Source organism: Mustela putorius, unplaced genomic scaffold (assembly GCF_011764305.1).
Source record: "Mustela putorius furo isolate JIRA1106 unplaced genomic scaffold, ASM1176430v1.1 tig00000242_pilon_pilon_pilon, whole genome shotgun sequence".
In the NCBI taxonomy this organism is placed as follows: Eukaryota; Metazoa; Chordata; class Mammalia; order Carnivora; family Mustelidae; genus Mustela; species Mustela putorius.
This window is the reverse complement of record NW_025421325.1, coordinates 6,037,180-6,181,358: the sequence shown is the minus strand read 5'-3', so window position 1 is coordinate 6,181,358 and position 144,179 is coordinate 6,037,180. Positions and strand designations below refer to the sequence as shown.

General features: G+C 37.6%; 2 protein-coding genes across 11 annotated transcripts; one reads left to right on the top strand and one right to left on the bottom strand.

The window, feature by feature from the left end:
- Nucleotides 1-27,501: 27,501 nt before the first annotated feature.
- On the bottom strand, nt 27,502-37,000 carry TIGD4 (tigger transposable element derived 4). 4 transcript variants are annotated; one of them, XM_045078312.1, is made up of 2 exons: nt 36,616-37,000; nt 27,502-29,805 (listed from the first exon to the last, which is right to left on the bottom strand). In XM_045078312.1, exon 2 carries the CDS (start codon nt 29,344-29,346, stop codon nt 27,811-27,813), a length of 1,536 nt encoding a protein of 511 aa, XP_044934247.1. In that variant the 5' UTR covers nt 29,347-29,805; nt 36,616-37,000; the 3' UTR covers nt 27,502-27,810. The 4 variants fall into 4 exon arrangements, with proteins under 4 accessions (XP_044934247.1, XP_004758134.1, XP_004758136.1 ...); XM_004758077.3 differs by having other exon boundaries at nt 36,714-37,000; XM_004758079.3 differs by having other exon boundaries at nt 27,502-29,799; nt 36,714-37,000.
- Nucleotides 37,001-37,087: 87 nt separating this feature from the next.
- On the top strand, nt 37,088-138,276 carry ARFIP1 (ADP ribosylation factor interacting protein 1). 7 transcript variants are annotated; one of them, XM_004758075.3, is made up of 9 exons: nt 37,088-37,232; nt 67,052-67,153; nt 84,488-84,596; nt 89,495-89,590; nt 91,162-91,274; nt 97,610-97,831; nt 105,981-106,138; nt 113,094-113,268; nt 136,401-138,276. In XM_004758075.3, the coding sequence occupies exons 2-9, from the start codon at nt 67,061-67,063 to the stop codon at nt 136,554-136,556; spliced, it is 1,122 nt and encodes a 373-aa protein (XP_004758132.3). In that variant the 5' UTR covers nt 37,088-37,232; nt 67,052-67,060; the 3' UTR covers nt 136,557-138,276. The 7 variants fall into 7 exon arrangements, with proteins under 7 accessions (XP_004758132.3, XP_004758130.3, XP_044934250.1 ...); XM_004758073.3 differs by having other exon boundaries at nt 37,088-37,367; XM_045078317.1 differs by lacking the exon at nt 37,088-37,232 and adding an exon at nt 63,396-63,417.
- Nucleotides 138,277-144,179: the final 5,903 nt, after the last annotated feature.

Sequence of the window (144,179 nt, the reverse complement as noted above, 5' to 3'; positions counted from 1 at the left end):
AGGAGTTGAGGACAGGGTGAAATTTAGGAGAGTAAGATGGTTTATTATCACGATGAGCATGGCATCCTCTGGGATCAGATTCCCTAGGTTTAAATCCTACCTCTAGCACCTACAAGTGGTATGACCTGGGCTGAAGCATTTAGCCTGTTTGTGTTTGCTTTTTTCATGTGCAGGATCCAGGTACTATATTTTCCATTAGGTTGTTATGAGAATTAAATAAGTCATGCGTGGAGAGTCTTAGCCTACTGCTCACCCCATAATAAATGCTCAGTGAACGTTAGCTTAAAAAAAAAAAAAACAGTGTGTGTGTGGGTGGGGGGGGGTTCTTACACGGAAGCAACAGAAATCTAGTTAACTTAAGCAGGAAATAATTTTACTGGAAGGCCACAAGGTAACTTGAAGCACTGACAGGAGAAATGGGTTCAAGAAACTAAATACAGGTGGGTCACTGAAATGACAGTGAAAATCACGCAGTGACAGGCAGGGTCCTACCTTCCACCAAGACTCACACAATGAGGAGATTCTCCAAGTAGGAAAGGGATTAAGATGTTAGGTTATTCTAGTGGCACCTGGGTGGCTTCGTTGGTTAAGCCTCTGACTCTTGATTTAGTTCAGGTTGACACTGAACCTAGAGTCTGCTTGAGCTTTTCTCTGCCTCTCTCTCTGACCCTCCCCTGCTCACGCTCTCTAAAATAAAAACAGCTTTTAAAAAAAATTTTTATTCATTTATCTGACAGAGATCACAAGTAGGCAGAGAGGAAGGCGGCGGGGGTGGGGGTGGGGAAGCAGATTCCCCGCAGAGCAGAGAGCCTGATTTGGGCCTTGATCCCAGGACCCTGAGATCATGACCTGAACCAAAGGCAGAGGCTTAACCCTCTGAGCCACCCCTAAAAACAACTTAAAAAAAAAAAAAGATGTTAGGTTATCCTAGATTAGCAATTATCTACTAAAGTGGGTGTTATGTTTTGGGGGAGTAAGAATGGATTCTAGGGGTTTGAATTTGATGGTGAAGGATAACAGAAGAAAGCTTTAAATGCTGAATGGGCATAGGATCGGGGGGAGATGTTTGGGAGAGTAGACAGAGCCTCCTGATGGTGACTATTAGTAACAAGGAAAATGAATAGTGGCATTAATGGAAGGCAGAACTTCTAAATCTTCATTGAGGCAGCTGAACCACCAACCAGAGGTAAATGGCCTCTTGCTTCTGAAGAACCAGAAGCAGCATCCCAGGGGGACCTGCCACACACTCAAAATTTCTTTTAAGTGTCCTGCTTAGTCTTTCAAATTCTTGTGAACTTAATATTCTTGTCTATAATATGTTTGTCTTAACATATAACTTAGGTTACATATTAATTAAATTCTTTAATATTTTCCCCTCGAAGCTTCAAGAAAAATATGTGACTTCACACATCCCCACCTTCTCTCCTACTCTCCAGAGGGATATGCAAATTTTCAAGCATTCATTCAGCATGTTGATTACGCACCTCCTAGGAACCAGATGCCAGTATAGAGACATGAGTAATGACTAGCAATCTCCCTTCTCCCTCATGGAGTGGTGGTCTCTATCTAGTCTAAGTAACATAAATCCTAGCAGGCTGAGAACAAACGTGGGTGAAGAGATATGGATGGAATTGACTTAACAATCACTAGGACTTAAAGAAAAAACAGAGTTCATGCCAAATAGGAGAGGCAGACAGGAAATGGAGAAAATCAGACCCAAAAAGTGGGCAAAAAATACATAAGGACAGACCATATGTATGATGTAGCTCTTAATAGACATAGGTCTGAGAGAGAGCAACAGCAGTAATGAACTCCACAGGGGAGATGTTGCCCTGAAGAGGGTTTTATAGGATGATTAGGAGCTGACAAGGCAGACAAGAAGGGAAGGGCATTCTAGGCAAAGAAAGACTCAGTGTTGAGAACCTGCCTGGTGTGCTGTGTGTCTTGAGTAAGGAGGGAGTAGAGAGAAGCTGCCTGGAGAGATGAGTGCAAGCCACATGTGGTCCCTTTGTCTGTCTGTCACATTGGTGCTGGGACTTTATCTGAGTGCAGTGGGGGAGTCACCAAAATGTTTTTAAACAGGGAATGAAAGAAATTGAATTTGTTTTTAAGAAGCAAAATTATGGAAGCAGGGGGTAGGTCAGTCTCAGGGTGGCTGGAAAACAACTTCTGAGACTAGCCAGCTAGTCAAGCAAGAGATCGGCAGAGTCAGAGGAGTGCTCTGCATTGGCAAGAAAAATGCAGGGATGACCAGCATGTGGCTGATGTTTAAATCTAGGAAGCTAGGTGAGATCAGAGGGAATAGACAGAAAAAAGAAGGGGTCCAAGGGCAAAACCCTCGGCATGCTGGCATTCAGCGATTGTAGGGTTGAGGAAGAAGAAGCTATTACAGGAGATGAAGACAGAGCAGCCAGCAAAGGTGGGAGGAAAACAGCACAGGTGTGCTGTCCTTGAACCAAGTGAAGAAAGTGTTCTAAGGAGGAGAGTGACAAGCCACCAGACAATGCTGCTGGTGGATAGAGTTAGATGAAGATTGGGAAATAATTACTAGATTAAGCAATATGGGGTCATGGGTCCTGTGTTCAGAGCAGTGTCTGAGTGGAGATTCAAGCTATGATGGGAGAGAGAAGTGGACATCTGTGAGTGTAGACCATTCTTTCAAGGAGTTTTGCTCTAGAGAATGAGCGGAATACAGCAGTGCCAGGTGTGGAGCTGGGGTCAAGAGAGATTTTTCTTAAGATGGGAGAAATAACATGTTTGTAGGCTGATGGAAATGACCTTGTAGAGATGGAAAAACTGGAGGAGAATTTAGTAGTGAAAGTTCTAGGCTCTAAGGCACTAGAGGTGAGTTGGCCTTAGCTAGGAGCCAAGTTCAGCAGTAGAAGCAGGAGAGCACACAGAGAACACAAGTCCAGATAGGGGCTTCACATTTAATTAGTTAAACATTAAATAAAATTTAAAAATTGTTTCCTTCAGTTGCACTAATCACATTTCAAATATATAGTAACCATTTGTGACTGAGGCTACCCCATCGGACAGAGTAGATAAAACCTTTCCAACATGGCAGGAGGTTCTCTTGGACAGTCCTGGTCTAGGGTGAGGCCCTGGGAATGAACGGCAGAGGTCAGGTGGGTAGAGGTCAGGGCCTATGGAAGAGAAGTCAGGGTGTTGGAAAGCTGATCCGTGTGTACCTTGAGATGGCTAAGACTCAAGATGGAGTAATACTGGGGATCATGAAGGTGAGATAGATATAAAAAGGTGAGATAGATATTAGAATTCTGTTGGTAAGCAAATCAAAGCTGAGCAAGCATGGTCTAGAAGATGCAAGGAGGAGGAAGATGAGCCCATCCCACCTCCAGCCCCTTGGGAGAGATCCAGCCACCACTGCAGGAGGCCCCCGGAGAGAAGCATCGTCCCGAGGGTACAGAGCCAAGTTTCAGTTAGGGAGATGAGGGGAACATTTAGAAGAGAGGCAGAGGCAAAGGAATATTTTGTTAATGACTGACCCAGGTTCCAGAGGGCAGGAGCTGGGGAGGAATGCCGATGAGGTCAGGAAATAGGGTAAGGATTAGACTCCTGGGATGAAAGGTAACCCGAGAGTCCTGGGTCTTGTGAGACTAGGGGACATGGTGAGGTCAGTCCTGATATTCAGTTGGCATATTGGGAGTGACCCCAGGATCTTGACAGGAGTTGGACAGGCTCTAAGATGCCTCTGGATGGCTCCTGGAGAAGGCGTGATTCTGGCACAGACGTGGTGTAGCACCGGGACACTCTCCTGGCCACTGGCTAATGGGAGCCTTATTCAATCCTCACAACACCGCTAAGGGAATACAGTTGTTATTCCAATTGTACGGAAGAAGATAAATTCAAAAGGCAGGTAGGATGTAAAATCAGCAGGACTTGGTGAATGGAGAGCCTTAATTTGCAGGTTGAATCTTGTCTTAGTCACCGGTGAGGAAGTTGAGAAGGGATTCTATTGGGATGTGACATTGGAAGGAAGTGGATTCCCAGACTCCCGTTGGACAGGTTTTTCAGCGGCAGGTGCAGGCAGGGGGTTCGACCAATGGAAATGAGTTGAAGATGCTCAGAAATACACAAGGAGTCTTGGCTCACAGGGCCGGGCAGGAGAAGTTGATTTGGAAGTCAGCAGTCTGAGCCACAGCAGACTTCTCAGTCTCAGGGAGACTTCCCAGGTAGAGGTCTTACTACTGCAGGGAAAGCGGAATTGTTTTCTAGGGGTGAGAAACAAGAAGAGATTAGAAGTGGATTTCAATTTAGGAACTTGACAAAATCCCAGCTGCTGCCCTCAAACTACCCGTAGAATGTCTTTTCCCTTACCGTGCTCTGAAGGAGTCTTTCTCAATTTTATTGCTGATGGAAGGCTGATGCTTTAGAAATATTGCTTTAACAGTGACCTCTAGTGTTACAAAGAGATCTTGGCTAACCGACTGAGGCAGGCTGAGAGCAAAAATTCCTTAACCTTAGAATCATTGCATAGGTTCATTTTGCCAGAAGGTGTCTTACTAAATTATTCAATCCAGCTTTCTGCCTTTAGGGAGGATGTAGCTTGGACAATTCCAGGTCACTTGCCTTCAAGGCAGGTGTAATGGAGTTTGAGAAAGTTCAGAGAATGCTAAACAGAGTAAAGAAGGGGGGAGATGTACTTTCTTGCGAGAATACATTTTTTTTTTTAAGATGAAAAGGAATAGACCACAAACTAGAAAGTTGACGTGTCTAAAACACTGAGCTAATAGAATGAACAAATCTCCAAGTGCACGATCTAAGAGGCACCTCTTTGAAACTACAAAGAGGTCACTTTAGCACAATATTGGCTACTACTTTGGGAAATGTACTTTGTACCAGGGAGGCTGACAGCCACCCCTAAGGTAAGAACCATTGTTATCTCCATTTCACAGATAAGGAAACCAATGGAAAGCAATCAGAGCAATCAATTAATTAACCAAGGCAACACAGCTGGAAGGGGGCAAAATCAAGATGGAAGCCTAGGCTTTTCCACCCCAAGTCTGTGCTCTCAACCTGTAAATGCAACAACCCCTTAATAAATAATAATGCTGATTTAGATATAGGATGCATATGAATCAGTAAATTGGCAAAGGCTAACAATGTAAATTGATTCAAGAAAAGTGTGGATGTGGACATGGCATTTTGGGAACATAAGGGATCTTTTTAGACACGGGGGAAGAGGACATTCCCTTCCCTTTCCCACCCAGAGTTCCTCAGTCCCAACAAACCCCTGATTGGCCCCCATGTGCTGGTTCTCATGTCCTTCCTTACTAAGTACCACATCTATGGACCTTTGGGGAAGAAACTCTGTGCAGACTGAGCCATGCCTTCAATGTTTAAGAATCTTCACTAGCAGAAAAAGCCTTGGTGTCTACTCTAAATCCCTTGTGTTAATGCCCATTTTCTTTTATTCTGTCATCAGTGAAGATGGAAAGATTTGACCATAATCCTGTCTTACCCTTTCTATAGGTAAGCACCATTATTAAGTCACTCTCCAGCCTTCTCGTCTATCTGCCTTCAATATCCATAGTCCCCATCCTCTTGACTATCTCCACAAGTCTTGTCTATATCTTGAGGCTCTTATGCCTCCTATGGGAGCATTTCCAATCTTAAAGACATGCTTGTGTGTATGCATTTAATAAACCATAAAATGTCTTTCTCCATAATATTTATACAATGTTTCTCATTTTCAGAGGACTTCGATATACTTTCTCTCGCTTGATTCTCACTTGTCTGACCCTGTTTAACAGAAAAGAAGGTGAGCCTCCAGAAAGTGAAATGATTTGCCCAAAGTCCCCTAAGGGGATAATGGAAAAAAATAACAAGGTTGTCAAGAAAAGATGGTGCTTGTTATCTGATGACTCAGAAAATTTTTAGAAAGCATATAAGGGTTGAAAAAGAATCCTCTTTGCCTTTTCTGTTTACTTTGGTAGCTATTAGCATGTAGTAATATAAAAATCCACCAAACCAGATGGAACCTAAGCATGTCCCTATCTGGTCATCCTCAGGGCTTTCATCTCCAAACTGGAGCCCAGAGCCTCCTCTTCAATTTCTAGGACTTTGGTAGCTGCCAACCCAGTGTCCCCTAATGATTATCATGGTGCCAGTCACTGGTTCGATCACCCTACCTATACCAACTCATATATCTCCACAGGAATCTGTGAGGTGGGGGGTCATTTTACCTCTCATTTCACAGATGAGAAGACAAACACAGAAACATTAAATAATTTGCTCAAGGTCATTCAGGTGGCCCTGGTACATATAAAGGTAAAGTTAAGTAAAAGTCATCTATATTCTGCTATTAAGCCATAAATGGTCATTACAGACTATGACCCCTAATAATGCTGTAGGGAGGCAGGACAAATACGCTTCCTTTGACCATGAAGAAGTTGAATCTCAACAAGGTTCAATTATTCAGTGTCTGTTGCACGGTGGGGCAGGGCCCATATCCATTGGCAGCCATGATCAATTTTTCTCTATGTTAGCCATGGCTGCTGCCCCAGCTCACCAAGAATCCCTACCACCCCTGCTGCCGGGAACCCGCCCCTGCAGGCCTTCCATATATCCCAAACCAAGCAACTCGGTGGGCGGGGTGGGGGGGGGGGTCCCTGGCTGGCTTTGCTCAGCCCAGCCCTTGGGAACTGGTGTGGGATGGGAGTGGCCTGCGGAGGACAGGCTAGGGGCCAGAGAGGACAGCTCGGGTCAGGAGGCTTTAAGGTGTGTCTGCCGCATAACCGGTTTCGCTTTCCTTCTGAATTAGCATCCAAGAGACAAAAATAGGGTTCAGAGAACAGCAGAGAACATATTTTCTCCTCTGTTTATACATTAGCTGGAGAAACTCCAGGTGTCTGAGCAAGGGAACAGCCCTGTCCATGAGGTGTGATGGTTCCCCAAGGTATTTAGAGGGCTACCATGTGGGGAGAGCCAGAGGGCGGGAAAGGAGGACAAAGGGATTGCCCTCCTTTCTGTTGGTGGGTATGGGATGATTCACGTTCATGAACCCCTCCAGTGCGGGGACAGTGCTGGGGCCTTACCCTGCGCTCCGGTAGTGTCTGTGTACTTTCTTGACTGATTAAGGTAAAATGTGGGCTGTTTTAAAAAGAGTGGGTGAGAGTCTGCCTTCAGCCTTGAATTTAGCGGGGGCTTACTATAGCTCCAGATCGAACATGCAGGGGCCAGGGAGGGTCACCAAATAAGGAGACACTTTTTTGGTTAAAAATTTTAAAAAGAAGGGTGCCTTTGGCTCAGGTCATGATCCCAGGGTCCTGGGATCGAGTCCCACATCGTGCTCCCTGTTTGTGGGGAGCCTGCTTCGCCTTCTCCCTCTGCCTGCTGCTCTGCCTGCTTGCACTATCTCACTGTCAAATAAATAAATAAAATCTTTAAAAAGTAAAAAATAAATTTAAAAAGAGAGAGAATCTCTGAAATGGGCCAATAATTATAAATACCGGGGGCAAACGCCTGTAGACTGATGTAAGAAGATGAATGGTAAGAACATGACTGTCTTAGAAAAAGACCTGAACGAAACTGATTCTTCCAAACGGAAATCCACTGAGTTGGCTTGGAGCCTCCTCGCGGGCATTACACGTGGAAAAGAACAGCAGACGAGGCACCCATCTTCCTCATCAAACACACTCCTGCTAGTTCCCTGGGCACAAGAAAGCGAGCAGAAGCAAAAAGCAGGACGAAGGGCCCAGGGCAAGGAGTCAAGATGATGAAGCCCGACCAACAGGCAAGAGCCCGAGAACCAGCAAGGGGTTTACAAAGACGTGTCCCAAGGTTGACAAAGAGATGCCACCCAGAATCTCTTGCTTAATGTGATGACCTTGTTCCCCGCCAATGCTATCAAAGAAAGAGGGTTGAGTCATAAAAAAGTAAAAGATGTTTGTATTACTTTCCTAGGTGACGTGTCACTGGGTGACTTAAAGCAACAAAAATGTATTGTCTCCACGTTCGGGAGGCTGGAAGTCCAAAACTGAAGTGCCGGCAGGGCCGTGCTCCCTCTGAAGGCCATTGAGGGAGGGTGCTTCTTGGTTTCTTCTGGCCTCTGGTGGCTCCTGCCATTCTGTGGCTTGTGGCAGCATGACTCCAATCTCTCCCTCTGTCTTCACGTGGCCCGCTTCCCTCCATGTCTCTTTGCGTCCTTGCTTCTTTTTATAAGAACACTGACCAGTAGATTTAGGGCCGCCCTAAATCCAGATGATTTCATCTTAAGATCCTTAACTAATTACATCTAATTACATCTGCAAAGACCCTATTTCTAAATAAATCCACATTCTGCAGTTTTGGGTGAATGTGAATTTTGGGGGGGAAATGATTCAACCCTCTACAATGTATGACCCATAGCATAATATGGACAAAGGGGGAGCTTATCCATTTATAAGACAGAACATTTATTATTTTTTATTAACCTGTTATTCTTACTACAGCTAACTCTGTAATGATGGTTGACAATCAAAAGCAAACTTGACCTTTATCTGTATCCTGTAGGATGGTGGTTCTCAGGTGAAGTACCACAAAACAGCATTGCTCAAAGGAGTTTTCACAGGCCAAGGCATCTTTCCCCATAAAGTCTGCAGGCTCTGAGTTGAGACACCCCCTGATCCTAGGGCCTCTAGCTGCCCAGCCTCTGCTAAGAGGAGACACTGAGTAGAAACTTCTTTTAGGTATAGGATTCTACCCCCCAGAATCTTTAGGGCCCAGAAATAAAGGCAGCCTCAGAACCATCAGTGAGCAGGCTTTAGTTTACAGGAAATATTCCACCTTGTGGGAAATGTCATTAAGAGGGTTATTCCAGGGGAGCCTGGGTGGCTCAGTGGGTTAAGCCTCTGCCTTCGGCTCAGGTCATGATCTCAGAGTCCTGGGATCGAGCCCCTGCCTACCTCTCTGCCTGCTTGTGGTCTCTGTCTATCAAATAAATAAATAAAATCTTTTAAAAATAAATAAATAAATAAAGAGGATTATTCCAGTTTTGTTAACAAATTTATGAGAAACAGAGTTTACTAGAAAATGAAAAGGTGAAATATGAAAATGAACATTTATGATCCATTTTATGGTATCCCATTGAGTATGTAACCACAAGCATCCAACTAACAATTATATACAATGTCATATTGTAAAATAAAATTTCAGGTTGCGATTCTTCTGAATGCAAAAATGTTGTATATATCTGTAAGAATTTATTTCTTCTGTGCTTGTTGTCAGACTACCAACTGTCCTTGATGTTATGCCCTTTTTACTGTTTGGAAGTCAAATTCCTAAAGTGCATTTTTAGTATGATTTCATTTTATACTTAAATCCAAAATTTCAAGAGTGCAGACACTTTGCAAATCAAATTGTACCCCCTCTTTTTTTCCAGAGGCAGCTGTTGGTAGGCAAGATATTCCAAAGGCACTTTAAGATCAGGCAGATAGAATGAGTGCAGAGGTGGGAGCCATACCCGGACTAGGCAAAGTCATTCTGCCCAGGACACTGGGCTTTCTTTTTCCTAGGCCTTTACTCTGATTGACGGCCCTGTGACAAGAGCTGATAGCAAAGGCAGGGTCAATAGATCGTTATTACAAGAGCTTTCAAATGTCAAAAGACCTGTCTTCCTCCAGATGGAAACTCTCACCCCTGTCACTTCAAGGAAGTCTTGAGTACCGTCTCTTTCCAAGGTGCTCCAAGGGGAGTGGCACACGGTCTAATCATGTTTTATTTTCATTATGTCCTTGATGTTTCTCTTATGCAATTTGCTTCTGCGCTTCCTTCCCTGCACACTTAGGGAAAAAAGACAAGTCTCATGTGCCTTACTGGTTTTGTAGGCTGCTTATCATTAGAAAAGGCTTATGTCAAGTTGTCTTCTAATCATTGTTAATATTTCAAGCTTTTAAAAAGCAAGGTCTTATTCATTGCACTTATAATGTTTTCCAATTATAACCAGGGGCCTTGTTTACCAATAACCCAGTACAAAGTCATGTTCTAAGTAATATTTATGTGGCTGACTTGCTTTCCAGTCAACTCTCATGGAAAGTTAACAGCACACTTCCACATGTGGGCACAGGCACATGCGTATCTCTGGCTGATTCCCAATGACACTTTTTATCTGCCTCCACGGGGACACATAGTTTAACATCTTGCATCATACTGCCTGAGCCTTGCAGTCCAGAGAAGGAGTTGGCACAGACACAAGGATGGCAAGAGTCTAAAAAAAAAGACTGCCTGGTCTTTCTTGTGCTTTTGCATTTCACACACAAAATGTATTACGTCCTTGGAAATGTCCTTTTTCCCTCTCCCCTCCTACCATCGTGTCAGAGTGTAATATATCATACCGTAAGCCAGATATATAAGCATCCTTGTGGATTGAGCTAGCCAGTAAATTAACTTATGCTAAACGGCTGTCTGCCCATGACTGTCAGCCCTATCATCCTTGTCTGTCTTCTTTTCCCTTTCCCAGACATTGCATTTCACCGTGGATGACATTTCATTTCATTCTCAATACTGTTTCATCTCCTCGCAATGTATGAAATTCTTCAGTGAACTGAACACTTGCTGACCCTTCTGAAAAGGACAAGGATACAGGCACACTCCAAATAAGTTTGTAATACAACACTGTTCGGCTTCCTTTCCAGGTCCTCCCAAGCTAGTCTACTCTTCAGAGTTCTTAAAAAGCATCACCTGCCCCACCTGTGCTTGACTTTCAAAACTGGACTTAAGCCCTCATTACAGATGCCCACCTGCAAGGATCAGCGGTCACATGAAAGTCCTTAATGCGCTAGTGAGCAGAGGTCATCTAGGAATGAGAAATCAACAGAGATTTCGTAAGCACGCACAGTGTGACCTTAGATGCTGGGCATGTCTCAGAGCTCCCTTAGGAGCACGTGATTACTATGTGCTTTATGATAAGAAGAGATCCATATTCTAAGCATAACAACTTTCTGGAGGTCTTCTATAAATATACAAGGGTTCTAAGTTCTCCCTAGCTCCTCAGATAGCGAATCACTTTTTCACACAACTATTTATTGAAGCCCTACTAAGTGCCCAGGTATCTGTTAAATATCGAGAATACAATTGCTGAAAAGGTAGGTGTGGCTGGCGATCTGGTTAATGTTTCTTCGGTGCAATTGCTTTGGCACCTCTCAGAGCTTGTAGTCTGGTGGAGGAGCTGGAGAGAGAAAACTATTAAAAAGGGGGGATGGGAAGTACAGAACACTGTGGGAGCGCACAGAAGAAGGGAATTAGGAGAGCTTCTCGGAGGAAGCACTAACAGAGCTGAGACCTGAAGGGTGAGTAGGATTTAGATTAGGGGATCATGAGGGGACCATGTGAAACTCGCCTGGGGATTAAACATTGGCTAGGGTTACTGCAGTAATCACTCACTTACACACACGTACCCACATGGTTCTCTAAGTATAATTGACATCTTACTATTCCATGATCTCCTAAAACCTGAGATGGAGTTGCTGGTCCTATCACCCAGCCTCCACAGCTCAGGCACATCCACATCCTCTCCTGGCATCATAGACCAGGAGCTCCTCGGAGGAGAAACATTGAACTCTTTTGTAGAGCTACAGTTAGCAAAACGCCAAGAGCGAACACCTATAATAGTTTCTAAGCTGGTGTAGGACTCATTTCATTGGATCCTTGCAATTTATTAACTCACTTAACAGGTAAAGGGTAAAGAAACTAAGGCTCAGAGAAGTTAACTGAGCTGACCATAATCACACAGCTTGTAAGTGGAAAACTGGGACTCAAATCAGGACCTAAGAGGGGTTAGTATTTGTAAAATGCTCTGGATTTTAATGTAAAACATCTGGATCATAGTAGGTGATACACAGGCAGGGGTTAAGGAAATCATGAAAAATGTTAATAAAATAGGCTTTCCGACTCCAAAAATAGAGCTTTTTCTCTTGATCACAGTGGCTTCTCTTGTGTCCTGTGGAGTAGTAGAGTTCTTTGGGGGCTTATTAGGGGTTACTTTAGGGACTCCAGGAGAAGGCAGAGAAACTGGGGCTTGAGACCCATCCTACCCTACCCCATGCCCCCAACCGGAATAGTTCCCCAAATAGTTCATTGCTTGAAGACTTTCCTGTGGGGAGGAAGGGAACCACCTCACGAGGAATACAGTCTGCCTGTATTCTATAAGTACTCTCTGAGGCTGACGGGGATGCGATTGGGAATTTGTAACCCAAATATGAGCAAGAGAAACAACAGCTTCTAACTTCCAAATGCATTAAGTCCCATGGGAGAGAATAGGTGCCCATGGGTGGATCGCAGACAGAAGTAACCTCATTTCCTGGGAGAGAAAGACCTGGGACTTTTAAATTCGAGAGAATTCTGTTTCAGCCTTAAAACTGGCTAACTAGGTGAACCCCAGTTTTGTCATCGGTAATAATGGAGCTAAGGAATCATCTTTACAGGATTGTTATGAGAGAGCCCTTGTTTTCAGCTCGTATCCCTGATGCCCACAGCAGTACCTGGCATACAGCAGGTGCTCAGTAAATATTTGTGGAATGAATGAAATGAAATGAAATGACAATTGTAATACTTACTAGCCCAGCATCTGGCTCATGAAAGATGCTTTATTTTTTTGGGAAGTTGAATCAACTGGATAAAGACCAAGAATGTCTGGGGGGTGGGGGTGGGCAGTAGAAAGAAATAGAATTAATAACACTTACTCTGTGTACCAGGTACGACTCTACATGCTCATATATATTAACTCTGTGCCCTGAGGAAAGTTACTGAACTTCTCTCTGCCTCAGTTTGTACATCTGTTTAATGGAAATAATAATAGTTGCAACCTCACAGCTTTGCTGTGATCATGAAAACAGTGAAGCCGTACGTTAATTCCTAGTACAACTCCATGTATGTGGTAAGCACTCAGGGTGATTTAACCACAATCAGGTTGTGAAATCCCAAATACTCCATGTCTTACTAATGGGCTGTTCTCCTGAGTTCAATAAATAAACGCTTTACGAGTTCTGTGATGAGATCAATATGGGCAGTAGGAGCATTTATGAGAGGATGCAGGATTTAACTGGGTCTTCACTAAATTTGATTGGGCAGAGTAGAGGGGGCAGGGCCTTCCGGTAGGAAAGAGATAGATCGCCGGCTATGGGGTTAGACTCGTGCTCTGAAGTTATGCTTAAATTCCAGCTCGCATATTCACTAGTTTCCTCGCCCGTAAAATCAGGATACTATTTGCCCAGGGTAATTACTATTCAGACGTTATCTGAAATGATGGACATAGAAAGTGCCTACCACAGTGCCAGGCACTCGGTAAGCATCCAAGAGAGCTATCATTATTATTATCGAGGAAAGAGAAGGGCAGAGCTCGAAGTTTGTGAGACCGTGAGAAGACTAGCTGATTCCGTCCAAGAATTCAGCTAGCCCCTGGATCGCATTAACCTCATTAACTTAGTGACTTTTTTTCACCTGTATCAGACCCTATTTGCTTAGCACAAATCTGGTTTAAGTGGAACCTCAAGTTTTAGTGGCTTGGATTTGTGGAGTCCGTCCAGGGAGTGGGAAATGATTTTGAGTATACTACTTAGGATAAGGGTTGAACTCAAACTGGTTAATGTTAAAGTTACCATGAAACGGAATTGCTGGAAAGTAAGCCAAATAGTAAGTTTAGTGGAGAGGCCGTTCCTTCTTGGTTCACACCCTTTAATGCAGGCAGAGCTGTGTTTCTTTGAGGTCACCTTGTGGCTGAGGTGGGAGGGGGGCAGGACAGGCAGCAAGCAGTAACAGGAGCCAGATTACTTTCCAGCCACTCCTTAATGTGCTCGATATAAACTTCTAGCTCCCAAAATAATTTCCTTGACCTCAGTGTTCTCTTGGACTCTGGTGTTCCCTCCTGGATCCTTTTCATGCTAGCTACCCCAGATAGTCGACATTCCAAAGCACGAGTTCAGGCCCCTCTGACTTTTTCGTTGATGTTTACAGCAGGATTTGATATTTTAATGATCTGTAAAAGTTTCTTTCTGAGGATTATAGGCACATTTAGAATGGAAGGGTGATTTTCGATTTTTCTCTTTGGAGCTTGGTGCAATCAAGGGCGGAGGTTGTTGGCTTTATCTGCTGTCTGCACAAGCCCTAGGTGAATCAAAAGACTTGTCTCCCGCCATCCACATTTGGAAACACTGTAAATGGGAATTCTTTATATTGACGTGGAAAATATCCCAACTAAAAACCTTCAGTGAGGGATGCCTGGGTGGCTCAGTGGGTTAAGCCTCTGCCTTCGGCTCAGGTCATGATCTCAGGGTCCTGGGATCGAGGCCCGCATCGGGCTCTCTGCTCGGCAGGGAGCCTGCTTCCTCCTCTCTCTCTCTCTTTCTGCCTGCCTCTCTGTCTGCTTGGTCTCTGTCAGATAAATAAAATCTTTAAAATAAATAAATAAATAAATAAATAAAATAAAAACCTTCGGTGATTCTTGCAGCCTGTGTTTATTACCCTGCACTTCACCCGTCCAGGGCTGAAGCCTTCCTGGATGCCTGTAGTTCACGCCACACTCTTCTCCACATTCTGGCAATCCTGTTGTCACAGGGACTGGAAACTTAGCATGTCGTGGCTTGTCTCTTCCCGTGTGTTTATTCCTTCTTCCCAAATGGATGGCTAAATCCAAGGGCAGAGACCAGGTCTTTAACTCTTCTATGTCCCTCCCCACAACCTAACCCAAGACACTACAGAGAAGGCTCTCAAAATAATATTTTACCCCTATGTGACATTATTCCTCCCAGTTCTGAAATAGCTCTGCTAATAATATGTGTATGACTGAATCATTATTTTCTTTGCTCCAGAAATAGAACACATGTCATTCCTGGGATGTTGGCTTGGAGTCCTTAAGTCTCAGTGATTCAACCTTCTGTCTCTGAGCCTTGAGTAGATGATACTATCAGAGAGTGTTGTAATGAGTGAGTCCTGGTTACAGAGATTCAGCCTCTACTCATTCTGGACTCCATGTTCTGCTTCTAGAGAGCACAAGTCCTCAGACTGTTTTATTTATTAATTGGATTTGGCAAAAGGAGTTAATTCCTTATAAAAAAAAAACAGCAGAAAGCGATTAAAAATAACATTCAAAGAAGACAGCTAAAAATAATGTGCAAAAGAACAGTAAATTGCTTAACTCAGATGCAAGTTTAGAAAAAGAATTCTATTAACATTTCTTTAGGTATTTTTTGGAAACACTGAAGTGTTTAAAGAGTCAAATGTGGGATATGAGCTCAAGTCTCGATATATTTGTCATCTATTTCAAAGTAAAATTTTAAAACCTCTACCTTTAACAGTCTCAAAATGAAAGAGAAAAAAAAAAATCCGCAGGTGGTATCTATTCAAAGGCTAAAGTGTGTAACGATTCTATGCGCCTGTTGAGCTCCACAAGGATTTCTGGAGTTGTTCTTGAGAGCTTTGAACACCTGGAGCCCTGTAGGAGTGGGACTGCTAAGTCACCAAAAGGTGGTGGCATCTTAGCTTGCCTGATTAAAAATGCAGTGTCATCGCCCCTAGGCCCCACAAAAAAATCAAAGTGGTGACAGATTCCCACTCAGTGAAACCATTCTCTGTTAATTAGGAACTGTGCCTTTCCTAGGCTCAAAGGTCTCAAACTGCTCAGCATAGTGTGCCTATTACACACATTATTGACAGTTAATTTTTTTTTTTTTGCCTGAACTTGTGGGGAAAATTCTAACAGAAAATAAAAATCAAAAGAGCCATCCTCCATCCAGGGGCATTGTGTAGAATACAGTTAGTTTTTAAGATGTCTGGTTTCTTGTTAATTGCATATATGGGAAGTGGAGCCATGGAGAAGAGTATGTTCTCAGTGGAAGTGATTTTAAAGACTCGTACTCCTGTGATGTGTTCATGGTAAAGCAGTGAATGACACTCCAGCTAAGATTATGGTCACTCCAGTGACAACAACAGAATTTGGAGAAGACAGCAAATAGTTCTAAAAATATTTTTTTCTATTTTTAGGCTAAGGAGAGCTGAAGATTAAAATACCAAGAAAATACCCAAAACAAAAAATTAGAGGAAAGAAACTTGCCTTATCTGTGCTAAAACACACTTTTTTCTCTTCCTTCTTTTTTTTTTTCAAGATTTACTTATTTACTTATTTGACAGAGAGAGATAGAGAGAGAGAGAGCGAGCAAGCACAAGCAGGGGGAGGGGCAGTGGGAAAGGGAGAGAAGCAGGCTCCCATTGAGTAGGGACCCTGACCCAGTTCCTGATCCCAGGACCCTGGATCATGACCTGAGCTAAATGCAGATGCTTAACAGACTGAGCTGCACAGGCATTCTTTTACTATTCCTTCTTGACTCCCATACTCCAGTCTTTCATATAGTATAGCATATCTTATTACTACATTAGGTAAGAGGGAAAAAAGGAGAGGACATCATTTATTAGAGAATCTTTTCTTTTTTTAATTTTATTTGACAGAGAGAGAGATCACAAGTAGGCAGAGAGGCAGGCAGAGAGAGAGAGGGGGAAGCAGGCTCCCCGCTGAGCAGAGAGCCCAATTCGGGGCTCCATCCCAGGACCCTGAGATCATGACCTGAGCTGAAGGCAGAGGCTTAACCCACTGAGCCACCCAGGTGCCCCGAGAATCATTTTTTTAAATATACATTTATTTTGCCTCTTGTCGTTTTTTTTCTCCTTAGGTGTTTTCAAATCCTTCTTTTGAGGCTTCCACCTTAAAGTAGCTTTCAGATGGATTACTTGTTTCTTTTCTAATAGCACTTAAGACGTATTATTCTAAGTAAGAAGTTAATTTGCAGTGAAGCCATTTGAGAGCATTGGCCCAACATTACTCAAGCCTTCCCATGAAAAATCATACCTCAAAACAGAATTAGGAGGAACTGGCTACTATTCCACCTATACTTCCTTATTACACATTACAGTCATCCATACTTCTAGAAAAGGGGCACAAAGGGAATCAAGAACGTAATAGAAGATTGTTATAACCTGTTTTATTGTTTTTGTAAGGATGTATGTCTTGGGACGCCTGGGTGGCTCAGTTGGTTAGGCATCTGCCCTCAGCTCGGGTCATGATCCCAGGACCCTTGGGTCATGATCCCAGGACCCAGGACCCAGGGTCCTGGGATTGAGTCCCATGTCGGGCTCCCTACTCAGTGAGGAGTCTACTGCTTCCCCTGCTTGTGCTCTCTCTCTCTCTCTCTGACAAATAAAGAAAATCTTAAATCAAAAAAGAGATATATGTCTTATAGTATGACCTTACCTGTTTGTTCCATATGTTTGTTCTTTCCTCCTAGGTTGTAATGTGTATTATTAGCATAAAGGAAATGGAGTCACTATTTCACCATCTGTAGAGGGGCTGAGACTGGCATCATTTCTGCAAGGTGATCACCAAGCCAAATCCTGGCTGCTGCTGTCAGAGGAAGACTTCCCTGAGCAGGTGTGCGGAGGACAGTTGCCAAGAGCCTTAGGCCCAGGCAGTGGGTGCTGCTCGGTCTGGTGCTCATTCCAGTGGGTTCTGCCCCATCTGCACAGCCAGCTCAGCTCCCATAGTTCTTGACCTTCAAATGGCACCCCTCTCGGTTACCTTGGCTATCACGTTCCTCATTATCTTGTGGCCATGTTGATGTCTCTGCTCTCAGGCTTTCGTCTCTCTTCTCCCTACTGCAGTACGAACTGCTTTTTCTCTTGGGAGGAGACTCCATTTCCTTCAAATTCCATTTTCTTGTTGACATTTTGAATATTTTCCAAGTCCCATTATCTTGCTTTGGTCTAGGCTTTAGAAGACCAAGATGGGCAGACTTCTTTTCCTTGAACATTTTTTTCCTATAAATGGGGGAACATATGCTTACCCAGCCCTGACTACAGGCCAGTCCCTCCAAGGCCTGGTCTCTTACCTACCTCACCACAATTTTCTTCACTCTAGATTCTTTCAATTCTTTAACCCATTCATGCTCCTTCCCTTTCAGAGCCTTTGCCCAGAATGGTCTTCTCTTATCCCCTTTGCCTAGTGAACTTCTGCTTGTCATTCAAATCTCCAGTCTCAAGCTCCTGACGCTTCTTCAGTGACTCCTCTCTGACCTTAAGACTATGTCAAATTCCCATGTTATATTTTAGAGAAGCAGGTACTGCTCCGTCGGAGTATTTATTGAATTTGTAATTTTATATGTGTTTGTGTCATTATTTAGCAGTGTCTGCTTCCTCCACAAGACCACTGATTCCATAAGGGACCTTTTTTTCAGTCTCACCATTAAATCCTCAGTGCCTAGCCTCAGGAGTGTGATGGGTTTTTGTGAGATAAGCAGTCATTTTTTCCCCTCACTACAATCTTTAGAGTCGCTAGTATTGAATTGTTTCTATTTGGAAAACTCCTGGAGTAACTAAATTAATTAGGTAAAATTAACCGGATTTTCTTAGGATTTTATATGATTTCTCTAACAGAACAAATGAATGTGACAGACAATGGTCCGATTTGGAAGAAAAAGTCTCAAATTTTAAGTTCTGCCTTCTAAGTATAAGTAGATGATGTAAGAGGTTGTTAGCCTTGGAGTAGGAGTAGGCTTGTATTGTACACACTACAGTTCAGGGGGCAACTGTGTGGCTCAGTCAGTTGAGTATCCAACTCTTGATTTTGGCTTGCGTTATGATCTCAGAGTCATGGGATCAAGCCCCATGTTGGGCTGTACACTCAGTGCTGAGTCCACTTGTCCCTCTCCCTCTACTCCTCAACCCACTCATGCTCTCTTTCTCTCTAAAATAAAATCTTTATAAAAAATAAGCTTTGGGGTGCCTCGGTGTCTCAGTGGGCTGAGTGACTGACTCCTGATTTTGGCTCAGGTCATGATCTCAGGGTCATGAGATCAAACCCTGGGTAGGGCTCTGTGTTGGGCATGGAACCTGTGTGGTATTTTCTGTCTTCCTCTCTCATTGCCTCACCATCCCCCCATCCCCAGGCATCTTCACACCTGTGCTCTCTGTCCCTCAAAAAACAAAACAAAACAAAAAACCCAGACAAACAAAAACCTTTACTTGCCCACAAGCCTCATTTCCATTCAGTAGCAAACAACAACAACAACAACAACAAACTTAATCTTTCCACATAAATATAACTGTCTTTTGGTTTAAGACTTAATTTCTTCGTAGAATTTATGAAGATTTTATAAAATCTTCACTTTCATATGAAGAATTTATGAAGACATCTTAAGATTTAAACTCTTCCCCAGAATTAGTCTTGGAATGGGTGCAGGAAATTGTTATGAATAACAAAGGTATTACAAAAAGCTAAACTAGTCAATATGTAGGAGGGGGCTTTCCCTTTGGGAAAAAGAAGATACGATCCTTGCCTCCACCACACATAAAATAAATTTTAATATGCAAACAAAACTTGTAAGCTAATTGGCAAAAATACAAAGGAATATTTCATGGCCTTCACGAAGGAACAAGAAAAATAATCAGTAGAAAAAAAGAAATCTGTTGATAAATGATAATGAAGTGATCTGACTAGAAAACAGATTGAGTTAATAAGAAATTTGGTGATGTAACTAGGTATAAACCAGTCAAAAATCATTCACTTTTTTTAAATCAGAAAATTATAAAAAAAATACTCCATTTGCAGTAGCAGCTAAACTATAAAATACTTATGGATAAATTCAGAAAATAAAGCATAAATACAGTAATCTGAAGTACACATAATAGTAATTACATATATTGGTAGATAGATATGTGTATTATATATACTTTCCTATACTTTTTAATTAAAAATTTAGGATTAAAGTATGTCAAATGAGTGATTACTCTCTTGGATATCATACATGAGTTTTTTTCCCCAAGTTTATTGTTGGCTGACTTTACAATAATTTAAGAAATTAATGTAGGAGCACTGCATTAGTCGGAGTCTGGTCATCATTTCCTTTGTTTTGTTTCCTTTTTCGGTAACTAATTTGTTGGTTTAATTTAATTTGGCAATTAATTGTTGATCACATAAACAATATGAGATTCTCTTAAATACTCACTTCTGGGTATACAAGTGAGGGAATTATCTCTGCAAGTTAAGAGATACCATTCTGGATCTTTTTGGGGAAATGGTTTCCCAACTGGGCAGGTAGTGACAGGAAAGGGGCTCTTATCTCTATGCGTGTTACCTATTTTGCAACATAGAAAATAAGGTGTGGCGTCAGCCAATAACACAGGCAATGACTTTGCATTAATAAAGAGAGTTCAGTGGCATACAAAGAGGAAGTTAGGGGAAAACAAAACAAAACAAAAACCCTGTTTTTATTGCGAGTACAGGAAACAAGATTATCAGCAACTTTGCATGTAGTTCTCCAACTGAGCATATATTTAATTAATCGACAGCCTATTTGTATTTAAGAGGCACTGCTGGGGAGATATATATGAAGGCATAATACAACAGCCCCACCTTTAAAAAAAACAATTAAACATGATTTTCTTGGATTCGATGACTAAGAAAAAAATAACTAAAAGTGGATTGAAGTGGGGCCCTATCCTTTCAATTTTTCCCCCTGACATATTGGCTGACTTTTCTTAACAAGGAAGCTGACTTCTTTGAACTTAAATTGGGCTAATGCATGGAGATAAACATGCAATCTGTAGTAGATTAAACCAGCAAATCTAGTTTTTCACCAATTCCTTACTACGCGACAGATCCTGTTTCACTTGGCAAAGAAATTTCTAGCTTGGCAGTGAATGGTAAGATGTTCAACAAGGAGAATCCGAAGAACAGGAGATTTTAGTTCCAGAATTTGCAAGTCAAATTTAGAAAATATCCAGTTCAGGCAAGCAAATTTGCATATATGTGCAAGTAAAAGAAGTTTGGACCTTGACCTTACACTCTACATTACACGTATTTTCTACTAAAAAAACTGTCTTTTTTTCTTTTTTAACATTTGTTTATTCATTTGAGAGAGACAGGGGTGGGGAGGGGCAGAGGGTGAGGGAGAGCGAGAATCTCAAGCAGCCTCCTCGCTGAGTGCGGAGCCCTACACAGGGCTCTATCTCACAAGCCTGAGATCATGACCCGGGTTGAAATCAAGAGTCGGTTGCTTAATGGACTGAGCCACCCAGGCACCCCTCAAATAGTTCCCAGTCTTTTGTTTTAAGCTGCGATAGGACCAAATCTTTTATCTGCATTCTGAAACATGAAGAGCTGTTCTGAAAGCCGTTTTGTAATCTATCTGATAATAAAAGCTGACCTGATATGAATTTGTCAATAAAAACGACAGAGCTATTAAGCTATTTATAACTTTTATATATCTGACTTCATATGAGTATGCTTCACTGCAGAGTTATTAATGTTTGTGGGATGCTGCTTTAGTATCCCCTCGGAATGTTACATAATATGAAGTATACACATAGGGCACCTGGGTGGCTCAGATGGTTAAGGGGCTGCCTTCAGCTCAGGTCATGATCCCAGGGTTCTGGGATGGAGCCCCATGTTGGGCTCCCTGCTCAGCGGGGAGTCTGCTTCTCCCTCTCCCTGCTGCTTGTGCACTCACATTCTCTCTCTCTCAAATAAATAAATAAAATCTTTAAAAAAGAAAAGTATACACATATATTATTTTTTTCTAGTCTGATAAATTCTTAACTCTGAAACATATGTCCCCAGAGTTTGGGATAAGGGATGGTGGGGCTGTATACACTGCAACAAATATCCTGAATATTTTTATTTTGTTAGGATAAATTTATATCATGTACAAAACATTTTTAAGTCATATATTTTGGGTTTGAATCCTAGTTGTTATTTATTAGCTATAGCTATACTTAAATTTTCCTAGCAATAAAACGGGGAGGATAATAGTTGGAATTATTCTGAGTATTAACACAGACAAAACACTTCGAAGTTTGATAATTATTAGTATTTAGTATATACCAACTATAATAACTAAATGTACCAATTTATTTTTCTCACAGCAGTGCACCCATTTCTCTATGTTCTTGCCTACATTTGGTATTAACATTCTTTTTGTTTTTAAGATTTTTATTTATTTATTTGACAGGCAGAGATCATAAGTAGGCAGAGAGGCAGGCAGAGAGAGAGGGGGAAGAAGGCTCCCAGCTGAGCAGAGAGCCCGATTTGGGGCTCGATTCCATGACCCTGAGATCATGACCTGAGCCAAAGGCAGAGGCTTAACCCACTGAGCCACCAGGTTGCCCCGGTATTAACATTCTTTATAATCTTGTCTAATTGATGGCCCTTCCCCACAAAAGATGTCCCATTTTTTTTCTTGTGTTTGATTCCTAGTGATGTTGACAATATTTCTATACTTTATTAGTATTTTTATACTCAACTATTCTTTTTTTTTATAATTTTTTATGTTAGTCATCATACAGTACATCATTACTTTTTGATGTAGTGTTCCATGATTCCTTGTTTGCATATTATACTCAACTATTTTTGAGTGTCATACCTTTTAAAAAAGATTTTTCTTTTAGTATGTTTTCTAATACTAAAATACTATTTAAAATTTACATTTACTTTTTTTTTCCTAGTGTTTTCAAATTTCTGTTTTCCTTCTCTTTTTCTTTCTTTCTTCCTTTCCTTCCTCCTTCATTTTTTTTTTCTTTCTTGATTTCCTTAATTTCTTTTAGAGTTTAATTCTTTTAGGATTCATTTTGATGTCTTTTTTTAATCTTACATTGTTAGCCATTTAATATCAGTTACTGAATAATACATCTATTTCACCAGTGATTAAAATGCATTTTTATCATGTGCAAATTTTTTCTAGACATTACATATTATTCTTTTGATGATCTATTAATTCTCTTTGCCCACACCATATTGTTTAAAATTCGAGTGTATGTCAAATACTCTATTTTTATTTTTCAAAATTTTCTGAGATACTGATACATATTTATTCTTTTTTTTTTAAGATTTTTTTATTTATTTGTCAGAGAGAGAGAGAGGGAGAGAGAGCGAACACAGGCAGAGGCAGAGGGAGAAGCAGACTCCCTGCCAAGCAAAGAGCCCGATGTGGGACTCGATCCCAGGACGCTGGGATCATGACCTGAGCTGAAGGCAGCTGCTTAACCAACTGAGCCACCCAGGCATCCTGATACATATTTATTCTTACAGAAAAAAATCTGAATTATTTTGCAAAATGTTTAACTTGCATTAGGATTAACTCAGAAGAAATGAACATATATTTCAATATTGAGCCTTTCCATTTATTCAAGGTCATGAAAAATGTCCTCATGTCTTCTTAAAGTTTTGTAAAATTTGAGAGCCTTGCTAATAGCCATAGCTGATTAACAAGTTCTGAAATATACATACCCTTTTAGTTTATAGCAAGTTGGAAACTGATACAGCAAGTCACAAATCGGTTAATATCTGAATACTTTTTTTGAGAGAGAGAGAGCACACACGAGAGCTCAAGCAGGGAGAGGGACAGCAGGAGAGAGAGAATCTTTTTTTTTTTTTAAGATTTTATTTATTTATTTGACAGAGATCACAAGTAGACAGAGAGGCAGGCAGAGAGAGAGAGGGAAGCAGGTTCCCTGCTGAGCAGAGAGCCCGATGCGGGACTCGCTCCCAGGACCCTGAGATCATGACCCGAACCAAAAGCAGCGGCTTAACCCACTGAGCCACCCAGGGGGCCCAAGAGAGAGAATCTTAAGCAGACTGCATCCTGCTAGCAAAGCTGGACCTGGAGCTGGATCTCACGATGCTGAGACCATGACCTGAGCCAAAATCGAGTTAGATGCCTGAGTGAGCCACTCAGGCGCCCCACATGTGAATATCTTTATTGGTACTAGGTAGTTGTTATGCACTGAATGTTTGTCACCCTCCAAATTCATATGTGGAAGCCCTAAGTGTAATGTTGCTTGGATTCGGGGGAGATAATTAGGGTTAGATGAGATTATGAAGATGGACTCCTCACGATGGAATCAGCACTCCTATAAGAAGAAATGCCAGACATCTCCACCACCCCCTGTGGTGTGATGGCATAAAGAGGTCATGTGAGCATATGGTGAGCAGATGACTCTCTGCAATATTTTGCTGAAGCTTTGCAAAAGGAAAAATAAAGGTTTCTAAGTCACCTTACTCCTTCATTATGTTTTAGTTCTACAGATAAATTGCATAGTCCTGGAAATGTTGACTTCCCTATTTTATTGCATAGAAGAATGCCAATGAGAAAATTGTCATTGATATGTTGTGACCACAAAGCTAATGCCTGGGCATATCCAGAAGTAGTAGCATGGAGGCGCCTTTCTAGTCATTCTTTATAGTTGGGGGACACTTTAGAATTTGCTAAATGCATTTGCATGCACAATTTTCTTTCATCCACAAAATAAATTCAAATGACGTGTCAGTCTCATTTTATGGATAGTACAAACTGAGATTTAGAGAATTGAAATGTCTTTTGCAAGGTAGCATATAACTAGAGCTAGATTTAATTTATTCCACTGAATGAATTTTTTTTCTGAGAACTTACTGTCTGCAAACCATGGTCCCCAACCTAGTTCTCTCCTCTGGCAGTAGGAATTCTCAGCAATTAGTGTAGCTTTTTGACTGCCTTATGTCATGCTGGACTTAGCTAGGTAGCTCTAGGTATCCCCAAAGATCCAGACCACCATTGAACTGTGAATCCGTTGGCAGATATGGGTGCTACCTCCGCTAAGGAACAAATCTCTCTCTGTCAGTCTCTACTGGGTCCCTAATGAGTCAATGATTGAAAAGGGCTTCTCTCCACATCTGAGGTGTTTGCTCGGAAAGCTCTTCTTCAGTTCTCCTCCCCTATTCTTCTCCTCCTCCCAATCATTCTGCTTTGTATACTGTAAGTGGGAGGTTTTACATTCGACCTTAGGTCCAAATGAGAAGTCAGGCAGGCAACATGAAACCCTCAGGTCTTGGTTTATTCATTGTCCTACTCTATCCTGAATCAAACCTTTCAATAGTGAAGTGAATCAATGTCCCAAATTCAATATAAGATTTGTTGTTTGTTGAAGTAGACAGAAGGGAAAACATTGTTGCAACCGTAGAAATTTAGAATGGCAAGAACAATGAAAATAATACATTTAAGTGAAAAGCAGGTGAATTGTTAAGTGAAGTTCTTTTCTGAAAAGACAAGTGACATTTAGTCCCAGCTTTGTATTAACTGTGTGTGGAGAAGATAAATCAGGATTCAGGTATGCCGTGATTGTCTGTTCTAGGAAAAGTGACTTTAAAAATTTTTGTTTTTAAAAATTTAAAAATTTTGTGCCTGGGTGGCTCAGTGGGTTAAGCCTCTGCCTTCAGCTCAAGTCATGATCTCAGGGTCCTGGGACAGAGCCCTGCATCGGGCTCTCTGCTCAGCACAGAGTCTTCTTCCGCACCCCCGCCCCGTCCCCCACCAGTCTCTCTGCCTACTTGTGATCTCTCTCTCTGTCAAAGAAATAAATAAAATCTTGAAGAAAAAAAAAAAAAAGATTCACTTAAAAAGTTTTTTTTGTTCTGAAAATTGTTTAAATTTATATAGCTTGTAAACTACACAAAAAAGTATACAACATTGGGGTGTGTGGGTGGCTCAGTGGGTTAAGCCTCTGCCTTCGGCTCAGGTCATGATCCTAGGGTCCTGGGATCAAGCCACGCATCGGGCTCTCTGATGGGTGGGGACCCTGCTCCCTCCTTTCTCTCTGTCTGCCTCTCTGCCTACTTGTGATCTCTGTCTGTCAAATAAATATTAAAAAGTTTTAAAAAACTTTAAAGAAAAGTATACAATATTAACAACTTAAAGTTTAAATTTAAATCTGCAGGCATCTTTTTCTTATTCTTTATAAGAGCCTTGTCTAATTTTACCCCTTTTAGATTTATTATACCCCAGAAATGAAAAATGAATCAGGTCATATAGGAGAAAAACCAGTAGGTACTTTCAGCACTTTGGGCATATTCAAGTTGTTTCAAATATTTTCCTTAGAACTCCACTGGAACCTCTGTGTTACAGTGGTACAGAATTACCAAGCCAGAGAGTCCAAGTGTTGTATTAGTAACAGTGTTCTCAGGAGAGATCTTGGGAACAGAGCTATCAACATAGATTCAGCAAATTCTCTGAACTTTTTCACCCTCAGGCCTCTAAACTCAAGGGGAAAAAACAACAGCATTTTTTTTTTTTTAATGGAGTATAGAAAAGAAGCAGTGTGGTGATAGAAACACAAGGACTAGGTGACAGGGAACTACTGCATTTTGGTTTTGGTTCTGAGATTTTAACCAAATTATTTTTTCAGGTTTCAATTTCCTCATCTATAAAAGCAGAATCTGGAATGATTAAATAAAAATATTTGATATCAAAACGGTATGGAGTTGAGAAACAAAGAGAAAAGAATTACTAAAGGCTCAACACAGGCCAGATGCTGTAGCTACAGCTGGGGCTCTTCAGAGAGATTAAGATCCATGATTCAGGGCCACAGTTCAACTACGCTAAAACTTTAAATTAAATCATTAATTAAAATCCTTTTGATTAACTTAAGTAATCTATATTATGATCTACAGGAAATTTTCTTAATTTGAATATTTTTTAAGGCTTGCTATTACTAGATCTCAAAAGCTGAATAAATCAACAATGGAAAATAAAAATACTTTCTATAAGTATTTCCTTCCAAATGTGTTTTTTTTGCAGACTAATAATTCATAATAAAAATAATCCACATAACATTTTACACTTTTTCAAAATACTTCTCAAAGTGTACCCTAAATTATATGTAATACTTAAATAAGTATGCCATTTAAAATTTCACAACAGAAAAGTCTGACACGTTCTATTTTTCTACTTTTAAAGGCTATTTTATGGACGGAGAGTAAATAATTTCCACACAATATTTTAAAATACTCTGTAGACAAAACTTCCTCAGAAATTAAATTCAATATGTTAGCCATTGAATTTGAAAGAAAAAAATATTAAATATATCAAAATATGCTGAAAAGATACTGTTTTCCCTGAAAATAAAATTCAGTAAAATCAAGAAAAGAAAATGATAGATTAAAAGTTTCATCTGTTAAAATTAGAAAACTCAGAACCACATAAAACACTTTCTTTTCTAGTAACTTCATATGTCTTCATATATACTTTTTAAGACTAATGTTATTAAAATATTATAATTAAAATATTATGAGTTCATAAATGTTTCAGTAATAGATTATTCTACTAAACACACACATATACATACAAATATTTAGGAAGAATCCAAATCATTTGGTTATAGATGACAAAAAGCATCTGATAAGGTCATCATCTTTCATTTGACCTTCTACAGAAGTAACTAGAAAGTAGTGAGACATATATTTTTAATCACTTTGGTGTATAATTGGGCCAGATTTTAATTTCAGTACTTCTTCATAATTTCTTCTTAGCAAGATAAGCTAGTTACAAGAAAAATAATTTAAAATTAATACTTGATACAAGGCTAGAATATATGTCATTATAAAAATAAATATCTAAGTAATAGATTTTTTATTTCTAAGATGAGGTAGATAAATTAAAATATTCCAGAACATGATCTGCACTTAAAGAAAATTGCAATCACCAATTCAACCTGTATGAATCAAATAGCTGAAGAGGTCTTTATTTTTGACATTTATATCAGGTATTTCAAGTACAAGGCCTCTGAAATACATTTTATACTCCCCCAAACCTTGCTAAATTGAAATTCATATTTTTCATTGACTTACTCATTATTTAATCTACCTAAGGAACTTTGCTATTCAGGTCAAAGACATATGCAATTAAACCAAACTTTTCTTCTTCTTTTTTTTTAATGTTTAAGTGGTATTTTCCCTTTATATACCTCGTAGAGTAAAATACATCAGGAAAAACTATAACTCTTCAGATATTGTACCACAAATAATTATTTAGATGATGAGTTAATAAAAATTTCAAGGTCTGCTAAAGAATTATGAAGCTCATCATTTATATCTTGACTTCTAAGAAAATTTTTAAGAGTATCTAAAGCAGTTAATGCCTCATTTTTTGATGGCAAAGGGAGTTCAGTTCCTAGAGAACCACCATCATCCTCTTCATCAGAAGTATAAAATCCAGTTTCCTCTGAGTGACTTTCTTCGGTCCATACCGAGTCAGTTTCTGGTGCAGCTTCACATGTCTCCAAATCATCATCAAGGGCAGCATACTCTTCTATAGATAAACCTTCAGGAAATTCCACGCCTGCTGCCTGAGCATGGGCAACCAAATCAAGACCAGCGTCTGTCTCTGCATTGGTCTTGTCACTTTCTCCCTTTTGAGATTTGAATCCTGCCTCTTCATAGCTCTTAACAATAGTCTCTCGGGTTACAGCCCTCCAACAAAGGTGCAAAGTATCAACTGCATCTAGTAGGGAAAATGTAAATTCTTTGCTGCCTTCAACAGAGCTTAAAAATTTCTTGATAAGACAATGTCGATATTTTATTTTAAGGCTTTTAATAACACCTTGTTTCATTGCTATAAATTTGGAAGATAAACATGATGGAAAGAATGCTAACTCAATGGACTTTAGGTTCTTTACCTCTGGATGTGAAGGAAAAGAATCAACAAAAATCACCACTCTTCGTTGCTGGGCTTGAAATTTCTCATCAAGCTTCCGCATCCATTGTTCAAATACGTCTGAGGTCATCCATGCCATTTTGTTAGCTTCATAACACACAGGCAATGATTTTATACCTTTGAAACAATGTGGATTTCTGTTTTTTCCAATGATAAGCAAAGGAAGTTTTTCTGAGCCATCCATGTTTGTCCCAACCACCAGCGTTATTCTGTCTTTGCATAACTTTCCGATGGAGCATGTCTCTCCTTTAAATGCAAATGTATTTGTAGGCAACATTCGATAAAGCAGCCCAGTCTCTTTTATATTGAAAACGTTTTTAGGATGATAATCATTTAAATAATAAGGAAGTACATTTTGATGCCAGACAGTTGAAGGGTCTACTGGTACACCCGTAGCTTCTACGGGTTGAGCTCTGAATACTAAACCATACCTAGATTTAAAGCGATCCAGCCATCCATTACTGCACTTAAAATCATTATGTCCCAGTTTCTGGGCAAAATCATTAGCTTTTAGACGCAACATTGGACCATTAACTGGTACATTCAGACACTGAGCAATTCGATACCACCTCATTAATGCTTCTTCCAGATCTGTGTAAAAAGCAGTTCTCAGTCTTTTTCTCTTCGGATCAAATCTCAGAGATTCAAAGGCTTCTAGAACTTTGTCTTTATTCTTCATAATAGAAGACAATGAATTTTTCTTTATTCCATATTCAGCTGCAATTTCTGCCTTTTTCTTGCCACTTTCTACTGCATTGATGATGTCGATCTTTTCTTCAATGGATAAACTTTTCTTTTTCTTCACTGTCACGGGCAGGGCTGAGGCATCCTCTGAAGCTTCTGCCATCTCTGCCAGTGCTTATGCAGAGATCGTTCGTCTTGCTGGTGGCTGTTTCTTTAAATTTCTAAAAATCAGTAAGTAAATGTATTTTCAAAGGTCCTGAATAAGAAAAACGTTACACACAGCTAGAGCATTTTAAAAGAGAAACTTCCTTCCCAGGACATGTGCGGCTCAGTTTATAGTTTATTCAGTGCTCCAGAAGTCAAGCTAAAATAGAAATCTCATTATGTCAAACCTGTCCAGTCCTGCTGATATATTTTTGGAACTTCAATCCTTTAAGATGATCCATTTTATCCATGCGCGCATTCAACCTCCTATTAATTCTCCGCAGAAGGCCTCTGAGATAAGAAGCAAACGCATTCAGTAATTTTCACGCAAACTGTTACCCATTAATTTCCAAGCCTCTTCAGGGTGGAGAAGAAAGTGGTAGAATCCTTCTAGGACTGGAGGGTATATCTTCTGCCTCTTGAAAATAGAAAAAAAAAAAAGAAAGAATGAATGAAAAGAAAAGAAGAAAAGAGAAAGCTATTTTAGGAACGATGTGCCAATTGAATATAAAAAAATTTATACTAATTAGTTATGCTTTTGATAATAATGAAAAGAATCAGAACATGTTTCTGCGAATGTAATAACCAAAGCTTCCATGAGAAATGCTTACCTCCTAAAGGGCCTCTGTAAAAAGCCCTCTAGCTCTGCTCTGTGCTTTTGAATTCTCACTTGCTTTCAAGTGCTTTGTAATATATACTCCTGAAATAATTCAGGCAAATTTAATCTGTTTTAAAAATGGGCGCTTACCAAAATTAAAGAACTAAAAATGATGCTGGATAGATCTTTGGTGGCTATTTTTCACATGAAGTCACAACTGCCCCCTCTGACTTCTCTAAAAGAAAAACACAGACAGTAGTCACAAGGTTCAACTTTTATAGCACATGGGAGACAGCGTCCCCTTTATAGGAATCGGGTAGAAAAGCGTTCACTAAAAATCCAATCAAGTGATTCCATTACAAATTTTAAAAATCTAAATATTGTTTTATCTAAATGCTTACAAACCTTGTAACTTTGGACCAGCTTGACACATTGGCCAGATGCACAGAGGCCAGAAATAAGCAACAACATGTAGAGGAACAAGCAAATGGTTAAGAGGCTATAATCCAGAAAAAGACCCAGACCAGAGTAAGAAGGAAAGTGACCACGGATCTTAACATCTCAGGACCTCTCCTTCCCTATCTGTAAAGTAAAGGGCTTATTATACGGGAAGGGTATGGGCTTTGGTGTCAGACACACCTGAGTTGACAAGTGATTCTGCCAATTAAACTTACGTGATCCTGGGTGGTTTACTTAACCATATGAGGCTTCAGCTTCCTTATTTGTAAAACAGGTGTAACTACAGTCCCTACTTCACAGGGTTATCGTGCATTCAAGGAGATTCAACAAGTGAGTGGAAAGCACTCAGCACAGCGCTTGGCCCCTTACAAAGTGTTCCATTAATGTTTGGTGATGATACCGTCATTACTCTCTCTCTAATGCCCCCGTGGCTGTGTTGATCCTTTTAATTCAAAGATTTTTCAAAATCCTACTTGCAAACAGAAGAAAGAATCCCACTGAAATATATACCGAAAGCAGGGATTCTCATAAATCAAACAGTACTGTGAGAACAGTCAGTCACGGACCTAGACAGGCTTGCCCCTACTTTCCCAGGTAGCATCTACCCTACAAGAGTCTACAGGCTCAGGGCCTACCGCGGGCCAAAGTAACAAGCTAATTTGATGAGCAGGTGTTACTACTGTGTGAAATAGTATGAGCACAATGTCCCTCAGGTTTTTTCACTCTGTCCTGCCAGGTTTCAAGATGTCATGTGCATTTTTTGCACAAAATTTTTGGGCAAGACTTTTTGTCAAAATTCCTCTGCCTTTGTTGTCTAAAAAAAGTAATTTTTATCATAGGAATTACAACTGGTAAAGGAGTTTCCTGCTGTTACTGTACAAAAGTACTAATAATAATTACAATAGCCCAGGGCTTTAGTTTCTAAACACCTTTATTTTCTGTATTCCGAACAACTCAGGAAGAAGATAAAACTGAATTTCAAAGCTCATATAGTTATAATGTGGTTGAGTGCAGCCCAGAATCCAGGCTTTGTAATGTAAAGTCTACCATTCTTTTCACTGTATTAGTGGCCTCCTCTGATAATAGTTACACACTCTATGTCCCCAGCACCAAGTCAAACCGAGGCAGCATTTTCAACGCCTATCTGAACCTAATGAAACAAAACCAAACAACAACAACAGACAACAACAACAAAACCCAAAACAAAACAGAAACAATATCAAGCCTCTACAAAAGAATAGAATAGGCCTTTATGAATTCTGTGAACACAAATAGCAACCGTATCCCACTGCTAAGTGGGCTGACCTTTCTAAATAAATAAGCTTTGATCATTCAACTAAAAAATAAACAACAACAACAACAAAAAAAACCCCTTTCTCATGTATGGGACCTCTCCGCACATTTTTCTGTAATTTTCTATAAATCTACAATTACTTCAAATAAACATTTTAAAATATCTCACTCTTATTAGGAAGATACCAACCTTCAGAAATTGAGGTAGCAAGAACAATTTTTTTTTTAATTTTATTTACTTTTATTGGACAGAGAAAGACCACAAGTAGGCAGAGAGAGAGGGGGAAGCAGGTTCCCGCTGAGCAGAGAGCCTGATGCGGGGCTCCATCCCAGGACCCTGAGATCATGACCTAGGCCGAAGGCAGAGGCTTAACCCACTGAGCCACCCAGGCGCCCCAAGAACAAATTTTTTAAGAGAAAACCATGCAAAACTATGCTCTAAGGGAAAAAGGGACTCTCCCAACTTCTCTCTTCCTTTTGTCTTCTGTTCTTTCCCTTCTTCTTTTCTTCCTTCCTTCTTTTTTGCCTTCTGCTTTATTTCATCATTTCTCAGAAATAAACCCTATCACCTCAAATAATGAGGATTACAGAAAAAGTCACTTGAATATCCTCCCATATCCCCTCCCAAATAAAGCAAAATAATATACACAGAGATTAGTGATTATCTTGATCAAATTGAAAATGATGATATGTTTATTTAGGAAGATATTAGTTGTTTTCTGAGAGTTAACAGCATATATTTCCTTCCAAAACAGTAGTGAAACCTACAATTTTCCATGGTAACATAAAATACATCTTTATTCCCAAAACAACCACATGCCTAATGAAAAACCAGACAAGCCAGACTTTTTCCCTAAAAAAGAACAAGGCATCAATACTCTTTAATCAATGAAGCTAACATTTTCCATGCTCCCACAGTATAATATCAGAGGTATTTCTTGCAGGGAGTAATGGCAGGAGGTGATATTTCTCAGAAGTACCCATTCTCTCAATTAAGATCATTAATCATTCTACTCTTTGAAAATGTTACAACAGAGAAATATTGGAATACACGTTAGATGCTATTTCTTCTATGTCAATGGTAAAGCCAACTAAAGAATAAGAAAAGGCAAGTCACTAAAAAAGACCTATCAAGTGAACGCCAGGAAAACAATAGTCAGTTCTACTGGTAACAAGAGAAATGTAAATCTTCTTTCAAAACAGGAGATCCTTTTTCGTTTTTTGTTTTGTTTTGTTTTGTTTTTGCCTATCAGAATGGCGTACCTAGCATTTGCCAGAATGTTATAACATAGTTTGTGAGGAGGTATATAAATTGGTACAAAGCTTATGAAGGGCAAATTGGTAATATGATACAAAAACCTTAACAATATGGGTAACTTTCACTGAACAAGTTCACACCTAGAATTTTATCCCCAACAAATAATTACAAATATAAAAAGAATCTGGCTTACACATGTATTCATGCATTTAGTAGCTTAAAACAATACCCATCTATTATCTCACAGTTCTGCAGGCCAGAAGTCCAGGTGAGCTCAACCGGATGCTCTGCTTAGGATCCCGCCAGGCAGAAATCGAGATGTTAGTCAAATGGGACTCTTATCTGGAGGCTCTGGGGAAGAATCTGCTTGCAAGTTCATTCAGGTTATTTGCAGAATTCAGCTTCTTGTGGCTGGAGAACTGAGGTCCCTGAGTTTTTTGCTGGCCGTCAGCAGAGACTGATCTCAGCTCCTGGTTCGGGTCCTTGACTCTGGCCCTTTGCATTTCGGCAATAGAGAACTTTCCTCCTGTCAAATCTCTCTTATGTTTTGCATCTCTCTGCCTTCATTGCTGCAACCACAGCAGCAGAAAACTTCCTGCTCGTAAAAGGCTCCCGTATCAGTTTAGGCCCATCCCAATCATCTCCCTTTTGATTAATTTAAAATCAACTGATTATAGCTGCAAAAATCCCTTGTGCATGTAATATAACATGATGAGAATGATGTCCTATCATGTTCATATGGGAGGGAATTATACAAAGTGAGAATCATCGGAAGTCATCTTAGAATTTTACCATACAACAATATTCCTCACATTGTTGTTTTATAATTACAGACCAAACAGGAAAGAACTGAAATGTATAAAAAGGACTAAGTAAATAAATTACTATATAATACTGAGCCACTGAAGGAGAATATTTAATGATATGAAGGAAATTCCATAATATTTTAAGTGAAAAAAGCAAAATGTGAAACTGTATGCCAACGAAACTAGCGTATACTATAAGTTACATGAGTGTAGGGGCTGATGGCTATTCCTACAGTGCTTCATGTCCAGCAGTCAGTTCTAAGTAACAGTTTCTTAAATAAATGTAGAAAAAATATAAATGCATAGAAAAAAACTGATAAAATGTTGCATATTAATTCTAGATAATGGAATTATGAAATACTTCAGTATTTTTCTCTTTGCAGTTAAAGTAATTACTACTCTTATGCTCCACTCAGACTACTATTCACAGACTTCTTTAGATGTTCCATTTATCGCTGTCCTCTAATCCTCTGTTTCCAGAGAATTACACTGTGCAATCATTAATTAAATATATCTCCATGAAAAGGGACCTGATAATGGAGAGTGATAAAATTATTGTGACAATACCAGAATTCCCCTAGAAAAGATCTGAAGATAGCACCTTTTTTTTCTCTTGAGGAAATATATTTATATGCAGCATACAGTACTCAACATCTAAAGTGAAGAAAAAAGGTTGTGTGCACATTTAATTCATTCAGAAAGGAATAATATGCTCTAACCTGTTGTCCCCCTTCACTTGTGGTCAATAAATGAAATACAGGTTTCCTACAAGCCAAGTGAATAAATGGCATCTGATTTTTCAAAAGCTGAATAATAGCCAGTAACAGTACAAAGGTACATTAGTAGATAATACCCATGTCATAAACATACAGAGCAGACAACTATTACCTTTTTCCTTACCTCTCCAAACATAGATGCCAATTTAGAGAAAAGAAGTAATCTTCTATTCTCCTAAAGAGAATGAGCAGGTAGAATTCCCCAAACTCTAGGGCAAAGAAAAAAGAAAGAGGGGAAAGAAAGAAAGAAAGAAAGATCTCCATCTAAGTAGGGTTAGATTTAAAATAAGGTCTTTCTGTCAGCATCAAAAATTTCCTCCAAATAAAAAAAAAAAAAATACCAGCTACTGTTTCCTTTTTCCAAAATAAATTACGTAGAATTTCACAGTCTTCCATCATCAGCTGAAGTAGCTTTCAGTGTTTTCTTCCAGCCAACTTACATTCTAATTTCCCTTGGGGCAGCAGAAATCATGGGAAGACTAATCCTGTGTGGAGCCTTGCACTATGTAGGAAGAGCAGTCACGTGCAGTACCGGAATCACACTGGACTGGAGTACCTAACATGATTAACGGCCCCTTCGCCAAACAGAAATTAGCGTGAGTTCCAAACAGTTTGGAATCCATCTGAATCTCTATCAAAAACATTGGCACCTGCCAAAGAAACTATCCAGCTAAGGACAAATAATGAAAGCAAGTGTCCACCTTTCCAATTTAAGAAACACCTCTGAGTCTTAATAATTAACAGTTAGACTAATGAAGCTAAGCATTCCTGAACTCAAAAGACGCTTGGCAGGAATCCTTAAGGTGCCAGCCAACTCAAACAGTTAAGTACAGATCATTCAGGCACCACTGAGCACTGCCATGCTCCTCTTCCTAATTACCCTTCTGAAACTAAGATTACTTGAACTTAGCTATTAAATGCCATTCTGTTCCTATGCAATAAGAGCAGTAATTATTCTAGATTGGGATCCTTTTCTTGTAATTGAGAAGACTAACAGGATGGCTTTGAACAGAAAAAAAGTCCACAGTAGGCTATAGAACTGAAGTTATGGTTTGAGTGATATACATTTACAGTTTGAGTGATATACCTTTGCTCTTTTTGTTAAGGACAGAGACACTTAAGATGAGGGTCCTTTGTACACAGATTCATGTTTTGAGACTTCAATACTGTTTTTGACAGAGGAAGTCTCCTGGAGATCTCAGCTGATAAATAATGTTATTTACTTTTGAAACATTTGTGTCAGCACGGGTATTTCCTATTCACGGATATGGGGAAGATATTTGCACAGGGATATATGATTCACTATTCTGAAACTCCCTAGAATTTGTAAAGGCAAAGGTCTGCCTTTGGGCACTGAGCCTTTAAAAATGTCTCATCAGCTAATACAACAAAAGCAGGTGAGAAGTACAGTCTAAAGAAGAGTAAATCCCACGGAATGCACTGTTATCCTTCGCATTTCTACAAGTGAAAAAATGAGCATGCAAGGCTTTCAAACGAAAAACAGCTCAGAACCTTGATGAGAGATGTGGATAGACAACTGTAGGTACCCTATGCAAATAAGCTTAAGGTATGCCTATTACCACTGTGCAGCAATACATTCCCTCCATTCAGCGCCGGGAGTAAGGAGAGTATCCACAGCACAGGCTGGGTCTCAACTTAGTAAACTACAAAGGGCTCAGAGAGAAAGGATTTCTTGGCGGTTTCTGTAGATAGCGCAGTGATCTACCTAAGAAGGAATAGGGCGAGCAGATCAAGCGGAACTGTTATCTGGATAAAGAAACAGGAGCAGGAACGAAAAGTATAAGGGGTCCACCGTCGGCGAGCGAGCAGGGCAGAGTGATTACAAAGACAGCAAGTCAAGAAGTCAGGGAAGCCAGGCTTGGAGGTCTGGTCTTCCTGGAGGGGGTGGGCGTGAGTGACGTGGCCGGAGGGGCGCGCTCCAGACACGGGGGAAGAGAGGGTGAGGCGCCCGCATCCCCCTCTGTTCCCTTAACCCCGCATTCCCGCCACCCTCCACTCCCCGCGGGGCTGAAACAACCTTCTACGCGCTCTCCCGCAGCTGAGAAAGCTTCGGCTCTCCTGTGATATGCGTGGCGGCGAGTTACGTCCATCTCCACCCTCCCGCCACCGGCTCACCGTCTGCTGGGGGTACGCCTAACGCGTGAAGCTGGGGTGTATGAGTGAGAAAGAAGGGATGCTGAGGGCTCCAGGAGACCTCCGACCACTCAAGACCAGGCCAGCTCGCCCTTCTGCAAGCTCCCGGCTCTGGCAGGTGCACCGGGACCGGGTGCACACCCCTCTGTGATCGGCCGCAGCCAGAAAATTACCCGGGCAACAGCACCCGCTGAGCCCCGGATGTGGTTGCTAGGGCCGCAGCGGGAGGGGCGGGGCCAGCCTCCAGGAGAGGGGCGGAGGAGGCCTCTGGGGAGGCGCGCTGGCACCATCGAGATGCGGCTGGGCCGGGCCAGATTGAGAGAGAGAGGGGCCGTCCAGGGCCAAGGACACGCTACTTCCGGTCTCCTCACTTCCGGCTCCGCTGCTCGCAGTGTTGGTGCTGCAGGCCGGCAGGAGAGGCAGCCTGTCCGAGTGTCCTCGGCGGTTGGTCAGTGTGAGGCTGTGACAGCTGCAGTTGCTCCCCGCCCCCGAGGATCCGAGGTGCGTGGGGGGAGGGGAAGAAAGAAAAGGCCCAGGTTGCGTTTCCGCTCGCTTGGTGCCAGGTTTGAGGCGATTCCCGAGAGCAGCGGCAGGGATAATCCTCGACGTGAGAGCTGCCAAGTTCCCCACAGACAGGTGAGGGCGGAGCCGGTCCGCAGGGAAGGGACGCGGCGGGCTAGTTCGAGGTAGTTGGCGGGGGCGGACACGTTGCTTCTGGAGCTTGCCATTCCGGACTTTCACTAGACACTTCTGTCCCTAGGCTGTGCCGTATCTGCCCAAGTATTCGGCCTTTCGTTTCTGCCCCAACCCCCTGTGTCCCGAAGCAGCCGGTGAAGAGGGAGGACTGGCCCTTGCAAGGTTGCACTCTCTCTCCTTGCATGCATTGGATGGGAAAAGGGGTGGCGGGATCCAGGTCTTTCTCGACTAAGTCTCTCGGAGTGGGCCACCTTCAGGTTTGATGTCCAGTCTTTTTTTTTTTTTTTTTAAACCCTCCTGCGCCCTCTGCATCCCCTACTTCCTCTCTCCCGCAGTGGGAGGAATGGAGATGGTGATAGTCCCTCCAAGAGGTTCACGGGGCAGTGGTGCAGGGAGGAGCCTTCCTAAGAAACGTCCCAAGCCTGAGGACGGCCAAGGAATGCTGGAGTTTGGGAAGGAAGTCGTGCTGTCGTCTTCTAGTCGGCTCCTTTTTGCCAAGTTACTGTTTACGTGTCTAGGAAAAGGAAAGAGGTTTTTTTGTTTGTTTTTGTAAAGAACAGTTTCTAGACGCCTTTCCCTTTTACTTTATTGCTTCCTTTCTTTTGTTTTTATCTCCCTCCTGAACCCTTTGATCTAAAAAAGTTTATAGTTTACACTTCCTGCAGATCCTCAAGCCATCCCCTTTTAGGATTTCTGTCTCCTCCCTTTTGTTTTTTCCTAAAGTACGGAATTTCTCTAACTCGGTTCTTTTTTGTTTTCCTTGCTCAACATGACCAACACCCTCTCCTGACCACTCTAACACTCCTTATCTGAGAAAATAGAAAATATTTCTAATTTTATTTTTTGAGTGAAAATCTCTGCATTAGTTACTTTCATTCCTTTTCAAATTAATAAGTGCGTTTGCCTTAATCCTGGTTTATGCCTTTGGGGCCCAGAGTCTAGGAGTCCATAACGTTCAGGGGTCTCCTCATCCCCATCCCTGAAATAATACACAGAATTTTGAGTGCATGGGCAGGGGGAGTTGGGGGAGAATGTCCATTAACAAAAATCAGATCCTCAAAGGAGATACAAATCCTCCAGATAGATTAAAAATCATACCTAGGGTCTTGTTCAAGTTAATGACAACTTTTTTTTGTGGAGCTTTTATTTTTACAAACTAAATAGCTTGTATTGGGAGAGTAGAATGCAGAGATTCTAACTTTATGCTGAAATCTCTTAACTGCTTCAAAATGTCCGTGTTTCTAAATTTTTTCTAGACCTAGAGAAGGAAGCAAGACTGCCCACTTATTTAGTTCCTGATTTGTGGTTTTGAGGTTTCTTTTTAGGGATAACTATTTGTGGCTGTGGCCGATGCTGTGGAGATCCAATGGATTTATAAATTAATGTGTTTATATTATTATTTAATACATATTAGATACCACCAACCTGCTAGGTACAGTTCAGAATAAAAAATTTAAATTTCGGTTGTCCTTTGCTTTCATTTTCTTGTTTTCCCTTGAGACTTTGGCTTTGCTAGGAATTGCAAAAAAGATGTTTCAGTAGTGTAGTTCTTAAATTTTTGGTATGTTGCTGCTTGTCCTCTCCTTTCCTTCTCTGTATTAAGTGTTTTAATGGTTGTTCTTTCATGTGAGTAAGTTAGTATCCCTCCAAACTTAACTTACTAATTTGGTTGGGAAGTGTTTACCAGTTGAGGGTTGAAGTTCTAAATGTTTGATACTTGTTTCATAGAATGTTAGAACTTGAAGAGACCTATGCAGGTTATCATAGTTTGTGAAGAGTCATTCTTCTGCTCTTCTGAAGAGATTCTTCTGCTCACAGAATTATTTTCCTGTAATCTAGCGTCAGTTGGGGGAGCAGAAAACATAACTTTATAAGGAGTAGATTATGCTGAATTTGTTTCTTCCTAAGCTTATAACAAAGTTAGCAGGTAGGTTATATCTGACACTATACCAACAAATAACATTTGTTTGCTTACTGTGTACCAGGCATTATGCTAAATGTTTTACGGGACTCTCTCATCTAATCCTCACAGCAACTTTGTAAGATGGCTAAAATCTCCATTTTATAGATGAAGAAACTAAAACTAAGTGATTAACTGAAGCCAAAGTAATCTGCTCAAGAGCACACTGGTGGATCCAGGATTGAATGTAGGTTGTTTGCTTCAGACTGAGCTCTTAAAGTACTACTCTAGATTGCTTCTACTGTATTTTCTTTATGTCATTTTTGGCATGACTTGGGGGTATCTCACCTTACTTCCTATCAACTGTTAAGAAAAGAAGATCTTTTCCCTTATTAATCTTCAGGAGATGAACACCTTTTTGAATGTCATACCTAAAAGTTATGACAGAAAGAAATGAACTGGGCAAAAGTCTATGGAATGTTTATTTGATAGGATTTTCCCATGGGGATGGATATAAATCTGTGGGTATGTTGAGTGTGTGGTGTATTATGCCATGAGGAGTGGAAAGTGAGAAAAATATTTTAAGTAATAAACTTGGCTTTGTAAGAGTCTGGAGGTATAAATACATCCAAGAATGATAAATTTGGATTGGAGTAGGGAATAAACTCAGGATGAAGGAAGAAATAAATTCAGCAGGGAATTTTTTTTTTAAGATTCATTTGTTTATTTTTAGAGAGAGAGAGGACCAGAGGGAGAGAAAATCCCAAGCAGACTCCAGGATGAACGTGGAGTCCAACTTGAACCTCCATCTCACAATCCTGAGATTAGGACCCGAGCAGAAACTAAGAGTCAGATGCTTATCTGACTGAGCTACCTGGGCGCCCCTCAACAGGAAATTTAAGCTAAAATATGGCTATGGATGAAAGAACTAACTATGTATATACAGAGTAGAAAGCGCTATTCCACATAATATGAAAGGTGATGACTTAGGGACCATGACAGTCTGAAAGTCAGATATGCAACAGCATTAGTTCTAGGGTATATGAAAAAGACTATAAAACAAAAGAATCTGAAAATAATCTTGTTATCTTTGGTCTACTAGCTTTAGTCAGCCATGGAAACCACTGAATAGCTATTGCGGATTCTCAGCTATTGTCTACAGAAGTATATATATATATTTCTCTTTCCGTTATTCCTTTTCTCTTTCTTATGTTTTTTATTCTTCTCTTCTTCATGATTTTTAAACCTGTGTCTTAGGGTGTTGCTGGAAATAGCTCAAATCTTTTGTGTGAAAATATGGCAAAGATCTTTGCCATATTCCCATCTAAGTTTTTATTTTTTATTTTTTGTATATCTGTGATAGCTTGGACTAATATCTCCTTGATATTCAGACTTGATCTTTGATCTTTTAGGGAACTGTGATGCAGTTTTTGAAGCAGGATCATGAAAACAGTGGAGTTGGTGATGAGGCCTAAATATCCAGAGGAGTCAGTTGACCCACTCATTTCTGCTAGCATGAGATAGTATTTTTTTTTTTTAAGATTTTATTTATTTATTTGACAGACAGAGATGACAAGTAGGCAGAGAGAGGGCGCCTGGGTGGCTCAGTGGGTTAAGCAGCTGCCTTCGGCTCAGGTCATGATCTCAGGGTCCTGGGATCGAGTCCCGCATCGGGCTCTCTGCTCGGCAGGGAGCCTGTTTCCTCCTCCTCTCTCTCTCTGCCTGCCTCTCTACCTACTTGTGATCTCTCTCCGTCAAATAAATAAATAAAATCTTTAAAAAAAAAAAAAAAGTAGGCAGAGAGAGAGAGGAGGAAGCAGGCTCCCTGCTGAGCAGAGAGCCTGATGTGGGGCTCAATCCCAGGACCCTGAGTTCATGACCTGAGCCGAAGGCAGAGGCTTTAATCCACTGAGCCACCCAGGCGCCCCGAGATAGTATTTTAGAACAAGGTTTCCAGACTTTTCTACATCATGGTGGAAATGATTTACTTATAGGGCAGATTATAGCCTGGCTCTCCTGGCTCCCTGAAGGCTGAGGGAGGGGTCAGTATTTCAGCACATCTATAATTCATTCTTGGCACACCAGTTGGAAAGCTTTGCTTTGGAGAAGAGGAATATGTTACTCTTTGTTTAATACCTTTTGTTTATTTAGCATCTAATAATTTACAAAGCACTTTCATACTTTCATCTTACACCAGTTTTTTTTATACTCCATTTTATTCTTAGTTCTACTGCAGTCATATCAAGTAGGTAATATTACCATGTTAGAAATGAAGAAAACTGAGCTTTTCTTAAAAAGCACTTTAAAAGATAAAGTGCTTTTTATGAGGTCACACATATAATAAGGGGTGGGTCAGGAATTCAAATCCCAGGTGGAAAGAGTCCTTGAGAGTTAAATCAGTGGCCTGTAACCTCCAGGATGGCCAGGACCCTACCTGTTTTGTTTAAGTGCTACCTTCAGGGCCATTAGGGCAGTGCTAGGTACATAGAAGTCCATAATAGCTGTCATTTGCTAAGTGCTACTTTGGCTAGACATTATGGTTTATAGATGCTCTATGTTAGGTATTCTTATTTTTATTAACAAAAGAAGAAACAGGTATGGAAACCAGAGGTAATTAGTCCAAGGTCATCCAAGCTGTAAAGGAAAACCACAGACTCATAACCAAAGTTGCTAGCTCCAGAGTTTGTACTCTTTTCACTATAGTGATTGATTTCATGACATTTTAGGGTAGAGATTGGGTTCCATTTAAAGTGTGTGACATTGGTGGCAAAAGGTGATGGTGGTAAAGGGAGCTAGGCAAGTGGACTATTAAGTGTTTATTTTTGGCAGTTTTGAGGTTGAGTTCTAGAGATGGTGGCCGTCTTTTTAAAAAGATTTCCAAGGTATTTTGAGTTGGGGGTGGTATAGAAAAGTAATGTGCTACATACAACTCAGCGACTTGGGCCATTGGTGCTCTGGGTGCTTCTACTAAAAGGGTTAAAAATATGGATTCTCTTTGTATATGACTAAATATCAATTATAGGTTATTTCTTAAAGGTAGGTTTCCAGATTATTTTTATTTGTACTTTCTGTATTTACTAATTTTTCTGTGTGGCATATTAGTGACTTTTAAAAACATTTTAATTATACAAGTAACATATATTCTTCAAATTCAGATAATATCATAAGCAGATGGAATGAAAGTTTCTAGGGTTCTAATCCCTCTGTCATCCACACCCACTGTCATTAATTTGCAGGGTAATTGCTGGGGATTAGATGAAATAGATGAGGAATTTCTAAACTAGCTCAAATACTGTAGCACTAGCTACATGTGGCTATTTAAATTGGTTAAAATAAAATAGGAGTAGAAATTCAGTTCCTCGATGCCACCAGTCACATTTCAGGTCTCAGAGCCACATGTGGCTAAGTTGCTACTTTACTGTGTAGCGCAGGTATAAAACATTCCTGACCACGTAGGCCAGCTCTGCTAAAACTTTAAAATACTGTATGATTATTGACGTAATTGCTCTACTGTTGAACCAGGGTTTTAAAAATCTCTGTATTCCCCATGGTGCCTAGCAGTTTTTGTTTTAGTTGATGAAATGCTATGCCGTATTCTCTTTCAGCTTTTTGTTTTAATAAATCCAGATGGTCAAAGTCTAATGTTTTTCTTGGATATTTGGGGATTCTAGTTAGCTGCTTTTCTAGGATAAAGATGACAGCTTTTCTAAGGGTGTATTTTCTATCTCCTCTGAGCTCTAGACCTGTATATTTTGCTTTCTGGTTAGCGCCCTCTTTCAAGTATAATAAAGGTATCTCAAATACAACAGGTCTAAAACTAAATTGATTACCCTTCACTGCCACCCCCCCAAAACAAAACCAAAACAAAACCCCAGATATTCATCCTCTTTTTCTGTTCCTTATTTCAGTGAGCAACTCCATTATCTTTCCTGTTGTAAAATCCAGAAAACTAGGAGTGGTTCTTAATAACTCCCTTTCCTGTATACATCCAGTCTATCAACAAGTTTTATTAATCTTACTTTCTGAAATCTCTTGAATCTGTTTACTTCTTCCCATTTCCACTACCACCACTTTAGTTTGTTACCATTGTCTTGCCTGAAATTTCTACAGTACCCTCCATTCTTTTCTACCCACTTCTGTTTTGGCCCCTCTCAAATCCATTAACCATCCTGGAGGCATAGTGGTTTATTTTGAAACACACATCTGCTTGTCACTCTTATCTCCACCTCCCCAGTCTTTCTATGGCTTCCCATTGCTTCGAGGATTAAAGTAAAACCCTTTAACCATGGTTAACTCATCTTCACCCTCCAGCCTCATCTTTTACCATCTTCTGCTTAACTCTCCACTTCAACTATGCTGGCCTCTTTTTAGTCCTTTGTACTTGTCTTGCCCTTTGCCATTACAGAGCCTTTGGCAAATGCTTTTATCCCTGTCTGGATCACTTTTTTACATTTCACTTCTCTTGTTAGCTCCTAGCGGTCCTTCACACTTCAATAGAAGTTTTGTTTCCTTAGGGAATACTCTAACCTCCCAGAACACATATTTACCACAGTTAAAATTTACATATTATGTGTGATCGGATGATTGCCTTTCTCTTCCATTGCCTCCAAACTCCTTGAAGATAGGGACCAAATCGTACTTTCTTTTTTGGCTCATTCTTAAATCTAGCTCAGTACCTGATATGAATATTGAAAACTAATTATTATAAAATATAGCATAGTATTCTTAGATTATATTATAATAAACTCTTATTTTAAAAGTTTTAGATTTATAGATTTATTGCAGATAGTGTAGAGATTCCTTTTACCCCATGCCCAGTTTCTCCTATTATTAACATACTGCATTAGTATGGTACATTTGTCACAATTCATGAACCAGTATTCATATGCACTAACCTGTGTTCAGATTGCATCAGTTTTCTCCTAACGTCCTTCTTCTACACCAGGATACCACATTACATTTAGTTGTCATATGCCCTCTTGATTTTGGTTTTGGTTTTGTTTTGTTTTGTTAAATAAAGATTTTTATTTATTTATTTGACAGAGATCACAAGTAGGCAGAGAGGCAGGCAGAGAGAGGAGGAAGCAGGCTCCCTGCCGAGCAGAGAGACCAATGCGGAGCTCAATCCCAGGACCCTGGGATCATGACCTGAGCTGAAGGCAGAGGCTTTAACCCACTAAGCCACCCAGGCACCCCTGCCCTGGGTGGCTCGGGGTTTTGACTGGTTCTTAGACTCCTTGATTTTGATTACAAGTTGATAGTTTTGAGAATTACTGGTCAGGTAATTTGTAGACTAACCCTTAATTGAGATTTGTCTGATGCTATTCTTAGGATTAGACTGGCTACTGTGTTTTGGCAAGGAAGACCCATAGAGGTAAAGTGACATCGCCATCGTATCAAGAATAAATACTATCAATGTGCCCTACCACTGTTGTTAACCTTGGTCACCTGGCTTGAGATAGGGTTTATTAGGTTCATCCTCTGTAAGGTTACTGGTTCCCGCCACTTTGCATATTGTACTTTTTAGAAGAAAGTCACTGTTAGATGGAGTACAAGCTTAAGAAGTAGGAAGTTATGTTCCATCTGCTTAATAGTGGAGTATATATGTGAATTTTTTGGAATTCTTCTGCAAGGGAAATTCATCTCCTTGTCCTCATTTATTAATTTATTCAATCATTTATTTATTTTATGCTTTGACTTATAATCCAGTACAAGCTCCGATTGCTTCAGCTTTGGCTGTTGAGAGCTCTTTCAGTGGATTTTTATATTCCTTTGACATATCCCCATCATTGTGAGAATTTTGTTTGGTTTGTTGGTGATAGGTTTTTTTGTTTGTTTTTTTTTAGCAGATCTGTACTTTCTGGCACTACTAGATGTTCCAGGCTCATCTTGTATATTTCCTGCCCAAGTCCTAGAAATCAGCCATTTCTCCAAGGAGTGCTGGTTCCCTTTATTGAAGAATGGTATTAGAAATCCATACCTGGCAGCTGTGTGTGCTCATTCTTGCTCTGGTTGCTTCTAAAAAATATACACCACATAGAATCTAATAGATTCTTCCAAGATGAAAGAAAGAGAGTCACTTTTCTTTAATATTTAGCGTGGTAATCAGTTTCTGGAATAGCAGCAATACAGTAGTCTAAAGAAACCAAGCAAGTTTAGATTAATTAAGCGATTTTGCTGCTTCTTGCTTTTAGTTTTCCGTATTTACTTCCTTACCATTGTCTTTGACTCACCAGTCAGAACTCCTTGATCCCATATATTATAATTATTTATACTGTTTCTCCAACTTTTTTTTACTAAAGTACCCCTAGAAAGATGTGTCCCTTTTCAGATTTTTTTTTTTCTCTATGTTTCTTTGGAGACTCCTATTTTATTACAAAAATTCAAGAAATTTCTTAGAAGTCTTATATGTATTGTTTTATTCAAGTGAATTTTGCTTTACATCCCATAATATAGTATTTTTTTAAAAAAAAGAATGTAAATTCTCATTCTAGTATGATGTGCTCTGTTTATCCTGTTTATGTCTGCTCTATTTATATCTGTCTTTCTGTGCCTTGATCACACCATTTCAGACTCTGCGTGGCATGTCAGTACCTTAATTTGAAAAACTCCTGGTTTCTGTTCAACAACTCTTTTCCCATACATAGTTAGTGTTAGACTTCCAGTCTTTCACTCATTGGCATTATGAAGACTATAAATGCAGTTTTCTTTTCTGGTATCCATGGCATCTTTTGTTTCCTCTTCCAGTGTCCCGGCAGATCTGGTACCTCCTGTCTTCTCTTTCTTGGGTCCTAGGAAAAATCCAAATCCATTTAAGTATTGTAGGGCATAGAATTCCCCCTCATTAAATTCTGTTTAAAGTTCTTATATAATTTCCCTCTGCATACATCTAGTTCATTCAGTTTATGGAGATTAAAACGTGATTTTAATAGCAGAATTAAAAACAGTCCCAAACAGTTGGATGAATTATAAACTTCAGGGGATATTATTTATACACTTTTTATAAATGCTAATTAATAGTTCACTTTATAGGTCATTTGTTCTTATACTTTATTAATTAATGAATACCTCTGGCTGATTTATAGAAGTAGAGCCCCAAAGATGACCTGAGGCATTTTTGGCCTGCAGTACAAACTGGCCCATGAAGCCTGAGCATAAATGGTTGTTTGAAATTTATTTTTTTATAATTTTTTTAAAAATTAAAAAAATTCTTTTTAAGATGTTTATTTATTTATTTGACAGAGATCACAAGTAGGCAGAGAGGCAGGCAGAGAGAGAGAGGGGGAAGCAGGCTCCCTGTTGAGCAGAGAGCCCAATGTGGGCTCAATCCCAGGACCCTGAGATCATGACCTGAGCCGAAGGCAGAGGCTTAACCCACTGAGCCACCCAGGCGCCCCAATGGTAGTTTTGTAACAGCAGTTTATCATTCTATTTTGAAAACAGTTTTTTTCAATTGTATTTATTCATTTGATAGAGCATGCATGCACACAAGCCGGGGTAGGGGCAGAGGGGGAGGGAGAAGTAGGCTTCCCACCGAACAGGGAGCCTGACGTGGGTTCTGTACCAGAACTGTGGGATTGTGACCTGAGCTGAAGGCAGATGCTTAACTGATCCAGCCAACCAGGTGCCTCTATTCTGAAAACAGTTTTTAAAGATAACTGAATTTATGTAAAGATCAAAAAACACGTAAGTTAAACAGTACAGGTTACAAGTTTTTAACTTTTTAAATCTTTTTGTTCCCATGTGTATTAGTTATCAAAGTTGTGAAAGACTTCTAAAAAATAAATATGAAGGTTACAGCATTTAAAGAATATAAATAAAACATAGATTTAGTACTTACCTCTGTAATTCTCAGAAATTTGATTTGTTTCTCTATATGCCTAGGATTATTCAGCCTTTTCTTGAGCTGAATAACAATTATATATTTTCCTAACAGGTGCTGCTGAGGAATACAGGGGAGCACATGATAACTCCTATTTTGCTTTTTTCACTTCATATATGTGCTGGAAATCATTCCATATCATAGAGAACTTCTTCATTTTTTTTTTTTTTTACAGTTGCATAGTACTCCATTCTTTGGATCTGCCATAGTTTATTCAGTCATTTTCCTATGTACAGACATTTAGGCTGTTTCTAATATTTTATATTTATGAAGAATACTGCCATGTCTATATATTTTTGTATTGTTGGAGGTATATTCCCAAGATAGAGTCCTAGAATTGAGATTGTTGGGTCCAGCAGTAAATCCATATGTGATATTCTTAGGCATCACCAAAATTCCCTCCAGAATGGTTGTACCAATATGTATTCTCATCAGCAAAGTATGAAAGTGACTTTTTCCCTTATTTCCTCACTAACAGAATGTTTATTGTTATTTAAAAATTTTTTTTGCCAATCTAATAGGTGAGAAATGGTATCTTGGTGCTGTTTTAACTTGTACTTCTCTGATTGTGAGTGAATTTGAACACTTTAATATTTTGGAGGGCCATTTTAATACCATTTTTTTGTGTGTGAATTTTCTGTGATAAAGTTTAATTTATAAATTAGGCATATTAAGAGGTTAATAACAGGGTTTCCATAGGTGGCTCAGTTGGTTAAGTGTCGCCTTCGGCTCAGGTCATGATCCCAGAGTCCTGGGATCAAGTCCCACACTGGGCTCCCTGCTCAGTGGGGAGTCTGCTTCTCCCTCTGCCTGCAGCTCCCCCTGCTTGTGCACGTGTGCTCTCTCTCTCTCTCTCTCTGACAGATAAATAATTTTTTTTTAAGATTTTATTTATTTATTTGATGCAGAGAGAGATCACAAGTAGGTAGAGAGGCAGGCAGAGAGGCAGGCAGAGAGAGGGAGGGAAGCAAGCTCCCCGCTAAGCAGAGAGCCCAATGCGGGCCTCGATCCAAGGACCCTAGGATCATGACCTGAGCCGAAGGCAGAGGCTTTAACCTACTGAGCCACCCAGGCGCCCCCAGATAAATAATCTTTAAAAAAGATTAAACCAACAGTAATAAAGTAGAACAATTATAACAATATACTGTAATAAAAGTCATGTGAATGTGGTCTCTTTCTTTCTCCAAATATCTTATTATACTGTACTGTACTCAACCTTCTTCCTGTGGTGATGTGAGATAATAAAATGCCCATGTGATGAGATGAAGTTGATGTCAGTGACATAGATGTTGTGATGTAGTGTTAGGTTGCTATTGATCTGATGGTATGTCAGAAGGAGGATCATTTGCTTACAACCACAGCTGAAACAATAATATCCCTAAAATATACAGTAGTCCCCCTTTAGCTAAGGTTTCACTTTCTCTGGTTTGTTGCCCAAGGACTTGATGAGAAATGATGTTGAGAAAGTCTCTCTTGATTCCTTTCTCCTTGAATGTTGCATTTTGAATGGATGTTGAATTTTGTCAGAAGATCTCAAAATCCGTGAAGAAAACTATATTTTCCCTTAGATTTATGAATATAGTATATATTAATACACAAATCAGGAAATTGAACTAGTCTTATATTCCTGGGAAAATCCTACCTGTTCATACTGTATTTTTCTAATGTGGTATTGGGTTCAGTTTACAAATCAAAATTGTAAAATTTTTCCCTCCATAGTATCTCAGAAGTAAACATTTGTTTCTTTGTATTATAGTACCTGACATGGTGCATTGTAATTTTTTATCTGTCCCCTTAATTCAGAGTACTGGTAAAATGTGAATTCGATTTTACTCTTCTTTCCCCTTAGCGCCTAGCAGAGTTCTTCATTTATAGTTGGCTTTCTGTAAATGTTGTTGAATAAGTTAGAAGCTGAAGTAGTCTATTAAACTTTTTTTTATTAAACTTTATTTTAATGAAATCTGGGTATAGTGTTTCACTTAGAGAATGAACAGTCATAATCAATTCAAAGGAGCACTGGCGAGGCAAGTAGAAGAAGCCTGAGTTCTGGCCAAAAACTTTGGGTTTATGTAGGCCATTAATAACTAATGTTTTGGCTTCAGATATCTTTGGATGTGAGTTTTTTCATCTGTCAAATTAAGCTGATCCTCCGATCTTTTAAATTTTGTTTCATATCTAAAATAATTGTATGAATTTATTTCTTAATCATTGAGGTCTGTATTTCTATATTCTGCATACTTTTTTTGCATTGCTTACCTGTTATAATCAATAGATACTCAGCGTGATTATAGATCATCTTCTGGAGCACATTATGACGGCAGATAAATTAGTCATGTTACAGAATATTTGTTAAGAATATTGGTGAGATTATACAACTTTTTAAACTAAATTATTTAATGTGTGCTTAACACATTTTACTTTTAGGTATGTCTGACTGCAGCAATGATACTACAACTCTTGGGGCATCTAAACCAGGCACAGAAGTAGTCAAGTCTAATTCTGAGGTGATTGGATAGTATTCCTATGTTTTTTGAAATCAGCCCATCTCAGTCAAAGTTTTAGACTATCCAAATTGACTCAGTTGATCTAAACATATGACTTTGTGAATAAACTCTTTTACACACATAGACATAGGGAGTGGGAAGAGAGATTTCTGCAGTAACGGAAAGTAAGTTACCATTTACTTTGGGCATCTGAAATTCTAGAATACACTTGTCACATAAAGATGAATGTAGAAGTTGGGGTCAAAGTATAGCTTTTAGGGGCACCTGGGTGACTCAGTCATTAAGCGTCTGCTTTCAGCCCAGGTCATGATCCTAGAACCTGGGATCAAGCCCCGCATGGGGCTCCCTCCTCAGCAGGAAGCCTGCTTCTCCCTCTCCCACTCTCCCTACTTGTGTTCCCTCTCTTGCTGTGTCTCTCTCTGTCAAATAAGTAAAATCTTTAAAAAAAAAAAAAAATACAACTTTTAAGTATGAAATGAGGTTTCTGTTGAAATAATGTAGTAATAGGTTCATTTTTGAACTTGTCTACTCCCATATACTGTCTTTAGTTAGGTATATATCACAATCCTAGTATAGAATTCTTTAAAACAACAACAACATCCTGAGTTCTGGACTTTACTTCTGACTCACTGAATCTGAAGCTACAGTGATAGGCATCAGGCCATGTGGTTTTTGGCTTTTTTTTTTCTTTTCAGAAGTTCTACAATTGATTCTGACCACTTTGATGTTTCAATGAACCACTAGTTCATTAAAGAGGAAAAATATGAAAAAAGTAAATTTTGTATTAAATTCAAGTTATCAGATGTTTTTGATTACTTTAAAAGTGTGTAACACTTCTCATGTTATAATGCTTAACGATTTACAGAGTAGCACTTTCATGTTGTCCTGTTTTGAACCTTAGAACAACTTGGTATCATTCAGTTAGGCACTAGAACAACTGTTATTTTCCCCACTTACTTGTTGAACATACTTTCAGAGATAGTGACTGACTTAGGGGAATTGGCATGGCTGAAGCACCACGTGGGGTCTTCTGACTCCAGAGGCAGTGTTTCTGAACCAGGTTGCCATCAGTATACATGCACAGTGCCAGGTGCAGTATTTTCTCAAGTAAGCCAAGACACTGTGAGACTATGTGAAAGCTTTAATGTGGGATTTAGAGCTAGGTAATTCTAGTCCTAAAGACAAAGATGAGTTCTGGTTGGCAAAATAAGTATTACCTGTGGAGGATTCGGGATTCTTTGTGATTTAAAATACTTTGGTTATTTACTGTTTGTCAAAACAATGTTTTAATTATATTTAGTTCAGAGAAACTAGGGAAGTGTATATATTGTATTTATCTTAACTGATGGACTTGATTCTTTATGATCAGATCTCTGAATCTGTGCTGTTGAGAGATGATCAGAGGAAATTTGATGCTGTGAATTACAGGAAGGATTGGCAGCCCAGCCAATGATATGATTCATAATAAATGAAAGTATTGTGTTTTTGTGGTTTACCAGTTTGAGTTTCGGCTGTGAGAATGTCACTCACATAGATGCTAAACTAGTTACTTTAATAGAGAGTTAAACCTGAATGGTGATGATCTGAAGAAAACCACTGCCAAGTAATTGTGAAAATTTGTATGTATATTAACATTAAAATCCATGTTACATATTCCCTGCATTTTTCACCATGTCCAATGTGCAGTGTTCACAGGTGATTTAAAAAAAAAAATCAGGTGTGTGACTATAGTCTGAATTTATGTCCAAATTTTAAAAAGTATTATGTGAGTTTACAGTTAAACAAAGAAGGAGTTAAGGATATATTTTACTTTAAAATTCCTTGTTTATGCTGTACATGGATGGCACAGTTGGTTAGGTGTCCGACTCAGGTTCATCTCAGATTTTGATCTCAGGCTTCTGAGATCGAGCCCTGCATCAAGCTTCATGCTCAGCCTGGAGTCCACTTAGGACTCTCTTCTCTCTCTCCCTCTGCCCCTGCCCCCTGGACACTTGCTTTCTCTCAAATAAATAAATAAATCTTCAAAATTCCCTATTTATGGGGGCCCTGGGTGGCTCAGTCGTTAAGCGTGTGCCTTTGGCTCAGGTCATGGTCCCTGGGTCCTGGGATCAAGTCTCGCATCTGGCTCCCTGCCCTGCAGGAAGACTGCTTCTCCCTCTCACACTCCCCCTGCTTGGGTTCCTTCTCTTGCTTTCTCTCTGTCAAATCAATAAATGAAATCTTAAGGAAAAAAATAAAATCCCCCTTTTATACTGGGCATTATATAAGACTGATGAATTGTTGATCTTTACCTCTGAAATACATAATACATTATATGTTAATTAGTTGGATTTACATTAAAAAAATAAATAATATTCCCCGTTTATTAGTATTCTACTAACCTGAATCTGCTCTTTTTCAAAATCCAGATGAAAAGTTTTTCGGGGGGTCAGATTTCCTTAAAAGAATTTTTCTTTGAATATGTCTTTATATGTATTATGGCCATTAACATCTTAAATGTTTTATGCATCAGACTTTTCAATAATTCAGACTAATCTTCAAGCTTGGTGCATCATTGGGGTCAGTTTGATGAATGAATTCTCACTCTACTATTATAAAGGATATATGGATGTTGGTTTCTTAGGAATAGAATATTGAGGACATGGGTGATAGTTTTGATTACTTTAAAAGCAAAACAAAACAACAAGGGGTTTTGGGTGGCTCAGTGAGTTAAGTGGCTGACTCTTGGTTTTGGCTCAGGTCATGATCTCGCTATCCTGGGGTTGAGCCCTGCATCCAGCTGTGTGCTTGGTTTGGAGCCTGCTTCAGATTCTTTCTTCTTCCCCCTCTCCTTCTTCCCACTTGTGCGTGCTCTCCCTCACACAAATAAATAAATAAAATCCTTAAAAACCACAGCAAAAATTCTAGCTTTTTGAAGTGAGCCCAAAACATTGTCAACCCTGAACAAGAAGAGACTTAAAGTTCATTTAGGTTCTGTAAGGTGAATTCCCTTGCTCACAATCATTCAGCTTGTTAATTGTAGAACCTAGGATAATTTTCTAGCTCTCAAAGAAATGATCTATCTGTTAAAATATCCGTCTCATTAGTGACCATAAAAATGCTTTCTTCTTTTATGTGTGTGTTTTTAATGACATCAGTGTTTTTTCTTTTTAAATTAAAACAAAAGAAAGAAAAAAAGCACGAGCTTGGCTTGCTTTGTACTCTAGTCCAGTCTTGATTACAACAGATGAAGGTGGCTTGTGTTCTTTGTGTTTTTAATATTTAAACTTCCTACCTTGAAACATGTTTAAACTGCTGATTCTGTATCTGTAGAAGAAATAATGGTTTAATAGGCACCATTCACAGAGTCTGTTAGATGCCAGACACTGTACTGAGTTTTACATATGTATTATCTCATTTAATACTATAATACCCCTGTTTGCATTTGAGGTGTTCTCCCTCATTTTACAGATTAAGCAACAAAGACCTGAAAAGGCTAACATAGCTAATGAGGAACAGAGCTGTGATTTAAACCCAAATAAAAGTGGAAAATATGAGTAAATTTAAGAAACTAAATAGGGAAAATATCAGTTAAAGGTAAAAGCAAGGATATTGGGAAAAAAGCAAATAAGGTATACTTTTAAAAAGAAAAAAGGAAAGAAAGAAATGTGTGTTAGGTATTAGCATGTTCTAGGGTTTTTCCTGAATTCTTCTTTTCTTCAGTATAGTAACACTAATACATACACCAATTTCGATTATCCAAAAAATATATACAAATATTTGCATTTTTCTTTTGGGATGCTACAAAGGGAATACAGATCCTGCATTCAAGATACATGTTGATTAATAGAGGAAATTTTAAAATAAATAAAATGTAGAGTAATTGTCTTTAGAGTGATACAAATAAAGAATTGTGGCAGTTCAGAGGAATATCAGCCAGGGACGTCACTGCAGGGGTGGCATTTTAAACTGAGTCTTAGAGTATGAGTAGAATTTTAGCCTCTGAGTGATGAAGGTCACTGCTTGAACAAAGGCATAGAGAAAGGAAATTCAGAGGCATATAAGGGAAAGTGGGAATAATTAAGTTTGATTTAATAGGGTATCTGAAGAAGCATAGTTGATAGAAAGAAGATAGTCCAAGTCATGGAAGGATTTTGAATGTCAAGAGGAGTTTGCTTTTATGTTGTAAACATACTGAGAAGGGAAACAGATGTTAGACATATATACATAAATAGGGGTGCCTGGGTGGCTTAGTTTGTTAAGCGTCTGCCTTCAGCTCGGGTCATGATCCCAGGGTCCTGGGATCCAGCTCCAGAGGGGCTTCCTGCTCAATGGGAAGCCTCCTTCTCTCTCTCCTTTTGCCCCTCCCACCAGCTCGTGTGTGCGTGCATACACACACGCACACACACACACTTTCTCTCTGTCTCAAAAATAATCTTTAAAAACATTTATACACAAATAATTTTATAATTAATGTAGTCTTTACTGCTATAAAACAGGTAAAGGGGATAAAGAATGATGAAAATTGCTGATTTCTATTGGTTGGTCAGAGAAGGCCCTTCTTAGTTGATGTTTTAGCAAAAACCCGAGTGAGATGAGAGAGAGAGTCACATGAAAATCTGGGAGTATGAACTTCCCAGAAAGAGGACACAAGAGCAAAAATAAGATTGGTGTGTTTGAGGGGCAGTGGTGAGGGCTCTGTGGCTGGAACTGAGTGTCAGTGGGAAAGAGTGGAAGGAAATGTGGTTCCCGTGGTAGCTGGCAGCTGAGATTGGCTTCATACAGAAACAGGGTGAGAAAGTTGGGGGAAGATTTGAAATGCAGTGGTCAGGTAGCATCTAGTTGAAAATACAAGACAAATTAGGTGTTGATACTAATATAGTAAAACATTTTTAAGGGAAATTTGCAGTATGTGAAATAAAGGTTAAGTAGGAAATTAATTCCCATATACTTATCATCCAGATTCAATAATTACCTGAATTTTACCTCATTTGCTTTAGCCATTCCTTTATCATAGGTTTGAGAATGATCTTTTCTTTTTTTTTAAGAATTTATTTATGTATTTGGGGGCACTTGGGTGGCTCACTTGTTAAGCGTCTACCTTAAGCTCAGGTCATGACCCCAGTGGGATCGAGTCCCTCATCAGGTTCCCTGCTGGGCAGGAAGCCTACTTCTCCCTTTTCCCACTCTTCTCCCTATCTCTCTGTGTCAAATAGATAAATAAAATCTTTAAAGAAAAAAAAAAAGATTTTATTTATTTATTTGAGAGAAAGCACAAATGGGGAGCAGCAGAGGGAGAGGGAGAAACACCTCCGAGCAGGGAGCCTAACCCGGAGCTCCATCCCAGGACCCTGAGATCATGACCTGAGCTGAAGGCAGAGGCTTAACCCGCTGAGCCACCCAGGCGCCCCTAATTATGACATTTTTATGTAATAGGGCATTTTCAGTTTTCCAAGCAATTTCTATTTGATTCTAATAGAAATTCAGTTTCTATTTGATTCTAATATATAGGTAAGGTTAATAATCTCATTTTATAAGGAGGAAATTGAAACTTAGGAAAATAAAGTGACTTTTATAAACTTATGAAAAGGGATAAGGCTGTTCCTTAAATCCGTGTTTCCTGGTATGTTGATTAGTTCTCTATAGACTTCACACAGGAGGCTTATTTATTCACCTAATACTTTTGAACCATGCTGAATTAACACTTTATAATAAATACATTAACTACTTTTTAAAGAAGGTCATATTTTTACTAATGCAGAAGGAAATTTCAAAGGCTATTTGAATTATGAGTTTAATGTAATTGCTTTCTCTTTTTGTAGGCAAGCAAAAATGTAAATAATTTCATCTGACACAGAAGGCATTTGTGCTTTTTGGTATTGGAACAAAGTATGTTCTCTGTTGACATGCATAATTAGTCCACTAAACACTGCAACCTTCATTGTTTGAAGCCATAACTCGAACAGTTAGAGTTAAATATTTGTGGCTACTTTCTCTTCTCTTTTCACACTGTTTACTTTCTTCATTTCTCTTTTGTCTCAGATTGACTGGAATTAACAGTTTAGTCCTTTAAATTAGCAGAAAATATAGCTACGTGTTAGAACAGTGTACCTGCTGAATATATGCACCAGTGAACGGAGCACAGGAAATATTTCACAGTATTTTTTAATGATTTTTCAGTACCCATTTGTAAATAGTAGATTTAAGAAAGAATTGGAAAAACTTCAAGCTTAATATTATATCACTTTATTTTTGCTTGCTCAGTGGTAAATTGGAGTAGAGAACAATGTTAAATGTGTGTTTTGGGAGATATAGTACCTTGTGTAGTTGCAGAAGTCCAGAGCTTTGACAGGTTCTTTTACATCTTTTTAAGAAAGTTTCTACCTTGTTTCTAAGCATTGTAGAAAATAGGTTTTACCATTAATAATGTAATAAATTGATAACAGGAAGAAATACATTTCCAGTATGCCTTCTCTTTCATTTTTAAGATAGGTTTTTAATCTGGGTAAATTTTTGTTAATGTGGTATCTTATTTTCCATATGATGTTCACCTGTAAATGCTGACTGTCATATGTAAAGCCTTTATAAATGTTAATGTCAAGATATATTTTGAATAAGAATTTGAAAAACACCAGTTGTGCCAGAAAAAAATTACAGGAGCTTTTTTTCTTTTAGCCTAGGTCTTTGGTAACTGCAGAAAAGGCTATAGACCAGGAATTGTATAGATAGGGAGAAGTCTTGCTGTGCATCCTGAAGGTGAAGATGAAGTTGGTAGGTATTTGGTTCCCTACCTGGCCAAATTGGAGAGAGCTGGAGGAGAGAATGGTATGAGAAGCAGCAGGAGGAATAGGTAGGGGAATAGGGGAGTAGGGGAGTAATCCTCCCCCCTGCCAATGCAGTTGGTCCATGCTTTGGAATGGGTTATCATTATTTTTATTACATTAGAAGTAAGAATTAAGACTCATGGGACCCACTAGTGTAAGAAGCAATTTATAGCATCAGGCTCTTTACAGAGTCTTCCAGCCTTGACACTAGGACATTTAGCTAGATGATTTTTTATTGTGGGGGATTATCCTTTGCATTGCAGGATGTCTGTTAACATCCCTGTCCTGTCCCTTCAGGGTGCCAGTAACACACCATCTCCACCATTAGAATGTGGGGTATGTCTCCAGACATTGATAAATGTTTGGGGCAAGGGGTGTGCAAAATCAGCCTTGGTTGAAAACCATTGAGTTATTAGGATCATTGATAGCACATACATTTTTTCTGGCAGTTGATGCCATTTGCAATAACAGACTAAGTGTCCTGAAGCTCCTGATTCAACATGTCCGAGGTTAATTCTGCATTTGCCCACAGTGGGGAGTGGGAAGTTCAGGATACAGCTGTCTCTAGGACAGTGGTGTTAGCAAAAGACAGCACTAATGATGTAATTGGAGGCTGAGGCTTCATTCTCAGTTGTTGGAAATGAGGATCAGATAAAGACAGTGCTACTCTTTAACTGTGCATGATGATATGGAAATAGAAGAAACAACAGTACAAGTTGTCAACATTAAGAAAGTAGTAGGTTGACTCACATAAATATCTGAATGCATATATTTGGTTGGCATGGCCCAATGATGTATTTCAGTCACCTTTGGAAAGGTAGTATAATGTAGAAGTTAAAAATCAGGTCTCTGAAGCCAGACTGGCACATTGAAATCCCAGTTCATCATTTGCTGGCTGTATGTCATTAAGCAAATTTCTTACTCTTTCTGTTTTCTTACCTGTAAAACAGGAATAACAATGCTACGTACATTAGAAGGTTGTGGAGTTGAATGAGATAATGCACATAGAGCGATTAGAACTAGATCAGTTAATATATGAAAAAGAGAAATAGTGCCTGACACATGGAAGTACTCCGTAAGTGTTAGCTCTTAAAATTCTTATAGGGCTCCATTTGCAGAGGGTACATTACTTAAATTATTTAAGTTCCTTAACCTTCCTAGTCCTTGTTCTCTTCATCTGTAAAATTGGGAAAATCTCATCTACTTCACAGGGCATCTGTGAGGGTTAAATGAAATAATTAATGTGATGTGCTTAGCGCAGTGCCTGGCATGTAGAAAGCAGTCGATGAAGATCAGGTTTTCAGTTACTGTGTTAGATTAGGGAACCATGAAGTTATCAAACAAGTTTCATAACATTATAACATTCTGAAAATTTCTAAACCCTTTTGTAGTTTTCACCTGATACCCTGAAACATTCCTAAGACCGTTTTCTATCTATTCCGTTCTTGCAGCTCTGATGTCAGGTCTTACACTGCAGGCAATGAAACCAACTCCAGCTCATTTACATGGAACTGACATTTGCTAACAGGATAGGAGGTAGCTTACAGAATTGTCAGAAAGATTGGAAAGCCAGAATCAGGCTTCTTGCCTAGGACTCTGCACCAAATCATGACTCAGCATTGTTTCAGTGAGGGTTCCAGTGCTGCCATTGCCTAGCACCACATGCAGCTGCTCGTACTGCAAGCCCTCGGAGCTGTGGTGCGTAGATGCCGCCGCCAGCATGCCAGCCCAGAATTTGAGCTTGCTGAAACTTACCACTGCTCCGGAGGGCATTCCTGCCACCGCTCCTTCTTAGCACTAGTTTCTGACTCTAAGTCTGGGGCAAGTGCCTTTTATTTGACAGAACGTAGGTCATATGGTAGTGCCCCCAGAGCTTGGAAAACAAAGAATAATAACTTAGTACTTCTTATAAGTCAGGCACTTTTCTAAGTACCTCATATATATGTTTTATTCTCACAACAATTCTGCAAAGTAGGTACTATTATCATTTTACAGATGAGGAAAGAGGACTTCAGAAACTTGCTTAAGGTTACATAGCTAGTATGTGGAACCCAAATAATCTGGCTCCAGGCAGTTGCTTGATTATCTGGTGTTTTGAGCTTTTATATAGTGGGACACAGGTTCTGCCTTTCCCTGGCTTTACAATTTGGAGGATTTCCCCAACATTAGAAGGGGTCTGTGGCTGGGCAGCCAGAAGTAGTAGTACTCACACACACGCACGTGCATGCACACACACACACACACAATTCTTGGCTGAAGTCTGATTTGGCAAACTACTTATTGCCTTGCTGCTAATTTAAAAGATCTAGAAGTGTCACTGGATCTGATAAACAGGGATTTTTTTTTTCAGTGCTCTTCCATTTTTTATATACTCTCTTAGAGTGCAAGTGTTTATGATTTTCAGACTGGCTTAAGCAGAGAATATATCTGTAAATATATAATCTGCAAATGTAAATATAAATCTGTAAATATATATCTATAAATATATAATCTGTAAATGACACTTAGGACTGTGTAGTGATTTTTATAGTGAGAAGATATTGGTCTAATATATTTTTGTCATGGAAACATACTTTGGAAAACAACAAACTTCATTTGCTACTAGGTTGTAGAGCTGCAAGTCAGTCCTTCCTTAAACACAGGTACTATGATCAGGACATAAACCTACCCACCACGAGACTGGGCTCTCTGAGTAGATTTGGGGCTACCAGGAGAAATGGATCCTCTACCATTAGAGATGATATAATGGAATTTTACCCTTCCTTTAAAAAAGAAAAAAAACAGTTTGAGATAAAATTTTCGTATGATAAAATGTACCCACTTAAATACATAGTCCATTGAGTTTTAACGAATATATGAATTTGGGAAACCATAATCATAATCAAGATAGAGAATGTTTCCATCATCCTAAAGTTTCTGTGTCCCTTTGTAGTCAGTCCCTCCCTCCCCCTGTCTCAAGGCAACAGCTGAGATTTTGTATGTGCTAGAATTCTATATAAATGGGATCACTTAGTATTTCTTCTTTTGTGTCAGGCTTTTTTTGGCTTAGCATAATGTTTGGAGATTAATTAACAGTTACCTCGTTCATAAGGAATCCATTCCTTTCTGTTGCCGAGGAATATTATGTTATGTATATATGCCACAATTTGTTTATCCATTTACCTATTGATGGACACTTTTTTTCTAGTTTGGGACGTTTATGAATAAAGCTGCTATGAATATGCTTATAAAAGTCTCTTTTGGTGATTTTAATTTCTGTGGTGAATGATTAGGTGTAGAATGGCTGAGTGTATATTGGTATGGTCAAGTGTATATTTATTTCCATAAGGATTTGCTAAAGTTTCTCCAAGTGAAGTACTTTTTTACATTCCCTCCAACATGTAAATTATGCAAATTCCAGGTGTTCTTTACCAACACTTGTCAGTCTTTTTAAACTTCAGCCCATTATCGTGGGTATATAGTTGTATCTTAATTTGGGTTTAAATTTCATTTCCTTGATAATTAGTGATGTTGAACATCTTTTCATGTACTTACTCGCCTTTCATATATTTTCTTTTGTAAAGTACCTATTAAAATTTTAACCAGAGTTTGAATTTGAGTTAATTTGTCATCTTATTACTAAATTGTAAGACTCATCGTATTATTATGTACATATTTACATATTTTGAATACCAGTCATTTGTCAGATACATACATTACATTTATCCTCTTCCAGTCTGTGGCTTGCCTTTTCATTTTTTTTTTAATGGTACCCTTTGAAGACAAATTTTGATGAAGCCCAGGTTATCAGCATTTCTCTTGTATTGTTTTATGCTTTTTTGTCCTAAGAAATATTTGCCTACTTTGTTCTTCCTACAATCTCTGTGTCTCTGCTTACATTGTCCATCTGTTCATGTATGCTGTCTACTTTGTCCCTTATAGCCCTTAGCATATTCATCATAGTTGTTTTAAGTTCCCAGTCTGATAATTCCAACATCCCTGCCATATCTGGTTGTGATGCTTGTTCCATTTCTTCAAATTGTGTTTTTTGCCTTGTGTAGGCCTTAAAATTTTTTTCTTGATAGATAGGATATAAAAGGAGTTGCTATAAATAGATCTTTAGCTATGTTGTAGAGTATGGGAAAAGGGGAAGCATTATATAGTCCTACGATAGGACTCAATCTTTTACTGAGCCTGTGCCTCCAGAATGTGAACTTCACAAGTGTTTCTCAGTTTTTCTCTCCCTTGCTTAGGTGGGACAAGATAACTAGAGAGTGCTGGATTTGGTTACTTCCTTCTTGAGGTTGGTTAGGGGCTGATTGTATCCAAGCAGGTTAGGTTCTGGTTTTTCCCTGAGGCTAGGCCTTGTTAAGAAGAACAGGGTAGTGGGGTGCCTGGGTGGCTCAGTCGTTTAAGCATCTGCCTTCCGCTCAGATCATGATCCCAGGGTGTTGGGATTGAGACCACATCGAGCCCTGCCTCAGGCTCCCTGTTCTGCGGGGAACTTGCTACTCCCTCTCCTGCTTGCCCTGCTTGTATTCCCTCTCTCACTGCGTCTCTCTCTGTCAAATTAATAAATACAGTCTTTAAAAAAAAAAAAACACTAATCCCTTTCATGAGGGCTGTACCCTCATGACCTAAGTACCTCCTAAAGGACCCACCTCCTAATAGCTTCACATTGGGCGTTAGGATTTTAACATGTGAATTTGGGGAGTGGGGGCTACAAACATTCAGACCATAGTAAACCTTAAATAACATGAATCTTAGAAGAGATTCTCATTTTATTTCTAAAGGATGTAATTATTCCCCAAAGCCTTTCATATAATTATTTTGAATGTTTAATTTAAATTTAAATTCAAATTCAATTTCAGTTTAAAGCATGAGTGAAGTACTATGAATGGTTTTTATCCAGAGAAATGACATGGAGTTTTTGGTTTTGAGCCCTATTCTGTCAATTTTCATATTGGCTATTAATTTTCACTTCTGTAATTAATGTTTTGTAAGTGATGTTTCTAAAAGTAGGTCATTCTTTGTGGGTAAGAGAGTGAGCAGATAATAGCTGGAATATTTGTATATCTCTTGGCAAATGAATATTCCTATTACTGCTTTATGGCATAAAGTTGTATTTATTATACTTTTCATTTTCAGGACATTTGTTATAAACTAAAACAACACATAGTTTTACTGTTATAATTTTCTCTGCTGTGTCTGCACCATGAACTATTTGTCCCTTTCTGCATCTCTTTTGCAGTGTTTTCTGCCCTTTAATTTTCCATTGGATGCTTCTCTTCAGTTTCTCTTTCCCTCTTACCAGTTCATGCCATCAACATCCCTATACTGGTAACTCCCAGATTTATGTGTTCTGTCTGAGGCTCTAGACCTGCATTTTGAAATCCCTCATGTAATGGTAGACTTGGAATACCCCACATTCTCAAATTCAGAATGTCTACAACACAACTCATTTTCTGACCTTTGCAAAGCCAAATAAACCTCTGCTTTTCCCACTTCGGTGAGTGACATGTTTGTCTTTCTTTTTTTTTTTTTTTTTTTTTTTAAGATTTTTATTTATTTATTTGATAGAGAGAGATCACAAGTAGGCAGAGAGGCAGGTAGAGAGAGAGGGGGAAGCAGGCTCCCTGCTGAGCAAAGAGCCCGACGTGGGGCTCGACCCCAGGACCCTGAGATCATGACCCGAGCCGAAGGCAGAGGCCTAAACCACTGAGCCACCCAGGCGCCCCCATGTTTGTCTTTCTTATTGTCCAAACCACAAAGTAGGTATGGGGCAGGAGGAGGCATAGGTCATCCTAGATGTTTCTTCCTTTTTTGTCTTCCACAATCCAATCACTCTATAAGTCTTTTCTGCCTTTTTTTTTTTTTTTTTAAAGATTTATGTATTAGAGAGCAGCACAAGCAGGAGGGGCAGAGGGAGAAAGAATCTCAAGCAGGCTCCATGCTGAGCATGGATCCCAACTTGAAGCTCATGATCTAATGACCCTGAGATCATGACTTGAGCCAAAATCAAGAGTCGGACACTCAACTGACTAAGCCACCCAGGCGCCCCTCTTCTGCCTTATAAATAACTCTTGAATCCACCTTTTTCTATTCCCACAACCTTAAATTAGATCATTATTATTTCTTGAACAGTAAAATAGTGTCTTAAATAGTTTTTGTGTGTGGAGTTTTTTCTTCTTTCCCTTCAATCTAATCTCCCACAAGACTGCTCTCTAAAATAAATTGATCAGGCTCTCCTGCTACTTTCTTCTTACCCCTTTTAGAATGAAGTCCACGCTTTGTCTGGCATTTTGAAGCCCATCATGATAGGCTGCTGCATACTTTTCTAGCTGCCTTGTTATTTTATTTTTAAAAACTTAATTTTGATAAGATTTCATACTGAAAACTTAAACTCTTTACGCAGATTCACCAACTGTTGTTTTGTCCCATTTACTTGAACATTTTCTCTCTGTGTATACAACTTCCTTTTCAATCCATTTGAGAGTGATTCACAAACATCATGTCCCTTTATTTCTAAGAACAAGGACTTTCTTTTCTCTTATAGAATCTCAGTATGTTTATCAAAATTAGAATATATAATTAGAAAATTGATACAGTGCTGTTGTTTAACCCACAGTTGTTCTAATAATGTCCTCAGCAACTGTCTTTCTCCTTGTTTGTGAACCAGTCCGTATTGTACATTGTACTTAGCTGTCTTTGAAGTCTCTTTCATGCAACATTTCATTTCTTTGTTTCTCATGAGCTTAAGCTTGTTGAAGTATACAGGCCAGTTTTTTTACTGTTTCCTTAATTTTTAGTGTTTATTTTTATTTCCTTCCTACTGCTTACTGTGAGTTTAATTTGCTCTTTTTTAAATTTTCTTAGGGTGCATCCTTACTTAGATCATTGGCTTAAGATCTTCTATTCAAATGTAAGCATTTAAAAGCTATGAATTGCTCTCTTAGGTGCATCCCACAAACATTGTTTTTGTTATCATTCAGTTCAGCATATTTTTTTTCCCTCATGATTTCTTTTTTGTCCCATTAATTGTTTAGATGTACTATTTAATTTCCAGATTTTGGTGATGGGGTCATGGATATCTTATTGCAATTGATTATAATTGATTATAATTTTTTAAAAGATTTTATTTATTTATTACAGAGAGTGAGCATGAGATGGGGGAGGGCCAGAGGGAGAAGCAGACTCTGATTGAGTCCCGATATGGGACTTGATCCCAATACCCTGGGATCACAACCCAAGCCAAAGGCATACGCTTAACCAGTTGAGCCACCCAGGTGCTTGCAGTTGATAGTAATTTAATTCTACTGCGGTCAGAGTACATATTTTATATCATTTTAATATTTTAAAATTTATCGAAGCTTATTTTATGCCCCCAAATATGATGTTTTGCTAAACATGTCATGTTCATGTGAAAGTGATGTATATCCTGCCATTACTGAGTTTACTATTCTATCAGTAAACTCAGTGTTTAGATCTTCTGTGTCTATACAGATTTTCTTTATCTAGTTGTTCTTTCAATTGCTGAGTTTCATGGTAAGATCTCTGTGACTATGGACTTTTGTGTTTCTCCCTTTAATTCTGTCAATGTTTGTTTCATTTATTTTGAAACATATTATTGGGACCAACACACATATTTATGATTAGTACATACTCCTGATTAATTGATCCTCTTATCATTATGAAATGTCCCTCGTAGCTCTCCTAATGAAGCTCTAAAACAGATACTAATAAAGCTGCATTGACTCTCTAAGTCACCATCATCTCTTGCTTAGATTATTTTGTTAGCCTTCTAATTGTTCTCCTTACTGCTGCCATTGTTGACTTATAGTTTAATTCAACACAGCAGGAAAAGAATAATTTTTTAAAAACACAAGTCAGGCCATTTCATTCTTAAGTTCAGAACCTTCAAGTGACTTCTTACTTCACTGAAAATAAAATCCAGAGTTCTTATGGTGGTCTTTAAAGCCACACAGATTCTTGCCCCTGGCTGTCTTTTGACATTTCCTCTCTCTTCTTTCCTTGTTCTTCCCTCAAGGCACTTCACCTTCTTGTTTTTGCTTGAAAAGCTGAGCTTCTTCCCACCTTCTTGTCTTTGTACTTACTATTCCTCTGCCTAGAATGCTGTACTCCCCAATATTCTTATGACTTACTAACCTCTTCTGAGGTTTTCTCTGACCACTCTGTTTAGAACAGCACATGTGCACATATACATGCCCATTAGCACTTACGACTGTGACATGCATATTTATTTGTTTTTCCCCCCAACTAGAATGTAAGCTTGATGAGGATAGAATCTTGCCTGTTTTGTTCACCACTCTGTCTTGTGTGTCTGAAATTGTGCCTGTCACATTAAAGTGCTCAGTAGATCAGTTGAACCAGTGAGTATATGAATGAGGAATTACATTGTAACCAAGTTGCTTTACTTGCAATTTCTAGAATATACCAGACTCTTTTCCACTGTGCTCCTATTATTCTTATATTTAGAATCTTTCCTTTACTGTATCCCAATTTGTTATCCTGCAAGATTCAGCATAAATACCATTGCTGATTAAGTTTTCCCTCTTAATGCTCACCACTACATTGTTGAGTGCTTCCCTCTGGTGTTCACCCCACTGTATTATAGTTACTTATTCATTTTTTTGTCTGTATTACACTTTAGGTTTATGTCAGCCTAAGACCTGATTTCTATTTTTGCTTTATCCCATGTACATTACTAGAAGATAGTAAATACCTGTTGAATCACCAGCTGCTTTTAGGAAAAAGAAAGTAAGAACTTACCTTACAATTAGAAAGAGTGGTGATTATTTTAGATAGCTAAATCTTAGTCTTCCAGGCTGAATTGGAGACCAAATAACTAGTGTCACTTATTTGCAAGAGGCAGATACCTAACTCCAACAGCCACAGGCAATCTGGGTGTATTGTAAGGATGCAGTAGCAGTGAGGAAAATAGGAATCTCAAAAGAATCCATGATGCCAAGAACATTCAATGGAAAAAGGAAAATCTCTTCAACAGATGGTGCTGGGAAAGCTGGGTTATCCACATGCAAAAGAAGAAAGTTGGACCCTTATGTACAAAATCAGCTCAGATTGGATCAGAGATCTAAATATGAGACCTAAAACTATAAAGCTCGGGGCGCCTGGGTGGCTAAGTGGGTTAAGCCTCTGCCTTCAGCTCAGGTCATGGTTTCAGAGTCCTGGGACCGAGCCCCATATCAAGCTGTCTGTTCAGCAGGGAGCCTGCTTCCCCCTTTCTCTCTGCCTGCCTCTCTGCCTCTTGTGATCTCTCTCTCTCTTTCTCTGTGTGTCAAATAAATAAATAAAATCTTGAAAAGAAAAAACAACTATAAAACTCTTAGAAGAAAAAAACAGGGAAAAACCATCATGACATTCTTTTGGCAAAGAATTCTTGAATATTATACCAGAAGCACTGGAAACAAAAGTAAAAATAGACAAATTGAACGACATTAAAACTGAAAATTTCTGTGCATCAAAGGACAAAATCAACAGAGTACAGAGTCTCTGTCATCAAAGGACAAAATCAACAGAGTATCTCCCATTCCATAGGTTACGATATTGGCAAACCATACTTCTGATGTGGTTATATCCAGAATAAGGAAGAACTCCTATAATTCAGTAATAAAAACACAACCCAATTTAGAAAATGGGCAAAGGACTTCAATAGACATTTCTCCAAAGGTGATATACAAATGGCCAATAGGCAGATGAAAAGGTGTTCAGTATTACTAATCATCAGGGAAATATAAGTCCAAACCATAAGGAGGTATTACTTCTTACCTGGTACAATAGTTACTACCAAAAAATAGTAAATATTGTTGGGAAGTATATGAAGAAATTGGATCCTTTGTGCACTCTTGGTGGGACTATAAAATGGTGTGACCATTATGGAAAACAGCATGCTATTTCTTCCAAAATTTAAAAATACAGTTGCCATATGATCTAGCAATCCTTCTTCTGGGTTTATTTCCAGAAGAATTAAAAACAGAATCTTGAAGCGATATCTGCATACCTGTGTTTATAGAAGCATTATTTACAATAGGAGCAATCCAAGTGTCCATTACTGGATGAATGGATAGATAAAATGTGGTATATACATACAATGGAATATTATTTAGCCTTAAAAGGGAAAAATTCTGATACATTTTAACAACATAGTTGAATATTGAGGACATTATGCCAAGTGAAATTTCACAAAGTCAAATACTATACAATCCCATTGATGAGGTATCCAGATTGGAATTTTATAGTTGTGTGAGGCACTGTGAGGCAAGGATATTGCCCACTGGGATTTACAAGTGACACTTTTTTTTAAAACAAGAAATCTAAGTTGAGTGCAGTTTCAAATGCCAGATGCATATTTTATTAGGTTGCTATCATGTTTATACGTGTTAGGTAGGTTGTAATTATTTTTTAAGATGCTGTAATAATGGCTTTTAAGTGCTATAAACATGCATAGTCTTCTCAGTATTTGCCTTTTATGATTTGGTGTTATTTACAACTTTCTTTTTTTTTTTTTTTTTATTAAGGAGTCTAGCATGGCTCAAGAATCTCCCAAAAATTCAGCAGCAGAAATTCCAGTGACTAGTAATGGAGAAGTTGATGATTCTCATGAACATGGCTTTAATAGGGTAAGAATACTTTTCTTTCTCTTAATACAGAGAATCATGATAAGCCCTTAAATGTTGAGATGAAAGTAATAGAGTTTAATATAGGAATATTTTCTTAGACTGGCTGAAGTGTTAGGAATCTGTTACCATGTAGGGATGACTGTGTGAGTCATGTTAGTGAGTTGTTAAGATTAAGCTCCCAGCCAGTAAGCATTTAGGCTTTGATGTTATCATCAGTAATTCTGTTGTATGACCAGAATAAGAGTATATCTGATAACTTCGGCATATAACTTCATAAAACTATTTAATTTTATTTATGATAAGAAAAAATATTAACTCTAGGTTATCCTTTCAAAAATTGGCACTGATTTCTTTTCTCTGTGTCCTTAGTACATAATTCCTAAGGAGGCTTCTCCTGACTTTGCTATTCACTTTCTAAAGTGGCATATTGATTCTGTGGAAAATGAAACTTGAGGTGCTTTTAATTTTGATTAACTCTCATTAAATTGAAATTTAATGCATTTTAATGGAAACACCATAGATTTGGAGATAATGTGGGTGCAAATTTCCACTATGCCATTTCTAGCTGTATAATCTTAGGCCAGTATTTATTTAATCTCTTCTAATTCTTGTTTCTAATCACTATAAATGAGAATCTTACTTTCATGAGGATATTGATATTAAATAAGTAAAGTGAGTAATATGCCTAGGATAGTCCTAGAAATGATGGTGATGATTATTATCTCTGGAGAGATTTACCCTAAATATCTTTTTATGACATTTGATACATGTGTACAACTTTACTTTTTTTTTTTCCACCATGGGGCTTGAACTCAGGACCATCCAGGTGCACCTGTACAACTTTAACTTTAAAAATATAGTGTTTAGGGGCGCCTGGGTGGCTCAGTGGGTTAAAGCCTCTGCTTTTGGCTCAAGTCATGGTCCCAGGGTCCTGGGATCAAGCCCCACATCGGGCTCTCTGCTCAGCAGTGAGCCTGCTTCCCTCTTTCTCTGCCTGCCTCTCTGCCTACTTGTGATCTCTGTCTGTCAAATAAATAAATAAAATCTTAAAAAAAAAAATATATATATATACATATATATAGTGTTTGTATTTTTGAAAAAGTAATAGTTGAAAGAAACTTATTTTATAATTCAAATAAGACTCTTCAGTTCATAAGCTTGATAATAAAATCTTTTATTTTTTAAAATCCTTTATTTTAATAAAAGGTGATATTTTAGATCAGGATTTCTTAATCTCAGCACTATGGACGTTTTGGGCTGGATAAACTCCTTGTTGTAGAGGACTGACCTCTGCATATAGGATGGTTAAGAGCATCCCTGACCTGTTCTTCTAGATTCCAATAGCACCCCCCAGTTGTGACATACAAAAATGTCTCCAGACATTGCCAAATGACCCCTAGAGTTGAGGAGAAACCAGTTTCAGATAGATTGTTATAATTGATTTTAGTAAGTCCCACTGAATTTCATTTATTTTTGCCTTAGCAATTTTTTGGAAGCAATGATTATGTCTTCCGACTTCAGATTTATTTTCATTGCAAGTGTTTTATTTTGGTTTCTGAGCCCCTATGACCTAATATAGAATGACTCACAGAAGGAAGAGACCTTAAGTTCTGAACATAAAAAGGAAGTTTTCACTTCAGGTTTAGTTTTTCTTGTGTTTTAAAGTACTAAGAAATCTGCATAATAAGCTAATTTAAGTTACCGTCATTAGACTTTAGCAATTACTTTATAAACTTCTGTTAATTCAAATAACTCATTATACCAAGATTTTAGTTAATGATTGCTGCATTTTACTTTTGGTAACAGCTCCTTTTGCAAACCTATTCTGCAAATACATTTTTTTAAAGATTTTATTAGAGCAAGAATGGGTGTGGGAGGCGCAAAGGGAGAGGGAGAAGTAGACTCCCCACTGAACAGGGAGCAATCAAGACTCTGAGATCATGACCTGAGCTGGAGGCAGACACTGAACCAACTGAGCCACCCAGGCGCCCCTTATTTTGCAAATATTTATCAGGTATCTGCTGTGTACCAGGTACAGAGATAGAGTAGTGAATAAAAACCACAAAAATACCTGCCAGCAGGGAGTTGATATTCTAATAGGCAATCTAATGACTTCTGTCCAAGAAAAATGCCATACATGCAAAATGTTGCATTGTTCTGGAGATTCACCTGCCACCTTAAGCCTCTTCTTTTTCTTGTTTTTGTTTTGTTTTGTTTTGTTTTGAGCTATAGCTTATAAACAGTAAAAAGCACAGATTTTTGTTTGTTTTTTAAAAGCACAGGTATTAATGGAGCGCGTGGGTGGTTTAGTCTGTTAAGTGTCTGATTCTTGATTTTGGCTCAGCTCGTGATCACAGGTTGTGAGATTGTACCCCATCAGGCTCCATGCTTAGTGGGGAGTCTGCTTCTCCCTTTCTCTCTCTGCTCTTCCCCCTGTGCACGTGTCTTCATGCGTGCTTCTCTCTCTCTCTCAAATCAGTCTTTTAAAAACCCTCAAGATCATAGATTTAAAAAAAAAAAAAAAAGCACAAATGTTCCATGTACAGCTTACGTGGAACCACCACCTATATCAAGATACAGAACATTTCTAGGACTTTAACTGGCTCTCTTCCCCTCTTCTAGGTAGTATACTTCCCTTCCTCCCAGGGTAATCACTGCTACTCTAACTTTATATCATAGATACTTTTAACTGTTCCTGACTACAAATAAATGGAATCATACATTATGTACTCTTATGTACTCTTTTTTGACTGGCTTAATTCTTTTTCATTGTAATGTAGTTTTCCATTGTGTTAATATACGACGATTTGTGTATCCATTCTGCAATTGATGGATACCTAGGTTGTTTCCAGTCCATGGCTAATATGAATAAAGCTGTTATGACTATTCTGGTTCAGGTCTTTTGGTGTACATGATCACCTATTTCCATTGGGTATATACTCTAGAATGGAATTGCCAGATACATGATGTTTGGCGTTGGTAGATATTGTTAACTAATTTTCCAAAGTGGTTGGACCAGTTGACAATCCTACCAGCAATGGATAAGAGTTCTAGATGTTAAACATCCTTACCAAATCTTAGTATTTTCATACTTTTTAATTTTAGCCATTCTGATGGTATCTCACTGTCGTTTTCATATGCATTTCCCTAATGACTAATGATGTTGAGTATACTTTCATATTCTCATTGGCCATATTCTCAAAAACCATTTATCTTTTATGAAGCCCTTTCTCAAGTTTTTTTGCCCATTTTTCTGTTGGGTGTGTGCCTTTTTCTAATAATTGGTAGGAGTTCTTTATATATTCTAAGTCATTTGTTTGGATATATATATTTCAGATATTTTCTTTCAGTCTGTGGCTTACTTTTGCACTCTGTTAATGGTATCTTTTGATGAACAAAAGTTGATAATTTTTAATGAAGTCCAATTATCAGTGTTTCCTTTTAGTGACTTTTATGACCCTTTTGAGAAATCTTTGCCCATCCCAGTATCATGAAGATACTCTTTTCTTCGGAATGTTTGTTTTGCTTCTCACACTTTGCTCTGTGATTCATCTTGAATTAATTTTTGTGTAACGTAGGGGTCAAGGGTTTTTGTTTTTTTTTTTAACCCCTCATATGAATATCTAATTGCTATTCACTGTTTATTGAAAACATCCTTTTTGCACTGGAAGCTTTTGCTGTTAATCAGGTAATCATATATGTTTTATTCTATTTCTGGACTGTTTTATTTCTTGGTCTTTTATCCTTCTATTATCCTTGTAATAATACCATACTGTAAGTTAATGACTACAGTAATTAAGTCTAGAACAAATATTATCTTTAACCCTAGCAACTAGTGGTTAATTCTTCTAGCTCTTTCTTTTTCTGGTTTGCCTTATACTTAAACTTATTCATGACTCCTCACTTAAGAACCTTTATTTGCCTTTGGGGCGCCTGGGTGGCTCAGTCAGTTAAGCATCCAGTTCTTGGGTTTAGCTCAGGTGATGATCTCAGAGTCCTGAGATCAACCTTGCAAAGGGTTCTGCACTGAGTATAGAGTCCACTTGAGATTCTCTCTCCCTCTCTCCCTTTCAAATAAATAAAATTCTTTTAAAAGTGGGGGGATAACTGGGGAGGTACAGTTGGTTAGGTGTCCAACTCTTTATTTCAATTTAGGTCAAGATCTCAGATTCATGGAATAGAGACCTGCCTCAGGCTTTAGGCTGAGCAAGGAGTCTATTTGTCCCCCTCTTGCTCTCCTACACCCTCTCTCTCTCAAAAGCTTAAAAAAAAAAAAAAAAAGGAACCTTTATTTGCCTTTGAGTGGCACTGAAAAAAGTTTTTATCCTCTCAAATTTTTTTTTAAAGATTTTATTTATTTATTTGACAGACAGAGATCACAAGTAGGCAGAGAGGCAGGCAGAGAGAGAGGAGGAAGCAGGCTCCCTGCCAAGCAGAGAGCCTGATGTGGGGCTCGATCCCAGAACCCTGGGATCATGACCTGAGCCGAAGGCAGAGGTTTTAACCCACTGAGCCACCCAGGCGCCCCTATCCTCTCAAATTTTAACCTTAGAGTTGAGTCTTATTAGAGTGAAGTGAATTAAACCGTAACATATCTGTGTAAGCTCTTTGCTATCCAGTCAAAGCCAGCTAACTTACTGCTTTTTAAGTTTACTTACTGGCTAATGTCAAATTCTCTTTTTGGACATTCCTCTGCAGTGTTATTTCACTTTTGGGCGGTAAGAGAAGGAAAAAAGATGTTCTCCTGGAGGTCTCCTTTTATTGGATGTGAACTTTACCTGTGGGCAGGGTTCCTAAAGAATCAGTAATCCTTCAAGTAGTACACCCCACTTCGCTTCCTGAAGAAATTAAACGTCATAAAACTTGTTTCTGGTTGTACCTGCTCTCATTAAAAAGATATTCATCATGAGAGTCTCTTACGTATTTAATATCCTTGAATTAAAATAACATTGGCTGTGTGATCCCTTTTACCATGAGTGAAAACAATATCTTAAAAATATCTTTCAATCATTTTGAATAAATTATACTTAAGACCTCATAGATATATTATTTACCTCAATTTTGTAATACTTTCCGTCCTCTATTTTTCTGAGCAACAAAAGGAAAATTGCTTTTAACTTCAGGTCCATATTCATATTTTAATATTGATAAAGTTTCATACAGAAAATAAGCGTGAAAATGTATTACTTATCTTTAGACTATTTTATAGGACTAGTAAAATGTCTTGTGTAAAACTGGATCATATCCAGAGTTTTGAGGTATTTTACTTATATACATCTTCCTTTTATACCTGTTTGATGTTTAAAATCATATAATGACTTTTATTTAAAAGTTTGTTGATTTATTTATTTATACCATACTGCATAATACCCTTCAAAAAACAAAGTCCTATAAAATTAAGATGTTGGTTTATTAAGTTGTCCTATCTTGACTGGCCAGTTGGTGTCACTGTGGCATAGGCAGTGAATGTTTATCTCCTGGTTTTCTGTCTCCTTGCAGGTGTTTCATTCTTTATTTGGTTTCCCCTCTTAGTCTGTCCTACAAGAGGCCCTGTTTGGAAGCTAACTCAACATTTACATTCTAATAGAGATTGTAATGAAAGAGCTTTTCCTAGAAATCCCCTGGTAACAGCTTAACGTATGTTAATATTTTGAGGTGTGTTACTCTTTTTCAAGATAAGGGGCAGCAACTATATAGAGAGATGATAGAATAATAGTCTTAATATTTTAACAGTTTTTTACAGGAAAAATTTTTTTCTAAATAAAAATTCTTGTTTTTTAAAGATCAAGCAAATTTAATCTTAGAAGAATATAAATTATTCTTTGACTTGTAAACCATATATTTTAATTTATTCTGTTAAAGTCCTGGTCAAAATATTAGATTAAAAACAAGCAATTCATGACATGAATTAAAGAGAAGCAGCAAATATCAGCTCCACAAAGTTGAAACTTCTTGTTAAGTTGTACTTGCCAAATTCAGTGAAATTATCCTAGTAGATAGAGTTAAAACAAAAACTTTTTCTGTGGTAAGCCCAAAACTAAAACCCATAATTTAGTTTTTTCTCCCTGTGGACTTTTTCTCTGGAAAAATATGCATATACACAAAACTGCCAAATTTTGCATTCAGTTTTAGAGAGTTTAGGACTCCCTGAACCCTGCCTATGGATCCTTAGTTTCCTGGGTCTTAAAAACTTCTGGTCTACAAGTTTTGAATTAAATCACAGGATTTTAGTTTAGTAGGAGTACTTTGCAGATCCCTGAATCCCACTACTTTACTTCACAGTTGAGGAAAAGGACCCTGGAGGTTGTGATGAAATTACTATTAAACTGGCTGTACCAAAGGCTTATGTGACTTGATTATAAGTAAAGTGAGGGCAATAATGTTTCCATTTGTTCATTACCTTATCTGCAGTGCTGCCACGTAAGAGATAAGCAAGGCTTTCATTAAAGGTTCAGTGAATAAATGAGTGAATGAAAACACATATTAAAGCCAGATCTAGAAACATGTTTCTAGACTTCTGTGCAACAAGAAGATGTACTATACTCTTAGACTTGATACATCCATCTTGTGTCCTTAATTTCCCAGCATGCATCATCATCATTGCTCTTGAAATTTTGTTTACGTGGTCTTTGTTGTTATTGTTCTAAGGTTTTTATTGAACTAAGTAGTTTCTCCATTCCCCTGTACTTATCAGTCTGGATAATAAACTCTAGCAGTCTGGAGAAGATTTGGGAAGGAACATAAGAATAAAAATGGTCAGAATGCTTGTTTTGGACATATTTCCTCCCCTCACCTCAGTGCTATAACTGCCCATTTACTGATCTGCTTTTCCCAAGAGATGGAAATCAACTTTAGGGCAGAAACAGTGTGCACACAGCACAGTTGATGATTTCATAGTAGTTGCTCAATAAAGGAATGAATTCCAGTAGGAGGACTTAAAAAATGTATCATGTTTTCTACTTCAATCATCCTCTCCTAGAGTTTGAATAGCATATGATGACAGTTTGTCTCCATATTATATATTATTCAGTATCACACATCTGCATTACGCACATCTGAAAAATTTAGTAGCTCCATCAGTAGCAACACTGATTTGATGGGGACTATTTCCAAAGGCCAGTTTTTACCAAATGTGTGTCATGGACCCTTTCAGAGGTATGGCAGATGTTTTTTCAAGGATTGTTTAACCCATGCAAATACTTAGTTTTCAAATAGAGAATATATTCTTAGTACTATTACCACAAATTAAGTTTTTAAATATGTGTTTATTATATCTACATCTTTTATGTATTAACACCTAATTGGAATTTCTACCTAAAAGTGTGACTAAGGGGCGCCTGGGTGGCTCAGTAAGTTAAAGCCTCTGCCTTCCGCTCAGGTCATGATCCTAGGGTCCTGGGATCAAGCCCCACACTGGGTTCTCTGCTCAGCAGGGAGCCTGCTTCCTCCTCGCTCTCTGCCTGCCTCTCTGCCTGCTTGTGATCTCTGTCTGTCAAATAAATAAATAAAATTATTTAAAAAAGAAAAATGTGAATAAATACAATTTTTAATGAGGGGCCGAAGCCTTATCTATCCTAATTATAAGATATTGTGCCTATAAGATAGATAGTAGATTCTGTCTTTATTTATAAGCAAACTCTATCTTGAATAAGTTTTTTTGATTTCTAGTAGCAGTTGTTTTGAATGTAGATACATACGAATGTTCCCACAGTGATAAGTCTTCGAATTCAGCATTCCTTTGATGGAGGTTGGAAAGTGATATTCTTATCAAATTTCAGTACTATTTAAAATCTAGTTTAAGGGGGCATGAGGGGGAGTGGGTGAGACCAAGAGGGTAGGCAGAAAACTATCAAAATATAGTGATTCTGTAAGTTCTTGTTAAACGCTTGTTGACTGAATGAGAGGGGAAGTGGGAGAGATAGAGAGGAGACAGATTTTGTGTGTTTGTGTGTGTGTGTTGATAAAATGGAGAAAATAGATGAGTCGGGAGATTTGCTAACTTGTTCAAGTGGAATAACAGATACAGTAATTTGTGACCAAAAGTGAGTTATTAGACTTAAAAATTCCAGAATTATTGCTTCCTGAGTAATGACCAGGTCCCAAAGAGTGGCCGTGGGAATTCCAGTGGCTAAGAAGAATGGGGGATGAAAGATGAAAGGAATTTAAGATGAAGAGGTTAATGAAATCTGAGATGAAAGTATAGGTTGGATTGTACTTCATTAATCTAATCTATTTTTTATCTGCCCTCACACCTTTTTTGGCCCATTGTCCAACTACAAATTACCAAACCTATGTCAAACTACCAAATTTGGGCTTCCTACAAGTATACCAAGGAGAAAAAAAATCATACACATAGTAACAGACTGTTATTATACCACCCATCTTTCAGTATCAACATAGGTAGGCAAGCTCATGCAATAGATTTTATTTCATTTTAAATATTTCACAGTTTGTATTTAAAAAAAAAAAGGCAACAGACTACATACTGTGTCATTATAGGCTATGTTTTTGATGAGCTATGAAAACTCAGCTTGGACCTTATATATCAGTTTGGAAAGAATTGCAGACTGAACATAGAATCATTGCATTCTCTGAAAGTGCCCAAGTGCATGCAAAAGATCGGGTACATCCAGAATAACGGTAAGAGTTGGGGATAGAGCAGAAAACCTGGATGTGCCAAAGCCCTCAATAAATATTTGAGGTTGGCTAAAAAGAAAGTAGATGGCCATGTTAAGGTGGGAAAGAGGGCAGGGAGGTAATGCGGCCCACAATGTGGGATGGAAATGTGGGATGGGAGTCAGTAATGTACAAATATGCAAAAACAGTTCTCTACAGCAGAGTTCCTAAAATGTAGACAAAGGATTAGCTGTGTCAGCGTCACCTGGCTTACTTGAAATTCTGGCTCCTTGGCTTCATACTCCAATTTAATGAGATCATAGTGGACAGCTGAGAAGAAGCTGAGTTTTATTAATACATTCTCAGGTGGTTCTTACCCAAACTAAAGTTTGAGAACTGGTAGTTTAGACGTATCAGTGGAGAGCTGAGGGTCCTGGAATCGAGCCCCCATCGGGCTTTCTGCTCGATAGGGAGCCTGCTTCTTCCTCTCTCTCTGCCTGCCTCTCTGCCTACTTGTGATCTCTCTCGTCAAATAAATAAATAAAATCTTAAAAGAAAGAAAGAAAGAAAGAAAGAAAAAATCAGCACCCCTTCCCATTATATGGAATCTGTCACTACAAATACTATTTTGTATCCTCAAAAGAACTTAAAATGTACATGAAACTTTTTTACCAAATATAATGTTTTTACCAAAAGCATTATATTTATTGTTTTAGCTTAATTGTTTGAAAATTTGTTTTTAAAATATTAAATGCTGCATATTAACCTAATGCTTTAATAGAAAGTTAACTTTATATTTATTCCATTTTATTTTATAATTAAGCGTGATTTTGCTAAGTCCTAAACTTTGGCTTGAATGTCTGTGACATAAAAATGCAAATTAGGGATTTTATGTTGTTGGGTATAGTGGGCTCATTGTTGCTGAAATCCACTCTGGAAACCGTAAGGGTAAATGCAGTAGCAGATACTTTAAAAGTTACTAAGCAAGGCACAGCTTTATAACTGAGTCACTTTAAAAAAGAAATTAAGAATCATGTAAAAAGCACATTTTAGGTTTTTGTGAGTTATGAGGCTAAATTATATTACTTAGTATGTATTTTACAAAAAAAAAAACAAAAATAGTCAACAAGCTCATAAAGTACAGAGTGTTAACCTCACAAGTCCTACGTTCCTCTCACATAACCCCATATCACTTTGTGTTACATTCAACTGCTAGACAACTATCAAATTGATAATTCTGTTCAGAATCTGAATGGACCCATTTGTAACACTTGTGGTTAGGTTCCTTCTGTTAGTGATGGTTTAGGCATAGAAAGGCCTTAGTGCTTGTCAGATTTCACAGCTGTTTTACATAAAGGTTTTTTTTCTGGAAGAACTCTTGTTTATTGAGTAAAAGATGCCTAAGAGATAATTGGGAGGGGTCTGAGTGAGATGTAATATCCTCAGAAAACTAGTTGTGTCTTCCAGAGGCGGTGCATGAGAAGACAGAAGGCATCCCTCTAACTTCTTGAAAACTTAGATAATCAGAGATATCATGTTTACTGTGTAACTTCTTACCAACTACTACTGCTGTATCTCTTTCCTGGGAATTTACACCATGCTTTGTGACTGGACAGATGATTCAAATGAGTAATGTTCTTTCCAGAGAAGTTCCAAGAACACAGCAAACACAACTGCCCTGAACCTGTATGCCATTTTTATTTTGTTTTCATGTGCCTTTTTTTTTTTTTTAAGAATTTATTTATTTATTTGACAGAGCACAAGTAGGGAGAGCAGTAGGCAGAGGGAGTGGGAGAAGCAGCTATCCTGCTGAGATAGGAGCCCGATGTGGGACTCGATCCCAGGACCCAAAGGCAGATGCTTAACCAACTGAGCCACTGAGCCACCCCCACCCCCGCCGTGTGCTTTTTTATTCTTCAGATTTTGAAGAGTGTCTTTGATACTTATTTTCTTAGAGCCAAAAAGTTATCAAGACTGTGAGCAAGGCAGCATTCAAGGAAACCATTCCAAAAATAGGTTGACCTTAATGACCAGACTTGAAAAGTATAAAAAATGTCTTGGTAGTTTGACAGTATTTATTTTGTAAGTGGTATATTTGTCTTTCAGAGAAAAAAGATTGTCTGGTTTTAATGTAAATATGAATAAAAGGATTATTAATATTTAAAACTAGAAACTATTGATTTAGTATATTTAAAAAATAAACTGGAAAGGTAAAGATCATTTATTCCATGAAATGAACAGACTCAGAGATTTGGTTTAAAAATAGGAAATAAATCTGAGTGTAATGATTTTTCTTTTCAATTCTAAATTTAAATGAAAAGGATTTTGTCCTGTGACAAAGAAGTTTTAAGTGACATTAGGAAATAAAAAGGAATGAAACAATTAATTTCTTTTGTACTCTTAGGAAATTACAAGTTGAGAGTGTATTTGCTTTAGTGTTTAAACTTCAGCAGATTGTGAAATAATGATTTTTAAAAGGCATTTCTTTAAATCTTTTAGAAAACATAGGAGCTAAAATAAATTCTAAGTCTCCAGTAAACTGCTTGTAGTTATTTACATTTACTATACATTACAGTTAATATTGTTTCTTAAAGCCTAGCCTAACTATATTACTAGTTAGTGACTAAATGACACATTTTTGTGTCCCAGTTTTTTCATCTGTAGAACAGTAGTGATAGTACCACTTAGCAGTATTATCAAGATGAAACAGATTTTATATAGATTTTCTTTTACCACATTTTAATTAAATGATGGCAGTCTCCCAACAACACAGCTCAGATTTAAGTCTCCCTGGTATATTAACTATAATTAGATAAAGGACACTCTTCACTGCTAGCACTAGAGTCCATAAATCATTATGTGAATAACAGAGGTGAATCATGATTATCGACTAATCATGTCACTTCTTTCAAAGTCTTGGTAATCGGTCGCTGCATATCTGTTACTCGGTTTTTACAAACAGCAAACTATGTGGTAGTATTACCTTCTTGTCTCATCATAAATCCATGTGACATTTTCCAGATGTGGATGATCAGAAGGGAATGGGTGAATAAAGATGGAAGTGCATCAAACAAATGAAAAATGATAACACTGAAAAAAGTGAAAATCAGTCAAACCTAGATGGAGTTTTGGAAGAAATAGCTGACTATAGGGATATTGATTGACACTGCCATTGCTGGAGAGACTCTGGATTTGATCCGGAAGAATTTAGTGAAGGCTCACTGATTAACATAAACAAGGAAGGAGCTTTAACATTGTGACGAATTTTTGAAGGTTGTGGAATAATCAATATTTTCCATAAATCACTTTGCACAGGTTCAGCTTGCTGGATCATTTTTACAGTCCTACACTGGAATGCAGAGTGAGGACTGCCTATACATTAAAGTACTTAGAACAATTCCTAGCACATTGTAAGTGTTCAAGAAATGTTTTTCACTGTAATTAGCGATAACATTAATTGGTTGTAATGATGATTGTAGTGAGGGAGAGGGATGCCTAACATTAACTGTGGGGTGCTTTATCTATATTAATTATCTCACCTGATTTTCACAGGTGTCAGAGAACTCTGAGGTAACTTTTAGACTCTTTTTACAGCTGAGCAAACAGACTAAGAAAGTTTTTAAGTACTTGTCTAGGATTCACATAGCTACTAACTAGGAAAGCTGGTATTCCAATAAAGTCTGTCTGAATTATCTTTCCAGATTTTTCATGTTTCTAGCAATAGTTGGTTCTTGATGAGACTATGACAGTCTTTAAAAAGTGATTTAAGAGTCTTTGCTATTGATAAACATCTTTAAAATATGCCATAATAAATTCAAAAGATAATTGCATAGGGAATTCTAATTAGGAAGAAGAAAGCAAGAATAAATGTTTGCAGCTGACTTGTATTTATTATTGTGTTTTTGTGCTGTTATTTTATGGGGTTTTTTGTCCCCATAATGATTAGCAATAAGACTTTTAAAATTAAGAAAAAAATTGTTATAGCTTTGCTTGGATAATATATTGGAATAGATACCCTTTTTAAGGCCAATTCAAAGAGATGTCCTCGGTAAAGTTAATGTTAATTGGTTTTCTATTTTGGGGTATACCTGTCACCTGCATTGGTTTATATAGCAGTTTCTTTTGGTTTTGCTAATGAAAAACTCTGGATGCTGAGTGTGCATAATTTTTAACCACTATTTCTTAATGTTTTTATTAAATATTAGATATAAAAGAGTATTGACAGAAAATGTATAAGATACAGAGAATAACAATAGAAATGAAAGGCATCAAGATTGGGAAGGAAGAGATCAAACTATTTCTGTTTACAAACAATGTGGTTTTATATATAGAAACTCCTAAGGAATACACACACATATACTCACACACAAATTATTAGAACCAGTAAGTTCAGCAAAGTTGTGAGATACAAGAGCATTATTGCAAAACCCAATTTATTTTTAAAAAATAAATAATGCAAAAACAAAATTAAGGAAAAAATTTCAGTACTCAGGAATATGTGCAAGACTTATATACTGAAAGCTATAGAACACTATTGAAAAAAACTAAAAATCTAAGTTAAGTGGAAAGACATCTCATGTTTATGGATCAGAAGACTTAACTTATTAAAGTGCCAGTGCTCACCAAATTGATCATATTCAACATAATTTCTATCAAATCCTGTTTTTTTATAGAAATCGACAAACTGGTCATATGTAAAATCACGAGATCCAGAAAAAGTCTTGAAAAAGATAAACAGTCTTAGAGCCCACTGATTTTAGAACTTACTACAAAGCTACATTAATCAAACAGTATGGTACTCACATAAGGAAGATACAGGCCAGTGGAGCAGAATTGAGAGTTCAGAAATAGATCCTTATATTTGTGTTCAGTTGAATTTCACCAACGGTGGCAAAAGTTTTCAATGAGGAGAGGATAGTCTTTAAGAAATGGGACAACTGGATATCCTTATGCAAATAATGAAGTTGAATGCAGACCTCACACCATATTCAGAAATTAACTGAATGGGCATCTCGCTGGCTTGGTCAGTGGATCATGCAACTCTTAATCTTAGGATTGTGAGTTTGAACCCCATGTTGGGTGAAGAGCTAACTTAAAAATAAACTCTTAAAAAAATTTAAGATGAATCAAAGATTTAAATATAAGAACTATAGTTATAAAATTCTTAGAATAAAAACAGATATAAATCTTTATGACTTTGGATTAAGCACTTGAGTTCCTTAGATACAACACCAAAAACATAAGCAACAAAAGAAAAAATAGATAAATTGGACTTAATCAAAATTTAAAACTTTTGTGCTTCAAAGAACACCATGAAGAAAATTAAAAGGCAACTACCAGAATGGGAAAAAAATATTTGCAGATCATACATTTGGTAAGGGAATTGTGTCTTAAAGCTCACATGGTTCACTCCCAAACACTGCTTCCAGGAATCTGCTCACCCAAAGTAGCATTTGATGCCCTTCCTTCTGTATCTCTCTTACCCTGCCTTAAAAAAAAACAAACTTAACTTACTACTTGTTACTTACAGCACTTTTATTGACATACATTTATTTGTTTATCGGGCTCCTTCCCCTTCCTTCCCCCATGTGAGTCTAATTTGGGCAGAGACTGTTTCTACACTGCTCTGACTCTAGCTAGAACAGGGGCTGTTATTGGTGTTCATTAAATGTTGGGAAAATGAATGTTTTTTTAAAAATATTTATTTATTTATTGAATGTATTTTTTAAAAAATAAATAAATCCTTTATGTTCCAGAGCTCAAGCAGTACTTTCTCTTTTCCTATTTGGCCCTCATAGTTTAGTCCCTCTTCTGAATTCCTGAGATACCTCTTGTCTTTACTTTGGCAACAAGTTTAACTTTTATATTAATATTTGTGATTCTTGTCTCTCTGATGAGGCAAGGACTGTACCTTAACTTTTTCTTTGCCTCGAAGGTCTAGCATACAGCTAGAGTCAGCAAATACTCATTAAATTTAAAAATAAACCTATTGCTATAGCAGCTTCTTAATCTATATGGTTTTGAATCACAAGTCCTTTCAACAAATTCATTTATTCATTCAACAAATATTTAGTGAATGTCTGTATCTCAGGCACTATTTCAGGTGCTAAACATACAGCAGTAAACAAAATAAGCAACATCCCTGCTTTCATGAAGCTTACAGTATATAGAGAGAAGAGATAAAAATAATACAAATACTGAGTGATGCCTGCTATGGGAAGTATAAAACTTCCCATAGTGAGCAGAATAGGGAGTTCCAGTGTAAGGTTGTGAGAGTTGCTATTTTATTTACTACTTTTTTTTTTTTTTTAAGATTTATTTATTTTAGAGGGGGGAGCAGGTGGAGGGAATTTCAAGCAGACTCTCTGCTGAGCGTGGAACCCAACACAGGGCTCAAGCCCTTGACCCTGCGACCATGACCTGAGCCGAAATCAAGAGTTGGCCACTTAACCGACTGAGCCACCCAGGTTCCCTGAGAGCTATTTTATATGTTGTTGGGGGAAAGCTTCTCTCACTAGAGAAGCAAGCCCTGTAGATGTCTGGTAAGAAAGCATTCAGGGTTAGGGGGTGTGGAAGAGGAAGTACAAGGCTCTGAAACATATATAGGTTTATTGTTTTTGACATAACTGTGCGGCAGCTAAGGTTCATTCTGGTAGGAGATTAAGTCAAATCATGTAATGCCTAGAGAGAATTTAACAGTCTGGGTTTTCTTCAAATGAGATGGGAGGCTGTTGTAGAGTTTTCATGTGGGGTAATTTTGGTTGATGTGTGGATTTAATGGTCTTGGATAGAAGCAGGGAGACCAATTAAAAGACCGTTGAAGTAATCCAGTTGAAATATGATGCTTGCTTAGACGAGAGTGGTAGCAGTGGAAGTGGTAAGAATTGGTTTGATCCTCGATATATTTTGAGAGTAGATCTGATAGTATTTGCTAATGGTTTAGATGTGGACATAAGAGAGAATCAAAAGATTTGGGCTAAGATTTTGATAGTAGAGATGCTGTTAACTGAAAGGAGTGAAAATGTAGGTAATATTATTTTGTTTTGTCTGTTGGGAGTTGGGGATTTACTGTGGAATCAGTCAGTTTGGACACATTAAGTTTGAGATGCATATTTAATATCCAAGTTGAAATAGCAAGTATATAATCGGATATATTGGAGTTAAAGAGAGACCCAAGTAAGACACCTAAATTTGGAAGTTGTCGAGGTATAGATGGTTTTTAAAGCCAGAAGAATCAATTAGATCACCCAAGAAGTGGCTATAGGAGAAAAAGTCCTCTGACTGAACCCTGGGGCACTTCAGAATTTGGAGGTTGGGGAGATGAGGAGGAATCAGCAAAGGAGACAGTGGAACATAACAGATACTGTAAAAGGAAAGTCAGGAATGTCTGAAGTTAGCTGGGTGGTTGAAAGTACAACAGGGAGAGAACAGTTAATTACCTATGTCAAATACTGTTTGATAAGTGATAAATTTGGTAAGTCAAACGCTGTTTGATAAGATGAGAATTGACTTCATTAGTTACTAAATCAGGGCCTATCATACCAATCAAATAATTGCCTAGGCAAAATGAGTTTCTCAAGAAAAACCCTTCCCAGCACTTTCCAGTTATGTATCTGCTAAATTTAGACTTTGCTAGGGAGTCTGGGTCGTCAGTCAGTTAAGTGTCCAACTCTTGTTTTCAGCTCAGGTCATGATCTCACCGTGGTGAGATCGAGTCCTCTGTCCGGCTCCACACAGAGTCTGCTTAAGATTCTCCCTCTCTCTCTCCCTCTCTTCCCTTTCTCTTTTTCTCTCTCAAATAAATAAGTAATAAATAAAATCTTTTTTAAAAATTTAGACTCTGCCAATTAGAAAATTTAAAATGTTAGTCTGAGTTTTCATATTATAACTGTACATTATGTACAGTTCTTAATATTCTTTAATATTACCATATTAAGAAAGGATTTCAAAGACATATTTTTGTTTTAGTGCATCATTTATCAGTATTGTGGGAAACCAGTGGAATCCATTCATAGACTCTGATTATGAAAATTGGGTAATTCCTCATATCCAAGCCAGAGGAAAAAAGGACTTTTAGAAGGGTTTCTTAGCATTCTGTTTTTTTAACTGTTAAAACAGAGTGTGGATATTTATTTTATTATTTATTTTTTATATTTATATTTATTACTGTTAAGTTCCAGTTAGAAGCTAATTTGCATTTGGGTCGACTAATATGAGTGTTTAACATAAATTTAAATAGCAGAAAATTTCCTTTACCTCACCCTGATTGAAATCCAAGAGCCTTGCTTACCTAACTAACCTTGAAATCAAAGGAAAATTAATAGGCAAGTGAATGATTCATTTTTACTGACCATTAGCCAGGCTCATCATGATTTTATTAGACATTAGTTTTTACATAATAGACAGATTTTTTAGTCATCTTAATTCTGTTCTTTAAAATTATTTTTCTGAGGTATCAGTAGCTTAGGAATTTGAAAATTGAATTTTGGTATCTGCCTGCTGCTTAGTTCTAGAATAATGGAAGTATTTTGTATTTGACAGCAAATCTTGCTGAGTTTGCTGCTGGTTATATACATCATTATAGAATGCCACAACAGCGTTCTCTATATAGTAGAGAAAAAATAGTTTAAGATGTGAGTTAAGGACACCCTTATGCTGACTGCCCTGTGGTGTGAGATTTTTTATGAAGATTTTCTCTTTTATTCAAATGTTGCCAAGGATTTGAAGCGTTCATTACCAGCTGGACTTGGTCTCTCAGAAACCCAGATTACATCTCATGGCTTTGACAGTACCAAAGAGGGGGTTATTGAAGCAGGATCATTTCAAGGTAAGAGCCCACACATTTTTAAAGATGGCTGGGGTGGAGGATGGGAGAAGTACATCAAAAGCTACCTTTAATAATAAAGCATAATAAAGTCCTTTGACTCTGTGATAAAACACTGATTTTATAAGCATAATTTTTTTCTCTTCAATTTAAATAATTTTAAGAATTGTTTTAGGAGTCTTCTTTATATAAATAGATCAATGTGCATTATTTCACTGATTATTAAAGAATTGGTTTTAAAAAACTAAAGTAAAAACTGAAAAATTCTATCAAAAATGCAGATTTAAATTATTTAAGCTTTTAACTATAAAATTTGTAACTATTAAGTCAGTATTATTTTATATACATACATATTTCCTATTTCAAAGCAAAAGAAAAACAACTTTTATTTTTCCTATTAGACATTCCATGTAAGAAGCCTCCCAAAACCACCCTCAGATTCAGTAATTTGCTGAGAGTACTCACAGGACTCAGTATATAGTCATATTTATGACGATGATTATTATAGGGAAAGTATAGCAAACACAATTAGCAAGGGCCAAGGATGCCTGAGGCCGTCTGGCAAAACTAGGCATAACTTGCAAGGGTCTTCTCCCATAGGATATTAGAAAGCAGTCATTGATTATGCTTAATTCCCCCAACAGACTGTGACAACATGCCATGAACTATTGTGAACCAGGGAAGCTTGTTGGAGCCTCGGTGCCCAGGGTCTTTATTGGAGATTGCTTGTGTAGGCACCCTCTGCCTAGCATGTACCAACATTCCAGACTCCCCAAAGGAAAACGTGCATTTAGCATAAACCACATTGTTTGTATAAACAGTTTAGGAGGATTGAACCAGTCTTACCGCTCTAGGAATGGAGGGAATCTTCCCAAAATTTAAGTTTCCAACCAAGATGCCAACCAAGGGTCAATTGTATAAGACGGTCTCTTTAAAGATAAACAGACCTGCTAAGTTAACTCTTTTCTGCACACATTTCATATATAGTTCTATCTTTAATGTAAGGAAAAGTTGTGTCCTTTTTAATACTCTTGCATATAATCACCTTTTTCAAGTGTTTTTTCATTTTCATGTGAGTGGAAGTAAAACCATGTAAACATTTGGATATAAAAAAATGAATTGTTTTCTTTCTTTAGCTATAGTTAAAATAGTAGTTGTATTTGATGTTTGATGAAGTATATTAATTTTAACACTTCATTATAATTTCATAAAATAAAAAAAATCTCTGTGCCTTTCCAATCCTTAGTAGTCTTTATTTTTATTATACTAATAGTCAATACTTGATTCAGAACAACTTCTATTTTGAAATATATTTTTTCCTAAATTGGCCCTACAAATAAGTGTTTAAAATAATCCAGAATAACAACCTCTGCTTTAGGCTGTAAAATGAATGGGCTATCTAGTGACATCATTTTTCCCCCTTTTCATTCTTAGGTTCAGAAAAATAAAACGGCAGAAAGGTAGCTTACATGTCAATATCTCACTAATCATTTTGTAGCATTCTGGCTAGCATATCTTCTCTTGGGGATAACTTTGATTTTGAAAGTGCCTTAAATTATGAGTGCTTAAAGGATAAAAGGCGTGCATAATATGACACCATTTTTGGATCAGTCACCAATTTTCAAATTTAAATGTCAATAGAGAATGTAAAAAATGCTTTTACTATTAAGATGTGTTAAATATTCTCAATGATTATTTAACTGACATTTAGTTTAATCTTTTTCCCCTTAAGTAGAGTAGTAGTATACAATGATTGAAACCAACTGACCATTTAAACTGTTGTGTATAAGCATGGAAATGCTGATCAGTTTCACTTGCTTATTGATATAGCCTAGTCCTTCAACGTGGAATAAAAAGTTTCATGAATAGTTTATGTCTCTTTGAATTGGCTTTATATAATTTTTTAACATAAGCTATTGTTGATCAGTATATTAAAAAGAATCATTCTGCCTTATGCAGATTAATTATTTATTAGAAAGGTGTAGTTTTTGGTTGTTTTGTTTTGTTTTTTTCAAAAAAGTTGTACTTGTTTTAAGTGTCTTTGTTTTAAAACATTTACAGATAAATTGGAATGAACATGAGAAAAAGCATATGATTAAAATTTTGAAGTTGGTCTTATGAAAAAAAACTTAAATGAGTTGGGGCTATTTTAGGTCTCTGAAAAAATGACTGAATAATAACTTAATAATGATTTTATTACTTAAACAGTTGCTTCAAAAAACATTAACGATTTACTTTTCCATCTCTAGAACATATTTAGGAGAATTTATACTTAAGTTTGGCCTACCAACAAGAAGTATCAAAATCTACTAATTCCATATACTGGAATCTACTACTTCCATATAGTGGAAATCATGAATAAATCAAAGCTCGTTAGAATGAAGTATACTTGATATCTGAGTTTTATTTTAGTGGGGTATTGATCATTACCTACGTATATTCATATTCCTGAATTCCTAAATTATTAAGGTGAAATGGAGCTAATTCCTCAAATTTAGTCAATAAGCAAGATTTTCAATTTTTAAGAATTATTTTTTATTGAATATTAGTGAATGATTTTAGTAACTAATTTAGCCTACATTAGTGGTTTAAGGGGTTTAAGACACAGAGAAAGAGTAATTACCATGAAAGGAAAAGAAAAAGGCTGAAGTACCGAGTTACCAGGGCACCATGTCTTTTGCTGTTATAGTTTGGAAGATTCTGTATTATTTGTTACATATATTGTACACATCTCCTTCTGTGTCATGAGATTAGTCCTAATGCAGGATTAATAAACAATAATAACTAGAACAACAGAACTTTGTTCCTGGGATCATCAAAAAGTAGAATTATAGTATTTTTTTTTAACATTTTGTGCCTTGGATAGAAGTGATAATCTTTGTTTAAAATGGTGATTAGATTGGATAACCTATTAAAATGCCTTCTAACGCAATAAGTAACTGTTTTCTGTGTTGAATTTAATAATTAAGATTTTAGGGTGTGAATTCAGCATCTGAGTCTCTGATAAGCTGTTTTAACCCCTCTGGGTTTTATTTCTCCTATAGTTTAAGTCAGGCTTAGTTGATTTCTGTCATCCCTTCTAGTTTTAAATTCAACAGATTTAAAGAGATAAATATTTCTCACTTTGAAAGGTAGTGCCAGTCTATTTAGGTCTATTGTATGTTTGGATTTTAATGTTAGGTCTAGTTCAAATTAGTTTTCATATTACTAAAACTGATCACTATTTCTCCATCAGAACTGAGTATATCTGGGATGTAACCAATTATTACGAATTCTAAGTAAAGATATTTGATCTTGATTTCTATCCTATTAGAACATTTAAATTATGAATTTGATTCATTATATGATTTCTAGGGAACTGGGAGAGAGTGTAGTTGAAATAAAAGTATCTTACAGACTTGAAAATATTCTCAGCTAAATGTGGAAGGATATTAAGTTTTTCAACTTTTAATTATCATCCCTTAAAGATGTACAGACTTCAGAATTTAAAATAAAGAAAGCAATTGAAGTTATGTGGCTTTCTTTTGTTTAATGCCAGACATTAGAACAATGTTGGATAGTCGGTTTTCTCACTTTGTAGATAACTAAGCCTCAGGGATGTTAATTAATTTGCTAGGATATTCCTGATACTATGTGGCACATAGAGCCAGAATTTCAAATACAGAGTTAAGAATTTAAAATTCAATTGTGTTTCATTCAAAAATTGTTTTTTCCTATGATTCTCTTAGTTGAGTTTTAGAATAATCTTGAGTGGCCTTTTAAATACCACAAATGCCTAATGTACTGCATGGTATCTATAGTTAATAAATACTGTATGTATACTTGAAATTTGCTAATAGAATAGATCTCAAGTATCCACGGAAAAATAACCAAAAGAAGTGATGGATATATTAGTTTGTATACATACGTGAAAACATCCCACTGTACACCTGAAATGTATACATTTTTTTGTTTAATATATAGATGTATAGATTTTTTTGTTTAATAAATAAAAACAATTTTTTGTTTAATAAATAAAAACAACATCTATAGATGTATAGATTTTTTTGTTTAATAAATAAAAACAATTGAATAAAAAAGGTAAAACTGTAAAAAATATGAACAAAAACCTACAGATACCCCTGGATGATCAGTAGATCTTATGCAGCGTCCCAGCTATGTTTTAAAAGCTTCATTCATATGATTAAGTAGAATATGCTATTGCACTCTACATCATCAGTTCTCAAACTTCAGAATACATACAGATCACCTAAGCATCTTGTGAAAATGCAGATCCTAATTCAGTAGGTCTAGGACTGGACCTGAGTTTTTGCATTTTTAATGAGCTCTCGGGAAATTCCTGTTATAGGTCCTCTGCATCCACACTAGGAGTAGCAGTGATCTACACTTTGTGCTGTTGCCTTTATGATGAGAAGTTTTGGACTACAATTTCTGTGAACACTGTGACTAGTTCACAATTTGTGAATTCTAAGTTTGATGCATTATTACATACCTTGTTTATCTACTTAAAGAGCTTTCCTTTGAATGTAGGAGTAGCAGGTTATAAAATATTTACTTAAACTTTAAATCGTTCAGCTATGGAACTTTAATCACATTCTGTTAATCCATTTGGAAATAGCAGAGTCCAGGTAAAGTCGTGTTTAGATGTGACCTTGCCAAGTTTCTTCTTATAGTTACACGTGTTTTGTTTGGTTTCAACACTTCCATGAAAAGTTTATGCAAGAACTCCACCTGGTCGCATCCATTTATTTTTAGTCCCTTCCTGCAAGAAAGCAAATATATTAATTCCAGTTTTTAACCCAATTTTTAAAATATTTTAAGGGCAGTGTCAGTAAACCAAGATTCAAAATGTATGTAGAGAAGAAAGAGGATTTTCACAGTTAAATGTCTACCCTTTCCAGGTTCCCCGGCACCAACATTGCCATCTGTTATGTCTCCTAGCAGGGTTGCAGCTAGTCGACTGGCTCAACAAGGAAGTGATTTAATTGTTCCTGCAGGTATTCACTGCACTGATTGGATAAAACCCTCTTGCTACTTCTGAAACTAAACTAATTCCCTCAGTTTCGTAATCCCTTGCTTTATATTCATAGGTGTGTGTAATTCTGCCTTTTCTTGGTGGCTGCTTCTTTTTTTTAACAATAATGGAAATAATCTTTCTAGGCATACCTATTTTTCTGGCCTTTCAGTGTTATTAACTATGTATCTTAAACATGAAGTGTAATTCACTTTGAGATTAAAAAACATTGTAAAATTGGATTCATTTTACATCACGCTTTCTCAACTTTGGAAAAATGTAGAGTAACTTACTTGATCCTCTCAGCTTTGCAGCTCTGCTCTCTTGTTTTCAGTTAAACAAAAAAAGAGCCTTCAACAGTTGGCTTGTTCATTATTTGGAATGGGTCAAGTGGAAAATGTTGTGTCTTCCTATTTTCAATTACAGTTTACAGATAGCTTGCAGATTGCAGCAAAATGATATGTAATTTACCAATTATGCAGTGAAAAGTACTTGGGGAAAATGTATTTCTTTGCATTGAATTTGCTCTATACTTTAATATTACTGACCTATAAAAACAGGAAAAATTTGAACAACACATTTCTTTTTAACATATGAAATGTTAACATTCTGTATTTTGTTTCTATGACAATTTTATAAAGCTTAAATGTATTTGATTTTAATATACCATTCTTGATCTTAGGCTTGTGGTAAAGTTGTGGCAAAGGCTGGTCTGACTGTAGGAGTAAGTGAGAAGAGAAATTTTTGCTCTGACTTTAAAAGCCATTTTTTAGGACTTTTTCTCTTCTCCTTATTTCATTGTTGTTTTCAAATTATTATGAAGTTTTTACTCTAAGTCATTAGTATCATAAGCACTTAACTCTTTTCTTCTATGAAAAATATTTTACTATAGAAACAATATATAAAGTTGCTTTTATGTCATAATTTCCTAATTGTTGGAGCAATACATTGTCAGGGCTTTATACTGCCTTTATTAATTATGGCTTTTTGCAGGAGGGTGGGTGGTCTTGGAAAAAAAAAAAAAACAGGAGGTACAGTGTAGGTCTTGTTTTAGCCTAGCCTTTCATACTGGTGGTAAGGTATTTTTAATGACTATTTGAAATTTGAATTACATTTTTAAATCCTCCAAAATTATAGTAACCTCTTGTTGCTCTGTTCTACATCTTATGATGAAAGGAGATCACTGTGAAGAGTACATAACCTTTCCAGATTTTTACTGACACAGTTTTTTTTAGGGTCATTAGGTTGTAAGAGTAATTGTGGAAATTTTGATTTCTAGAAGTAAAGAGCTTATTTAGAAGAGAAGGCTGGTTGCAGCATTTTTTTTTTTTAAGATGATAGACAAACCACAAAGCATTTGTGTTTAATTGGCAGAAATGTTTTTTAAGTGTTTGAAAATTGTCCTCAATTATTCCAGAAAGTTCTAGTCCTTCACTTTGTGGAAACCTTTTTAAGTGTATAAGTAGTTTAATTTGAATAGCATCTGTGGTTTGGGTTTTTTTCCCTTCTTGTCTTTATCTAGTTTGTGTTTTGTCTTCTGTTATGATCATGCAGGTGGCCAGAGAACACAAACCAAAAGTGGACCAGTTATTCTAGCAGATGAAATAAAAAATCCTGCAATGGAAAAGTTAGAGCTTGTTAGAAAATGGAGTCTAAACACCTATAAGGTTTGTATTTTTTTAATGTTTCCACCCTGACTAGCTCTAAGAATTTTCATTCTTATGCAAATTGTATGTTATGCAAATTATTTGCAATTATATGAAATTATAGGAGAGAATAATGCCATCTAACTATAAAAATAAAATTAGAAAGTGAAGTATTTTGTCTTATTGATCTTTGAATAAATGTAGTTTCAAAAGTCAGTAGCAAAAGAGTAAAAAGGCTACAGAAATGCTTATTAATTCATAGAACATAATTGAAGAAGAAATATATTACCTTGGAATATGTTTACCTGTAGAACTGCTATAGACTTGTCTATCCCTACCTCCTCTTCTTGATACCTTACAGCAACTGAATGTCAGAGTTATAGTCATTTTTCAGAGTTGGAATTCTCTGATCTTATTGTAATAATTAAGCATTAACTGTACAGACAGCACCACATTGCAAAGAGTTAAACTTCAACAATGTATTGATGTTGTTAGTTGCATTGCTTCAGAATAATTGGTGACTATTCTTTTGTATGGCCTCTGTAAAACAAATAAGCAAATTATTTAAGCCATAGTATTTTTGATGTATTACAAATAGCTCAAGCCACAGAGCCACTTAGGACCTTTGAATCCTAACAGGGACAAAACAGTTTAAATAACAGTTAGGGGCACCTCGGTGGCTCAGTCAGTTAAGTGTTCATCTCTTGATTTCAGCTCAGGTCATGATCTTGGCGTGGTGAGATAGAGTCTCACGTCAGGCTCTGAGCTCTATGCACAGTCTGCTTGAGATTCTCTCTCTCCTTCTCCCTCTGCTCCTCCCCCGGTCACAATCATGCTCTCTCTCTCTCAGATAAATAAATAATCTTTTAAAAAAATAGTTTAAAGAACATTGATGTGGGCGAAAACCCTAGCTACTCAAGTTAGAGCATTGGCCATAACAGTCTACATTTGTGAATTGTTTGTGGATGTAGTAGTTTATAACGCAGCAATGGTCTGTATTTTTATACAGAGCACATGTCTGTGTCTTCTCAAGAGTAATACAGAAGTAAATTTATTTTTTCAGTTAATACTTTCAGAATATCTGAAATCATCTACAAAAGTACAGGTTTTCTTAACATGATAAAAGTGCCCTGAAACATGCTCATGAGGCTTTCTCAAAATTGTTTTCCTCATGCCACTGTAGCCCTAGAAATGCCAATGATAGTTGTTAAAAAATGGTGCCAGTGTAGACTGTTTTCATTCAGGACATTGTATTTAATTATTGCTCCTTTTGTTATCAAGGATCTGGATTCTTTTATTCCATGTATTGTCTCTCCCTTTGTATTCCCTCATATCACAACAGTTCACCCATATATCCAAATTTCTACTTCATCTTCTCATTGATGCCACATATCTATTATCATTAAGTAGACTCTGGCTCCTTAATATTTTACTTTATCCCTTTTTCTCCGTTGCTTTTTCACAGCCATTGTCCATGTCTTTGTTACTCTCACATTACTGAAATAGCTTCCTGATAAAATCTCTTAGACTGCATATTCTGCAGTCTGGCTTGCCTATGCTAGCTTGCATATTCTTGCTACATATTCTGCAGCAAGGTTCACCCTTGCTTTAAAGTGTTCATTTGATCTCTGTTGTCTTAGAATGACATGGATCTGACCCACCTACCTTCCCAACATTTTCCCCTATTGCTCCTCTTTCCCACCAGTGATCCATACCAAATCTTATCCAGAGATATCCTAAACAAACTATGGTATCTCATACATCTATAACTTTGTTCATGTGACTATATTTGCCTACTACTTGGAATTTCTTTTTGCTCCCTTTCATTTCACATATTTGTCTTTCATACCCAACTGAGCTTCATTCATTTATTTAATAAATGTATTTATTCAACCATTCCTTTGTTCATTTACTCATGAAATTTGCTTCTAACTAGTAACATTCTGTGATCACACATTGAAACCTAAAGAATGCAGTCCTTAGCTGTCTCAGTTGATAGAACATGCGACTCTTAATCTTGGGATTGTGAGTTCGAGCCCCACATTGGCTGTAGGTACTACTTTTGTAAAAAATTAATTAGTGGGGTTCCTGGGTGGCTCAGTCATTAAGTGTCTGCTTTAGGCTCAGGTTATGATCTCAGGGTCCTGGGATCGAGCCCTGTATCCGGCTCCCTGCTCTGCAGGAGGCCTGCTTCTCTCCCTCTCACTCCCCCTGTCTGATCTCCTCTCGGGATGTCTCTTTATCTCTGTCAAATAAATAAATAAAAATCTTAAAAATAGATAAATAAAAATAATTAATTAGGGACTCCTGGGTGGCTCCGTCAGTTACGTGTCTGCTTCAGCTCAGGTCAGGGTTGTAGGATTGAGCCCCATGTCAGGCTCCCTGCTCAGTGGGGAGTCTGCTTCTCCCTTTCTCTCTACCTCTCCCCCCTCTCATTTTTTCTGTCTCTCTCTCTCAAATAAATAAATAAAATCTTTTTAAAAAATAATTAATTAATTAATAAAAATAACTACCACCTTAAAAAAAGTACAGGCCTTATTTCTGAACCAAGTCTTACTATTACAAATTACAGAATGTAAGATTTTGTTCATTTGAGCCTTCCTCTTATGTCCCTTAGTTCATGTTTCCCTTGTTCCCTCCTTTTTTCCTATATACTTATTATCTGTTCCCTGTTTTTTGGCTACTTCTACAGTAATCTGAGTTGAATCATTTTTTTCTAAAGATTGTATTTATTTATTTGGCAGACAGAGATCACAGGTAGGCAGAGAGGCAGGCAGAGAGAGAGGAGGTAGCAGGCTCCCTGCTGAGCAGAGAGCCTGATGCAGGGCTTGATCCCAGGACCTTGGGATCATGACCTGAACTGAAGGCAGAGGCTTTAACGTACTGAGCCAACCAGGCACCCCAAGTTGAATCATTATTAAGATTCCATATTTATCTCTTATATGGTAACATACCACATCCAGCCTTTTTATAAGTTTGTGTTAATGAAATTGACCAGCCTTTAAAATGTAGCACAGGTGGCATAATACTATATGAAGGAGTTTTCATTCTCCTCAGAATGATTATTTTTAACTGAAAATTTTTTTCATCACAGCTTAACTGGGATGTTGCAACTAAAAGAAGAGGGACACCTGGCTGTCTCAGTCAGTAGAGCTTACGACTCTTGATTTTTTGGTTCTGAGTTCAAGCCCTGTATTGGATCTAGAGCTTACTTTAAAAAAAAAAAAAAAATCAGGCATACCTGGTGATTTAGTGGCCTGCTCTTGATTTTGGCTGAAGTCATGATCTTGGGGTCCTGGGATTGGGCCTCCCATTGGACTCTGCACTCAGTGGGGAGTCTGCTTAGGATTCTTTCTCTCTCCTCTCCCTTTGCCCCTCCTCCCTCTTGTATGCACTCTCGTTCCCTCTCTCTCTCAAAAAAATAAATCTTTTTTTTTTTAAAGATTTTATTTATTTATTTGACAGAGATCACAAGTAGGCAGAGAAAGAGGAAGGGAAGCAGGCTCCCTGCCGAGCAGAGAGCCCAATGTGGGGCTTGATCCCAGGACCCTGGGACCATGACCTGAGCCGAAGGCAGAGGCTTTAACGCACTGAGCCACCCAGGCGCCCCTCAAATAAATAAATCTTTAAAAAAAATTTTTAAGTGTATTTATATTTAAAAAAAAATAACAGAAAAGAAAGAGTGTTCTAACTTAGAGAATTTTAATGGAGTTTATAGCCAGTGTATCTGGGCTGGCATATGCTTCTGAACCTAAACAAGCTCAGAGTGTAATGACTTTATTGGGTCTTCTTGACTCTGTTCTTATGGCTTTTTTACCTTTTCATTCCAAATTATGAACTGTATAGGACATTCATTGTCATTTGGATAATCTTTCAAGTGTAGATTTTGATTTGGTTGATGTAGATCTCTACTTGTTACCATTTTACTGTTGAACAACTTGCTTCTTAGCTACAACTTTGATCTTCCTTTTCTTGGATTTCAGTTCCTGCATGGTTTTCGGCATTTAATCTCCCTTTGTTTCTGTTCTCTAACAAACACTAAATAATTTGGGGGATGATTGATGAACATGTTTCAGGCCACTTTTATCATCTTAAAAAACCTATGCTTTTTGTAGATGATTTTAAATCATATTTTAGAAGTATTAACTGAAAGAATAAATTCACTTCGTATTACTCTTGAGAAGAAGTACGTGCTCTGTATAAAAATATAAACAATTCCTGATTTACAAGTTACTACACCCACGAACAATTCACAAAATATAGAGAGTATAGTGGCCAATGCTCTGACTTGAGCAGCTATGGTTTTCATCCACTTAAATGTTTTTTAAATTCTACTGTCTTGTCCCTGTTAAGATTCAAAGGTACTAAGTGTATTTGTGGCTCGAGCTATTTGTAATGCATCAGTCACTTAAAGGCTTTTCCTTACAGAGACTGTTTAGCACTTGCTTATTGGTTGTTAATTTTGGCTCTAAAAACAGGCGGAGATTTAAACCAAATATATAATTGGAGCAATTTTAAGTTTAGGGTCTGACATATAAGTAAGTAGTATTTTTATATATTATTTTAATTGACCTGATTTTATTCATAAATTTTAAATCCAAAATTTATTTGTTTTCTTTTTTTTTCTTAAGATTTTATTTATTTATTTGACAGACAGAGATCATAAGTGGGCAGAGAGGCAGGCAGAGACAGAGAGGGGGAAGCAGGCTCCCTGCCAGGCAAAGAGCCTGATGCAGGGCTCCATCCCCCAGGACCCTGGGATCATGACCCAAGCTGGAGGCAGAGGTTTTAACCCACTGAGCCACCCAGGCACTTATTTATTTATTTTCTTATTGAGTCTCATCCACAGGAATTCTCACACCCAAAATTGTAAAAATTTATAAAACAAATTTTTTTTAAGATTTTATTTTTTATTTCTTTGACAGAAGAGAAGACACACACAAAGAGAACACAAGCAGGGAAGCAGCAGAGGGAGAGGGAGAAGCAGGCTTTTTCTCCCCTGAGCAGGGAGCCTGATGTGGGGGTCAATCCCAGGACCCTGGGATCATGACCTTTGCAAAAGGTAGACATTTAACCAAGTGAGCCACCCAGGTGCCACTTAAAAATTTTTTGAGAAGAATTGAGTAGGGCCACCTGGCTGGCTCCATCATTGGTTCATGCAACTCTTGATCTCTGGGTTGTAAGTTTGAGCCCCACGTTGAGTGTAGAGATTACTTAAAAAAAATAGATAGATTTATATGTATTGACAGGAAAAAAAATCTCAAGGTATTTGGTCATAGGAAAATGACCTATGGGATGTATGTATAGCATACCACAGTCTCATTTTTACTTGAAAAGTATATGAGTGTAGAGGTTTAAGGAAGAATGTAGACTATCCATCAAACTGTTAATAGTTTTATTTAGTGGGATTAAAGGAAGGAAGAGGAAATTCACCTTTTATTTCATTCTTATTTTAATTTTTGGAATAGATATCAGTTCTGTAACCAAAACTGTGAAAGACAAGATAAAATTTGCAGATTTGCAAATTTAAAAAATTGCAATATTTTTCACTTCTTTAGAATATTTTTGTTAACTTTAAATGGTGAAGAGTATATTAATGCCCTATATGGTTACTCTAAAAATATATTGTTGAGTAGTGAAGTTGCTTATAATTTTTTATTGCTAACAAAAATTTCCTGTATCATTTCTGGGGCAAGACAGAATAACATAATTTAATACTGTTCTTTCTCGATAGAAGTAAAAGAATTCAGGAATCTCTTACCTCTACCTCTTTCTCTTCTTTCCTCCTTGTCTCCCTCTGTCTCTTCGTTTCTTCCCTTTTCTCTCTCCCCACCTTCCCTACCACCTCCTCTTACCTCTTTCTCCTTCCTTTCTTCCTGTCATTCCTCCTGCTCACACACATACACACAGCTATTTAAGAGGAAGATAGAAGGGAAAAAAGCATTTGAAAACAACAGGAGAGTAGAGTTTTGATATGCTTATTATTCCTATATTAACAGCCCACTTCGTGTTCTTAAATCAATGCTAAGTATTTCAGTTGTTGTAAATAATCTACGCAAGTATAAACCTGAAATATGGTTATGTGAGGGAGCTCAACCAATAGATATAAATTAGCTAAGTCTTAAAACTTCCTCTGATTAATAATAGTTATTGGGTATGTCTGGTAAGTTTATTTTGAATCTTGGCGAACTTCTTAGTGGGGTGACAGTTTTCAGTTTTTTAAGGGTAACTTGTTTGAAGCAAAAAATGGTATATGCCAAATGCTGTAGCATTTGTACTTTGGATTGCTATATTATTCCTTTCTCTTTTGTTCTTTTTTTTTTCTTCCTAAACAAAGTGCATCTTTCCACTTTTAGTGCACTCGACAAATTATTTCTGAGAAGCTAGGCCGTGGATCAAGAACTGTGGACCTTGAACTTGAAGCCCAGATTGATATATTAAGAGATAACAAGAAAAAATATGAAAATATTTTAAGACTGGCTCAGACATTGTCAACCCAGCTTTTCCAGATGGTGCATACCCAAAGGCAACTTGGAGATGCATTTGCTGACCTGAGTTTGAAGTCACTAGAACTCCATGTAAGGTTATTTTAAATAACTTTTGGAAAGTGTGGAGGAGGAGAATGGCAATAGTATTCTAAGATGTAATTTGTTACATTTCTGATTTGCTTAACTCTTAATAAATTTGGAATTGGTATTCTTTTAAAATATTTCATGTAATTTTTAAGAAGGCCCAAATGTCTAGAGATGTCAGCTAGAGGTTTCAGGGGAAGGGAACTTAGTTAGAGGAACGAAAAGGAAAGTACTCAGCCTGCCTTAGTCTAGGTACCTATTGAAAATCTCTTCTCTATTTTCAAAGTGTCTTGAGCAAATAGTAACTTGCTTGACTGGATTCATGATCTTTTACTGAAATCATTAATATAAATAGTGAGTTTTTAAAAATTAAGAATTTTAGGGGCACCTGGGTGGCTAAGTGGGTTAAGCCTCTGCCTTCGGCTCAGGTCATGATATCAGGGTCCTGGGATCGAGCCCCACATCGGGCTCTCTGTTCGACAGGGAGCCTGCTTCCCCCCACCTCTCTCTGCCTGCCTCTCTGCCTACTTGCGATCTCTGTCAAATAAATAAATAAAATCTTTTAAAAATTAAAAAATAAAAATTAAGAATTTTAGAATAATTATAAAATTTTTTTGCATATATCTCTAAAGTATTCAGCAAAGCATTCCTAAGAATTTCTTATGTTACCTTAAGTGACTTCTTTTGATCACTTTTTTTCCCCCTACCCTGGAGCCAAAAAGGTTAAATCCCTTGCTTACAGACTTTCTAACTTGAAAAGTTAGATAATTTAGAGCATTAAATTATTTGATAATATCTATAATCTTGGAAAAGAAAGTTTGGCTAGAGATAGCAATCTATCTCATAATAGTGAGGAATACTTAGATTCAATTCTAACCGAGTCACTAAATAGACAAAAAGAATTAATCTAATATTTGGGAAGCTGATTAGTTTAACAGCTGTCCACAATTTCAGTGTAACGAGCTGGGTGCCTTATAGTCGTTGTATCGTGTACTTTACCTAATAGTACTGCAAGAAATATTAACGCTATTTTATAGATGAGGAAACTGAAACCAAGAAAGGTTAGGTAGTATTCGTAAGATCACAAAACAAATAAAAGGTAGAGCTGTGGAGCACCTAGGTAGCTCAGTAGGTTAAATGTCTACCTAGGCTCAGGTCATGATCCTGTTCAGAGTCCTGGTATTGAGCTGATGTCCTCTGCACTCTCAGCTGGGAGACTGCGTGTCCCTCATCCTCCCCCACTGGTCCTTTCCCTGCTCATGCATGCGCCTGTATGTGTTCTCTCTCTCTCTCAAATAAATAAATGCATAAAATATTTTTTTTTTTTTAAAGGTAGAGCAAGATGCCTGGGTGGCTCAGTCGGTTAAGCATATGCCTTCCGGCTCAGGTCATGTCCTGGGATTGAATCCTGCATCAGGTTCCTTGCTCGGCTGGGACCCTGCTTCTCCTTCTGCCTGCTACTCCTCCTGTTTGTGCATACTCTGGCTCTCTGTCTCTTTGACAAATAATAAAATCTTGAAAAAAAGGTGGAGCTGAAAGTCATATATATGTACAATTTATGTTTTATATATATAAATATACACATATTTGTTTTGTTTTCATAGCCGAGGACATATACAGACAGTGAGGCCAGGAGAGGGTGGCTCCGGGTGGAGCTTGCCTGTCTGTGTGCTTGGGGTGGAGCTACAGCCTGTCTATATTTCTCTTCCTATCTCTTTAAGTGGAATCTTTTTTTTTTTTTTAAGATTTTATTTATTCATTTGACAGAGAGAACACAAGTTGGCATAGAGGCAGGCAGAGAGAGAGGAAGGGAAGCAGGCTCCCTGCTGAGCAGAGAGCTGGAAGTGGGACTCAATCCCAGGACTCTGAGATCCTGACCTGAGCTGAAGGCAGAGGCTTAACCCACTGAGCCACCCAGGCACCCCTTTTGTGAAATCTTTAGAGAGAAAAATCCCCACAGTATGGAAAGAGGTAGCCAGAGCATAGGGTTTCTGGGGAAGTGTTAGAGCAGTGTTATCAGTGATGCTGTACTCAGTAGACCCTGTTAATTATAATAGTTAATACACATTGGGGATTTACTATATGCCAGATACTATTCTAAGTGTTTATATATGTAATTAGCTCATTTATTGCTCAGTATTAGCTAGTAGGTACTTTTGTTAGCTTTTTCTAGATGTCAAATTCTTTTTTTTTTTTTTAACAGAACTGGTGGTTAATCCTCAGTATTCAAGTCTGTTAGACCCAGTTTTAATTTTTGAGTTTCTTATTTGATCATCTCTAATCCTTTGTAAGGATTGATAATTCATGAGTTTTTTATAATGAAAAAATTATTGTTTTAACAGAATAAAACTTTTTTAAAAAGGTATTTTATTTATTTGAGAGAGAGAGCAGAGTGAGTCAGAGAGAACATGAGTGGGAAGGGGCAGAGGGAGAGGGAGAAGCAGGCTTCCCCTCTGAGCAAGGAGCCAGACACACGGTTTGATCCCAGGACCCCAGATCATGACCTGAGCCAATGGCAGACACTTAACTGACTGAGCCACCCAGGTGCCCCAGAATACAAGTTTCTATCTTGCAACTGTCGTATGGGTCCATTGGAAATCAAGGACATGGTATGGGATCTTAATGATCTCAAAACAATTTGCTATTTCATCATCTTGGAAATTATTTCATTACTTATCTTTTATTTCCAACCATGTTAAAAGTTACTAAGATGATAGCAAAACAAAAGAATGACGGCATTGCCTTAAAAAATAATGTAATAGATAAATATCTTTGTAGTCTTTTTTTTAATGTTTATGCAGCATAGATGAAAATTTAGAATTTTTCATTTTTTTGCCCATCTAATGGCAAAGAGAAGACAATACCAGAGGAAGATATTTCATAGTTATTAGACAAAATCAGAAGATGACTGCAGAGAGACAGCAGCATTAACTCAACAATGATGGCAAAATAGATAATACAAGTGAAATCCCAGTCTGAGTCTTCTGATAACAATATCCTAAATGAATTTTCTTAAATTCAAGAGTCAATGAATTTTTAAGGACAAAAAAGAAATATGGTGCTGTATTAGTTAAGTTCTATAGGCAAAGAACCAACAGGATATGTAGATATACAGAAAGATGTATTTTAAGAAATTGGTTCATAGGATTTTAGAGTCTTGGTACATGTAAAACCTGTGGAATAGGTTGGCAGACTGGAGAGACTCAAGGAAGAGTTGCGGCTTAAGTGCAAAGGTGGTCTTTTAGCAGAATGCCTTTTTGTTCCAGGGAATTCAGTCTTCGTTCTGTTAAGGTCTTCAGTTGATTGGATGAGGTCCATTGCTATTGTGGAGGGCAGTCTGCTTTACTCACACTCCGATTCAAATATTAATCTCCTTCAAAAAAAAAACATACCTGCACTGAAATATCCAGAATTATGTTTGACCAAAATCTGGACATCATGGCCTCGGCAAGTTGGCATGTAAAATTAATTAGCATGGGTATTTTTATCTAGTTAGTCATAGCTCATGTCTATCTAGTAGACATGAGCCCATCATTTAACATTTTTCTTTTTTTTTTTTTTTAAAGATTCTGCGTATTCATTTATTAGCACACATGAGAGCACACAAATGCACACACGAGTAGAGGGAGGGACAGAGGGAGAGGAACAAGCAGACTCCACATTCACTGCAGAGCCTGACTCAGGGTTTGATCCCTTGACCCTGAGATCATGACCTGAGCCAAAATCAAGAGTCAGATACTTAACCAACTGAGCCACCCAGGTGCCCCCCTGCAACATTTTTTAGACATTTATAGACATACTATATTCTTTTATGATGACTTATTTATCAAAATACACTTCATGTAATTTGTTAGTGAATAAATGCTAAAGGCAAATGTATATGCAGATGTGATTTGAAGGAAATAAATAATCTAAGAAATAGAAAATGTATTGGATTGGACATACTCATCAGTGTTTATAAATATAAAAGTCATGGTAAGCTAGAACCTGTTGGAGATTGTTTGAAATTTGGAATCAGTACTTATAGAATGGATATTTTTTAAATCAGGATATTCCAGAGAATCAAAACCAATATGAGATATGTACATAATACACACACACTTATTTTAAGGACTTGTCTCCCACGATTGTGGGACTTGGCAAGCTATGAACTATGAATGGTAGGTCAGTAGTCTAGAAACTGAGGCCAGATTTCTAATGTTCCAGTGTTAAGGAAGAATTCTTCTCTAAGAAATCTCAGCCTTTTTGCTCTGAAGGTCTGTCTTCAGCTGATTGAATGAAGTCCACCCACATTCTGGAGGATAATCTCTTTAAAATCAACTTCAAATCATACATTCTGGAGGTTAATCTCTTTAAAGTCAACTTTAAGTCATATCTGTAATGTTTGTTATTGCAAATTTTAATCATATCTACAAAATCTGTATCTTTATAGCAACATCTAGATTGGTATTTGACCAAACAACTGGCCACGTTAGTCCAATCAAGTTGACACATAAAATTAACCACACTCTACTCTTTTTAGTAGCGCTTATAAACATATCCTTAAACCATACTTAATCTCCATCCAAATAAAGGCAATAGCGAAGTCTTAGCTTCACCTAACATGACATGACTCTCCTGCATGCTACCAAAGACAGACTAGCCATTTCCCCAGAAACAGGTGCAGAGTCCTTGAGTGACGTTTACTTTTTCCCTTTGTATCCTATACTTTTCCCCTTGGTCTCCTATAAGTTAAGTACTATGATGTAAAGTTAATAGTATATCTTATGTTGTATGCTAAGGGGATAAGAGAGGGAAGAAAACAAAGTTATGCTTTATACATACACATATTGATAACAAAATAAATATTCATAACAATTGTAGTCTTCATTTCTACAGATGGTCACAGAGTCTTAGCTTCTTCTACTACCCATTCCATATTGTATTGGCTCTCAGCTAATACCTCAGCCTGTCAGTTCGTTGCCTCGTGGGGTGACACAAACCTTTATTCCTGAAGCATCCAGGCAATTAGTAGTCCTGGCTGAAATGGGTTGTCATTTTTCACTGACATTAATCACAGGGCATGGTGTAGGTAGGAGTACTAGGAGATGCCCTAAGAGGTTGACTACATTCTAGGTATATTCTTGTAGCAGTCCAGTTTCCTTTTTGTTGGTCATCAGGCTCAATCACACAAGCCAGCAAAGTAACTCTTCCTTGCCTATTGATTTCTTTTTGAGAAAAAGTTGATAGCACAGTGATGAAGAGCTGGTGTCCACTTTCTCCTGCCTTATGACATACTAACAGACTCATTGACAATACTTAGCACAGGTATGGCACATAGAGGCACTGAATAAAATATGATGGTTATGATAGCTGTTTTGGGATTGTGGCATGGGGAGTTGAAAAAAAATTTAAACATTAGTTCAATTCTTTCATTTTCTAGAGGAAAAAACCAGTATCCAGCAGAAGAAAAAACAAATCTCCTGAACCTTTTTTGAATGCCTATAATCTGTCAGAAACTTTAAGCAAGTTATCTCATTACACTTCCTGTCAAACTTGTAAGAGAATTATCTTCATATTACTACTAAGAAATTGACATACGAAGAATTTAACAAAACTGATACATCCAGTCAGAAGCAGAATCAAAATGTGAACTGCCAAACTCTTTGAATCCTCTCATTTTTACCATTTTATCACATGCCTCTGACTCCGAGTTCTGTTAAAGCATGGCATTTTACCTCATTAAATTGTTTTTTCTCAATTTAGAAAGTCACATCTACATCAAGATAAAAGCTCCACATAGCCCATAATATTGTCAATTATCAGTTATTGCTCTGTATTTAAATTAACCCACTTGTTATTAATTAAGTAATAATTTATAGTACTAAAACTGGATGTTTTAGATCTAGTCAGATGTTTCTGTTATTTGCTCCTACTGTGTACGTTTAAGGGGAAATAGTGGTCATTTACATCTGGTAAATGTTGTAAATGAGGTAGGAGAGCTAAAGAGAAAAAAATTCAAATGTTTTGAGACTTTTCTCCCTCTATATAAATCAAGCAAGTGTTAAAATAAGGAAATTGTATTAGCCTTCCCTGTTTAGTGGCAGATTAGAACCAAAATGTATAAACCCTTTAATTACTTTGTATTTAGTTTATTTGTAATTGCTAAGGCAGTTTATAATGTATGAAATGTCCCTGTCCAACCGAAAATACCGAAACAACTTATCAACTAAATGAAGTTTATGAATCATGTTTTATTTATTTTCAGTGCCAAAAAAGCATATTTATTTGTGTTTCTTATAATGCATTTACATACGTATATTCATTTCTTTCTAGTGTCCCAGTTGTTTTGTATCTTTTACTTAATATATCTCTTGTATTAGCAAGAGTGAAGTGTACCTTACTATAAAAAATAAAAGCTTTCTTATTCTAGCCAGTTAAGTTTAAATTAATACATTAAAATCTTAAGTTTGATATTTTTTTCATAGAAGTACAAGTGGGATTTACATCCATGAAACAGAACAGTGGCAGTTTAATCTTCCTGTTTGCTTTTTTCATTGTAAATATAGTATTCCAAATTCAGCTACACAGCTTTTCAGTCTGCTGCTGTTTCATCTTACTATGTTACAGGGGGGTTTTTGTTGTTGTTTTTTATCAAAAGATTAGCCTTCTAGGTTGCATTCTCCCTATGGCTAATTAGGACTTGTGGCATTTTCAGTGTTAATAATGTGAAATTGTGGATATTTAAAATTTTTAGAAGTGAACAGTTTTGGGGCACCTGGGTTACTCATTTGGTTGAGCGACCAGCTCTTGATATTAGCTCAATTCATGATCAGGGTCCTGGGATGAAAGCCTCAGGTCAGGCTCCATGCTCAGCATGCAGTCAGCTTGAGATTCTCTCTCCCCTTCTTCCTCTACCCCTCACCTGACTTGTGCACGCGTGCACACTCTCTCTCAAATACATAAATCTTCTTTGGTTTTTTTTTTTAAAGATTGTATATTTATTTGAGAGAGATCGAGCAAAAGAGAGTGTGAGTAGAGGGGGAGGGGCAGAGGGAGAAGGAGAAGCAGACTCCTGCTGAGCAGGGAGCCTGATCCCAGGATTTGGAATCATGACCCGAGCTGAAGGCAGACACTCAACTGACTGAGCCACCCAGGCACCCCTCAAATACATAAATCTTTAAAAAGAGAGAGAGAGAGTTACATGGACATCTCTTAAATGGAAAATGCTTTTAGCACAATAAAGATAATTTTACTTTCCTGCTATTTATTTATATTGGATATTATTGGAAATTATATCTATAGCACTAGCATTAAACTTGCATTTCCTAAGATTTCATTTCATATTACATTTTTACCATCTGAAATTAAGAAGTATTTCATAAAAAACTTCAGAATTGTCAAATTGAATAATACATTCTACAATAAGCTATGATCAAATCTTTTATTTGTTCCGATGCATCCTGATAATGTTAAAGCTTTCCAGTCTTTCACTACTGGAAGTTTAGAGTTAGTACTTACCATTTCTGAAAGAGCATGTAACATTTTCTAGGCCAAGACTCAGTTTATTCAGAGCAAATGAACTTGAACTGGTGTTGAATGATCCTTCCCCAGCTGTGCACTTACATAGACCTGAGCTTGGGAGTCAACTAGTCACTGAGTTCACAAAGAAATGTGCATTGTTAATATTTATACACCAAGGAGATTATGTCAAAACACAAAAATTGCAATCTGTCTTTGTCTGAAAGTTTTAGTCAATTGTTAACCTAATTTGGTTGTGAAAGTTACAGTTTCTCTGATTAATAATCTGCTATATTTTTCTTCTTAACATCTGTGCTTACAATATAGTAAAAACAAAACATGGAAATGAAAATATTCTTTCTAGTACAAAGTAGTTTAACTTTTTAAAATTATTTAATTCTAGCTATACATCTGAGCTGATGACAACTTTGGTTTACTGAACTTTTTTGGTAATTATATAGCTAGCTGTGATTTAGATTTGCTTATTTAAACATTAAAAGAAGAAAACTTCTATAGAAGTTAGAAGTTGAAGAAAACTTCTAATATTTTAAATATTTTCTAAATCAAATATTTTCCCATTAATGATATATTTGAGTTTTTATTTTTGTCACATTAACTAATAAGTGGATATGTTAAGGTGATTTTTTTGTTTTAGGAAGAATTTGGCTATAACGCAGATACCCAGAAGCTACTGGCTAAAAACGGAGAGACTCTTCTTGGAGCCATTAATTTTTTCATTGCCAGTGTGAACACTTTGGTGAATAAAACAATTGAAGATACATTAATGACTGTGAAACAATACGAAAGTGCCAGGTAGGTATAAATTTTCATTATATTGTCTCTTTGCAGATGGTACATAATTCGGTTAAGGTTTTAAGTTGCATATGCTAGGAATCAACTCTGGCTAATATGGGCAGAAAAAGAATACAGTAGAAGGTTGTAGGAAAGCCCATAGAACTAAAGAGAAAGGCAGGCGAACAGATTCTGGAAATAAGCAGGAATCGAAATCAAGATAATGCATCAGAAGAATCTAATTAGGACCCCGAAGCTGGGTACCTCTGGTACTTGATGTTGCCACAGCTACCATAAGTCATTTCCAAAAGACCCCTAAATATTTTGCTTTATTGCCTAGAGAGTGTCTCACTGAGCCCTGGTCATGGGCCCACCCCTGCTTGTTAGAGAATAGGGAGGTAGAGGATCTCCTAGTTCCAGCTTCATTAGAAAAGAATAAGGCCTTGTGTTCTACTAGTTACTAGATGCCCTCTATAATCTGGCCTTAAGCTTCTCTTCATTCTTATTCCTGCTGCTTCCCAGCAGAAGCACTACAATAGCCAGACTTACAGCTTCACTCTATTCAGTACACAAGCTCATTTCTGCTCCCATGGTTTTGTTTATGTTGTGGATACCAACATCCCAGCCTTCCACTTATCTAGGTTATAATCAACTTCAAACTCTTTCATAGTTTACCTTTTGTATATACTCATAGCTGTTTATAATGCAGTGTTTTCATACATTTTATACACACACACACTCATCATTAATTTCTCTATCTCATAACCATCCTGTTAGGTAAGCTAGTACATTTCAGCAGATCAGCAATAGCATTTCCAACTTTTGATTCCAGGTCCAATTTTTCTCCCATTCATTCTATTCTAATTTACTTTTTTTTTCCTCTCAGTACTTGAAATTCTAATTTCTGTTATATTTTCTATAGCATAGTTTAAAGATAAGTACAGACTATACCTTTTAGAAGTATTACTTTATGTTTTGGCCCCTTAACCTAGTTTAATGATGTGAGAAAATGGCTATGAAAACTCTAACCTCATCTAGTTTTTGAGTGCTTCACATATTACCTTAAGCTTCACATAAGTAGAAGCCCCAAAACCCTTGTAAAGTTAATCTTTTCACAAGAAGGGATGGTTCTCTGTTATTCTGTGTTTGTAATTTTAGCATTCACATGTAATTTTTAATGACTTGGAAATGAAGATCAAGATAAATATCTGTGGTTATTTGGTAGGAGAAGGGAGGAGATGGGGCTGTGTGCCCTGTTTAGGTTTTAAACTTGGTTTTTTACTTTTCTGTATTGTTTGAATTATTTACCAACACAGTACTAAAATCAGAAGGTGGAAAAAAATAAATAGAAGGAATCCATCAAAATAGGCTTTCCCCCAGTAACATTGAAGGAATTTCTCAGTAAGATACCCTTTAGTAGGAATCCCTTTACTAACACCCTTAGTAATAGTTTCTCATCTCTATTTAAAATCTTTTCAAGGACATTGTATTTTTCAAAAGAATAATCTGTGCATTTTTTATTTTTATAAATTTTATTTCATTCTTTTCCAAATCTGTTCCTTATTTGTGACATCCTAATTTGTACATAATAGGTACTCTTTTCCTTTTATCTCTTTCTTTTAAGCATTATTATTATCCAGTCTTTCAGATTGTTTTCATATTTATGGGTTTTGAAAATGAAAATTCTTTTGTTCCCAAATTACCCCCACCACCTCCTAGTCAAGAATTACTTGAATTTAGTTTCTGTTTCTATACTTTGTAATTGTCCACCTATTCTGAAAATACTTCTAGTACCTAAAATATATTTTTGATTAGTATGTTTTAAAGAATGTTTTATTTTAGCATATAATATCTTTCTTTTTGGCCATCATTTCTAAGGTGCTTTTAAAAATATTAACCCATGGAGCGCCTGGGTGGCTCAGTGGGTTAAGCCTCTGCCTTCAGCTCAGGTCATGATCTCAGGGTCCTGGTATCAAGCCCTGCATCAGGCTCTCTGCTCAGCGGGGTGTCTGCTTCCCCCTCTCTCTCTGCCTCCCTCTCTGCCTACTTGTGATCTCTCTCTCTCTGTCAAATAAATAAAATCTTTAAAAAATAAAAAATAAAAAAATAAAAATAAAAATATTAACCCATATTACTGGGCAACCGATTGGCTGGCTTAGTTGGTAGAGTATGTGACTCTTGATCTTGGGGTTGTGAGTTCAAGCCCTGTGTCGGGCATATAGTTTACCTTAAAAAAATTGCTTTCTGAATATTAACCCATAATAAAGAAAGACAAATTCATTAGATAAGTCAACAGTATGAGTCATTTTTTCATTTGTAGAGGAGAAAAATAAGCCTCTGGAGGTTAAAAGGTTTGCTCATTTGAAGCCAGTTTCAAAGCCAAAATGAGAGCCCATTGGCTTCCTACCTTTTATTTTTGATCATTCGGTCTCAAACTTGAACTGGATTTATCTCAAATTTTCGTATCTACTTAAAAAATTATGATACACCTGGCTGGCTCAGTCATGTGACTCAGGTTCTCAGGGTTGTGAGTTCAAGCCCTACACTGAGTATAGAGATTACTTAAAAATAAAATCTTTAATAATAATAATTTTCACATCTTACATTGAGATACCTGACTTAAAGTACAGTGTCATAAAAGATCTCAGTCTAGGGGCTCAGAGCCTGATCTTGATTTGGGCTCAAGTCATAATCTGGGGGTTGTGAGATTGAGCCCCACGTCAAGCTCTGTTCTCAGGGCGAGTCTGCTTGAGATTCCCTCTTTTACTCTCTTCCTCTCTCTCAAATAAATAAACATTTTTTAAAAATTTTAATCTGTCTAATATATAGGTTTATATGAGACTTTCGAACAGAACTATAAATCAGGTTATATGTCCTTGGTAGCTGGTTATCAGGAAATCTTCAACAGCCTCTTTGTGTAGTTTAAAAACTAACAACAATAATGACCTCACCCCATAATTCATTTTTTTTAATTGAAATTACAATGTGATTTTATTCATTAATCTTAGCTTGGGTTTGACTTTCCTGTACTGTTTATTGAAGTAACTGAGGAATTCACTAGTCGTAAATACTAAAACATTGCCTGCAGAGGGAAAACATTTAAAAAGAACCCCAGATTAAAAGTTTCTCAGTAGCTGAATTTTCTTCTCTGTCAGAACCAGAATTTACTGACTTTAGGGTATGGATCAGCTATTTGATCAGCACAGAAAGTGGCAATTTAGGCAGATGTCCAGGTGGCCTTTTAAGGCTCCTTATTATGCATTGTGTACAAGTAGTTCCTAGCCCTCTAGTCCTCCATGTTTAGAAAGTCTTCTAACAGCCCATTCAACGCTTCTCCACAGCTGCACCAACAAGTGAGTCAATTGTGGTCAAGACTTTTCAGATGTGGACACCTGTTTCTCTAGAAGTTTTACATAAGCCATAAAGTAACCAACTCTCATTAACTTTATTGATACGGATTCAATTCAGACTGGCAACCTTGGAAGAGTTGCATTTTGAAAATTTAGTGTGCTTCTCTTCCTGGTGGCAGTGAGCACTGTTAGAGAAGCTCTTATGGGAAGTTTTTCTTTGCTACCATCTACAAACTCTGGATGTAAAAATTAAGGGATATCAGTTCAGTATTATAAATTTGATTATGTTTATATTAATCTTATTATTTAGAAATGTGTTCCAGGGCTGATGAAGGATATTTGTCTTCACATTAAATCACCATATATCACTATTTATTTTTGTCCTACTTTTTTTCTTTTATTTTTTTATTGTTTTTAGTATATTTACGTCTGGCTAGCCCTCTTCTAATTTGGCCATTATAATAAGCACTCTGAAAAACCTAGTTATTACCAGGAATCCTAAGTACTCTATATTTTTTTGTGGAGATTGTTATTCTCATTTATAGATGAAAAACTGAAGCAGGAAGAATTATTTCTACCTCAAGACATTAGAACCAGCAAAGGTCAGAGTGGTCATTCAGTTTGGCTGGAGAACTCATGGAGTTTAACTTACTTGTTTATCATTACCAAGTCAATCTTGCCTCCTGAATCCTCAATATCTATCTCCCCTTCTTAGCCCCACTGTCACTATCTTGATTCTGTGACTCATTCTCTTTGCCCATGGTCTTCTAATTGGTTTCCTTGTTTCTGCTTCTTAATCTACTCCAGTCCATCCTCCATTTCTGACTATAGAGCCAGCTTTCTATTCTGAACAAGTAGAACATGTCACTTTCTAGATCAGAGTTCTTAAATGGCTTCCCATCACATCACTTGACTTACCAGATTAAATCCGATCCCGTCTTGCCTACTTGTCTGCTTTTAATGCCTTCCACTATCATGTTCCAACTTCAGGTTATGGCATACAGAATTACTTCCCAGATGTATCATGGTATCTTACAAATCTTCACTTTTTTCATGCTTTTCTCTTCCTGGATTGCTCTGTTTCCCTGCCACAGTCCATCTCAGAAGCTTTTACCATCCTTTAAAATTTGATTTTAGTGTTTTAATTCTGTTCTGAGATACCTAAGTAAGGAGTTCTTCCTCTTGATTTTCACTGTACCTTATTCTCCCTCCCTCATGGCAGTTACCATTATCTCATTTTGTTGTAGTTCTTTAAGAGCTTCTCTCCCTCTAGACTCCAAGTTTCTTGGAGATAAACTTAATCTGTTCATCTTTATAGCTCTGGTTTCTAACAGTGCCTGGAGCATAGAAGGGGCTCACTTAATACTTGTTGAATGAATCAATGTATTGGTGAATGAATGATTCTCTTTTGGCCCTAAAAGATCAAGTTTGTTAAATCCAGTACAGGTAAAAATAAATTCTTAAGTCACATTGAAATATAGTTTATGTTGTTTAAAATATTTTTAAAGGGGATACCTGGATGGCTCAGTCAGTTTAAGGGTCCGCCTTCCGCTCACGTCATGATCTCCTGGTCCTGGGTTCAAGCCCCGCAGCGGACTCCCTGCTCAGCAGGGAGTCTGCTTCTCTCCCTGCTTGTGCTCTCTTACTCTCCCTTTCTTTCAAATAAATAAATAAATACTCTTTAAAAAATAAAATAAAATATTCTTAAATGGCACCTGGATGGTTCAGTCAGTTGAGTATCCGACTCTTTTCTCAGCTTAGGCCATGTTCCTCGGGTTTGTGAGATCTAGCCCTGCATTGGGCTCCATACCCAGCCAAGAGTTTACTCTCATTTCTCTCCCTCTGCTCCCCCCACCACCTCATGTGCACATGTTCTCTCTCTCTCTAAAATAAATAAATACATCTTTAAAATATTCTTAATTGCCAGATTTAGAGATAAAGACTCTACTCTAGATATTGAATAAAGGGATCTGGTGCTAGGGCATAAGCTTTGTGATGCTGATTTTTACTAAATCAGAGGTCACATTGATCTTAATTGAGAACTGAATAGTAGAGACTCCCAGATAAGTTACCGTTTAATAAACAAGGTAGTAGTGTGCTTACATAGGTGCTGTGATAAAGACAATATGAAGTGCAGTGTGATCTCAGAGTGGTGGTGGGAGGTACCTGTTTTAGTGGCAGGAGAATACTAGGGAGTAAGCATCAAAAGGAGCACAAGGTGTTAAGTGCTCTGTTATAGATGTCATTGTTAGGTTCTAAATACTAATGTTATGGAAATCCATCCAGAGTTGCTCTGTCCTGTATGGTAGCTACTAGCCACATGTGTGTTGAGCCCTTGAAATGCAGTTAGCCTAAATTGACATGTGATAGATGTGTATTATATACGGTGGACTTCAGAGACTTCATTACTACTCCCCCAAAAAGTAAATAGTTCATTGACAACCTTTTTACATTGATTACATGTTGCAATGATAATCTTGTAGATACCCTGAATAAAATAAAATATTCTTTAAAAGGCTCAGTCTAGTAAGAGTCCAACTTCGGCTAAGGTCATGATCTCAGTGTCCTGTGATGAAGTCCTGTGTCAGTCTTCCTGCTCAGCGGGGAGCCTGCTGCTTCCTCTCCCTCTGCCTGCCACTCTCCCTGCTTGTACTTTCTCTCTTCTGTCAAATAAATAAATAAAATCTTTTTAAAAAATAAAAGGTGAAATAGTTTTTATTATTTTAATGTGACTGCTAGAAAATTTTAAGTTACAGATGTGACTTGCATTGTATTTCTGTTGTGCCTTGCTGGCCAGACTATACTGTCAGGGCTGCTGGCCCTCAGTGTAACTTCCTTTTTACCAGTTCAAGTATGTCATCATAAAGTCTGCTATCTTCATATGCTTTGCCTTATTGGTATTAACCAATTCCCATGTGAGATACGTCACTTGATCTTGTTAGCATTAGGTTTTGACATCTGTTTTTTAAACTGGTTTTTAAATTTTGAAAATTCTATTTGTCAATTAATACTGTACTTTGGGAAGAATAGTTCATGAGGGCGCCTGGGTGGCTTAGTGGGTTAAGCCGCTGCCTTCGGCTCAGGTCATGATCTCAAGGTCCTGGGATTGAGTCCCGCATCGGGCTCTCTGCTCAGCAGAGAGCCTGCTTCCCTCTCTCTCTCTCTCTCTGCCTGCCTGTCTACTTGTGATCTCTGTCTGTCAAATATACAAATAAAATCTTTAAAAAAAAAAAAAAAGAATAGTTGATGAGATTAGTAAGGAGCTCCCCCGCCATGCTTATATTAATAGCTCTTTGTATTAAAGAAATACATGATTTTAAAAGTATAAGATGTGGGTCACCTGGGTGGCTCAGTGGGTTAAGCCTCTGCCTTCTGCTCAGGTCATGATGGGATTGAGCCCCGCATCAGGCTCTCTGCTCAGCAGGGCACCTGCTTCCCTTCCTCTCTCTCTCTCTGCCTGCCTCTCTGCCTACTTGGATCTCTGTCTGTCAAATAAATAAATAAAATCTTTAAAAAAATAAAGTATAAGATGTAATGTATATATGAGAATTATCTATTCATGTAGCACATGAGACTGTCATATACATCCAGCTTACAATATGCTTCACTTACTCTGTTCTTTCCAGGATAGAATATGATGCATATCGCACTGATTTGGAAGAACTGAATCTTGGACCACGTGATGCCAACACTCTGCCAAAGATTGAGCAGTCACAACATCTGTTTCAAGCACATAAGGAAAAATATGATAAAATGCGTAATGATGTTTCTATCAAGTTGAAATTTCTAGAAGAAAATAAGGTAAATTTAGTCTTTACCTTCTGAGATAAATTTTTATGGACTTTAAAATAGTGTCACCCCAAAGAGAGATAAATAGAAAGTTTTTTGTTTCTGTTAGCTCTCTTTCATTACAGTTGCACAATGGAATTCCAGCTATAATAAGTGTTTGAGTTTTTAGAAGAACAAAAAATATATTTACCTTTCTGTCATAGAAATCATCATGAGCCCTACTGTTCCAGTCTTTCACTTGTAACAGTTGGCAAAAATTTGATGTTCAACCATTGACCTTCAGATTGGAGTTGTTTTGGGGCACCTGGATGGTTCAGTCGGTTCAGTTGGTGGTATCAGACTCTTGATCTCAGGGCTGTGAGTTTGAGCCTGTGCTGGTTGTAGAGATTACTTTAAAAAAGTAAAATTTGGGGATGCCTGGGTGGCTCAGTTGGCTAAGCGGCTGCCTTCGGCTCAGGTCATGATCCCAGGGTCCTGGGATTGAGTCCCACATCAAGCAAGGAGCCTACTTCTCTCTGCCTCTGACTGCTGCTCTGCCTACTTGTGTGCTCTCTTTCTCTGTCAAATAAATAAATAAAATCTTAAAAAAATAAATAAAATCTGAAAATTAAAAAATAAATAAATAATAAAAATAAAGGTTACATAGTGATAAATTCTGCTTTGAATATTTTGAGACCTTTTTATTAATGATAGGTACAGATTTCAGGAAGGAAAGAACATTCTTCCTAGTAACTGGTAAATAAGGAATTATTAAAGGGTCCAGCTATGAGCTATAGTTAGCATAACCTAGAAGAAACAAGCCAAGAAATCAATTTTCCACATTATTTTTGTATAACATGAACCCATCTAAGAACTTGAACAGTAAAAACTGAGATGGACCTGCTGTAGGCTCCTCTTGGAGACAAATTCATACAGTAACAGGCTCCTGAGTTTTAGTTTAAGTAACGGACAGCTTCCTGTGTTTAACTTTTTTTTTTTTTAAGATTTTTTTTTTTTTTTTTTTTTTTGAGAGAGAGCACGCATGCTCTGGAGCCCAGTGGGGAAGGAGAAAAGAAGAGAGAGAATCTCAGGCAGACTCCCCACTGAATGTGGAGCCTGAACCAAGGCTCAATCTCAGAACCCTGAGATCTTTGAAATCAAGAGTCTGACGCCAAACCAACTGAGCCACCCAGATGCCCCTGTGTTTAATGTTTTTAACATGACATACATATTGAGTTCTGTGACGGCGATTACAATTCTGGAAACAGGAGACCCAATAGTGGCATAGCACAAGAGTCCTGTGGAGATGGGATCTTTCTACTGCATATTGGTGGTATTTTCATGCTTTTCATATCCTCTGAAGTCACAGTAGGTCTTCAGATCTACTTTCTTTAGGTACCCTCTTAAAATTATTCTTCACTTGTTATTGTCTGTTGATATCCTCTTGTTTTCCTTAACATTTTTTTAGAAACTTTTCTGGCTACCATAAAAGCTGCAGAGTATTACATTTCCTCAGGATCTACCAAGTCCTGCACTACCACTTACTTTTTTTCGCTACAGTGGGTAAAAAGTATTTCCCAAAAACCATTACCATGGCAGTAAAAGAAACCTTAGCAGATCAGACAAATTGCCCAGCATTATTCCAATAAGAATGCAGTCTTCCAGCATGCCGTAGCTGAGCATATAATGTAACATTCCTTTTAGTCCATTCATATATATCTGTGTAGATGTCTCTCTCTATGGATATAGATGTAGAGAGAGAGATCAGTTACATGGCTTAGCATTTTAATAGATAGGAATATATCAATACTTAGATGTAGATTTATATTTTAAATATAAAAATATTTTTACATATTCCCCTATAATAGATCAGCACTATACAGGATAGGGCTAAGTGAAGTATGCTAGCTAGCATTTGAGAGGCTTTATCCAAAGCTAATTGGAAAGGAAACAAAGGAATTCATCTAATTTAGGCATTCAGAACCTCTTCAAATAGAGAAATTGATTTTAGGAAATCTATAAAATGGTAATTGTGTTCTTTTGGAATCTAATGGTATTGTGTACTATTCTGGGGATAATAAGATTATGGGTAATTTTTGTTTTCTGTATTTATTTCTATATTTTAGACGGTTGTGTTGCCTTTATAAAGAGGGAAAGAAATTGGGGTGCCTGGGTAGCTTAGTTGGTTAAGTGTCCGGCCCATGATTTCAGTTCAGGTCATGAGCTCATGAGATTAAGCTCCAGGTCACGCTCCACACTGAGTGTGGAGTATGCTTAAATTCTCTCTCACTCACCCTCTGCCCGTTCCCCGCCAAAAAAAAGAGAAAGTAATGTTGAAAGAATCAGTATCCTAAGGCAAACGATGCTTTATTAGTCCTTGCCAGCATAAATAAAATAGGAAAATTATGCAAGGATAAATAAACAATGGCCATGTGATTGTCACTTGTCTTACTTACTATAACTACTTTTGAGACTTAGGAGACACCCAGACACCCAGATGTAGACATGAATCAGAGAAGGCACTTCTTATTTGTCAGTTACTATGCATTTTACATACATTCTTTCACCTAATCCTTTTAACAATCTTCCTACTTTAATTCTTTCAGTAAATAGTAGTGAATACTTTGTATACTGGGAATATGTCAGTGAACAAAAAAGACAAAATCTCTGTCCTTTTGAGGTTTACATTTTCATGAATCAGATGCGCTTGTCATCTGTATTTCACAGATGAGTGAATTCGTTTTACATCACCTTCTGTGTTCATATATGCCCTTCACTTCTGATCTTTTGAACCTTGGTCTCCCTGATCTGTCCACTCTAAAGTCGTTTCTCATTTATCAGGAAGAGTTGACATACCTAGGCTCTAGAAGTTCTAGATTCTGGGAACATCAAAGTTAGTATTTGAGCTGTGGAAAATAGACTGAAGAAATGATTTGGGGCCTGTCTCCATCTAGTGCATTACTGCCTAAAGTAGCCGTGGGTTGTATCTGAAAAACAGCTTTCGTACTAATGTGAGAAATAGAAAGGAGGTACAAAGGTGGCGGGTAGAACAGAAATTGTGCACTTCTCTGCCATTGCTTGGCCTCACTTGTTTTACGCTGTGCTGGGCTCTGCTGTGCCCTAGAGCAGAGCAGCATAGGCTAATGAATAGGCAAGGTGAATTGTGTCCTTTGTAAAAAATTCCAGATTAATAATGTGAAAACCTGAGTTCCATACCCACTCTTGCCTCCTGCTTATTTCATGATCTTGGACGAATCTCCAAGCCTCTGTATTTTCCTCTGGAAAATGGGCGTAAATCATGCCTTGTGTTAGGTGAGTGAAAAGACAGACTGTCCTCTGTTAAGTGTAAAGTATCATTCACCATTATTTGTAGGATTCCTACTGTGTGCCAGGCTCTTTGCTAGGTGAAGGGATAAAGAAGAAGGAAGATAAAATTCATGATCTAGGGAGTTAAAAAAGGATAGGATGGGCTTGTTTTCTAGAAGTTATCACCTTCGCACCTTCCCCTGGTGGCTTTTAAACTTAACCTGTATCCTGCCTACTTTGTTTCATGTTTGCTGATATGAGCAGAAATTGACATTAGAAAAGATGTGGCAGGAGACATGAACTGTATTTCAGCATATTAATTTAAAATACTAAATTTATATCATTTGGCATTAGTTAAGCAATAGTTTCTCAGTAGCAAAAGTAGTGAATTAACCATAAAGGTTCAAATCTTCAAGGAAATCTTTAAGAGACAGGACTTCAGCCTAGCCTTGAAAGATCAGGAGGACAGGCCTAAGAGAAGTGGGAGGAAAACTTGCTTGGCAAGGGCAGTGGCCCACATGTACAAATAGAGGAACGTTCGTGTTTAGCCGAGAAGTAGACTACCATTATGGGACATAACCTTGACGTGCTTTAAAGGAAGAGAGAATCAGAAAGGTAATTGAAAGCCACATTATATTGAGCCTTGATCCCATAAAGATTGAATTATAGCCTCAAAAAGGTGCATACTGAGCAATGAGGGACCAGCCAGGTTTATAAAGTTTTAGTGTCTGTCAGATGCCTCTCATAACCAACTTTATGTAGTTGGCATTAGAGAATTTGTAAAGTTAGGGGGCTTCTGGATGGTTCAGTTGATTAAGTGTCTGCCTTTGGTTCAGGTCATGATCCCTGGTCCTGGGATTGAGCCTCCATGTCAGGTTCTTTGCTCAGGGGGGGCTTGCTTCTCTCTGTCCGTCTCCTGCTCCCTCTGCTTGTGCGCTCGCTCGCTTTCTCTCTCTGTATCAAATAAATAAATAAAATCTTTAAAAAAAGAAAGAAAGAAAGAATTTGTAAAGTTAGGAGTAACAGAAAAAAAATATGACAACATTCTTCAGGCACTATAGCTTAAAGGCAGAAAGACAGTAGAAGCAAACCAGTGAAAAAATTTCTTAGCCAAATGAGAGTCTGACCTATGATTATTGCAGTAGCAGCAGAAAGGAAAGAATACAGTGATTTCAAGGCTGTGTGGCAGGAGTTGGAAATCAACAGAGGAAGCTAGTTTGGCTGGAAGGGGGTGAGGGATGAAGAGTGGGTATTTGTTCCATTTAACCTCATGTTTAGTTTGAGACGATGACAAAATACTCACATGGAAATAGTTGGTAGGAAGTTAATGATGTGAGTTTGCAGTTTGGATGCACAGGGTCAAGGCCTCAGAGATAAAGGTATGATAATCATTGCCTTTTGAGAATAACGTTGTCGTATCTTTTTTTTTTTTAGATTTTATTTATTTATTTAATAGATTTTATTTATTTAATATTTATTTATAATTATTTACTATTTATTTATTTATTTATTTAACAAATAGGCAGAGAGAGAGAGAGAGGAGGAAGCAGGCTCTCCGCTGAGCAGAGAGCCCGAAGTGGGGCTTGATCCGAGGACCCTGGGATCATGACCTGAGCAGAAGGCAGAGACTTTAACCCACTGAGCCACCCACGCGCCCCTGTCATATCTTCTTTTGATGTTTTTTACTATAAAAATGTTTTAAACCTGCCTTTATTCTCAAGGATTTATGTTCTTAGAGAGTCTAGAGATAGTCTTTGTTTTCAGCTTTCCACAGTTGTCAGTAACCTGAGTTTCACTTTGAACCCTGTATTTGAACCCTAAAATACAATCAAAGAAACCCTGTTCTTTTTATCTTATTTAACTCTTGAAAACTGTAGAGATAATATTGATCTCTGTCACTTTAAGCAATCAGTAGCTCTAATTTGGATGAAGACAGATTCATGAGAAAACTTTTTTTTTTATTGTTAAGCCGCCTTTTTACCCTTTTATTTTTAATAGCTCTAACAAAGGGAGGAAAAAGCAAGCCTTTAGGCCTAGAAACTGTCTGTCATCCCTGTTTGCTTTCTTGGCAGTGTTAAATGCCTCAAATCTTGTTTTTCTCTTCTTTTGTTGAACTATAATGAATTTGTACCTTAATATCTCCTTTATACATAGTTGTCAGATAACCTACTTAGCATTTGGATTTTAACATAATATAATATACTCTTCCTATTTCTTAAATATTATGTATTGAATTTTTAAGAACATAAGTTATTTGAAACTTCATTGAGTGTGCTAGTTTGTAATTTGATAATGTCCTGAAGGCTACTGCTTTTTTTTTTTTTTTAAAGCTGTTTTTACAGCTTTTGCGGGGAGGAAACTTTCTTTAGGTTCTCATTTCATGGCTTTTGGAGTGTCTTCCCATAGCAACACTTCTTTTCTAAAATGAGAGGCCAGATAACCAAACAGCTAAAATGGTGCATAAAGTAAAAGCAAATAATCACTGAATAAAGGACTAAGAAACATTCCAGTGACTGTTGTAATAAATTTTCATAGCCAAACATTGTGAGAATGTTTTGTTTGTTTCATTCTTAGAACTTTTAAAAAAGATTTTTTTTTTTTGAGAGGAATTGAAAGGTCAAGTCTTAGCTATATTTTAGAAAATTGATTTGTTATATGTCCTTAGTCTAAACTTCCTTATCTCTGACAAAACAGAGGAAATAGGTGTATAAAATACACATATTCCTGTGTTTGTGCTGATAGTGCACATATCTCTTATGTATAACTTGCTCTTAATGGAGAAACTTGAATTCTTCTATTATGTGAAATCCATACTTTATCCACCCACTGCTAAGATACATTGTGTTTACATTTAACCTAAACAACTCTTATTAATCTCTGATATTCTCTTCCTTGTTTTACTAAACGACATTTGAGTTGCGTAGCAATAAAAACAAAGTTAATTAGGCTCTTTTAATGTTTCTTTTCATCATTCTTTCTCCTTTTCCACACCTTTGAGTAATGTAACATGAGCTATTTTGTGACTTAAGACAGTTTATTTACCTTTTACTGTTCCTTTCATGGTTCAAAACAAAATAGACACTACTTTAGTAAAGTGAAGAAAATAGACATTTCTGGTGTTTTGTAGACTTTGTGAGAAAGGTACCATGCCTCCTTTTATGGCCCTCGTGATGCCTAGCAATGATTTTAAATATATAGTAGTTATTTTAGCAAATGTGTTTGCATTTCTTCCCAGAATTAGAGGCACACTGCAGGGAAGAGAAAGATGTGCAAGAAAATGAGAGTCGGCCAAGACAGAATAGAAGGGCAAATCCTGATTACTGCATTCTTTGCTTTAGTGAGGGCAAAATATACTCTCTCAGAATTGCTACTTTTTTGGTGCCTGGGTGACTCAGTAGGTTAAGCCTCTGCCTTTGGCTTAGGTCATGATCTCAGGGTTCTGGGATCAAGCCCCACATAGGGTTCTCTGCTCAGCAGGGAGCCTGCTTCTCCCTCTTCTCTCTGCCTGCCTCTCTGCCTACTGGTGATCTCTCTCTCTCTGTCAAATAAATAAATAGAATCTTAAAAAAAAAAAAAAAGAAAGAAAGAAAGAAAAGAAAAGAAATGCTGCTATTATCTGCAGTGTATACTGTTGCATGGAAAGAGGAAGCAAAAAATTAGAGAAAAATCTGCACATGAGTGTGAACAATTCATGTTTATTTTTTTAAAACTTTTTATATGGCTTAGAATCACATAAAATATGAAAAAATAACTTAAGATTAATATTTCCTGTAAGATAACTATAATTCAACTTGGGAATACAAATCTCATTTCAGGGCTACAAATGCATTAGAGGAGAAAAACCTGAATGTATCAAAAGATTCAACAAAGCATGGGTGGCTCTGCTTTAGGCTCAGGTCATGATCTCAGGGTTCTGGGATTGAGCCCCGCATCAGTCTCTCTGTTAAGCAGGGGGCCTGTTTCCCCAGCTCCCCACCCCACCTCTCTATTTGTGATCTCTCTCACTCTCTGTAAAAATAAATAAATAAAATCTTAAAAAAAAAAAAAAAAGATTCAACAAAACAGCTTAGGGTATAAATAAAAAGAATCTTGTTAACTTTTTTATATTCTTATCTTAAGAAAGGTGAAATATACTCTTATTTTAAGGTAATGTCAGGGGCGACTGGGTGGCTCAGTCAGTTAAGTGTCTCAGGTCATGATTCCAGGATCCTGGGATTGAGCCCCACATCCTGCTCCCTGCTCAGCAGGGAGTCCACTTGTCCCCCTGCCCTTCTTTGTGCTCTCTCTTTCTCTTTGTCTGTCTCAAATAAATAAATAAAATCTTAAAAAAAAAATTGTGGTAATGTCAGCTAAGCAGCTATAACCGTAAATGAAGGGTTCTTTTTCCTCTCTTATATTTCAGTGACTTGAGGATGACAGTGGGGACAGGAAAAGATGAGCCAGACTTGGGAATATATCCTGGACACATACTTGATTAATATGGTTGGACTCTTTCCTAGGCGCATGTTTGATTAATATACTTAATTTAAATATCTTTTTAAAAATCACAGTCATTCTTAATCAGGTTGATGAAAAGACTTGTTTTCACTCAACACTATGTTTCATATATAATCATAATATAATAGTATTCCTGTATATTAGGATTTCTTTTTTACTATACTCTTAATACAGCATTTTTTCTAATATATTAAAAAGTATTTCATGTGTATCTTATAAAGAATTTAATTTTTCAGAGAGCAGTATATGAAGTAAAATGGGAAGCAGGAGAAAGAGAGAATACACAGACAATAAAACACCTAGAACAAAGTAAACGTTCTCATGTAATATGAACCAGCTATATATGTAGTTGTGATGATTCAGTGACTGCAAACAAATACTATAATAGGAAATACTTGAAACCCAGTACATTCTTTTAAAAATAGGCTATAAATGTTTGGGAAAACTTGGAAGTCAAAGGTATTCTTTGTTTGCTAAAGCTTCTCTTTGAGAGGGAAAAAAGTAAACCTCTAAATTTTAAAGATGGATATTTCTTGCCAAATTTTAAGAAGCATGTTAATCATTACTTAATATGTACAAGCCCATACATTCTTAAAATCTCCTTCTCCATTGTCAAAGGAAAAGGACCTACTCTTGATACTTTTTAATTATTCATACCAATCATTTACTATCATCTTTACTTCTATAACTGGAGGTACAAACAGTTCTCTTGGTATTTGCTCATAGGTCAAGTGAAATTACGTTCCATAAGTAAAAGGACCCTACTGATTCTAAATAAAAAATTAACATTTATGGACTGAAGTGTGGAAGTATGTATAATAAGCAACCTCAACACTATGCCAAATATGATTACCTACATTTGGATTTTGTGAAACATTCCCTTATTCATGCACCTTTACTTCCAGACTTCATTCCTGAGTATATTTCATCATATAATTTCAGGTTGTTATTCTTTTTTTCATTCAAAATAACAAACTTTTGTCAGATCTATATGTGTACCAGGAAGAGTTCTGGATATTGGTGATACCCAGTGAGCAAAAGCAAAAACAAATTCTACCCTCAAAGAGTTTGTAGCCTAATAAAAATAAAACAACCGTGATCAAATCACACCAAACCTTGTATATAAAATCTAGGATGTGACCAGTGCTCTCAAGGAGAGGTACATGGTTCATTAAGAGTGGCTAGGGCAGGCTTCCATGAGAGAGTGATGTTGAGCATTAACTAGATAAAGTGAGAAGCAAAGAATATTTTTAAAAAACAGCATGTGTAACAGCCCTGTGACAGAAAAGGGTGTGGTGTGCTCAAAGAACAAATATGACTAGAACCAGTGCAACTAGAGCATAGAGAGATGACTGGGAGGCAAGCAAAGGCCAGACCATGCAGGTCTTATAGACTACATTAAGGAAAAGTTATTTTAGTATCGATAGGAACCCATTGAAAATATTCTTGGTAAATGGTAAGTCCGAAGTATGGTCCATAGATCTTAGAACCTAAAAGTAAATATAGTAGTTTAGATGAGATGATGAGAGCTTGTTTAGGGTGGTGATAATGGAAATGGAGTGAACTGAAGGTGTTGAGAGATACTTAAACAGTAAAACGAAAATACATATATAAAATACTAGGAGCAAATTGATTCCTTTACTCATCAAATATTCATTGGTTGTTTTTTAGGTGCGAGGGTTAAATAGTAGAAATATAATGGTCTTGCCATTATAGAGCTTATGGTCAAGTAAGAGAAATAGGCATTAACCAAATAATTGCATAAATACAAACTATGACAAGTGTTGTAAAGGAGAAATTGAGGAGTCATGTGAGTATACAGAGGGGACTTGGCTTGGCATGGGGTATTGTGGAAGCCTAGAGTAAGTGACATTGGGCTGAGCTCCAGAAGGATGTAAAGGAGCTGACTAAAGGTATGTGGAAGAAACAGATTTTAAATGGAAGGAATAGAATATGGAGTTGAAGGGGGAGAGAGAAGTTCTTAAGCAGGCTCCATGTCCAGTGAAGGAGCCCGACTTGAGGCTCAATCTCAGAACCCTGAGATCATGACCTGAACAGAAATTAAGAGTTGGCCAAAAAAAGAGAGAAATCACAAGTAGGTATAGAGGCAGGCAGAGGGGAAAGCAGAGAGCCCAATGCAGGGCTCAATCCCAGGACCCTGAGATCATGACCTGAGCCAGAGGCAGAGGCTTAACCCACTGAGCCACCCAGGTGCCCCTGCATATGGATTTTTTAAAGAAAAATAATTGTTCTATCATAACAAATTTTGATGAAACTTTTCTGTTAAGTTTATAAACTGTTCTTAGGTACATAGGATCAGAATTTTTATAAATTATATAAAAGATTGAATTCTTAATCTTAAAAAAAGAAGTTTTCCGAGGTGATCTAGAACCATACTTATGATCGAAAACTATTTTATGAATGTAAAGGTGAGTGTGAACAGGCCATTGGTTTAACTGTAGGTTTTTGTTGCCTAGTGTCCAAAGGCCAATGAGAACAGGGGCACCTAATAGATAAAAGGAAATATTCAGTTCCTTAACTATTCTTCTATACCTAAGTTAAATTTTTTTTTTAATATTTTATTTATTTGAGAACAAGCATGGTGGGAGGGAGGAGCGAGAGGGAGAAAGAGTCTTAAGCAGACTCTGTGCTGAGCACAGAGCCTGTCTTGGGGCTTGATCTCAGGATGCTGAGATCCTGACCTGAGCCAAAACCAAGAGTCAGACACTTAACCATCCCAGGCACCCCTGTACCTTAACCTTTAATTTTTATCTAGGCGCTCAAATGCTATTTTGAATGATTTGTGGTACTTAGTATTTCCCCTAGCAACTTGAAAGTTTAAGTTTCTTTCTTCCCCTTTCGGTTACTGTGCTACCACGGCTTTCTCCAGTAAAGCACATACCATACTATGCTGTGAGTGAATGTTAGTGTGTTTCTTTCCCTAGATGTAAGCTGCATTGGTGCACCTGCAGAGCATTTCCTTTCTGCAGCCAGTGAATTGGTGAACACTGATCTTTGAGTAATCTGCATATGGAGGAGTTCTCTATAAGTATTTTGTGTATCTGTATGTATATCTATCTGATCTGTGGTCTAGATGATCATATACCAGTGTACAGATGATGACACTGATGTTCAGAGAAGTTGAACAATCTACCCAGTCTCAAAACCAGATCAGTATTCAAATCTAGATCTCTTTCAAATCTAGATCTCTACAGCCCTGCTTTTAATTGACTATGATGCTATAATGCTGCTCCAAGTAAGGTTCTTAAAATAGCAGAGGGAGAAGATGGTAGATGACAGAAAACAGAAGCCATATTGGTCATATCGAAACCTGAAGCTATTGGAAGGAAGGGAGGAAGGGGAGGGAGCTAATGCTATGTAAAACAAAAGGGCAATAGATATTTTTGCTAAAGGGGGAGAAAAACCCGTGCATTGAGAATTTTAATGTGCCATTAGATAAAGAATTACAAGACCTTAGCACTGTTCTGAGACCTGTCATTACTGGAGCTTCTGTTGCATCAGTTATCTGCTTTTCAAAATAGGACTGCCCTTTTTTCCCTACTAAGGTGCTTTTTTTTTTAACCTGCTTGTCCGTGATTTGTTGAAACCTATCCCAATGAGTCAGAAAAATAAAATCTGTTCTTCCACCTCCACTTGTAGTTCATATTTGTCTTTCCTACTCTTACTCCCTTCCTAATGCCCACACCCCTGTTTTTGATAGTGCCTTTTTCTCAACTGGTAGCTGCTTTGACAGGACAAGCATTTCCAAAGCTATTGCAAAGTAATAAAATTATACTTCACAAACCTAATAAAAGGGCAAGACAGATATAACCTTTTCTATTTGTTATTTTTCTGGTTTCTTACTTACTAAAAAAAAGATCAGTGATGGGCAGAGAAAGCATGTAATTACACATTTTTAAATAATGCCAATAAAGAAGAGAGTTAATTCTTCACATGTTAGTGGTTGGAGACTTCTTACTAAAGAACAATTTTACGGGTGCCTGGCTAGCTCAGTTGGTGGAGCATGTGACTGCTGATCTTGAGGTTATAAGTTGAGACCCCATGTTGGGTGAAGATTACTTAAAAATAATTTTTTTAAAAAAGAATGATTTTGTTTCAGCTTTTCCTCACATGTTTAAGCCAAGATGCTATCCCAATATTGTTCATTTAATATAAACCCTTACTTTATAGAATTATTGGGAGAGCCAATAATTGCTTTGAAGAAACTTAACAGTTATAAATATATTAAAACTAGGGGTGCCTGGATGGTTTCAGTGGGTTAAGCCTCTACCTTCGGTTCAGGTCATGATCCCAGGGTCCTGGGACCGAGCTCCGCATCGGGCTCTCTGCTCAGCAGGGAGCCTGCTTCCTCCTCTCTCTCTGCCTGCCATCTCTGCCTACTTGTGATCTCTGTCCATCAAATAAATTAAAAAAAAAATATATATATATATATATATATACACACATACTAGTAACTCTTCAGGGCATCCGGATGGCTCAGTTGGTTAAGAATCTGCCTTCGACCCAGGTCATGATCCAGGGCTCCTGGGATTGAGCCCCAAGTCAGGATGCCTGCTCAGCAATCCCTCTGCCCCTCGCCCCAACTTGTATGCGTGCATTCTCTCTCTCAATAAAAATAGAATCTTTAAAAAAAAAAAAAACTAGTAACTTTTATTTGAACTAGAAATCGCCTCTTTTTTAATTATTTCAGTGTCTCTGATAAGAACGTGTGTAATTAATCCAGGGTGTCTGGGTGGCTCAGTCGGTTGAGCATCCGACTCTTGTTTTGGCCCAAGTCATGCTCTTGGGTTTCTGGGATTGAAACCCAAGTCAGGCTCCACACTCAGCAGGGAGTCTGCTTGAAATTCTCTCCCTTTGCCCCTCCCCTGCCAAAATAAATAAATCTTTTTTTTTTTCTTAAAAGAAGGTATGTAATTAATCTAAATTTGATTTGAAAGAGAAATTCATTTGGTAGAAATACAGTGCCTTTTTATGGCTTTGATGCCTGTGAAGTAATACTTTTAATTTTTTAGTCAGTAAACTTTGTAAATGGTATTTATCTTCTATTGATATATGCTGTGTAGGCAGGAGAAAGTTTTCAGTGTAATCCACTTGGCATCAACTTTCAGTCCTGCTCTTAAATTTCTCTTACCCAGTTTCTATTTAAAATCTCAGCTTGTCTCTGCCTTAGTAGTCAGTGTTGAAGTTTGTTTTGCCCTTTAACAATTAAAGTATTGTATGGCATATTTTAGGTCATTCACCAGATGTTGCTGTAGTGGATTTGCTTATGTCTGAGCTGGGTTGCTCATTGTTTGGCAGATCTTTATGAAAGTTCTTTGTAATTGAGTTCACAAAGATTTAGTGTATTTCTAAATTACCATAATTGTTTCCGATGTTAGGTTTTGAAAATTTGTCAAATTTGCCATCATCCTGATTCTCCCTGGAATTACCTCTTTTTTGCTCCTTTTAAAAATCTCTGCTTTTCTGTGGTATTTCATTTATCCTTATAACCACTTTAAATCATTTCTAAGTTAGGACATGCATAAGTAAATTCAATATAGGGTTTTTTTCCTGCTCTGTAAGTATGGAAATGGTATATTAAAGTTTAATACTGTATTATTATTCATAATTTTAGAATGAATTAATTTTTCTTTCCTTCTTCTGCTCCAGTCATTGTGTTAGATCCTTGTCCCGAGGTTATTTAAATGTAACTTTAGAGCCAACAACAAAATTTGGAAGAGGTTAAAGCGTATCTTCCATACATTTCTACCCTTCCTTTAAGTGCTCTGCCATACCTTTTTTGGTCTGTTTCCAACTTTGTTTAAAAACTTTCCAAATTGGGGCGCCTGGGTGGCTCAGTGGGTTAAAGCCTCTGCCTTCGGCTCAGGTCGTGATCTCAGAGTCCTGGGATCGAGCCCCTCATCGGGCTCTCTGCTCCATGGGGAGCCTGCTTCCTCCCATCTCTCTCTCTCTGCTTGCCTGTCTGCCTACCTGTGATCTCTGTCTGTTGAATAAATAAATAAAAAGCTTTCCAAATTGTGTATTGCCTTATGAATAGAGTCAGGTTGGAATAGGTGGAAGAACATGGACCTGTCTTGGGAGAAGACACACCACATCCCAGCCCATCTGCTTCCTAACTGTCTAACCTTAGGCAAATTATTTAACTTTCTGAGTGTTTTATTAACTGTAACATGGAGAGAACAGAAGCCTGTACAGAGTAGATGGGAGGGTCACATATCCTCTGTCACATGCTTCATAGGGCGCCTCGGTGGCTCAGTCAGTTAAGCCTCTACCTTGGCTCAGGTCGTGATCCCTGGTCCTGGGATTGAGTCCTGAGTCTGGCTCCCTACTCAACAGAGAGTCTGCTCGTCCATCTCCCTCTGCTCCTCCCCTCTGCTCTTGCTTGCAGTCTCTCTCACTCTCTCTCTCGAATAAATAAAAATCTTAAAAAAAAAAAAAAGGTGCTTCATAAAAGTGATACCCACCATATCAAAATACAGTCTACCAAAAATACTTGGCTCTTTTTTTGATTCTGTGTGCTCATTGCTTCTCATGATCTGATAGCATAAATATAAACAAATGTTAAGTTGAAAAAGTGTAATGACCCTAAAACATTTCCTCAAACACTTTTGGCTTTTTGTATCTTCTCGTAAAAGTACAGTCTGACCTTTCCCCCACCTTACTTTCTTCATCTCTCTTTCTAAACCAATTCCGTTTGAGAAACCACAATCTCTCCTAGATTGACCTTCCCAAGGCCAAGTAACCTAGTAAAGTAAACCTGATAAATAAACCAAGTGACTTAAAATAACACTTTTAAGTCTCATTAAAACTACTTGTGTATAGTGACAACAGCACAGTCACTACTAAGATTGCAAAAACTAGTCATCTTTAAAATTTTATTTGAGAAAAAAATAGAAAATCAAATTGTATTTGCAACTGTTTTTCTAATATTATTTGTTCTTAAACATCCTGAGGACTCTCTGTGGCATCTGTCAGAACCACATTGATGTTATATGAATACATATTTTAGTACAAATTAGTTCAGGAAAATTTTAAAGAAAATTAAGCAAAAATGGTAGAAAAGCAAACGTTTTTAATTCATTTAGTATAGAAAACATATTCATATTGATAATTTATTTTTATTTCCATCTACTTTTGGTTTAGTAATGGCTTGATTGGTTAAAGGGTATCAGTTTACCATTCCTATTTAAATTTGCATCTGATTTGTAAGACATTCTACCAAAACTAAAACTTGTATTCGGACACCACTTACATGATCAGTGCTAATAGAAAAATGAGGTAAATTATCTGTTTTGGCATAAAAGGGCTTCTGAGATTAAAGTAACAATGAAATTGTATATGCTGTTTCCAAAATTATAATTGAGAAGCTGTGAATGCCCAAAGGCGTTCTCTGTACCAGGGAACTGATCTGAAGTGTGTATATATTTTTAAAGGCTTACACATCAACCTTCTCACAATTACTGGAGAATGTTTTTGTGGAAATGGGTATTGTATCATTTGTTGTGAAAACTAGAATTCAGTCTTAAAAAGCACCCTCTTCCCTTGATTTCCCATGGATTAAGTTTCAGCGGGAACATTTTGCATACAGGTAATGCACTGAGTTTGAGGCTTTGTTCAGTGGGCTGCCTGCCTTCCTTAGCTATAAGACGTGGTCTCTGTGTTGTGTTTTTCAACTACCTCAAGGTGGTATGGAAACTGACTCTTCAGCTGCCATATGTGACTTTTGTGTTGATATTTGTGTTGACATTTGTAGGGTCAGATAAAAACTCTGTGATGCTCTTTCCACTTTGTTTCGGACTGTAACTTTCAGACTGCTGTAACAGCTTTCTCCAGGTATAATATGTGAACCAGACCCTATGCTCCACTCTCATTGTCTCCTTTAATTGTAAAACAGTGAGGATTAAGATTCAAGTCAAAAATTCTTGCGACCCAAAGAGCAATAAAATAATTGGCTGGAACCTATTTTTGAAAATTAGAATTTCACACTAAAAGTACAGAAACCCCATAGTTGCTCTGTAGCTCCAGGAACCGAGGATCATCCAAAACTAAAAACAAAACACCAACAAAACAGAAAGGCTAAGTCATGTTTAGTAGGGCAAAGTGGAAAATTACTTTGTGACCCAGGTAGGTTACTAGTACAAAAGCCTTTTAAAAAAATACCTCTAAATAGGGAAGAATATTTAATTAATGGGCTGGCTCATAAACTTGTATGTAAGTTTTCAGTTGAATTTCATAAATCTCCAAAAAGAGAAGCTAGTTTTTGTCCTTAAAAATAAATAGGAGGCAGGGGGGTGGGGGTGGTGCCTGGGTGGTTCAGTGGGTTAAAGCCTCTGCCTTCAGTTCAGGTTGTGATCCCAGGGTCCTGGGATTGAGCCCACATTGTTGTTGGGCTCTCTGCTCGGTGGGGAGCCTGCTTCCCTTCCTCTCTCTCTGCCTGCCTCTCTGCCTACTTGTGATCTCTGTCAAATAAATAAATAAAATATTAAAAAAAAATAGTTGTACAAATTTATACAACAATCAACAGTGCACCAGAGTATTAATTGTTTTAAGTTTTCTCAGTCTCCTTATAGAGGATATAAGATGGCACCCCAGTGTAGCCAGGGCACAGGGGATGTGAGAGCAACTGGCTCCAGGGGTCCCAACAGACCAGGTTCAGCTACCCCCACTGACACTAAGAGACCAGTGGTGGTGAAAGGAGAAAAGAATTTATTTCAGTGCGGCCAACAGCAGGAGACAACATCTCAAAGACTGTTTCCGAAGTGCTGAAACTGCTTCTGGGTTTATATAAGGAGAATGTGGGACGGAGGTGGATGGTTACGTGCAGGTGGGCAGTAAAGGTCAAGTCAGTAGTCGCAGTGGGGTCAGTCACGTGTGGTCCTGCTGGCTTACAGCAGTCCTTCTTGCTTGAGGGGTAGTTTGGGTTCCTATCACGGGATGTTTTGCCTCCAAGGTATCTTGCCTGACTTAAGAGATAAGCTAGGAAGAACTTAATTAATTAGAAATTTTGAGGTCACCATGGAGGCAATTGAAGCCCCTTTCCTCAACTTAGTTTTAATTTGCACTTTGCTGTTTTCTAATGAGGCGCAGCGTATCTTTTCAGCCTTAATTGGCCAATCCTGTTTTCTCCTCTGTGAAATACCCATCTGTGTTATTTGCTCTTTTTAGTTGGATGGCTTTTGTCAGAGTTTTTCACATTTTCTGAATACGTATCCTTTGTCAGCATAATGGAGATATATTCCCTCAGTTTGTAACTTGTCTTTTCACTATCTTTGGATGAGTAGAAGCTCTAAATTTTAATGAATTTAATTTCTCAGTCTTTTCCCTTACGGGCTTTTATCTTTGAAAAGTTGTTTCCTATCTGATGTGGTTTGGGAATATAGGTGAAGTTCGGTGGGGTGGAGTCCAAAGCCCACGACCAAGTAAGAATTCTTGAGACACCTTTGGGGCAAAAGGTTGGTTTTATTAAAGCACAGGGACAGGACTGGTGGGTAGAAAGAGCTGCTGCACGGGGGGGGGGGGGGGGGGGGGGGGTGGTCTTGAGGAGTGGTGATTATATACTCGGATTTGGGGGGAAGTTAGGAAAAGGGAGCTTTCAAAAGAACTTTCATATGCTAAAGAGGACTGACCCACAAGATACCACAGGCCTTGCCCTTGTCAAGTTAAGGTTGTGTTCCCCTCTAGCAAGGCATTAACTTTAAGAAAGTTGGGGGATTCCTGGAAGAATGTCACACAGGTCCCATTGAGGAGGGGTGGGGTGGGGGGAGCTTGTAGGGTGTCAGCTTATGCTCTGTCTTCAGCTAGCCTTCTGCTCCCTCATCATTTCTGAGGTCATCTAGGAACTTTTCCATCCTCTGTCAAAACATACTGCTTGCTCCTGGACCCCTCCTTTGACCAGTCCCTGACAGCCTTCTCCAGAAGCTCTGAAACTCAGCCACACAGGCACAGGTGACTGAGAAGAGCTCCGTTTCAGAAAACATTTTTATGTAAATAGGAATCAAGTAAGAGCTTGCCTGCAGTGTTTCATTTTACTTATTTTTCGCTAGTTATAATTTTAGTTGACCAGTGCCTTACAAGAAAGAGATTTTGGGGGGCACCTGGCTGGGTCACTCATAAGAGCATAGGACTCTTGATCTCGGGATTGTGAGTTTGAGCCCCACAATGGGTATAGAGATTACTTAAATAAATAAAACTTTAAAAAAGAAGAAGAAGAAAGAAAAAGAAAGAAAGGAGGAAGGAAGGAAGGTAGATAGATAAATAGATCTGGTCCTAAAATCAGACTCCACTCATGTAAGGTAAACCCTGGTTATAACCTTAATTAGAATAATCTGACCTTTTCCTAGTCTTACGCAGAGTGCCAATGTACCATTTTAAAGCTGTTTTAAAAGTGATTGCAATGTGAAATTTTTCTGCCTGGACATAGAGAAAGGTCAATATGAATTAGTAGAATTAGTAGAAGTCTGTATTAAGCATGTTTTAAACTAATTTTTTATGTAATACTATTAATTTGAGTATGTAATACTATTAATTTGGAAGAAGTGCCTCTGTGGTGCCCAAAAAATGTGTTTATTTTAGAAGCAGAGAACTGTGGACTTAATAAATTGACCCTTAAAATTTCTTAGTTGGGGCACCTGACTGGCTGAGTTGGAGCAGGTGACTCTTGAGCTCAGGGTTTTAAGTTCAAGCATCATGGCGGGTGTAGAGATGACTTAAAAATTAAATCTTGAAAAGAAAAAAAAATTCTTCTAAGGTGATCTGTCAGGCAGAGGAATTCCTTCTGCAGCATCCCAGGCTGTTTTCTGCCCTTGAACAGAAGGCTGGGTCAAGGCAGTCAGTGTTGGTAGCCAGCTGTGCCCTTGCATCTTCTCAACGACATTTATTTGCTTAGCACACACCCCCTTTTTTTTAAATTTCCATTGTGAATTTCCATTCACATCAATTTCTGCCTTTGGAAAGGAGAAAACTCTTTCTTCTTTTACACTCCTAGCACTTTTCAAACACTCCTAACACCAGGTGTGTGGAGTTTTTCCCACACCATCTAATTCTCCATCCAGTTCACCGGCTGGGTATTGTACAGGTCAGTTCGGTTCTGACGCCGCCCTCACCCCTCCACCTTCTGACACCAGTCGCAAGACAGGTTGTCGCCTGTGCTTCTAACCATACATGGAAGGTTTCCACAACCTCCTCCTCAACTACGATTGTATGCTAGACTGTCTCACAGAACCCAAGAATATCGTGTACTTACTAGGTTACCAGTTTACTACAAGGACGATTGAAGGATACAGATGAATAGCCAGATGAAGAAGTGCACAGAGGTCAAAGTCTGTAAAGGTCCTAAGCACAAGAGCCTCTGTCCATGGATTTGGGGGTGTACCACTTTCCTAGCCTATGGATGCATTCACCACCCAGAAACTCTCCAGATCTCATACTTCAGGGGTTTTTATGATGGCTTCATTACACAGGCATCATTGATAAAATCATTGACCCTTGGTGGATTATTCAACCTGTAGCCACTGTCTCCTCCACAGAAGTAGGCAGCTGGAGCCGGAATTCCCATCCTCTAATCACCATTTAGTTCCCCTGACAACCATCTATTATCCTGGTTTTCTAGAGCTTTCCAGAAAAAAAATTTTTTTTTCTCATTAACATAAAGTCAGGTGTGGTTGTTTATGAATAAAAGTAATTCCTTTCACCTTTATAGCACTGGGGCTATTTCAGGAACAGGAGAAGACACTAAATAATATAACAAAAGATGCTCCCTTCCCTCTTAATCACCTAGGAAACAAGGGTTTTAGGTGCTTTGTGCCAGAAATCAGGACAAAGACCGAAGTATATATTTGTTATTCTGAATCACATTATCACAGTTTTCTTAAAAGTTCCAAATCAGTTTCTAAATAAATGAATTATTATTTTACCAAGAAAAGTCAATGTGGTTTGACTGTCTAGTAGGTAAATGTAGATTCCACTGAAACTGAATGAGGGCTTACTCTGTGTCAGACAGGTGGTACCTCATTTCACTTAACCCTTGCAGTGACACTACATATGCAGTTTGGTAATGGGATCCCTGATAAATGGATAAAGACCTTGGCCAGTGAAGTTAGAAGCACCCTGTACAGATTTCACAAAGAAAACTGGGAAGCGGTACAGCATGCCTCCTGATTCCAGAGCTCACTCTTGCTGTAAAGAACGATACAATACTGGTAACAGGGATACTTTCCTGATGACCTAAATGAATGACACATACAAATTTGGGGAGGCTGCAAGCAGTATCAAACTATGCCTAATGCAGTTGTCAGGCCTTCCTAGAACATTGGAAGTGAAGTCTTCAAGGATACTATATTACATTTACTCCAAAAATGCAATTAGATCTTGGGATGGGTTAGTAGCATATATGCCTCTCTTGTTTGAACTTCTCTTGTAGGAATCTGTTTCCTAGCTGCTCTCTCTCTCCGTTCCCTCATCCCAAAACCACCCCTGACTCCTGACCTCCCCAGGTACTTTCTTCAGTTCCTTTACTTACCTCCCAGCTTAGCCTTTCCTCTTTCCAAGCCTATCTTCCCCTTTTGATTTTCCTCCATTTCGCTGTGCTTTCTAAAACCCTTCTTCATTGCTAGGAAACTGCATTCTTAACCTTTTTCATAGACATACCACTTATGTTTTATTGCATAACAAAGTACCCTAAACTTGGTGGCCTAGAACAGTAATGATTTATTATTTAGCTCAATTGTGTAGGTTGGGTAGATGGGTTCTTCTGGTTTCACTCTCAACTGGAAGGCTTCCTGAGCCGTGGGCATAGCTGGGACGGAGGCTCTCTCTCCCTGTGGGCTTCTCAGAGGAAGGCTAGACTGCGTGTCCTCGCAGGGTGGCGGCAGTAGTCCAAGAGGGCAAGCGCCTGCTTATCAGGCCTCATTTTCTAATATTACATGGCCAAGCTCATTGCAGAAGACTTTCCAAGGGTGTTAGACAATACTGAGAAGAGTGATTCTTTGGGGCCATTATCGTAGCAGTCCAGTATAATCAAATACTTTGCTCACTTCCTAAATTGCCATTTAGAAACCTGCTTTCCCTATGATCATCCTGTTTCCTTAATAATTGCCCTTGGGTTGTGGCTCATTATCCTTTGAAATATCCCCCATTTCTCAGAAGCAGAGGACAGGGGACTTAGAGTTCTACTGTCCCAGTGTTCCTCTCCAACCCTTCTTGAAAAACCTTATTCTGCCCACAAGTGCCCTCCCCCACTTTTTTAAAGTTAACCCAATGTACTTTGACTACCCATTTATCATACCAACTTTCTGCTGCTGTGTGTGCCTTGTATTCTTAAATCCCTAGTATAGTGCCCGATACGTGGTGTTCAGTGTCTCATGGTTGGCCTTGTATGTGCTACCAAAGGTTCTCATTATAAAGGTTGCAGGCCTTAAATGTCTGACCAGGTAAATTCAAGATCTACCCCTTTTATTTCATACAGACATTTTTTAGTTTTCATTATTAATTGCTTTGTGGTCCTCTTAAACTATCTGTGCTAGAATTTTTTTCTCTTTATCAGAAGAGAAAAAACTTTTTGTTTTAGACAGCTTTCAAGTAAATCAGCGATGCCCGATTCCCCAAAGGTCTGAGAGTTGGTCTGACCTCAAGGCTTGAGATACTCATTTCCTGGGATGCCAGTACTTATTATTGTTTCTGGCCTCCCTTCACTCTTTCCCTACCCACTAAGGATACAAGCTCATGAGGGAAGGGATTTTTTTTCTGTTTTCCTAGGAACAGTGTACAGCACATGAAAGATATTTAATTAATACTAGTTGAATGAATAAGTGAATGGAATAAAAAATATCTAAGATATTTTGAGGAAACAGCATCACTGAAAGTGTGCATGTTGCAAGCCCTTTGTATTTTTGAATATTATATATGCACCTAGAAAAATTCTCAAAGGAAACACGATAAAACATTAATAGTGATTTTTCAGGTGGCGGGAAGTGGATAGGTGCAAAAAGTATGGATTGGGAAGTTTTACTTTATAATCTGGAGTGTGTGTTATTTTTAGAATACTTTATAATATTTTAAAATAAAGACTTTACAAATTAAAAATATCCAATATGAAGGTTTGTGTTATTTCCTTTGTAGAGGTAGATGGATAGCGAAAAGTCTAGAGAGACTATTAATGTGTGTTCGTGTGCTATAATAAAATGAGCGTAAAGGTCATACCTGTGTAAAATGCCATGTCCTGTTTTTCCCTTAGCATTGTATATCAGATGTTTTTACATCACTAAAAATTATTAAAGCTCATTTTTAAAAACGATTTTACTTGTTTTCGAGAGAGAGAACACAAGCGGGTGGAGGGGCAGAGGGAGAAACAGACTCCCTGTCGAGCAGGGAGCCCGATGCGGGCCCCAACCCAGGACCCTGAGATGGTGACCAGAGCTGGAGGCAGACACTTCACTGACTGAACCACCCAGGCTTTAGGGGCATAAAGCTCAATTTTAATAAATATTGCATTGGATGGATAAGTCAGTATATTTTATACTTTATCATTGAACTTTCACAGTTATAAATGAGGGCTCAGGAAACAGTTTTATTCATAAATCTTTGAAATGCTTTGCTGGTTTCTTTAATAAAGATTTACAGAAGTAGCTTGGTTTAACTTGGTTAAAACATACTGTTGTTATCTTTAGAAGTACTAAAACACTTGAAAATAACAGAGAGTCTTGTGAACTTTAAGTACATTGGCTTTCTGGGCAGCACTTGTTGCCACTTGGCTTGATTCCTTGCAGAGAACCTCAGTATTTCAAAATATCTGGCCTACTCTGTTTTACATAAAGCTTAGCCTTAATGATGTCCATTTCTGGTATATAGCATATATTAGATAGATAGATATAGATATATTTATATATAAATTTATATAGCATATATTATATATATATAAATATATATTTATATGTAAATTTCCCTCCTCAGTATTTGATTTTGAATATATTTAGTTTGAGGTGGGATTGAGTAATTTTTTTCTTTTAAGATTGTATTTATTTATTTGACAGACAGGATTTAGTAATATTTTTAATTAATGCCCTCAGTAGCATTCGAATATGGTTAACAGAATACACAGCTTCTTAAACTGACCTATTCCCTTTAGGGGAATTAAGAAGTCATCAAAGGGCTCAGTGATCCCGCAAAGTGATATACAGTCAGGGGTGTGTGTGTGTGTGTGTGAGAGAGAGAGAGAAATACTTGGTCATTGTTAAAACAGCTTTTCCTGATGAGACCTGCGCCATTGAATGAGGACATGTGATAAGTCACCTTCTATTTCATTGCCGTTGGTGTTAATGCTTGGTCTCATGATTCTTCGTTCCCAGGTGAAGGTGCTGCACAATCAGCTAGTCCTTTTTCACAACGCCATTGCCGCTTACTTTGCTGGGAATCAGAAGCAGCTTGAACAGACGCTTAAACAGTTCCATATCAAATTGAAAACCCCTGGAGTGGACGCCCCATCTTGGCTTGAAGAACAGTAAAAATGACACCCAGAAAAAAGAAAGAAAGAAAAAGAAAAGTCACGTCGTTATATTTCTAAACAAACCTAGTAATTAAGCAGAGTTGGGTTAAGATTAGGGAAGTGGTGACCACAACCATTGTAGTGATTCTTGCACAAACAGCTTTAATTTTTTCCCTTTTTCATACTTTAACAACTGAACTGTTAAATTTGATGGGAAGGTGGGTGATTTTAATGTAAACATAATTTCTATAATCTGAACACAATTTTTCTTTCTGAGAAATCTTTTTGTATCGTGAGGGTTGATGGCTATTTCTGTAGTTTGAAAACATCTAATATAGATTTGCACTGACCAGATAAAAATTCAAGGTTTTTGGTCCTGGAAATGGGGGCCAGTTGTAACTTTTCCAAAGGGAGGTTTACATGATTTGTATCAACATCAGATATTTTATATATGAATATATTAAACATCTTTAAGAGATTCATCTTCATGTATCATCTTAAAGAAAAAAGAAACTATTTTGCAGAATAAAATTATATGGTGTTCCTGCAGCGTCCACACACAGGCGGCAGCTCTAATGGATGACTGATTGGCTTGTGGAGTTGTGGCAAATACCTTTTTAAAAATGATTCTGTACTATTATAATTTTGTTTAAACTTTTTTTTTTTTTAAGACACAGGAATCACACTGTCATTTCTCTGAGGCCTTTGAGCTTAAGAGTTTGCATCACCCAAAGTCACTGGGCAGTTATGTTAGCAATTTCTTTGGATTGGTAATGAAACCTGCTTAAGAGAATTATTTTTGGCAGGTGGACTTGGGAATAGAAACTCTTGATGGTTTCTAAAGTCGAAATCTGTGCTTGGAAAGCGAGATTTCGGGTAAATTCCATTTTGACAGAAGTGAGTTCCTAGACAGCTTTCCTTGACTTCCATATGTAACAATACCGGTTAAGCCTTAAATCACAGATATGTGCCTTCTCAGAGATAGTAATTCTCATTCAACCAATGTACATAATCCATAAAGAAACCCCTTTCAGATAATGTTCGGTGTATCTGTTCCTTCCTTGGAAAGGAACACCGTGTATCAGTGTTGGGTTTCTTTGTATTCCTTAAACCGCATTTCAGGTTTATGGCAAAAGCAACTTTTGAATTTGCTGTTTGGATTTGCTTCATTCCTTGCATGGAATGAGAAGATGGAGGAATTTTTTTTCATTTGAGTAACGAAAGGTAATCTGGGACAGTGCAGTGGTAACAAGAAGAAAGGGGATTGGAAAGGCCAGTACTGTTTCAGTTGCTCAGCACTGTTGGGTTTGTGTTACGTCTCTGACTTGTCCGCTGTGTGGTTCTATCAGTCATGTAAGCCTTTTATGTATAAGTTCTCTCGATTTTTGTCATAGACATAAATTAATACGTCTTCATTTCTTTTGTGTTGAAATGAAGTACTAAAAATAATTACTGTTATACATGAATTTTGTGGACTGTAAGATTTGTTATATATGTTCAAATGCCTTGTAGCTGGCTTTTTAATTAATATGCCTGTTTTCAGTGCTTACTATGTACAATGTAATGTGATTGTAAATCATAAACCTATTTTAAATCATTCCTTCCTGTATATTTGTACTCTGACAGAGCCTTATTTTATTCTTCCAGCAGAATTACTACTTGTGATAGTTCCTGTACATTCCCCAGAATGTGCCTCTGGTGTGAATTTTGTATTCTTATTAAAAGTATTTGCTGCACTACCTTCTTTCTCTGGCTCTTCATAATTTAAGAAGCAACTATCTGGAAATTCTGAAGACATGATTTTTCTTTTCCTGACTTTAAGAATAATAACAGGGGCACCTGGTTGGCTCAGTCGGTTAAGCATCGGCCTTCAACTCAGGTCATGATCCCAGGGTCCTGAGATTGAGCCGCACATTAGGCTCCCTGCCTGGCGCGAAGCCTGCTTCTCCCTCTCCTGCTCTCCCTGCCCTGCTTGTGTTCCTGCTCTCATTCTCTCTGTCAAATAAAAAAATAAAATCTTAAAAAAAAAAAACAAAAAAAAAAGTACAAAAAAAATGGTACTTCTGTCATTTATGACTGCTTTTTCTCAGTAAGTTTTTCTTTTACCTCTTTAGGAGTCTCCTTTGAGAAGAGAACACGTCCACTCTTATCACCTATCAGTAACAGTTTTAGCAGCTCGGAATTAAACAGTTTCAGGGACTGATGAATTTTTTAGGAGAAACGAAAAATGCCTGATTCTGAGTAGTGGGTACATGTGCAAAAGAAATAACACATTAGCCAGTAGTATATTTATTTTGTTAAAGTGATTTATATTCATTGTAGAAAAAAATTAGAAGATAATTGCAAAAAATTGAAGATAAAATAACTTCCCACGTTAGTAAGTACTTCATGGAACTGCCTAACTCCTGAAGTTAAAGATTTTAGTTGCCAATTATTTATATTATAAGGTCTAGTTTGAATATCCTCTAACATGCACGCATTCATCTTTGTACTCTTCCCTAGTTATTTCCTTAGATTAGGTTCTTAGAAATGAAAATGAGCCCTCAAAGTAGATATATACTTTTAAGACTTTGTGAAGTAGTGCTTGGTGGCTTTCAAGAAAGATTTTGTCAGGGGTGAGGCTGGCTCAGAGTGGGTGACATCTGATCTCAGGGTCTTGAGTTCAAGCCCCACATCGGGCACAGAGCCTGCTAAAAAGGAAAATAAGTTTATTTGAAAAAAAATGGACTCAAATCATGCAACGCCAAGTTAAAAATGATTAAGCTCCCTCCACCAACAGGAGCTAGGGGAGAAATTTTTATAGACATAGAAGCAAAGTGAGGAAATTACTTGATTACCTATAGCTTAAACCATTGCCTTATTTTGGGGAGGACTTAGTGGCTTTGTGATTGGTCGTCCAATCACAAAGCAAGGATTGGTCGTCCTTGGGTTTTAATTTAACCTTGAGGTATTTCAGGCTTACATTTTGGTTTGTTTGTGTAGGCTACTGAGTTTTTAAAGCCACCTCAATCTAATGATCCCCTTGTTTAATTAATAACCCCCAAAGCTTCCAAATCTTAGGGCCCAGGAAGGACCCGGGCTTGCAGAAGCAATTAAGCTGAAATCTACTAGACTTCAAGAATCATATTTTCTGTATTCAAAGTAAAATGCACTGATGGTGTAACGAAAGCTTATCCCAAAAGAGTGTGAAAGTAGAAGCTTCCTTAGAGATGATCTGTTTAAGGTCCTTTTTTACAGGTAAAGACATGAAGGCCCCAAAATTTATTAAACTGGCTTAGCCAACATCTGTTACCAAATGTAATGCCAGGTAAGTTATTTGCAACTAAATATATGGTTCCCCCTTTAAATCCTGCTATTTCAACTGTACAATTAAATCGATGTGTCAAAAGTGTCATTTCTTCTAAAGTACAATGTGTATTAAATGTATCTTCAGTTGAAAAAATAATCCATCCACCCCTAAATGGATTCATAGTAAGTATATTTCAAAATATATATGATACATTTCAATCCACTGATCTTAAAGTATTCTGAAAAAGAAATGTGAACCTGGAAAGTGCTATATAAAGTAAAATTAGCATATGGGAAAGGCTAAAGATAAGTGTCTTTTAATCATGCAACTGTTAATTTGAAGAAAAATGTATCTACCTCAAAATGTGCCCCAGTCTCCTCCTTCCTTTACTGGATGGGAAAAATAAAAGCAAATTATCTAAATTAATAGTTCAGTGTAACATTTGTATATAATTTGTACTAATTTTTGTGAAACACCAAGAATGCCTATACTTTGTAATAATATTTCAAAATTATCTTTTTCCGGGTAGCTCTTTTTTGAAACTTTCAGTTGCTGGAAAGACTTGAGACCCTGTAAGATCCTTCATCACTCAACTCTAACCAAATGTAGGCATTTAAGAAATCTGACTCCCCCTCTAAGGTTGCAGACTTTTATATAGGCTCGGACAATGATCCAGCTGTAAATAAGCTATTTTCTGATCAAAAGGCCAGCTATATTTTGCATTTTGCAAGCTTTTCCAAGACCTTGAATTCTACTTCAGAAACCAATGTTGCAGCATATGTTAACTAACTAAAATTTAAATTAAAGAAAAAGGGGGCGGGGGAGCCCCCTTTGGGGGGCTTGGTTGGTTAAGCATCCAAATCTTGATTTCCACTCAGGTCAAGATCATCAAGCCTCCCTCCTGTATCCATCCACACGGAGCACGTGCTCGTTCTCTTTCAATGAATAAAATCTAGGAAGGAAGGGAGGGAGGAAGGAAGGAAAGGAAGAAGAAAGAGAAAGGAAGGAAGAAAGAAAAGAGTAAGGAAGAAAGAAAAGAGGGGCACCTGGGTAGCTCAGTCGGTTAAGCATCTGCCTTCTGCTCAGGTCTTGACCCCAAGGTCCTGAGATGGAGCCCTGCATTGTAGAGCTCCCTGCCCAGCAGGGAGGCCTGCTTCCCTCCCCCTTTCCCTCTGCCCCTGCTCCTATGCTCTCTCCCTCACTCACTCTGGTCTTTCAAATAAATAAATAAAAACTTAAAAAAAAAAAAAAAAAGAAAAAAGTTTTTCCAAGAGCCACAAATTATTTACTATAGTTAGAAAATAGCAAGACCTATGAAAATAGAAGGGTGGTACAAACAACTCTTCTCTTTTGAGGACTTGCATTAAATTTTGTGTTCCCACTTGAAGGTTTCCTGCTTAACAGGTTTCCTGGCATAAATGGGCCTTTATAATAAATTGCCAAGTGGTTGTTCCAATGTACAGAGAACTATGAAGTTCGGCTTTGTGTTGTGAAATAATAAAAGTTAACTCTTGGAAGTTTATGTAAATTAAGTGAGAACCATTAGTTATTCTGGTGGTAACTCTGATATGGGAAGAGGAGACTATTGATATGAGGACAGGAAATTAAACCGAGTCTGAGAACTGGGACTCTGTATCATTGCAGTTAATTGGGTTAATATCTTATCAGAGCTAGGAATTACATGACATTTTTACCAATGAAACTTCCATTAAATTTTTTTTTTTATTTTTGTAGGCTTTGCCACAAGCATTCTCTGTCAAAGAACTTGAGGTTTCTGCAACTGCGGTTGATCATGAATTGATGATTCATAAGGACGGCGAAAGGGACAAGATACCATTCTGTTGATCTTAGACAAAAGTAACTTTGTGTTACTTGGACTTTCATATCACTTTGTTTCTGCAAAGCAAAGGTGTACGTGTTTTTACTGTAGGGATGAAATGTGTACAGTGCTGGCATGGGGACACATATGGAAGAAAAATGTAAACCGTATTGGTCTTTATTGCGGAGATTTAATTACAGAAGTTCTAAGGGAAATGCAAGCTTTCGCTGTAAAAAGAAAAAAAAATATTTTTCAATGAGCAGAAGCTTTTATGTGGTAATGAGAGGATAGGTAACTTTAACCCTGCTGGCCTTGGTTTTAAAACATGAAAGTTTTAGGGGCACCTGGATGGCTCAGTGTTGCTTGGGGCTCCTGGGTGGTTCAGTGGGTTAAAGCCTCTGCCTTCTGCTCAGGTCCTGGTCCCAGAGTCCTGGGATCAAGCCCCACACTGGGGCTCAGCAAGGGGTCTGCTTCCTCCTCTCTCTCTGCCTGCCTCTCTGCCTACTTGTGATCTGCCAAATAAATAAATAAAATCTTAAAAAAAAAATGAAAGTTTTAGTATAACAACATGTTATTTATTTATAGAATGTGACTTTACTTTTGTCTTTTCCCTAAACGATTTCTAATTCTGTACTAGGAAGCTCTTTATGAAAAACTACCTAAAGTTTTAGGCAAATAATTACAATTCTTTCCTTTGAAAGAATTCTAGACTCTAATCTCTTAAGCAAGACACAGTGCGTGGTTTCTTATTCACCCTGTATCCCCAACTCCATGCATAATTCTTCTTTTAAAAAGATTGTATTTACTTCACTTCAATTTTTTCTAAATCAATGTCAAGGTGTTACTTCAGATACTAGAACAATAGTTAGTTAAAAAAATGTAAAAAGATTGGAAAAATTAGAAAAATTATCATTTTGCAGCCCCCACTGAAATATTGATGCACACGGGGATCACCAATGAAAGCTAAAATCATTAGAGATTGAAGAAAAAAAATATTATGTCATAATACACATATTACTCAATTTGAAAAGGGAAAATGTACCATTAATAAAAGATTTTTGTTGGGCCACCTGACTGGCTCAGTTGGTAGAGCAAACAACGCTTGCTCTTGGGGTTGTAAGTTCAAGCCCCACATCAGGGGTAGAGATTACTTAAAAATGAAATCTTTAAAAAAAAAAAATCCAAGATTTTTGCTTACCATCCAACTCAAGTGATCAAAGTTAGGGTCACTAATAACCTGACAATCGTGTGCCTCCAGATACAAGACAATATAAATTACACAACATCACTCCAGAGATACTCCTACTGGAATACTCCTGTTTATCCTGAATCTACTCAAGACTTTTGCCTTTATTTCCCGCGTATAGAAAATACAGGGGTTAAATACAAGTTTAAATGACACTATGAGAAATCAACTGGACAATTCCAGAATCTGGGATATTCTACAAGATAATTAGCTTGGTTTCTCCAAAACATCAGCCACACACACACACACACACACACACACACACACACACAAATTAGAAATACTATTATAAAATGTAAGAGACTTTAGATCATGGGTTCAAAAAATAACCGTAGAAAACATTCAAGGAACCACTGAACAATTCGAATGTGTGTTTGTTAGTTTTCTTGGGTATGTTATTCTATAGTGGGAACATAAGCAAATGACCTTATAGGAGTTGCATGCCTTAAGTATTTAAACGTAAGGTGGCAGGGTGCTTGGGTGGCTCAGTTGTTAAGCCTCTGTCTTCAGCTCAGGTCACGATCCCAGGGTCCTGGGATCTGAGCCCCACATAGGGTTCCCTGCTCAGCAGGGAGCCTGCTTCTCCCTCTTCCACCCCCTCTGCTGTGTTCCCTCTCTCACTGTGTCTGTCAAATAAATAAACAAAATTTTAAAAATAAAATCAAAATAAAGGTGAAGTGGCATGATGCCTGCAATTATTAATAAATGGTTCAGCAAAAATATACGCATTCACATGGACTCACATATATAGAAAGTGATTCAGCAAAAATATACACATTCACATGGACTCACATATATAGAAAAAAAGCTGGAGAGAGAAAAAAATAAAGGAGAAAGATGTTTTAAATATGGCAATTTGTTAGCAATTGAAATAGGTGGGTGTGGGGGGTTTCTTTGTACTAGTCTTTTAACTCTTCCCTTTTTGAATTCTTCATAATAAAAAAAATTTTTATTAGGATATTTTGTCCAGAAGGGTTTTCCCTGTTGCTGGTTCCAGGGTGGCAATCAGAGACTTTTTTTTTTTTTTTGGTAGAGTCAATGACACCACTGGCTTTACCCCTGCAAATAACAGAATTCCTAGTCTAACATGTCAAAGAAACTGGTTTGTACCTGGAAACACAGAAATGCAAGAAAGTATAAAGTTGAACAATTTCCTGTTAGTAAGAATTACAGAAACAGGGCAACTGAAGAAACAAAACTAGTTTAGGCTATAAAACTAGTTAGAAAAAGAAATCATGTAGGAAAACATGCATTTTACTAAACTAGATTTTTTTTTCCTCTCTTTTTT

Bases quoted from the DNA above. Each gene is read 5' to 3' on its own strand.
- TIGD4 (XM_045078312.1), bottom strand. From the start codon at position 29,346: ATGGCAGAAGCTTCAGAGGATGCCTCAGCCCTGCCCGTGACAGTGAAG.
- ARFIP1 (XM_004758075.3), top strand. From the start codon at position 67,061: ATGGCTCAAGAATCTCCCAAAAATTCAGCAGCAGAAATTCCAGTGACT. The intron at 84,597-89,494 runs GTAAGAGCCCAC...TACCCTTTCCAG, and splicing joins TGAAGCAGGATCATTTCAAG to GTTCCCCGGCACCAACATTG. The intron at 106,139-113,093 runs GTAGGTATAAAT...TGTTCTTTCCAG, and splicing joins AAACAATACGAAAGTGCCAG to GATAGAATATGATGCATATC.